The 114,299-nt window shown below is 39.3% G+C and overlaps 9 protein-coding genes, 1 long non-coding RNA gene and 1 other non-coding gene across 15 annotated transcripts in view; 5 read left to right on the top strand and 6 right to left on the bottom strand.

Moving 5' to 3' along the window:
• LOC103513762 (equilibrative nucleoside transporter 1) overlaps positions 1–47,012 on the bottom strand; it is a gene marked incomplete in the record, with an annotated part of 58,618 nt that extends 11,606 nt beyond the window's left edge. Inside the window, 5 exon segments of the mRNA XM_026826886.1 lie at positions 8,199–8,338; positions 10,049–10,179; positions 10,594–10,689; positions 42,147–42,294; positions 46,863–47,012. Of these exon segments, the coding sequence (XP_026682687.1) occupies positions 8,199–8,338; positions 10,049–10,179; positions 10,594–10,689; positions 42,147–42,285 (506 nt within the window).
• Positions 42,872–45,719, bottom strand: LOC103513771 (glutaredoxin-3-like). The gene is made up of 4 exons (XM_008478619.3): positions 45,539–45,719; positions 44,544–44,805; positions 44,159–44,217; positions 42,872–42,908 (listed from the first exon to the last, which is right to left on the bottom strand). Exons 1-4 carry the CDS (start codon positions 45,586–45,588, stop codon positions 42,872–42,874), a joined length of 408 nt encoding a protein of 135 aa, XP_008476841.1. The 5' UTR covers positions 45,589–45,719.
• On the top strand, positions 45,906–48,348 carry LOC103513770 (probable tRNA pseudouridine synthase 1). Its single transcript, XM_026826887.1, has 4 exons — positions 45,906–46,064; positions 47,169–47,202; positions 47,618–47,716; positions 48,084–48,348. Exons 1-4 carry the CDS (start codon positions 45,966–45,968, stop codon positions 48,335–48,337), a joined length of 486 nt encoding a protein of 161 aa, XP_026682688.1. The 5' UTR covers positions 45,906–45,965; the 3' UTR covers positions 48,338–48,348.
• A 2,084-nt stretch (positions 48,349–50,432) lies between these two features.
• LOC103513761 (histone H1-II-like) lies at positions 50,433–53,981 on the bottom strand. 3 transcript variants are annotated; one of them, XM_008478609.3, is made up of 2 exons: positions 53,872–53,981; positions 50,433–51,018 (listed from the first exon to the last, which is right to left on the bottom strand). In XM_008478609.3, the coding sequence occupies exon 2, from the start codon at positions 50,976–50,978 to the stop codon at positions 50,688–50,690; it is 291 nt and encodes a 96-aa protein (XP_008476831.1). In that variant the 5' UTR covers positions 50,979–51,018; positions 53,872–53,981; the 3' UTR covers positions 50,433–50,687. The 3 variants fall into 3 exon arrangements, with proteins under 3 accessions (XP_008476831.1, XP_026682686.1, XP_008476832.1); XM_026826885.1 differs by lacking the exon at positions 53,872–53,981 and adding an exon at positions 53,682–53,816; XM_008478610.3 differs by lacking the exon at positions 53,872–53,981 and adding an exon at positions 51,770–51,895.
• LOC103513769 (nucleolin) lies at positions 52,471–57,272 on the top strand. Its single transcript, XM_026826884.1, has 4 exons — positions 52,471–52,731; positions 55,312–55,437; positions 55,742–56,290; positions 56,332–57,272. Exons 2-3 carry the CDS (start codon positions 55,333–55,335, stop codon positions 56,108–56,110), a joined length of 474 nt encoding a protein of 157 aa, XP_026682685.1. The 5' UTR covers positions 52,471–52,731; positions 55,312–55,332; the 3' UTR covers positions 56,111–56,290; positions 56,332–57,272.
• Positions 57,273–59,853: 2,581 nt separating this feature from the next.
• On the top strand, positions 59,854–65,915 carry LOC103513768 (general transcription factor IIF subunit 2). Its single transcript, XM_008478616.3, has 7 exons — positions 59,854–60,131; positions 60,639–60,792; positions 61,194–61,342; positions 61,912–62,130; positions 62,786–62,976; positions 64,663–64,813; positions 65,173–65,915. The coding sequence occupies exons 2-6, from the start codon at positions 60,644–60,646 to the stop codon at positions 64,807–64,809; spliced, it is 855 nt and encodes a 284-aa protein (XP_008476838.1). The 5' UTR covers positions 59,854–60,131; positions 60,639–60,643; the 3' UTR covers positions 64,810–64,813; positions 65,173–65,915.
• A 184-nt stretch (positions 65,916–66,099) lies between these two features.
• On the top strand, positions 66,100–81,179 carry LOC103513767 (methylcrotonoyl-CoA carboxylase subunit alpha, mitochondrial). Of its 3 annotated transcripts, XM_026826882.1 has the most exons (14): positions 66,100–66,161; positions 66,658–66,832; positions 69,776–69,993; positions 70,867–71,014; positions 71,654–71,887; positions 72,386–72,467; positions 73,016–73,146; positions 73,546–73,717; positions 74,580–74,701; positions 76,015–76,164; positions 78,629–78,773; positions 79,421–79,620; positions 80,625–80,810; positions 81,072–81,179. In XM_026826882.1, the coding sequence occupies exons 2-14, from the start codon at positions 66,683–66,685 to the stop codon at positions 81,174–81,176; spliced, it is 2,043 nt and encodes a 680-aa protein (XP_026682683.1). In that variant the 5' UTR covers positions 66,100–66,161; positions 66,658–66,682; the 3' UTR covers positions 81,177–81,179. The 3 variants fall into 3 exon arrangements, with proteins under 3 accessions (XP_026682683.1, XP_026682682.1, XP_026682684.1); XM_026826881.1 differs by lacking the exons at positions 66,100–66,161; positions 78,629–78,773 and adding an exon at positions 76,698–76,842 and having other exon boundaries at positions 66,661–66,832; XM_026826883.1 differs by lacking the exons at positions 66,100–66,161; positions 66,658–66,832; positions 69,776–69,993 and adding an exon at positions 70,339–70,401.
• An 839-nt stretch (positions 81,180–82,018) lies between these two features.
• Positions 82,019–103,323, top strand: LOC103513766 (rho-related BTB domain-containing protein 1). Its single transcript, XM_026826876.1, has 17 exons — positions 82,019–82,129; positions 83,254–83,495; positions 84,241–84,426; positions 84,481–84,651; positions 84,922–85,001; positions 87,984–88,194; positions 90,385–90,579; positions 90,731–90,885; positions 91,699–91,702; positions 91,778–91,930; positions 92,554–92,796; positions 93,579–93,671; positions 94,449–94,619; positions 95,153–95,395; positions 100,812–100,966; positions 101,645–101,870; positions 103,212–103,323. Exons 2-16 carry the CDS (start codon positions 83,310–83,312, stop codon positions 101,862–101,864), a joined length of 2,466 nt encoding a protein of 821 aa, XP_026682677.1. The 5' UTR covers positions 82,019–82,129; positions 83,254–83,309; the 3' UTR covers positions 101,865–101,870; positions 103,212–103,323.
• Positions 103,324–104,270: 947 nt separating this feature from the next.
• On the bottom strand, positions 104,271–106,889 carry LOC113469305. The gene is made up of 2 exons (XR_003392764.1): positions 106,668–106,889; positions 104,271–105,245 (listed from the first exon to the last, which is right to left on the bottom strand). It is a non-coding gene; the product is annotated as an uncharacterized LOC113469305 (long non-coding RNA).
• Positions 106,890–107,151: 262 nt separating this feature from the next.
• LOC103513765 (adenosine deaminase-like) lies at positions 107,152–112,959 on the bottom strand. Its single transcript, XM_026826889.1, has 6 exons — positions 112,943–112,959; positions 111,650–111,789; positions 111,007–111,224; positions 110,750–110,919; positions 108,421–108,547; positions 107,152–107,772 (listed from the first exon to the last, which is right to left on the bottom strand). The coding sequence occupies exons 1-6, from the start codon at positions 112,957–112,959 to the stop codon at positions 107,674–107,676; spliced, it is 771 nt and encodes a 256-aa protein (XP_026682690.1). The 3' UTR covers positions 107,152–107,673.
• On the bottom strand, positions 108,879–108,950 carry Trnaa-cgc. Its single transcript has one exon. It is a non-coding gene; the product is annotated as a tRNA-Ala (tRNA).
• Positions 112,960–114,299: the final 1,340 nt, after the last annotated feature.

Below are 114,299 nucleotides of genomic sequence, written 5' to 3'. Positions count from 1 at the left end.
AGAGAGAGAGGAGAGAGAGGGTAGAAATTGCAACACAAAAAAAAAAGACCCCCTTTTAATTTTTTTAGATCCATAGGAGGTACCTTAAAAATTTTCCAGTAAATAAAACTTTAAATAAACTTCTTTTAGACTTTTATTAATGAAAAAAGAAAGAGAGAGAGGGAGAGAGAAAGAGAGTATAGGATTAAGAGAACAGAGCATAAATCATCAGTAGGAAAAGTTTACTCCTGAAAAGGGAGAGACAGACCTCTATTTGTTACAAAGGGTATAGCGTGTGTTGTTTTTCCAATCAAACTACATTATAACTCCATAAAAGTGTTTACATAACAAGGGGACACAACCTTTTCGAAGATCGAAGATTTCAAAGCAACTTTTCGTAAAAAAAAAAAAAAAAAAAAAAAAAAAAAAAAAAAATTATCACACCACAGTCGTGTTATAGCAAAACGTAACTAAGAGAAAATGTTTACAGCAAAGGGATTAAATCATCTCTGGATGTGAAACAATTTAAAAATTCATATTAAACTGAAACCTGAGCATGTGGTTTTCGAATGAGACTCCGACTTCGAATACATTTCCCTGTTTGTCGGGGTTTTCCACCCAACTCTACTTAGTGGTCGCGTTGAAGGTCTAAGGCTTCAGTTGGAACGATGGGGTATTATGAAAACTCTCAAGACTCCAAAGTTGGTGTTTCTAGGGTGACAAACCTTATCGGGAATTGGGAACCGGGTCACTTTTGGCCCGATCTTATGAAGACTACTGTCACTATTGGAATCAGAGGAGAGTATGTATCTCCTGTCAATGCCCTATGCATATGCATTGTGCAGTATATTGTAGTCTTATCTGTGTAAATTATAGTAGTAAAACGAAAATATCGCTTTAATGATTAACAGTCGGTGGAGAGAAAGAAAATTTTAACTTTATTCTCGAAGACTAGATGACGATATGACAAGGAAACGGAATGTAAACGAAGAAACCACGGAATACAACAGAGAGATAGGGAGAGAGGAATAGGAGAGAGAAGAGAGGAGAGAGAGAGAGAAGAGAGAGACGAGAGAGAGAGAGAGAGAGAGAGAGAGAGGAGTTCGGTTGAGGTAGGACCTTAATAAATAACAAAAACTTGCTCTGAGTTTAGTTTTCTACAAAGCATTGTTTCTAAAAATTACCATAGAGCTCTCTTTTTTACCAACTTGCTTTCTCTTTTTTTCGGGAGTCAAAATAAAAACAACATTCAGTAAAATGTTTTAATTTGTTTCAAATTTCTCATGATATAGTTAGGTCGAGTTTTACCACCGTGGATTGTGTCAGGATTGAGTTCAATCCTAGGGTGACCGGGGTAATCCTCGTTTCATCTCAATCTCAAGTTGGTAAACCCCCGCATTAGTGTCATATTGAGCTGTCATACCCAACTAGTGTATAATTACTTACCATCAAGAAGCTACCATCTTTTTGAATTTTACAAAAAGGTTCTGAAATTTTTAGAGTCATTAGGTGAATAGCTCGATTAAACAAGTGAATGGAAAAGAAGGATTAGCTTGAAGTATGCCCCGATTGAACGCGTTTACTTGTGATATTTATAGCCCCAAGATTTGGCCTCTACTTATTGGAGAACACCAAAAGAACATTCAATACGGGTCTGACTCCTAAGTTCCAATTGGGCTCTTTTGAGTTGTAGGCCATCTGAGGCCAGCCACTCACCACCTGAGGCCAGCCACTCACTATCAGTTATTATGCAGACCTGACAGGAGGACCTTTTCAGCCGTACGTGTAAGGTCTACCTGATAGTGAGTGGCTGGCCTGAGATAAGAAAACTGAAAAAACTTGTGGAAGCAATGTGCCGGACGGGTTTCCGGAGTAAACAAAAGGTTTCAAGCCAGAGAGTTTCATTTCAATGTGAACTCATTAAACACAGCAGAGCAGCTATTTCATTCAGTTCTTCCCAATCCGAATGCCATGTGCCCGCGTATATCGCGTAGTCTCTGTTTTGTTTCTCCTATGCCTATGATGTGTTACGGAAAGCAGTGCTGGATTGAGCCAGCTGTTGGTGTCATGGTATTTGCCCCTCTAGGCTAGAACCAGAGAAAAGTATTGGTAGAGGAACTTGTGAAAAAGAGGAAAAAAAAAAAAAATGTAGGCGAAAATTTTCTTCTATTCTTTGACCGATCAAAACGTTGAGTTGTTGTGTGTGTATTTATTTTTGGATACCACATAGGTGAGTAATAGGTTTTGATACCACACAGGTATACAAGTAATAGGTTTCGATACCACTACGTAGGTAAGTAAATATTTACCTACATATGTATTGCTCAAAGAACTTAAAGTATTAAGTACAAACTTACAAGAGTCCAAAGGCTTAAGACCCCCAACTCTGGTCTTATAATCCGGTACTGATGAAGAGCCCTCCTTACCCCTTAGCCCTCCCTCCCTAGTTTTGTATGCCGTGTTTTTTCCTCCCATGTTCACAAACATTGCATACAATATTGTACATGATATTACGAAATGGAAATAAATTGTTTTGTGTTCGGCTTTCCTAATCCCGAGTAGCGAATAGAAAGCTCGAGTGCAATATTAACGCGGTAAATTGAAAATTTTCCGGGAGGGAACGGTTTGCTCATTTCACGCTGTGAGCTTTTTAGCAGGCGTAGTGTGGGTGGGATGCTTTCAATTGTTTCGGAAGAACCAAGACATACCTACCTATATTATTATTATTATTATTATTAGGAGCGGGGTAGTGTTTCGTCCCGCCAAGTCAAGAAAGCGCAACTAGAAATATTATACGCCACAGAGAATTAATAATAATAGACTCTTGAGTGGAAGGCAACCACTAGGCGAGGTTAACGCCTTAGGCGTTCTCTACCACCTAACCCTTAGAGCTCCATTATTATGTGGTCAAATTCTCAAATAAATGAGGATAAAATTCCATACCTCGGCTGGGATCGAACCCACGCCCTCCTGATTACCAGGCGAGCGTCTTGACCACTACGCCACCGAGGCAGGCTTCCACTCATTAATAAAACACGATACACGAAATAGATTGGCAAATCCTCTTCAAACCAGGAGACAGGTGGGGGAGGGAAGAGTGGGTGGGTTAATAAATGACACCAATAGAACCAATAGATATGTGGCTGAAACCAATTCAAGTGGCTGAACACCTGGGCCTACCAGTAACAGATGGGGATGGAAGTACCTGATGGGACTTTGGCTACTACTACAACATACATGAAATACATTGGAATACCTATGTCTTATCTGTACAAAGCTATCCATGTTCTAGTCTACCACCGGTAAACCAAAAAAAAAGCCCACTTATCCGTCACGGATAGGTTTATTTGTTTCCTATCACACAGTCGACGATTGTCAATCGATGTCGACTGAAACGTCCACACTGCCTCGACCACATAGATTCACCTCGTCGATTGACGGCCGTCGACTGTGTGTGTGGACACAGCTTTAGATAGGAAACAAAACACCTATCCGTGACGGTGCATGTGATAAGTATGCATGGACCTCAACCCCAAACAAAGTTGTGATTGTCGAAAAATTAATATCTCATTTCTAAAGGGAATTTAGCTTAAAAATGGGATTTTCTAGGAAAAGTAAGCGGGCGTGAGCATAAGATTTATCGCTGGATCACAAGAGGCCAGTAGGGTACTAGGCAGTCCAGCTACTGGCGTTCAATAACATTCCACTCCAGTTGGTTGGTCAGAATTAAATTATCATTTTGGTAAGTTTTCAGTTGTAAATTTCCCTAATCAACACTTTATTGTCAAATTTTGAAGGGCCATTTGACCAGTAAAAAAGGCGGAATCTGGCATGCAGCAGGATTATATTCCTGGAGTCTGAGCTTTCCAAAAATATCCATATCGTCCCATCATTCCAATTTTTTTACGGAGCTACGAACCATTTTATTCTCAGAGACCGAAACATAAAGCTCGTGCATGGCGGATTCTTTTCTACTTACATTGAGAGGCAGGGCAAAGTACGTGTCAGTGACGAAGAAGATGAAGAATACGTTGAATAGTTGGGGTGAGGTCTGCTTGAAGATTTTCCAGTAGGGGATCTTGGGCGTACGGCCCGAGTTGGTCGCCTTCTTGGAGGCCATCTGCTTCTGGCTCACCATCTCGTGATAGCGGTAGAACCTCTGGAAAGGGGGGAAAATAATAAATAATGCTAAAAATAAAAATAATAATTATGAAAAATACGCATAAAATAAAATATCAGTTTTCATAGCAAATACGAGTAGCCTACTAGTGACCTAAATATACACAACCCCAAACAAAGTTGTGATTGTCGAAAAATTAATATCTCATTTCTAAAGGGAATTTAGCTTAAAAATGGCATTTTCTAGAAAAGTAAGCGGGCGTGAGTATAAGATTTTCTAAAGGGAATTTAGCTTAAAAATGGGATTTTCTAGAAAAGTAAGCGGGCGTGAGTATAAGAGTAATAAATCGCAGCGGTGCGGGCATTAGGCGAGAACCTCAGAGAGATAATGTTGATAGAGTAATAGATATCACCATACTCAGTGTAACTTAACACAGGTGTACTTACATTGAGAGGCAGGGCAAAGTACGTGTCAAAACAGGCGAGCAGAACAAACAAGGCGGTGATAAAGTAATAAATCGCAGCGGTGCGGGCATTAGGCGAGAACCTCAGAGAGATGATGTTGATGATGGCGGTAAAGGCGCCGCTTACGTTGGAGCCGAGAACGACGGCCCCGGTGTAGGTTGGCGGCAATTTGGCGGCCATCCCGTACACTGTGTTCTGATAGATACCGTTGGCCACTGGAATGAGAGAAACGAGACCCGGTTATTGATTAACTAGCGATATACTGAAGTGAACCCCACGGGTACGAAATCCGCCTAGTTAGTTAGTAATGGAGCAGTTGCAAATGGGTAAAAATTATAAATAAATGGTCGATTCCTATGTAAAAAGTTGGGAAAAATCCATATCCAACGACGGCCCCGGTGTAGGTTGGCGGCAATTTGGCGGCCATCCCGTACACTGTGTTCTGATAGATACCGTTGGCCACTGGAATGAGAAAGAAAACCGGTTATTTACTGACTAGCTATTACGTGGTCTGGCTAAGGGACTATAAACAGGGAGTAGACTAGTCCAAATTTTCTTATGCTATATCAATAGCGAAGTTTGAGTGCGAAGAGCATCCATCCACTCGGAAAATTTTGTTTAGCCAATACCAGTTGGCCTCAAAGCGATCACTCTAAAGCTGATTGAGAGGCCGACGACAAACGCCGACCCCATCTGAACATGGGAAAAAGCGAAGAAGAGGAAGACTGACAAGCTATTACTCCCAGCCCCAAGCTTTACTACGGAAAAGAATACTTTCGAGCCAGCCTAGTTAGCTTAGTTGGTAGCGCGTCTGCCTTGTAAGTTGTAAGCGCTAAGCCGCGGGTTTGATTTCCGCCCAGGTTGGATTTTATCCTGATGGGATAATATTCGTTCTCAGAACGGCTGGCTTTCTCCTACCCTGTCTTCCTTCTCTCTTTCGATTTCGGGACGATAAGACCTTAGCAGTTACAGTCCTCTCTATTAACTCTCTTAAAAGGGTAAAGGAACACATCTTCTACACTGGGGGGTGTTACGGGTTGAATAGTGTATACCACTATACCTATACATACATGTATTAGATATATTATAAGAAATATTAATGAATCGCTGGCCTTTATTTCTCGTGACGTAGGTACCGTCTATCTAAAAAATGAAGTTTATATTAACCTTTTTTACCCTATACTAGTACAAGGGGTTGGTAGCTCAGCTGGTAGAACACGGGAATTTGGATAGGTAGGATAGGGACCCCCAGTACCAACCCCGATTTTTTTTTGTTTTTTTTTTTTGGGTAGGGAGGAGAGGGACCCCCAGTCCCCACCCCGATTTTTTTTTTTTTTTTTTTTTTTTTTACCACCCCCTGATTTTGTTCTCAGTTTTTTGCACATTATGGTGAACATTGAAATCTGAAAAACCACCAAGAGTGTAGGTGGTAGAATGTGAATGTAAGTAGGTAGGTCGGATGTAGGTCTTAAACGAGTGCGAAATTTTTGTCGATGGTGAGATTCGAACCCGGGACCTTCTGCATGGCAAGCAAGCGCGTTACCTATTTTTAAAACTAAAATTTCATGTTTTCCCTCTATTAAATATCCAAATATCAATTCCCCAATAAATATCAATGTCCTGTTGCTTAGAGTGTAAGTAAATAAAATAAAATATCGATTGAAATTGAACTTTTATGTTTCAGATCCACCCGAGATAGAATGACATGATAGCATGGCTACCACTAAACGAAAAGGTAAGTTCTAATACCTACTAGTGGTGAACTGTAGCACTGATAGCACTCACATCAGGAAAAAGGCCCATAAAGGAAAATGAGTAGCTATGACATATAAATAAAGGAAGAAGAGAAAAGAGAAACATAGAGAAGAGAGAAGAAAATGGAGGAGAAGGGGGAAGAGAAGAAGAAAGAGAAATGAAGATAGTGGAGGGTGATAAAAGAGAAGGTAAGAATGTAGGTACATACTTAAAATTAAAATGAGACAATGAGTATTTATTCGTAGAGAGAAAAATATAGAGATAGAGATAGAAGAAAACAGGTATAGAGAGGGAGAGGATTATTGAGATATTGGGAAAATCCTACAATGCTGCAGTGAGTACCAAAGTTGTGACATATAATAACACAAAGAAACTGCATTTACATTTACATCATAATGATGAAAATTTAGACCTCTCTCCCTTTCGGTTAATCAGATTGCTTCCACTTGTGAAATGTGTACATAATTATGTATATTTGTATATATGTTAAGGTAGGTATCTGCTAGAAACGCATAGAAATATTGATCTTCTATTTTTAGCTGAATCCCCTTTAGGATGAGCAATTCATTAACTGCTGAGGTCTTATCGTCCCGAAAGCGAAGAGAGAAGGGAGACAGGATAGGAGAAAGCCAGCCGTTCCGAGAACGAACCTTATCAGTTTTGAAAATTATGTTCCAATCTTGATGTTTTACGCACATTATGAGTTCCTTCCATATTAAAGCAGGGATTTCTAACTTCCATGTGTATGCGGACCACATGCTACATACAGGAGCCACATACACTTGAGAGGATCCTCCATCCTCCATAGATACTCCATTTCCAGAGCTTACACCATAGTAAAAGAGCACAAATAAAGCTCGATGGGACTTACCCTAAAAACTTCGAGGGCCTTAAAAATGCTCTGGCGGTCTACATGTAGCCCGCGGGCTGGTAAATGAAAATCGCTGCTCTCGTTTTGTATTGGTCTGCACCCAAAATGGGCGGCTGTTTTTCCCATCAGCGCTTCAGAACCATGGTCGGGAAGCTCTGCACACGACCATCGCAACAACCACAATTCTCTCATCATTCACTCATTCACCCACCCATTCCTCCATCTAACATTATCAAATCACCAAAAATGGAAAATACACATATAGCCCCGGCCCCGAGTCCTGCGCGACCTCCTCAACTACTCCAAGACAGCGGTGTAGCCCCTGGGGAGGTCAGGGGTGCTAAGAATCTCGCAGAAGAGGATAGGCTGTCATTTCGTTTTGCCCTTGGAACTTTCAATAACCGGACACTCTCAAAGGACCACCAAATTGATTTTCTCATAACAGAACTCGACAAAGTAAAACTAGACGTACTGGCACTCCAAGAAACCAAAAGAAAAGATGAATTGAAAGCAAGATGGCTAGACGGTAGTCAAGTATTTCTCGGCGCAGCAACAAACGGACCACCAAATTGATTTTCTCATAACAGAACTCGACAAAGTAAAACTAGACGTACTGGCACTCCAAGAAACCAAAAGAAAAGATGAACTGAAAGCAAGATGGCTAGACGGTAGTCAAGTATTTCTCGGCGCAGCAACAAATCAAGCTAAAATAATAGCTTACCCGATATTGATGAATATATTGAGCCAGTTGAACATAATGTTAGGGGCCTGAGCAGCTAGACCTGTGTAAGCTAGGAGTAGCTTACTAATAGCTTACCCGATATTAATGAATATATTGAGCCAGTTGAACATAATGTTAGGGATCTGAGCAGCTAGACCTGTGTAAGCTAGGAGTAGCTTAGTAATAGCTTACCCGATATTGATGAATATATTGAGCCAGTTGAACATAATGTTGGGGGCCTGAGCAGCTAGACCTATGTAAGCTAGGAGTAGCTTACTAATAGCTTACCCGATATTGATGAATATATTGAGCCAGTTGAACATAATGTTGGGGGCCTGAGCAGCTAGACCTATGTAAGCTAGGAAGTTGGTGGCGTACTCTGAATTTTCCCCCGTGTACTCGTAACCCAGCTTGTAGTCAACGAAATACTGAAACAAAATGACATAGAAGATGATGGTTAAAAAAATAGGTTTGATGGTTCAATACCCAGCCGAAACATGAAATCATACTATTAGGGCTATCAGCCTTAACTAGGAAGTTGGTGGCGTACTCTGAATTTTCCCCCGTGTACTCGTAACCCAGCTTGTAGTCAACGAAATACTGAAACAAAATGACATACAAGATGATGGTTAAAAAAATAGGTTTGATGGTTCAATACCCAGCCGAAAAATGAAATCATACTATAAGGGCTATCAGCCTTAAGTATTTACTTGGGGTATTTACCCCGTCTGAACACGGGAAAACGCAATCAGCCCTAGCTAGGGTGATTGCTTTGGGCTGACATTTGGTTTTGGCAACAAAAATTTTACGAGTAGATGCCCTTCGCTCAGTTCGCACTCAACCTTTGCTATTAAGTTTCAGGCTTAGCAAAGATATTTACCCCGTCTGAACACGGGAAAACGCAATCAGCCCTAGCTAGGGTGATTGCTTTGGGCTGACATTTGGTTTTGGCAACAAAAATGTTACGAGTAGATGCCCTTCGCACAGTTCGCACTCAACCTTTGCTATTAAGTTTCAGGCTTAGCAAGGGAAATTTCAGGGTTCCTGTTTAGAATCCCCCAGACAGATTAAGCTGACATCCTCCTTGTTTAAAGTCCCCCAGCCAGACTAAGCTGGTATACTCCTAATACTTGGGGTATTTACCCCGTCTGAACACGGGAAAACGCAATCAGCCCTAACTAGGGTGATTGCTTTGGGCTGACATTTGGTTTTGGCAACAAAAATTTTACGAGTAGATGCCCTTCGCACTCAACCTTTGAAGTTTCAGGCTTAGCAAGGGAAATTTCAGGGTTCCTGTTTAGACTCCCCCAGACAGATTAACCTGACATCCTCCTTGTTTAAAGTCCCCCAGCCAGACTAAGCTGGTATACTCCCTGTTTAAAATCCCCCAGCCAGATTCAACACAGCATTTGCTTAGATTCCTCCCTAAATAATTCTGTTGTCCCTTTAGGGGTGAAAGGGATAAACAAGGTATATTCTATTCAATTCCTCCCTACTTACCGCCTTGGCAGTGATGAACATATTCCATGGCATCAGAGTGCCCACTCCGTGTAGCAGCAACGTAAGGTAAACCAGTTTCCATCTGTCTCGAGGCGGATTGGTTTCCAGATCGGCATTTTCCATGGTAACACCTTTGAATCAATCAACCAATCTTATTTGTACATAATATATAACTTAAAATGGGGTGACTAGAAACAGTGGGGTGAAAAGAACATAAGATTTTTTTTTTTATTTTCCCGCGAAAAATTTGAAGATCTATGAAAAATATCAGAAATTTGAAAATCCGTAATTTTGTTTTAATAGTAGTAGCCTACTGCTGGAGTAAAGGGACTTTTCAGTCCTAGGCGAGCAGTATAAATAAGCACTATTATTATTATTATTATGTTCGCACTCAACCTTTGCTAAACAGATTATTATTATATTATTATAATCTATTAAGTTTCAGGCTTAGCAAAGGAAATTTCAGGGTTCCTGTTTAGACTCCCCCAGACAGATTAAGCTGACATCCTCCTTGTTTAAAATCCTCCAGCCAGATTCAACACAGCATTTGCTTAGATTCCTCCCTAAATAATTCTGTTGTCCCTTTAGAGGGGAAAGGGATAAACAAGGTATATTCTATTCAATTCCTCCCTACTTACCGCCTTGGCAGTGATGAACATATTCCATGGCATCAGAGTGCCCACTCCGTGTAGCAGCAATGTAAGGTAAACCAGTTTCCATCTGTCTCGAGGCGGATTGGTTTCCAGATCGGCATTCTCCATGGTAACACCTTTGAATCAACCAACCAATCTTATTTGTACATAATATATAACTTAAAATGGGGTGACTAGAAACAGTGGGGTGAAAAGAAACATAAGATTTTTTTTAATTTTCCCGCCAAAAATTTGAAGATCTATGAAAAATATCAGAAATATGAAAATCCGTAATTTTGTTATACTGATTTTCAAATTTTAGCGGCAATAAGAAAGGAAAAACTACAAACTAAGTAAATCTATAATATATTAATAATAATTATATTGCTCTCATTTCAATACAACACTAAAAAATACAACACTAAAAAGAAGTTTGCGACCAATATAAAAAGTCGATCTTTTGGCGCTCTTTCCAACGATATAGATAACTCAGAAATTCGATTTTTGGACTTGCGTCCACTGTGAGATGTGCAGGTAGGTAGGTAGGTTACCTTTGAAGTTGAGTTCATCGTTGGGCAGATTGCTTTCTTCCCAGGCGGGGGTGAGACGAACCGGTTCTGATGGTGGCAGGAGGGGCTTGTCGAAATCTGGGAACAAGAAAAGAGAAGAAAGGAAATTAATTTGTTGTAAAATTTAAATATTGAGGTAGTGAGAGTTGGATGAAAGAGCCACCGTGTTAATCCAGCATCTAAATGGGAAGTATTGTGTCTCTTCTCGCCCATCTGATGAGAGGCATACTACGGGATGGGCATACGACACAGACCACACGAGTCTAATATAGGAGTTGTTTCATTGCCACGACATAAAAACGGCGGTGAAATACTCGGATTTTTAACCAAAAACGTATAACTTGAATACTCAGGTTGTGGTTATGTTGCGTGATAAGCCTGGAGAGCGGGTAAACCTATAAAATAAACAGTTAAACATATATGGGGCCACATATTTTTAAACCACATACTTTCCCCCATTTTAAAGGGGGACTTTTGCTAATAATTTTCAAGTTTTTATGTTTTATCAGCTTCATGTTGTTCCCACAGGTGGGTCAACTTTGAAATCTTGAAAGCCTAAAGTGGGAATTAATTTGTTGTAAAATTTAAATATTGAGGTAGTGAGAGTTGGATGAAAGAGCCACCGTGTTAATCCAGCATCTAAATGGGAAGTAGTGTCTCTTCTCGCCCATCTGATGAGAGGCATACTACGGGATGGGCATGCTACGACACAGACCTCACGAGTCTAATATAGGAGTTGTTTCATTGCCACGACATAAAAACGGCGGTGAAATACTCGGATTTTTAACCAAAAACTTATAACTTGAATTCTCAGGTTGTGGTTATGTTGCGTGATAAGCCTGGAGAGCGGGTAAACCTATGAAATAAACGGTTAATCATATATAGGGCCACATATTTTTAAACCACATACTTTCCCCCATCTTAAAGGGGGGAATAGTTTTCAAGTTTTTATGTTTTATCAGCTTCATGTTGTCCCACAGGTGGATCAACTTTGAAATCTTGAAAGCCCAAAGTGGGAAAAAGAAGCTTTTCAAAGTACAACAGGAACTTACATCGCAAACAATACAGTATGGACGTTGCAATCACCATAGTGAAGTAATTAAAATAATACAACTAATAAAAAATATTAAACTGTCTGAGATTCAAACAAATCCTTGTAACATTATGCGGGGAAGCTTTTCAAAGTACAACAGGAACTTACATCGCAAACAATACAGTATGGACGTTGCAATCACCATAGTGAAGTAATTAAAATATCACAACTAATAAAAAATAATAAACTGTCTGAGATTCAAACAAATCCTTGTAACATTATGCCTAATGCACTAATGCTCTGTAAATGACGAAAAAATTATTCGCGTTAGAATTACATATTTAAAATTATACATTTCAGTGGTAGATAACATTAATTGGCATTATTAAAAATTATTCATTTTAGTAGATAACATTAATAATTGACATTATTTTGATTTGAGATTTTATTTCGTGAAAATTCATATTCAAATAATTATTTGCATTGTATTCGCTTTTTACACACGCCTTTGTTTCATTTAAGTATTTACTTAGTGTGACAGAAAAGTACATAGCAGGTGATTTAAATTATTAGTCATATTTTTTATGGGTATTTGTTATATTTGTTAATCAATATTTTCATAATTAAAATTCTTTGTATAATTTGCTGTTAATTGTTGTTCCTTCCAGTAAATAATAATAATACTTTGCTGTTGTACATAGCAGGTGATTTAAATTATTAGTCATATTTTTTATGGGTATTTGTTATATTTGTTAATCAATATTTTCATAATTAAAATTCTCTGTATAATTTGCTGTTAATTGTTGTTCCTTCCAGTAAATAATAATAATACTTTGTTGTTCAATATTTTCATAATTAAAATTCTTTGTATAATTTGCTGTTAATTGTTGTTCCTTCCAGTAAATAATAATAATACTTTGCTGTTGTGCCTACCAAAATGGAAAAATAAAATTCCCTGACTTTTCTCGGTTTTCCAGTCCATTTTTTTTCCAAATTTCCAGTCTACTTTTTCAAGATTTTCCACCCTATTCCCACTGCCTCACAACAGATTTTTTTTTTTTTTCAAGTAATGTTCCTAAGCCTGTTCAACATTAATTCTCCAATCTTTTTTCATCCCACTAGGGTAAGGGCTTAAGTCCTCCATTTGCACATGAAATAACTGCGCCGCATTTTTTTGTAATTTTTCGGTCTACACATTCACACATCCTGGGGGGTAGGGTAAGGGCTCAAGTCCTCCATTTGCACATGAAATAACTGCGCCGCATTTTTTTTTTTTTTTTGTAATTTTTCGGTCTACACATTAACACATCCCTGGGGGATGAAAGTTAGCACGAAAAGAATGAGGAACAGCGCCGCAGGCAAAAATTGTGAGCTATATAATCTATAGAAACTAAAATTTTTAGGACCGGCCGCAGGCGAAAATTTTGGGTTCATCAATTATTTGCGGTAAAAAAAGATCGCCGCAGGCAAAAATTGTGAGCTATATAATCTATAGAAACTAAAATTTTTAGGACCGGCCGCAGGCGAAAATTTTGGGTTCATCAATCATTTGCGGTAAAAAAAGAGATGAAAAAAATGTATAGAAACTAAAATTTTTAGGACCGGCCGCAGGCGAAAATTTTGGTTTCATCAATTATTTGCGGTAAAAAAAGAGCTCAAAAAAATCTGCGTTTGCCTGAGATCGAACCCATAACTGCGAATATCGCGAACAAACCGCGGATACCGCGAACAAAACGCGAATACCGCGAACAAACCGCGAATACCGCGAACAAACCGCGGATACCGCGAACAAACCGCGAACAAACCGCGGATACCGCGAACAAACCGCGGATACCGCGAGCCAACCGCGAATACCACGAGCAAATAACAAAACGCACAAACCGCGGATACCGCGAACAAACCGCGAATACCGCGAACAAAACGCGAATACCGCGAACAAACCGCGGATACCGCAAACAAACCGCGGATACCGCAAACAAAACGCGAATACCGCGAACAAAACGCGAATACCGCGAACAAAACGCGAATACCGCGAACAAACCGCGGATGTCTCTGTGAAATTCCCTGACAATTCCCGGTTTTCCAGTCTGGTAGACACCCTGTGTTAAACGCTGATAACATTCATCTTACAAAAAAGTGCATACTACATACATTAGGTACCCAATAACAATTATAAATACAAACATGTAAAATGTTATAAATACAAACTTGTTTTGACTGCAAGGTTGGTTAAAGGGGCATTTCAGTCGTAATTTGAAGTTGCATTGAGCTATGTTGCCAGTTCTTTTATTATTATTATTATTATTTTTTTTTTTTTAATTAGGTACCTAGGTAGGTACCTATTTATTTTGTGAAGGGGCTAACTTTTTTTTGTTGCTATAATATAGGTACATCCTGAATTTTTTCCGCCACACTGTAGGTATACATACGTAATGACAGGGTAGGCTTGATGCAAAGTGAATGAATGACACATAAAATTTATCATCCGAGTTTTTTTTTTTTTTTTACTTTCTTTATTTGAATTTATCTATTTTGGGAACTGAGAATTGTCCAGCTCTAAAAACGCCATGTGACGACGATTTTTCTCTTAGTTCATTTGTCTGTCTATTCATTTCATCATGCCAGCCTAGTGAGCATGGAAGTGTGTCTGTCTTGTAAGCGCTAGGTCGCGGGTTCGATTTCCACCCGCGTATTTTGTCCTAAGCAAAGGTTCGTTCTCGGAACGGCTGGCTTTCCCTGTCTTCCTATCCTGCCGTCCTGTTCTCTCTTCGATTTTGGGACAGTAAGGGACGGAAATAATCTTATCGTCCCAAATCAGTAATCTTAGTTGGTAGACTTTTCAGTCCTGTGCGAGCAGTATAAATAAGCACTATTATTATAAGTGCTTGGTCAAATAGGTGAATTTCCGCTACCACATATTATGTATGGATATCTTTCTCTGGTAGCTCTAAGGGTGAAATGACACCAAGGAAAGGAAAGGTCGCTGATGTTCCTGAGAGACCGGGAAGGGAAAAGGATTAAAACGGTGCTGATAACATAACTCGATGGGAAACGAAAAAAATCATTCGTGGAAATAATGACAATTATTAATTAATAATATGTCATAATTAATGAACACGTGAGGAGCTGCCAATAAAACGTGATGTTTAATTTATGGGCACCAATTGGCATTTAAGATTAAGACCAATCAAATACTAAAAGACCTCAAAAAAAGAGGTATTTCTTCTATTTTCATTCATAGAATTTCAAATCACTCCATTCATTCATAAAAATGAGACTTGTCAAAACCCTAATTTGAGCTCAAAACCCTAATTTGAGCTTCACAAAGTTACAGAGAATTAAAATTCATTGCTGATTTTTTTACTTTCTATTATTTATATTAAAAAGAGTTATTTTGGCGAAATCAAAAGAACTATTTACTATTGTACCTTTATTTAATTAAAAAAGTAAAATAAATGAAAATATTAAATTTGTTTAAATTAAACAAATACAAACTTATGAGACTCGCAGTTCAACAGAATAAATATTTAATTTGTTTGACACAAAGCAAAAACTGTAGCCAGCCTTATATTGAGTACCCAAGTAGTTATCCATGTAAGGCATTAAGTGTTAAGTAGTATCACTTATTTGGCAATGAATCTTCCTTATCTAAAGATTTGTGTCTGAAGTATAAATTTTGACACTGAGTATACGTACGTACAAAGATATTGTATGTTTTTACCCAAGATAGGTAGGTATACAATTTACATAATTAATTTATGCTCACGCTATTGTCAGCAAGAACATTGGTTTTGACCCTTCGGACAAAATACAAGATCCAGTGTGTGTAATGCTCTACAGAGGACAAAATTTTTAGTAGGAAACTTTTCCCATTACCAATGTATTCTTGACCACTGAGCTCAGTGACGGCCTAGTTAGCTATAGGAGACTTAGGAGAGTAGCGCTCTTGCCTTGTAAGCGTTAAGTGGCGGATTCGATTCCCCGCTGAGGCGGACTTTATCCAAAAGAAATGAGGTCCGTTCTCGGAACGGCTGGCTTTTTCCTATCCTATCTTACTTCTCTCGTTTTCGGGTCGAAAAGACCCCAGTCGTTACAGTTCCTTCTTTCTATGGAAGCTCTTCGAAAGAAAGAAGAAAAAAGAAAACTGAGCTCAGTATTACGCGTAGCATGAACATGATAGGTTACATCCTGTATGCAACATACGCGTGAGTTTAGACGGACACCAAATCCGCCCCGGGCGGGAATCGAACCCGCGGCCTAGCGCTTACAAGGCAGACGCACTACCAACTAAGCTAACTAGGCTGGCACATGATAGGTTACATCCTGTATGCAACATACGCGTGAGTTTGGACACTCTGTAGATAAATAGTAAACATTGAAGTGGTAAGTGATCTAATTGAATCACAGGTCACATACACTGCACTCGTGATATTATTATGGTCAAGTGATAAATAGTTAAATAGATATATAAGGTCAAGTGAAGCATCAACTGGTAGTGAATCTCTAATCTATATTCAGTGATGGGATCTTGAATTCTTGACCCTCACATCTTCACTAGATAAATAGATATATAAGGTCAAGTGAAGCATCAACTGGTAGTGAATCTCTAATCTCTATTCAGTGATGGGATCTTGAATTCTTGACCCTAACATCTTCACTAGAAGTCCATGAGATTAGAGATCTGTTATCTATTTGTACCTTACAGCTTCTTCACTAGAAGTCCATGAGATTAGAGATCTGTTATCTGTTTGTACCTTAAGGCTTGTCTCAGATTGGAAGCGTTAGAAGCGCGTATTAGTCAAGACGCTTGATGGCACTTTTTCCAGAGGTTTGATACAGGGAACTGTAGCAACGAAGGTCTTACCATCCTGGAATCGAAGAGAGAAGGACAGGATAGGGGAAAGACAGGCGTTCCGGGAACGAACCTTTTCCGTTTAGGATGAAATCTGCCCCGGGCGGAAATCGAACCCGCGACCTAGCGCTTACAAGGCAGACGCGTTAACCTCCAAGCGAACTAGGCTGACACAAAGTTGTCTTTCGATATAAGAAACTACATGATATGCGGTTTAGACATTCTAATATTCGATTCCACGATCAAAGCAGGCGATTTATTTTCGTGACCGCGAATTTCCGAGAAATTAATACCTATTCCAATTCCAATAATCTCAATGCTAACAGGCGAAACAAGATTTTATGCAGGAACACCTCTGATGGTCTTCAAGTAATCTACCAAACTGTATGAACTGCATCTAATAGGTATCTAATATAGGTAAATTATAACTGAGAGAAACAGCACTAATAGGTGGGTAGGTAGGTACGTATAGGAGGTTTATACAGTAGAACCTCGATTATTTCAACTAATTAGGACCGAGGGGTAGTTGAAATGATCACAATGTTGTACAAATTTGGGACAGTAAGGGACGGAAATAATCTTATCGTCCCAAATCAGTAATCTTAGTTGGTAGACTTTTCAGTCCTATGCGAGCAGTATACTCGTAAATGAGCACTATTATTATAATTGCTCTAGTAGCTTGGTCAAATAGGTGAATTTCCGCTACCACATATTATGTATGGATATCTTTCTCTGGTAGCTCTAAGGATGAAATGGCACGAAGGAAAGGAAAGGTCGCTGATGTTCCTGAGAGACCTGCTCTAGTAGCTTGGTCAAATAGGTGAATTTCCGCTACCACATATTATGTATGGATATCTTTCTCTGGTAGCTCTAAGGTTTTTTTTACACCAAGGAAAGGAAAGGTCGCTGAGGTTCGTGAGAGACCGGGAAAAGGATTAAAACGGTGCTGATAACAATACTGATTTTCAAATTTTAGCGGCAATAAGAAAGGAAAAACTACAAACTAAGTAAATCTATAATATATTAATAATAATTATATTGCTCTCATTTCAATACAACACTAAAAAATACAACACTAATACCGCGAACAAAACGCGAATACCGCGAACAAAACGCGAATACCGCGAACAAACCGCGGATACCGCGAACAAACCGCCGATACCGCGAGCCAACCGCGAATACCACGAGCAAACCGCGGTTGCATACTTTTTTACTGACCAAAAATTCTTTTTCCATTTTTTAGGCTTTGAAAATTTCCCCTAATACATTTCTATAATTACAGCGTCACAGGCGAAATTTTTTCGAGAAAATATGAGTTGCCCCTTCAAGGTTGCATACTTTTTTATGGACCGAAAATTCATTTTTTTTAGGCTTTGAAAAATTCCCTGACTTTTTTTGGATTTTTGTCAATTTTTTGAGAAATTCCCTGACAATTCCCTGACTTTTCCAGTCTCCGTGAAATTCCCTGACAATCCCCGGTTTTCCAGTCTGGTAGACACCCTGTGTTAAACGCTGATAACATTCATCTTACAAAAAAAAAAGTGCATACTACATACATAAGGTACCCAATAACAATTCCGTGAAATTCCCTGACAATCCCCGGTTTTCCAGTCTGGTAGACACCCTGTGTTAAACGCTGATAACATTCATCTTACAAAAAAAAAGTGCATACTACATACATAAGGTACCCAATAACAATTATAAATTAATACAAACATGTAAAATGTGACCTTGTTTTGACTGCAAGGTTGGTTAAAGGGGCATTTCAGTCGTAATTTGAAGTTGCATTGAGCTATGTTGCCAGTTCTGTAGGATTCAATACGGAAAAAGGAATGCTTTATTTGTGTTAAGCATAAATGCTTGTTATTAAATGTGTTTATATTAGACATCCTAGGTTATAAAGTTATGAAATAGGTAACTACAAAACTTATTACCTTTATATGATACAATGGATACACGTTCTTTCACCTTATATGAGGGACGGACCCTGCTTGTTACATTCTATTTCTACAGTTATAGCCAAGCTATACTAGTATTGAGAAAGTATTTACTTTCCTTGTCCTATAGGAAGGAAAGCAATCTATTTAGGATTATAAAACGAGAAAGAATTGTGAAGCATATTCCTCCGTCTGAAGCAGTGACTGCTTCTGGTCCAGAATCTGGAGGGAGTAAGGTAACTTCATGTGTCTCTGAAGATGTTACATTCTATTTCTACAGTTATAGCCAAGCTATACTAGTATTGAGAAAGTATTTACTTTCCTTGTCCTATAGGAAGGAAAGCAATCCATTTAGGATTATAAAATGAGAAAGAATTGTGAAGCAAATATGTTCCTCCGTAGTATTGAGAAAGTATTTACTTTCCTTGTCCTATAGGAAGGAAAGCAATCTATTTAGGATTATAAAACGAGAAAGAATTGTGAAGCAAATATGTTCCTCCGTCTGAAGCAGTGACTGCCTCTGGTCCAGAATCTGGAGGGAGTAAGGTAACTTCATGTGTCTCTGAAGACATTACTAATGTCATGTTGTCACTTGTACCTATCTTAAATAAATACTAATGTCACTTGTACCTATCTAAAAAATAATGATAATAATAATAAAATGCACTATCCACTATCAAGATAAACACTAGCCAAGTTAACTTGAAAATTTATGGCCTTAGTGATTCTTACCTTCTAAACAAGGACAAGCAAGTTGCATTGAACTTGCATTTATCTCGGACTTGCATTTATTCGCAAGAACATTAGTTCAAAGTACACACATTGGAATACAGACGTAATAGGTACGTATTGGAATAGGTACGTGTCTGTATTCCAATTACTGGGTGTGTTTGAATTATTTTAGTAAAAAAAATCTGGTGTGAACATCACACGACATTCCTTAGCCTATTGAATGATGCTTATTTTTATGTTGTATAGTAACTTTTAAAATATCTCTAACCGTTTAGTCAGTATAGCTGAAAACCGCCAAAAAAACGGTCGAAAACCGCCAAAAAACGGTCAAAATACCGCCAACCGCAGCACCTATCTTAACCAAAAGTTTTGTATTATATTCTTGTCTCATTTGTGTACTACATACCAAATTTAAAGTCTCTAGAAACGGTCGAAAACCGCCAAAAAACGGTCGAAAACCGCCAAAAAACGGTCAAAATACCGCCAACCGCAGCACCTATCTTAACCAAAAGTTTTGAATTACATTCTTGTCTCATTTGTGGACTACATACCAGATTTCAAGTCTCTAGCTCATACCGTTCCCGAGATATTATTGAATTACACCGAAAACCGCCAAAAAGCGGTAAAATACCGCCAACCGTTGCACCGATCTTAACCTTGTCACATTTGACAGCTGCATGCCAAATTTCAAGTCTCTAGCTCTTACCGTTCTTGAGATATTTTGTTTACAGACAGACACACACACGGACCAATGACTGAAACTTTGGATTTAGGCTCTGGGGACCTCAAAACGTGTTTTGGCACTAAAAACTGACCATCGAAAATTTGACCCGATTACATTACTTTCCTTCCTATAGGATAAGGAAAGTAAAAAGGAGAAGCAAGATTTTTTTTTTTTTTGCTCCAGAAATGTCATCTTTGTAGTCTTTCACTTTCTAGTCCTAAAACACTCCCAGTCAGCAGAAAGAATAAGGCCTTTTCAATTTTAATTTATTTCAAAACATTTCTTCATTGTTTTGAACAGCTTGTTGATACCAACGTTCTAAGGCCAGCCACTCACTATCAGATAGGCCTGATCAGATGTGAGGTCTATCTGATAGAGTCAGTTCTACCTTATACTTATTATTAGTATTAGTGTAACATACCGACGTTGTATACATTCATGTTTGAATTTTATTTATGTAAAATAAAAAATCAATTATTACTGTATGTGCTCAACAGGTATCAGGTAGACCTGACATTCAGATCTTTTCAGCTGTACCTGTCAGGTCTACCTGATAGTTAGTGGCTGGCCTAAGGACCTCTGATAATCACTTATTGATAAGGTGAGAAAGATAACCTCTTGAACATTATAGTCTGGGGTTGATTCTAAATCAAGCCATCACGTGACAATTATGTTTACATTTGCATAAACATTTACACAAATAAATTAACATGAACACTGATTAATTAACGTGAACATTGTTTACATAAACAACACCGATTGGAATAACATAAACAATGTTTAAGTACATAGTTATATATTGTTTTCAAGCCACCCTTGTTAGTTTGGAGGGTACCGCCCGGGGCGAACTTTATCCCAAACAGATAAGGTTCGTTCTCGGAACGGCTGGCTTTCTATCCGGTCCTCCTTTTCTCTTCGATTTCGAGACGATAAGACCTCCGTTATTTTATTAGTTAAAGTTCCCTCTATCAACCCTCTTAAAGGGTAAAGGAACACATCTTCTACATTGGGATGTGTTAACTGATAGTGAGTGGGTTGTCCGATTTCGGGACAGCAACATCTTTCTATCTTTTGGCCTGACGAAGATTATACCCTGGGCATCGAAAGCTGTTGGTATTGTAGTAAATGTAGTGGTGAATTTAGGCACTACAGTCAGAAAAGGCATTTATTTTATTTAAATTGGGCGCTATATCAAACTGCTACTGGGATAACAATATCTAGTTATCAGGTACCTACTGGCTACGTAATGTTAGATAACCATTGGTTCAGCGAAATCTAAGGCCGGCTAGAGTTTCGGTAGAAGGATCTGTAACTGCTAAGGTCTTATCGTCCCGAAAGCGAAGAGAGAAGAAAGACAGGATAGGAGGAATTTAGCTGTTCCGAGAACGAATGATTCGCGAAACGAACGAACCTTATCTGTTTAGGATAAAAACCCCCCTGGAACTTGCGACCTAGCGCTTACAAGGCAGACGCGCTGGCACCCCAAAAGGAATCACTCAAAACATAGGATTTCCTTAGTGTGAAATAAAGTGCGAAGTCGCGGAGTTGAAAAACTTGGAATCTCACTTGCTTCGACCAATAACGAGTTAACAAGCAAGGATAGTGACAAATATACCTACAACCTACATACACCATACTTCATACAGAGGTAAACTTGGGTAAAACTTGGCTCACTATGTACGCTTCATTAATATGCAGGCTTCTTATTATCTACACATTTTAAACCACATTAATGTGCAGGATTCTTATTATGTACACCACATTAATATGCAGGCTTCTTACTCTGTACGTTACATTAATATGCAGGACCACTGGCCATTGGGTGTCATCTTCCTTCTGCCGGTGTCTGGCTCTCTAAGCCGGCTACAGAAGGTATGGTTTTTCTATATCGAACCGGTTGTCACTTCTGCATCTCTTAAGCCGGGAACAGACGCTATAATAAATTATGATGAGATGCAAGAAGAAGCGCTCAGTTTTGACCGGTTCTGACTCCAGTAAGTCGGCTACAAACGTTCCGTTGGATCTGTCAGGTACAAAATTTTGTCGGATGAATAGGTATGACGCCCCCCTAAACAGAGTACGATGTACCTGACAGGTACACCTGAACGTCTGTAGCCAGCCTTATATTGAGTACCCAAGTACCTACTTATCCATGTAAGGCATTAAGTGTTAAGTAGTATCACTTATTTGGCAATGAATCTTCCTTGTCTAAAGATTTTAAAGTGTCTGAAGTATAAATATTGACACTGAGTATACATACGTACAAAGATATTGTATGTTTTTACCCAAGATATGTATACAGTTTACATAATTAATTTGTAAATGTAAATGCAGTTTCTTTGTGTTATTATGTCACAACTTTGGTGCTCACTACAGCATTGTATAGGATTTTCCCAATATCTCAATAATCCTAAAATCCAATGTTTACCTACCATGCTGACACCGGTCGCTATGCGCATTGAATGTCGTTTTTTTTTTGTGTTATTATATCACAACTTTGGTGCTCACTGCAGCATTGTAGGATTTTCCATATATCTTATTAATTCAGAACCCAATGTTTACCTACCATGCTTACATAATTAATTCATGCTCACGCTATTGTCAGCAAGAACTTTGGTTTTGACCCTTCGGACAAAACACAAGATCCAGTGTGTGTAATTCTCTACAGAGGACAAAATTTTTAGTAGGAAACTTTTCCTATTACCAATGTATTCTTGACCACTGAGCTCAGTGCCGGCCTAGTTAGCAAGGAGAGTAGCGCTCTTGCCTTAAAACTTACATCAAGTACCTATTCAAGTGTCGGTTATGCAATGTGCAGTATGCAATAATTTTAAAGTCGTGAAAACTTACATCAAGTACTTATTCAAGTATCGGTTCCCATCACTTGAATAGAATAGGTACCTACACTTCGATTAATTTTATGACTTGACTTGGAGTCGAACCACCAACCTCCACATTTGAATTCCACCGCGTTCAACCACTAAACCATTCAGTTTGGGTTTAATTAATTACTATTGAAGTATTTTTATTATATTAATTATCATTTTAATTGTTATCACTAGTTTGATAATACCGATTACCGAACTATGTAACGTTGTCCCCGCCTTGGAATTACGCAAGTTAATTTCCACGTATTCACATAGTATAGCTGCTTGAAATTGACCTTTGTCTAATCATCAACTCGTATCATGTAAAATTAATTTAATCACATGATAAATAATAAAATTTGATTAAAGAATATGATAAATCATCAAATGATCTAAGTAGGTATTAATTAGGGTTGCCAACCGTACGTTATTTCCCGGAACAATCCGTATTTTTGTCAAAAATCAAATGTTCCGCCGGAACACACCTTTGTTCCGGTTTTTTTCCAAATCTATAGAAAATACGGGAACTGACTAATAAACAGAGAATTAAAATTCATTGCTGATTTTTTTACTTTCTATTATTTATATTAAAAAGAGTTATTTTGGCGAAATCAAAAGAACTATTTACCATTGTACCTTTATTTAATTAAAAAAAGTAAAATAAATGAAAATATTTGTTTAAATTAAACAAATACAAACTTATGAGACTCGCAGTTCAACAGAATAAATATTTAATTTGTTTGACACAAAGCAAAAAAAAAGTGTTTAAAACCACTATTAAGAAAGTAAAACTTTTTAGAAAGCAATGAAATGCAATTTTTGTCAACGGACAGCACTGAAAAAGGACTAAACAAAGAATGAGAACAAATCTGACCAATCCTGTATTGATACAATTTGTGCTCACCTAAAACCAAAGGCGTTGTCAAATATAAACGCCAAGAAAAAAATTATTCTCTAGGCCTATCCTAGTTAGATTGAAGGGTAGTAGGTAGTAGACTACTAGTAAACAAAGAATGAGAACAAATCTGACCAATCCTGTATTGATACAATTTGTGCTCACCTAAAACCAAAGGCGTTGTCAAATATAAACGTCAAGAAAAAAATTATTCTCTAGGCCTAGCCTAGTTAGATTGAAGGGTAGTAGGTAGTAGACTACTAGAGCATCTTTCTTATAAGCGCTAGGTCGTGGGTTCAATTCCCGCCCGGGGCGGATTTTTTACTGAACGAAGAAGGTTCGTTGTGGGAAAGGCTAGCTTTCTCCTATCCTGTCTTCCTTCCCCCTTCGATTTCGGGACGATAAGTTAAGACCTTAGTACAGTTCTCTCTATCAAACATCTTTAATAAATCTTGCTTGGTTGGATTGGAGGGCTGTAGCGCATCTGCCCTGTAAGCGCTAGGCCGCGGGTTTGACTCCCGCTCGGGGCGGATTTTTTTACTGAAGGGATAAGGTTCGTTCTCGGAAAGGCTGGCTTTCCTTTCTTCCTCCTTCTACCTTCGCTTTCAGGACGATAAGACCTCCGTTCTTACAGTTCCCTCTATCAAACCTCGTTGAGGGACAAGGATTCTGGTTGTTATAGGGTCCTGCTCTCTTCACTATGGCGTTCTCTACCACCTAACCCTTAGAGCTCCATTATTATGTGGTCAAATTCTCAAATAAATGAGGATAAAATTCCATGCCTCGACTGAGATCGAACCCACGCCCTCCTGTTTACCAGGCGAGCGTCTTGACCACTACACCACTACTAGAGCATCTTTCTTGTAAGCGCTAGGTCGTGGGTTCAATTCCCGCCTGGGGCTGATTTCATACTGAACGAATAAGGTTCGTTGTGGGAAAGGCTGGCTTTCTCCTATCCTGTCTTCCTTCTCCCTTCGATTTCGGGACGATAAGTTAAGACCTTAGTACAGTTCTCTCTATCAAACATCTTTAATAAATCTTTGGGCTTGATTGGATTGGAGGGCTGTAGCGCATCTGCCCTGTAAGCGCTAGGCCGCGGGTTTGACTCCCCCTCGGGGCGGATTTTATACTGAAGGGATAAGGCTCGTTCTCGGAAAGGCTGGCTTTCCTTTCTTCCTCCTTCTACCTTCGTCTTCGGGACGATAAGACCTCCGTTCTTACAGTTCCCTCTATCAAACCTCTTTGAGAGACAAGGACTCTGGTTGTTATAGGGTCCTGCTCTCTTCACCACCGAGGCTTGTACCTAGGAACTTGTCAGTACGCAGCACGACCGTGTCAATTGAAATTCTCTTCATGAGCAAATAATAATAATCTTCACAATACATAGAATAGAAAAAATAACCCCTTTTCTATTTGTGTACAAATCTCTCTTCCTCTCTCACTGTCTCTTTCTCTTCGAGGGGGAGCATGAGAAAATCATGTCCTCTCTCTTTCTCTTTTTTACTTTTTTTATTCTTTCTTTTTTTTATCATCTTCTGGCGCCAAAAATCTTTTCTTCATTTATTATGGCTGAATAAAGCAACAATAGACAAAGTAAAAACATTATTTTCACAAGGTCATTCAAAAACTTCCTTTAAAAAAGTGTTTTTGTCGTTTTTGGTTTTAACTGCTACATGAGACTCTTTTGGTCTGTGTCGCACCATACCCGTAGAGTAGAATGTCTTTCATCAGATGGGCGAGAATTGACAAAGGGAACTGTAACTGCTATGGTCTTATCGTCCCGAAAACGAAGAGAGAGGGAGGACAGGATAGGAGAAAGCCAGCCGTTCCGAAAACGAATTATCCGTTCAAGATAAAAGCCGCCCCGGGCGGGAATCGAACCTGCGACCTAGCGCTCACAAGGCAGACGCCGCCAACCGGAGCTAACTGAGCCTGGTCAGCATTTTTTGTCCTTCATAATTTGGCAGGTAAATTCTGGATCCTCACTTCCTTTTTCTTCAAGTTATTCATATTCATCCAGCAGAGTCAGCAAGTTATTTAATATAAATCAAGAACGTCTATCAGCAGCTATCAGACCAAATTAGCAATTCATCAGAACCGCATCAGCAAAAATTTCTGAACACCAAAAATTTCCGAATCACATCAGCAACTTCTGAATCTAATGAATTACCGGCGGACATGAGCAAGTGATTTCAATTCCTGTCATATTGATAAACTTCCTTTCACGTGAGAAATCAACCCAAATTAATAACAGATGATAATAATAAAAAGGACGCTTTATTGAATGATCAATATTTTTCTTTTTACTTTACTTTTTCATAACTAAAATTAAATAATAACATTCCTCAGTGGAAACAGGTGGTTAAAGAATTTGTTTATTTCAATATTTATTTGTTTATTTATGTCTCTTATCGCTGATGAGGTACATACTGCGGGGTGGGCATGCTACGGCACAGACCACAAGCGCCTAATGTACCTAGAAGGGAAGTATTGTGTCTCTTCTCGCCCATCTGATGAGGGACATACTGCAGGATGGTCATGCTACGGCACAGACCGCAAGCGCCTAATGTACCTAAAAGGGAAGTATTGTGTTTCTTCTCGCCCATCTGATGAGGTACATACTGCAGGATGGTCATGCTACGGCACAGACCACAAGCGCCTAATGTACCTGGAAGGGAAGTATTGTGTTTCTGCTCGCCCATCTGATGAGGGACATAGTGCAGGATGGTCATGCTACGGCGCAGAGTACCTAGGAACTTGTCAGTACGCAGCACGACCGTGTCAATTGAAATTCTCTTCATGAGCAAATAATAATAATCTTCACAATACATAGGTAGAATAGAAAAAATAACCCCTTTTCTATTTATGTAAAGATCTCTCTTCCTCTCTCTCTCTCTCTCTCTCCCTCTCTCTTTCTCTTCGAGAGGGAGCATGAGAAAATCATGTCCTCTCTCTTCCTCTTTTTATTCTTTCTTTTTTTATCATCTTCTGGCGCCAAAAATCTTTTCTTCATTTATTATGGCTGAATAAAGCAACAATAAACAAAGTAAAAACATTTCACAAGGTCATTCAAAAACTTCCTTTAAAAAAGTGTTTTTATCTTTTTTGGTTTTAACTGCTACATGACTCTTTTGGTCTGTGTCGCAGCATACCCGTAAAGTAGAATGTCTTTCATCAGATGGGCGAGAATTGACAAAGGGAACTGTAACTGCTATGGTCTTATCGTCCCGAAATCGAAGAGAGAAGGAAGACAGGATAGGAGAAAGCCAACCGTTCTGAGAACGAACATTATCCCATCAGGATAAAATCCGCCCCGGGCGGGAATCAAACCCGCGGCCTAGCGCTTACAAGGCAGACGCACTACCAACCAAGCTAACTAGGCTGGCAAGCAAAACATTTTACAAGGTCATTCGAAAACTTCCTTCAAAGAAGTGTTTTATAGCTTTTTTACTTTTTATTTCGCAGTAATGAAACAACTGATACATGAGACTCTTGTGGTCTGTGTCGCAGCATGCTCATTGCTCATCCCATAGCCTCTCATCAGATGGGCGAAAAGTAATAATAATAAATTGCTAATGTCTTATCGTCCCGAAAACGAAGAAAGAAGGAAAACAGGATAGGAGAAAGCAGGCCGTTCCGAGAACGAATTATCCGTTCAGGATAAAAGCCGCCCCGGGCGGGAATCGAACCTGCGACCTAGCGCTTACAAGGCAGACGCCAACCGAGCTAACTGAGCTGGTCAGCATTTTTTGTCTTCATAATTTGCAGTAAATCTGATCCTCACTTCCTTTCTCAAGTTATTCATATTCATCCAGCAGTCAGCAAGTTTATTAATATAAATCAAGAACGTCTATCAGCAGCTATCAGACCAAATTAGCAATTCATCAGAACCGCATCAGCAAAAATTTCTGTGCGACCTAGCGCTTACAAGGCAGACGCCAACCGAGCTAACTGAGCTGGTCAGCATTTTTTGTCTTCATAATTTGCAGCAAATTTGATCCTCACTTCCTTTCTCAATTTATCAAGTTATTTATATTCATCCAGCAGTCAGCAAGTTTATTATTATAAATCAAGAACGTCTATCAGCAGCTATCAGACCAAATTAGCAATTCATCAGAACCGCATCAGCGAAAATTTCTGAACACCAAAAATTTCCGAATCACATCAGCAACTTCTGAATCTAATGAATTACCGGCGGACATGAGCAAGTGATTTCAATTCCTGTCATATTGATAAACTTCCTTTCACGTGAGAAATCAACCCAAATTAATAACAGATGATAATAATAAAAAGGACGCTTTATTGAATGATCAATATTTTTCTTTTTACTTTACTTTTTCATAACTAAAATTAAATAATAACATTCCTCAGTGGAAACAGGTGGTTAAAGAATTTGCGAATCACATCAGCAACTTCTGAATCTAATGAATTACCGGCGGACATGAGCAAGTGATTTCAATTCCTGTCATATTGATAAACTTCCTAGAAATCAACTCAAATTAATAACAGATGATAATAATAAAAAGGACGCTTTATTGAATGCTCAATACTTTACTTTTTCATACCTAAAATTAAATAATAATATTCCTCAGTGGAAACAGGTGGTTAAAGAATTTTTTTATTTCAATATTTATTTGTTTATTTATGTCTCTTATCGCTGATGAGGTACATACTGCGGGGTGGGCATGCTACGGCACAGACCACAAGCGCCTAATGTACCTAGAAGGGAAGTATTGTGTCTCTTCTCGCCCATCTGATGAGGGACATACTGCAGAATGGTCAATGGTCATGCTACGGCGCAGACCACAAGCGCTTAATGTAGCAGCTCTTTGATTGCTACGAAAAAAAACCGGCGGTGATACACTCATCTTTTCAGGTTAAATAATAGTAATTAATATGTAGGTAATAATTTTATTTATTTGCATTTTAATTTATTTCAAAACATTTCTTCATTGTTTTGAACAGCTTGTTGATACCAACGTTCTAAGGCCAGCCACTCACTATCAGATAGACCAGATCAGGTGTCAGATTTACCTGATAGTGTGTATGTGTGCTCTTCAGGTATCAGGTACACCTGACATTCGGACCTTTTCAGCCGTACCTGTCAGATCTACCTGATAGTGAGTGTGCTCATTAGGTGTCAGGTATACCTGATAGTGTGTGTGCTCATCAGGTGTCAGGTGTACCTGTCAGGTCTACCTGATAGTGAGTGGCTGGCCTAAGGACCTCTGATAATAACTTATTGATAAGGTGAGAAAGATAACCTCTTGAACATTATAGTCTGGGGTTGATTCTAATTCAAGCCATCACGTGACAATTATGTTTACATTTGCATAAACATTTACACAAATTAATGTTTTAATGTTTTAATGTTTTAATGTTTTATTTTCTTTATTTGACAATAACAAGTAAATACAATTAACATGTTTCTTCTCGCCTAAGTAAATACAATTAACAACAAATAATTAACATGAACACTGATTAATTAACGTGAACATTGTTTACATAAACACCGATTACAATAACATAAACAATGTTTAAGTAAAAAAGGAATTTTAATTGTGTTGAGCATTAAATGCTTATCACAAATGTCCTTCCTCGCTTGATAAACTACGCTACATTTAGTGACTTGACTTGGACTCGAACCACCAACCTCCAGATCCAGAGTCCACCGTGCTAACCACTACACCACTGAGGTTGGTAACAATGTTTAAGTACATAGTTTTATATTGTTTTCAAGCCACCCTTGTTAGTTTGGAGGGTACCGCACGGGGCGAACTTTATCCCAAACAGATAAGGTTCGTTCTTGGAACGGCTGGCTTTCTATCCGGTCCTCCTTTTCTCTTCGATTTCGAGACGATAAGAATAAGACCTCCGTTAATAGTTTTAAAGTTCCCTCTATCAACCCTCCTAAAAGGGTAAAGGAACACATCTTCTACATTGGGATGTGTTAACTGATAGTGAGTGAGTTGTCCGATTTCGGGACAACAACATGTTTCTATCTTTTGCCTGACGAAGATTATACCCTGGGTATCGAAAGCTGATGGTGTTGGTATTGTAGTAATTGTAGTGGTGACTTTAGGCACTACAGTCAGAAAAGGCATTTATTTTATTTTATTTAAATTGGGTGCTATATCAAACTGCTACTGAGATAACAATATCTAGTTATCAGGTACCTACTGGCTACGTAATGTTAGATAACCATTGGTTCAGCGAAATCTAAGGCCGGCTAGAGTTTCGGTAGAAGGATCTGTAACTGCTAAGGTCTTATCGTCCCGAAAGCGAAGAGAGAAGAAAGACAGGATAGGAGGAAAGCCAGCCGTTCCGAGAACGAATGATTCGCGAAACGAACGAACCTTATCTGTTTAGGATAAAAATCCCCCTGGAACTTGCGACCTAGCGCTTACAAGGCAGACGCGCTCCCTCCAAGCGAACTAGGCTGGCACCCCAAAAGGAATCACTCAAAACATAGGATTCCCTAGTGTGAAATAAAGTGCGAAATCGCGGAGTTAAAAAACTTGGAAGCTCACTTGCTTCGACCAATAACGAGTTCACAAGCAAGGATAGTGACAAATATACCTACAACCCACATACACCATACTTCATACAGAGGTAAACTTGAGTAAAACTTGGCTCACTATGTACGCTTCATTAATATGCAGGCTTATTATCTACACATTTTAAACCACATTAATGTGCAGGATTCTTATTATGTACGTAACATTAATATGCCAGGGTTCTTACTACGTACGTTACATTAATATGCAGGACCACTGGCCATTGGGTGTCATCTTCCTTCTGCCGGTGTCTGGCTCATTAAGCCGGCTACAGAAGGTATGGTTTTTCTATATCGAACCGGTTGTCACTTCTGCCTCTCTTAAGCCGGGAACAGACGCTATAGTAAATTATGATGAGATGCAAGAAGAATCGCTCAGTTTTGTCCGGTTCTGACTCCAGTAAGTCGGCTACAAACGTTCCGTTGGATCTGTCAGGTACAAAATTTTGTCGGAGGAATAGGTATGACGCCCCCCTAAACAGAGTACGATGTACCTGACAGGTACACCTGAACGTCTGTAGCCAGCTGTTAAGTTCCATTTGATTTGTGTACGCTTACCAGGCCTGTCAAGCTAACAGCCTGTTATGTTCCATTTGATTTGTGTACGCTTACCGACTGTTAAGCTGACAGGCTGTTATAGGGGATGAAAAGAAGGTTGGTGAAATACACCATAAATCAGAGGAAATAACCCAATAATTGAGTATTGAGTACCCCCCCATAATGTATCAAATATATAAGACCTAGGTTAGACTGCGGGGGAAAAGGGACTTTCCAGTCCTATCCCAGCAGGATAAACAAGGTATATTCTATTCTATTCTATTTATATTTACTGGTCTCCTAAAACTTGTGGCGCCCTATCAGTATTTTTCCCCCAATGTAAGATACGCCTCTGCTCCTATGCTAAGTCGAGATATAAGTGTCCCCTATGTAATATGATACAAATCTGCGAGCCCTATCCTAACACACTATAACACAGTGGACATAATATGCCCTATCCTAACACACCAACACAGAGGACATAAATATCACTGCTGCAGCGCTGACAAAAGCATAACTCGCATTCCTTTCAAAGTGGAAATAGAAATATAGGGTGTTTCAGAAATATTAAGCATGTAGCTCATTTCAGAAATTTTAAGCATGTAGCTTATTTCAGAAATTTCAAGCATGTAGCTTATTTGCTTACGAAGAGGTTTGACAAAGGAAACGACTTTTCCCTGACTTTTCCAGTCTCCATGAAATTCCCTGACTTTTCCCGGTTTTCCCGGTTTTCCAGTCTGGTAGACACCCTGTGTAACAAAGGAGGTCTTATCGTCCCGAAAGCGAAGAAGGAAAGACGACATAATAAGAGAAAGCTAGCCATTCCGAAAGCAAACCTCATCTGTTTGGGTCAAAGTTTGCCCGGAGCAGGAATCGACCTCGCGACCTCTCCAAGCTAAGTAGGTAGGCTAGTTTGCCCACAATTTTATAAGTGCCTTCAATTTTTCTCACATATGCAATGTGCAATAATTTTAAAGTCGTGAAAACTTACATCAAGTACCTATTCAAGTGTCGGTTATGCAATGTGCAGTATGCAATAATTTTAAAGTCGTGAAAACTTACATCAAGTACCTATTCAAGTGTCGGTTATGCAATGTGCAGTATGCAATAATTTTAAAGTCGGCCTTGCACGCGGGAGACCCGGGTTCGATTCCCGGCGGGGTCAAGAAATTTGTATCATGCAAATGATTGATTCCGTGACTGGCTGTTGCGGGGCCCACTCAGCCTCGTGAGGAAAATGAGTAGCTATGACATATAAATTCGCATAGCGAATGGTAGGTAAACATTGGATTTTTAGGATTATTGAGATATTGGGAAAATCCTACAATGCTGCAGTCAGCACCAAAGTTGTGACATAATAACACAAAGAAACTGCATTTACATTTACATTTTTTTTTTTACATTTGTACCTTAAGGCTTCTCTCAGATTGGAAGCGTTAGAAGCGCGTTAGTCAAGACGCTTGATGGCACTTTTTCAAGAGGCTTGATAGAGGGAACTGTAGTAACGAAGGTCTTACCATCTTGGAATCGAAGAGAGGAGGACAGGATAGGAGAAAGACAGGCGTTCCGGGAACGAACCTTTTCCGTTTAGGATGAAATCTGCCCCAGACGGAAATCGAAACCGTGACCTAGCGCTTACAAGGCAGACGCGTTACCCTCCAAGCTAACTAGGCGGACACCAAGTTGTCTTTCGATATAAGAAACTACATGATATGCGGTTTAGACATTCTAATATTCGACTCCACGTTCAAAGCAGGCGATTTATTTTCGTGACCGCGAATTTCCGAGAAATTAATACCTATTTCAATTCCAATAATCTCAATGCTAACAGGCGAAACAAGATTTTATGCAGGAACACCTCTGATGGTCTTCAAGTAATCTACCAAACTGTATGAACGGCATCTAATAGGTACCTAATATAGGTAATTATAACTGAGAGAAACTGCACTCATAGGTGGGTAGGTAGGTACGTATAGGAGGTTTATACAGTAGAACCTCGATTATTTCAACTAATTGGGACCGGGGGTAGTTGAAACGATCGAGGTTGAAATGATCACTTTCTATGATCATTTCCTCTAATAAGTTAGGATATTCTTTGAAAGATAGAAAAAAACAATGGATTTTGAGTTGAAATAATAGAGTGGTGAAGTAATGGAAGTTGAAATAATCGAGGTTCTCCTGTAGGTAGGTACGGTACGGTACGGTACGTACGTTTATAATGATTTTATCAGTTGAAACTGATTTGAGCTACGGCAAATAATTTTCTTTTATGGATGTTACAAACGTAGGTTAAGTCCGGGATAAGACCGTTTTTAGGGGGGAGGGGCAGTGTCCCTAAATGTTCTGCTACATTAGACTCATGTGGTCTGTGTCGTAGCATGTCTGTGCGAGTAAAGGATTTATTTTATTATGTAAGTTATGTGTGTGCATACATAACACACACACTCCGTTTGCATCTCCAATTTCTAATCTACATTTTTCTTTTTTCGTGTCAGCAAAAAAAAAAAAAAAAAAAAAAAAACATCCCCAATTTCTAATTTTCTTTTTTTTTTTTTTGGGGCAAAAAAAAAAAAAAAAAAAAAAAAAAAAGCAGTGTCGGGGATGAGAGAAACTTTATCCCACTCCATTGCTTTTCATGTAGAAGGCTCCGGGTTCGATGCCCACATGCCTGAGCTCGATTGAAAAAAAAGCACTTGCTTTCCGAAAAGAGTGACTGAGTTCCGGAACCCTAATATAACTGGAATCTCAACATTATACAGACCTTGTGTCAGTTTTTAGGTCATAACTTTTTTTATCGACATAGCATTCCAACACTCTTGGGGTGGATTTCACCAATATTTTTTCAGTCTTTGGAAGGTTTGTCAAGCTAACAGCCTGTTAAGTTCCATTTGATTTGTGTACGGTGGGGGGGGGGGGGGGGGGGTGCATGCCTTTGTTCCGGGTAAAAATCGGGAAATCCGTATTTTTTCACCGTTTTGCTAGTTTGTACCGTATATGCCGAAAAAAAAGTTGGCAACCCTAGTATTAATTAATCCAATTTAATAAAACAAAAATATGATTCTATTCAAATGGAATAAAATATCTAGACTATAAGACCTCATTAGTAGTTCGAATCGTTCAATAGTCTATAAAATATTGAAGAACAAGAGAGAAATCATTAATTTAATTTCGTTTCATAATTGAAGACTTTTAACAAAGAAGACCAAGAGGAGCGAGCCTAACCCTTGTCTAGTTTTTCAGATTGTTTTCATATCAGCGCGTTTGATAGGGCATATTGGCCTTAAGAGAGGTATCCCAAAGTCCCAAGCTGCGTAGGCCCTTCTTGGGTAAAATGTCTTTTCTAAAGCAGAATATTGGTAAGAATAAAGTGGTAGAAGCAGTGGCGTAGCGTGTATGTATGGCGTGTATGGCGGCCATACAACTCAAAAGCCCACTCTAATAATGCCCATAAATATTAGGTAATGGCATGTACTGTGATGGGACTTGGTAGACCTGTGCATGAGCTCTACACGCCCTACACTTGAATTTAGACCACGCTACGCCACTGGGTAGAAGAATCATGTTGATATCTCTATTATTACCAAAGATAGACAAGTTTTTGTAAAATCATCCAGATAATTTTCCATGAAAATTAAAATAAAAAAAAACTCTATTTCCGTGTTTGTGTTCTTCTTCAATTGAACCGCTCAGTTATTTCCATTTATAAACCTACTCATAAAATCCCAAACCTGGATGAAAAGAGAAAAGGCTCTTGATTGCGGATCACTGTTTATACAACTACAAAAAGGACTCCCTGTCTAGACTTAGGGGCTCGTTGATACAAAATAGAGACTCCTTAGTCCTTACCTAATTGAATTATTGTATAGCATACCGTTGAACCTTTGACACGTTTGGCAACGTAGCCTACTTTTTAGATGAATCCTTGCTGCCATATTCAAATGGATAAGGTATAGGTATTTCATCTTATACAGCTTTTTTTAGAGGTTTAATTGATAGAGGGAACTGTGGGGGTGGGGGGTGCAATCTTGAAAGTTCAGGGTTCCGCAAAGATGTTCACCTTTTGAAAAGGGTTTCGCGGGCCAAACTAATTAAGAAACACTGCCTTAGAAAATAAATCCTTGTCTGACTTGTCTGTTTGTGTTTGGGTGCTGCCTTTTTTCATAAAAAAAAAGGAGCTACATTTTTTTATTATCTATCCAAATTCTTTCGTTATCATTATAGCACGCATCCTGTCCCTTTATCTATTGTTACCTAGAATTGGCAATTCATTAACAAATTTACGTTCAACCTAATGGACAATGTAGACTTGCAGAGTATTGGAGAGGCTAGGTTGGAATTCAAGACGACTAGATTCTATTCTATCGCATATCCTGTCCGTTTGATTCAAAATGTTTGTAAATGGGTTCTACTGCTCTTTTTACTTATTTAATCAGATTCATGAAAAAAAAAAAAATCAAGGATCTACAAAACAAAAATACTTTTAAATTTAAAAAATCCCTGAGAAATTAACGGCGCATTGGAAACTGGTACATTCACCATTCCAATAGTCTATTAGCCGCTAACCCAATTAAACTTTGAACCATCACTCGAACGACAATGATCTTTGTCCCTTCATAATCTAATTTTCTGGGTCCCCTTATATGACCTTTGACGGCTCTGACCCTGTTCAATTAACAAACAAATTAAGACAATATAACTCCCGTTCGTTATACTCAGAGTTAGCATTCTGAATGAGCACTTGAGAAAGAAATGATCTATAAGGGCACCCTTACATGCTATAACAGTGGTTCTTAATCCTTTTGAAGTGGCGGGCCACTAATATCAAACACATCTCTTTGCGATTTTATCCTGAACGGATAAGGTTTGTTCTCTGAACGGCTGACTTTCTCCCATCCTGTCTTTCTCCTCTCTCCGATTTCGGGACGAAAAGACCTTAGCAGTTACAGTTCTCTCAATCAAACCTATTAAAAAAAAGCCAGCCTAGTTAGCTTGGTTGGTGGCGCGTCTGCCTTGTGAGCGCTAGGCCGCGGGTTCGATTCCCGCCCGGGGCGGATTTTAACCTGATGGGATAATGTTCGTTCTCGGAACGGTTGGCTTTCTCCTATCTTGTCTTCCTTCTCTCTTCGATTTCGGGACGATAAGACCATAGCAGTTACAGTTCCCTCTGTCAAACCTCTTAAAAAAAGGATAAGAAAAAAAAAAAAAAAAAAAAAAAAAAAACAATTTTTTTTTAGAAGTACTAGCTAGGTAAAATGTTTTGAACCCCTGATCTACAGATAACTAAGTCCATAGGTATGAATATAAACTGTACGCTTAGAGCCAACATTGTACAAGTATTCAGTCAGATTGATAAGGGGATTAGGTAGACACTGTTGATAAGTACCTTCTGGCTATGGGCTATGTCTACACATCACACATTGAAAGAATGTAACATTTAATAATTATATTATATTTATGAAGAGTTCAGATTATATTTATTAACACACAAAACGTGCTCCTCTCAATATAGAGTATGTTTTTTTTTTTTTAATCATCATTTAATCATCTAACATTAACACCCATATTTATGAACAAAATGCTGGCTCTTAAGTTCGTGCTAAGCACAGTCTCAAGGCATTTGATTGGTCAATTTTGACTTGAGACTGATCTAAGAACGATCGTTCTTGTTCATAAATACGAGTGTGAATCATCTCAGTAAGCACTACTAATACTTCTTAAGCATTAAACGTGTTCCTCAGTCCAACACTTCTAATATGAACGTGATCATATCTAAATTTAAACTCAGAGAAAAGTGTGTCTTATAGGAGACACGTTTGATAGAGGGACTGTTGGTTTCATAGAGGGAGAGAATAGAGGTTTGATAGAGAGGACTGTAACAGAGGAAGGTCTTACAGTCCCGAAATTGAAGAGGAGGGTAGGATAGGTGAAATAAACGTGTGTCTTATAGGTTTGATAGAGAGGACTGTCACAACGGAGATCTTATCGTCCCGAAAGCGCAGAGAAGGAGGACAGGATAGGAGAAAGCCAGCCGTTCCGAGAACGAAAGTTGTCACAAAGTTCACCCAGGGGAGGGAATCCAACCCGCGACCTAGCGCTTACAAGGCAGGCTGGCACGTGTTCACCTTAAAACCCAAAGAAGCGTGCCTTATTGCCCACATGCCACATGAGCTTTATGGAGTACCTCTGCTGACACGGATTCTTACAATGAACTGAGGGACTAGAGATATGAACGAGAAAAGTTGCCAAATATGAAGAAGAGTTACCAATCAATTCAAGGATTGATGAGAGATTGATAGATCGCTTATCTGATGAGGGACATTCTAGGTACGACATCGACACAGATCAAAGGAAAATCCAAAGATGCAATTTTTTCATAGCTACGAAATGAAACGACGTTGAAGCACTCATAATAAAACGGATATTTCCACCCATCTAACGATTAACGACTTTGACCGATTACTATACTTTCTCATACCTATGTCCAATGACGAGGCAGGTAGCTTGTCACCAAATGAAGGGTAAAACCCCCGAAACTAAAACCCTCAGCAATTATACAGTGACATTAAAACCCATTTTCCATCAGTAACGTTAAAAATACTTTGGCCAGCCTAGTTAGCTTAGTGGGTAGTGCGTCTGCCTTGTAAGCGCTAGGCTGTGGGTTCGATTCCCGCAACTGATAACAGAGTTTGAAGTTTGAACTGCAATTTGGATTTTGAACTGCAACTAAGTACCTATTTGACTATTTCACACAAAAAAGTACTACTGCAAACTCTTTCAAGTTTCAAGGAATTAGCCTCACCAAAAAGTGTCAAATTGAAATTCAGAATTTTGGGGAGTCATGGCTGCCTAAAAGTTTGACCCATCACCAAAACTTTGCGTACCTACGACCGGTAGCTCCTCTTACCTTTCAGAAATCCGTAGGTGTTTCAATGAGTAAAATGCAACATGCACTCTTGCGCTGTTTACAGTTTAAAAATAAAATTAACGCGTAAAACACAGAGGGGATTGTGTTAACTGATAACTTATCAGTAAAAATTAAGACACATGAGGAAGAGAAAAGCAAAAAGAAGTTCCGAGCTTTTCAAGTCCATGCATTTTCCGCCATTGAATTTTTTTTGTTTACAAAATTTTTCTGGGGAAATTTTTGAGAGAGCGCTCTAGCGGATTTTTGATGAACTTCGATGATTTCAAAGAGGTGAACTTGCAGTGGATAACTAGAGTTGATGAATAGTGAAGCGCAATACCTAATAAGTCCGCCATTTTTTTTTTTTTTTTTTTTTTTTTCCTTTTTTTTTTTTTGTATAAAAGGTAGACGCAAAACCTAAAAAACCCCCCCTTTTTTTTTTTTTTTTTTTTTTTTTGCCGTTTCCTACTTTCCTCCTGGAGGAGCTCCTTAACCCAACCACTTTTTTTTATCATTATACAATATACATTGAACATTCTTTAATATCCTTGCCTATCCAAATTTTTAAGAGTAGGTATTTATTATTATTATTTTTTTTTTTTAAACGATTTGACAGAGGGAACTGTAACTGCTATGGTCTTATCGTCCCGAAATCGAAGAGAGAAGGAAGACAGGATGGAAGAAAGCAGAGGGAACTGTAACTGCTAGTTATCGTCCCGAAATCGAAGAGAGAAGGAAGACAGGATAGGAGAAAGCCTGCCGACAGAGGGAACTGTAACTGCTATGGTCTTATCGTCCCGAAATCGAAGAGAGAAGGAAGACAGGATAGGAACACAGAGGGAACTGTAACTGCTATGGTCTTATCGTCCCGAAATCGAAGAGAGAAGGAAGACAGGATAGGAGAAAGCCAGGGGGAACTGTAACTGCTATGGTCTTATCGTCCCGAAATCGAAGAGAGAAGGAAGACAGGATAGGAGAAAGCCAGCCGTAGGTTTGACAGAGGGAACTGTAACTACTATAGTCTTATCGTCCCGAAATCGAAGAGAGAAGGAAGACAGGATAGGAGAAAGCCAGCCGTTTCGAGAACGAACATTATCCCATCAGGATAAAATCCGTCCCGGGCGGGAATCGAACCCGCGGCCTAGCGCTTACAAGGCAGACGCGCCACCCGAACATTATCCCATCAGGATAAAATCCGCCCCGGGCGGGAATCGAACCCGCGGCCTAGCGCTTACAAGGCAGACGCAGATCAGGATAAAATCCGCCCCGGGCGGGAATCGAACCCGCGGCCTAGCGCTTACAAGGCAGACGCACTACCAACTAAGCAAACTAGGCTGGCAGTAGGTATTTAGAAAGGAAAATAAATCAACAAATTTCTACCACAGCAGGGATTTGATCCCATTGGCTGCTTCCAGCACTGAATGTGTACAACTTTGCTCCAGGGCCCAATCACCAATGAGGCTTTGTTTATTTATTTCCATTTTCCCCATTAATGTAAAACACCATGAACTGTAGAAATAAAAGGCATGTTATGGTGCAGTGTACAATGCATTAGTCATAACTTTGGCAAACACTCCATCTACCTTTCTTTTTATTTCCTTTGGAAAAATAATCATGTTTCACAATAATACACTGATTACTTGGAATAACAAAAATGATTCCTATTTTTAACCTTAGTCTGGGTGGGGAACTTGCACAGGGAGAAAATCAGCTTAGTCTGACTGGGGGACTTTAAACAGGGAGGATACCAGCCTGCATTTCCCTTCCCAAGAAATAGCAAAGGTTTGGCTACAAAATTTTGTTTTGTGGCTGTATCTACAAAATTTGAAGCCAAAACAAAATGTCAGCCCATCTTCTCGTTTTCCTAAATGTAGGTGCGACCTGCAACGAACAAGACCTGCTCCTAGCAAATGAGGAGGTGATACAAGTTTCAGAATATATACTAGAAGAGGAGTATCTGACACATTCATTGGTCAAAGCAGACACGGAAAGTAAGCCCAAAAGCAATCACTCTAGGGCTGATTGAAAGGTTGACAGAAAACTCCAAACCCCGTCTGAATACGGGAACTCAGGGCCAGTTTTTTACTTTCTATTACTACAGTTATAGCAAAGCTATACTAGTAATGAGAAAGTATTGCAATCAGTCCACATTTTTAAAATCGGGAAATGACTATTTTACTTTGGACATTGTAATGAACTCCACTCACACATAACCTCTTCACTCCATTCACAATCACCGCACAGGCGTCGTTCAATTCTCTAGATCACTGGAAGGCGGCTGGTCCAAGGTGGGTATTAGTTTGTTGGCCACCTGAAGTTCCTTGATAATGTCCAATCCTCCGATGAGTTCTGTGTTGACGTACACTTGAGGATAGGTGGGCCAGTTGGAGTAGATCTTGAGACCCTCACGAACCTCTTGGTCTTGAAGAATGTCGAAGGTGTCATAAGGAACACTGGAATAATAGGAAAACAGACAGAAGAGTTAAGCGTATGTGTCGTAAGGAATGCTGGAAAAACAATCAATAAAATTAATTGACGGACTGCCCAAAGATTGGATTGCCAAAACAACAGCATGACGTACACTTGAGGATAGGTGGGCCAGTTGGAGTAGATCTTGAGACCCTCACGAACCTCTTGGTCTTGAAGAATGTCGAAGGTGTCGTAAGGAACACTGGAATAATAGGAAAACAGACAGCAGAGTTAAGCAAAGGTGTCATAAGGACTACTGGAATAATAAGGAAACAGACAGCAGAGTTAAGCGTATGTGTCGTAAGGAATACTGGAAAAACAATCAATAAAATTAATTGACAGACTGCCCAAAGTTTGGGTTGCCAAAACGACAGCATACTTAAAGGAAATCAGAAAGCAGAGTTAGAGTTAAGAAGACTTGAGAAAAAAAGAGGATTCTAGGGAACTGTAACAATGAGGCCACAACTCTGAGCTGAAGCTTCAGTCTTAATAAATCTAAACTTTGATTGCCACGAAAACTAACTGCTCTTCTCAATTTTGACAATAGGTAACTGTAACAATGTAGGGAGGACAGGATAGGGGCCTTCTTTGGAAGAAAGCCTTCAATTCACAGAGATGTAGGGTGTTATAGTTATGTAAAAATCTACAATTTTCCTTGTTGTGCCCAAGGACTTTTCATGGTTTGTAATCCTATATGACCTACAGTTAGGACACTCATGTTTTACCCCTGAGTTCCCAGAAACTTTTATATTTGAAATAGGCTGACCATTTTGCCACAAGTTGTACACTCTAGGGGGCAAAAGAGACAAGTCAAAACATCCTAAATATGAGACTCTGTCAGACGAACATAAAACCCCTCTCAAACCCTGGACATATGGGACTAAAAAACAAATGTCTTCAATTTAGGACTTTGGGTATAACAAGGCTTTGACAAAAAAAAAAAAAAAAAAAAAAAAAAAAAAAAAAATTAGACGTATTTCCTGTATTTTGAGTGGGATTTCCTTTTTGATTAGGAATCTAATTTTTTGTTCATTACGTAAATAGGTTGGTTATTAGACTTCTTAGCTATGTAAATTGTCAGAGATACCCATCTCTGGTTAAAAATATGTAGGTAGATTTTAACTGGCTCGGAGACTTCTAGGTAATATACATAACATAGAGGCTCCATTTTAATATTTTTCATTGAGGTTTTTAGGAGAGATTTTTTTAAATCCCTATAAGTATAAGCGCTAGGCCGCGGGTTCGATTCCCGCCCGGGGCGGATTTTATCCTGATGGGATAATGTTCGTTCTCGGAACGGCTGGCTTTCTCCTATCCTGTCTTCCTTCTCTCTTCGATTTCGGGACGATAAGACCATAGCAGTTACAGTTCCCTCTGTCAAACCTCTTAAACCTGTCTTCCTTCTCTCTTCGATTTCGGGACGATAAGACCATAGCAGTTACAGTTCCCTCTGTCAAACCTCTTAAAAAAAAAAATCCTAGTCACAGGATCGATCAGACTTCAAAAATTCCTAAAAGATAAAGGGGGCACACAGGACTTCCTTGGGTTGAGTGCGAAGGGCATCCACTCATAAAATTTTTGTAGCCAAAACCAAATGTCAACCTAAAAGCAATCACTCTAGGGCTGATTGAGAGGCTGACGAAAAACACCGACCCCGTCTAAACACGAGAAAATGCGATGAAAAAGAATAAGAAAGAAAATTCTATTCTAGCGCTTATAATACAAAATTCTAAGTAAGACATCTATCTATCACTTGATTGCTTCCAGCCAAGTTAGCTTAGTTGGTAGTGCGTCTGCCTCGTAAGCGCTAGGCCGCGGGTTCGATTCCCGCCCGGGGCGGATATTAATTTATCCTGATGGGATAATGTTCGTTCTCGGAACGGCTGGCTTTCTCCTACCCTGTCTTCCTTCTCTCTTCGATTTCGGGACGATAAGACCATAGCAGTTACAGTTCCCTCTGTCAAACCTCTTTAAAAAAAAAATACTTTACTTCCCTTAGGCAAGGAAAGTAAAAGAGCATTCGACTTACCTCTGCGACTGAACGAGTTGGTCTTAGACGGTGTGATGGTGACTGGGGTGCCATTCTTGGACAGATCGTTCAGTAGGAACTGCTCCTCTGGTGCGCCACTACCTCCAGATCTGCGCTTGGAAGTGTCGGAGTGACTCATGGTGAGAATCTGGAACCAGAAGAGAGAGAATAGAATAGAATAGAATATACCTTGTTTATCCTGCTCGAATGAGACTAAAAAGTCCCTTTACTCCAGCAGTCTAAACAAGGTCTCGTGTATTATATGGGTTTAACATTGTACAATACATAATTAATAAAGTAGACCTTGCTTTATTATAAAAAAAAGCAAAAAAAAAATAATAAGACTTAGTATGCGGCCACAACAGTGACCATAAACCATGCACCCTTGCCGAGACCATCGACCATCACAGAATAAAAAATACTCAGCTCAATTTTTTGATATTCTCTGAGTGTTGGAGCTACATATTATCTTCAGTGTTCCATTGAGGACGCTTCTATTCATTAGCACAGTTAGTTTATTTTCTTTTAGGTCGGTACTGGGTTATGTTTGATGGTTGGTTCTTCATTGTGGACGCCTGATTAAGGATTTTTTTTTTTTTAAATTTATTTATTTATTTAAATAACATTTTACATAATAGAGATCTTTTCCTAAGCTGATAATATTATGATGATCTTAAAACTGCGAGTTAACTAAGTGTCCATAGGTGAGAGTGATTTACACAGGTTTAGTATTTCTTAAACTCTGGATTAGCTGAAACCTCTCTGTGGTAAGATTGGGAATTATGGGTCTTAAGGGCTAAAAAGTTATAAAAAGGTCATAAGGTTAAGAAGGAACAGAAATGTTTTGAGGCTGTTTACAGCAAAAATCCTTAGTTATAATGAGAAAGAAAGAGAGGGAGGTGGAGGGTGAGAGAGAAAGAGGGAGAGAGTTATTAAAACTTCATTCCTGCCCAAGTGTCTAAGTGTGTAAGTATACATAATGAGAATTAGGTACATAGCAACTCTTTATATCATTCAAGTACCTCTTATCAATCAATGTAGATAACAAAGTATCATAAACATTTTCAAGCGATGACATGTGTCACGTGACTTGGAAATATTTCAATTAGTTTTGAAATAGGGTGTTCTCGGATGATCTGGGTTATTCAAGGTGTGAACAGAGTGTCCAAAGCAGGAGGATGCTTTTCTCTATACATATTTATTTTTATATTACGCAACTACTAAGCACATCAAGGTCTAGTTGCCTCTGCAGTTCAATTCCCATAGTGCTCAAAGTTTTCCAGCTCTGCACTTGATGTATGCAGCTTCAAGAGGACTACTGATTAAATTAAGGGGTCCTTGATATAATTTTTTCATAAATATATTCATGGGTTATTACAGGTATTACCTAATTATTATGTAACAGACTTTACCACAACTCAGATTATCCAACCATTATATATGGGCCTTGGATTATCCCTAAAATTTATTGTCAAGTGGTGGGTATATTAGGTAATTTAGCTACCTACCTAGCTACCTGAAAAAATATTATCAATTCAAAAGGAGGATTGACGGATTTCAATTTTCTTGACATTCTTCCAAATTAATAAAATGTATTGTTAAATGATTAGAAGTAGAAAAAAAGGATGGATTGATAGATGAAATGTCCTAGTTTTTTTTCTACATAGATAGGTGCTCACTACTATTTATTTCAATTCCTAAATTGACTGCCTAAGGATTTACCTACCTAGCTATATTAAGAAAGCAACCTCTGGTGTATAGATTGTATAGTTCTCAGAACCCTACATGCCTCAAACACATGTGATTACCTAACCCCATTAGGCAATCTAAATATCACAACACCGAGAGGCCACACAAACTGGAACTAACCCTTCCCCCTTTTTTTTTTTTTTTTTTTTTTTTTTTGTCTTTTTTTTTATTTTTATATTGTATGTAAAAAAAGCTGCAAATATACTGTACTGAAACTTCTCTAGGGGTAGGTACATATATTTATTCACTATTTAAGTACTTACCTTTCATTTAGAGCTTCCTTGGGATCCACAGGCTGTGTGTTATTGGCAGTGCTGTTGAGCTGTGGACATTTCAAGAAGAAAAAAAAAAATTCCCCATGTCATAAATGCAATGCTTTTATCATTTCAAGATTTTCCTACTCTCAGAACTTTCTAAAACTAAATACCTAGTTTTTTTAACTCAATTGAACTTTTTTTCAAGTGCTGAGAGAAGGAGAATGTTGACCTCTTGTTTGGGACACACACTTCAATAAGAATTATACTCCCAAAATGCTTCCTGTACAGAACCAAGTAGATTCCTATACTCGTATATTATGACTGTACATAAATAGAACCCAGTATGTATCTATTTGGACTGATACCATGAAGACAAACAAAATTTCCTCACCTGGTTTTGTAATTTCTTATCTAAACTTTCTGGATCTGCTCCCTCGACTCGGTCAACCGGCTTCAAGTTTTTCAAAATGACAAATGTAGGTACGGCAGATACTTTGTAGTTCAAAGATAATTTGGGGAGGTCCTCCGCTATGCATCGGGCAAACACTACCTGACTGTATTTGGACTGTTTGCTCATCTCGTCAAACAATGTGTTCATGTGTTTGCACTCATCAGACCAATCAGCGTAGAAGTGAACGACAGCAGTTTTATCCCTGAAAGTAGTGAACATTAAAGATTATTTTTATAAATGATTTAAAGTTAAGTAGGATACTTTCATGAGTAACATTTTATTATTAATTTATTAGCTCCATGGCTCACTGAATGACTAGCTTGTTGCTCCTCTGTTACTCCACTTCAAAAAGACCATTGATTAAAATTTGTTTGGCTCGGATGATTCAATATTCAAATGAATCGAAGACCCCAATCCATACCCACATCTCCCCACCAATATTCCTATTATTCTCCTGATCCATGTTATGATTTAGCAGACTTGTAAGCTCTTGATCTGACTTAGTGTGACCAAGAGCTAATGTACTCCCTGCCATCTCTCATGTTAAAGTGTTTGCCAACTATGCTCAAAGCTGTTCAAGGAAATAATGGAATTTAACATGTTCCGGTTAACGCAAGATTGTAGACCTACGTGTAAATGTCCCCTGGAGATACAAAAACAAACACTGACCCTCGTATGTATGAAATCCAAAGATAAACTTAAGTTTAACTTAAGACGAACAATGTTGCCAATTTCATGTCATTTCTTGAGATAACTGGCTAGATTTCATGAAATTTGGCAAGATTTTCATTTCAAGTTAAACTTAAGTTTATCTTAAGATTTCATACATACGGGGGTAAGCATGTAGCATGTGGGTTGTTCAGTACTTGTGTATGTACCAACAGAGAAGTACTCTTTCAGTGAGTCAAACCTATTTCTATGGGGTAGGTACTTACTTTCCATACTTCTCAACATCCAGCTCCTCAGATATCTGTACCACAGACATTCTGGATTCCAAGGTTGGCAGGCTAAAATCAAAGGAAAATTGGAATGCTCAAGGAAAACGAAAAAAAACTAGCCCGATGAAAAATTTTTCACAGTTTTCTGTTTTGTTTTCTTCTGACAAATCTGACAGTCTCTTTTCCGTTTGTTTACTTTTATTATCGCACAGTGTTGCCAGATCTTGCCTTTTATTTTCGGCTTCAATTTTTTGTAGTTTTTTTCCACAGATCCAGTGTTTTTCACCTCCTCGTTAAGCGCTGTTGCCAAGTCAAATTTAAATTTGAACTTGTAAACAAACCATTTTTCAAATTTTTGTGATAAGTGAAAAGTGATAAGGAGACAAGGAATAGGAAACAGAGTATTAGGTGATATCTAGTGATAATGGAGTATTTTCGATACATTTTAGATAGGAGGACTTTCAAACTAATAAACAATGGTGTATTTTGTGTCAACAAAGTTAAGAATGCCTCCACATCAAATGTAATAAGCTCCAGCCGTTCCGAGAACGAACATTATCCCATCAGGATAAAATCCGCCCCGGGCGGAAATCGAACCCGCGGCCTAGCGCTTACAAGGCAGTGTATTTAATTTTGAATTAATCAAATGTTCTTCTTTTCTTTCCCTTGCTCTATGCATATTTCACTTTTGGTACATAAATGATTTGTAAACGAGGCAAAGAGTTTTGTAGGTACCTACCTACCTAGGACAAAAAAGAAAATTAAAAGAAGAAAGAACCGTTTTTGAGATCAAAAAAGATATTGACATCACTTTATTGGAGAAATCGACAACACAAAATTACACACCTGAAATACAATCTTTTTCCCTCCTTTTTTTTTTTTTTTTTTTTTTTTTTTTTTTTTTTTTTAACTGACAACTTGCATTCTTAGCTTCGTTCTCCCTCTAGTGGATTTTTCCATGGTAAAAAAAAAGCTGGCCCCTGGCATACTTTTAGAATTAACATGAAGCTGATTTACAACAATCTGTAGCTTGGATTTTCCAATTGTGACCAGCAGCAAAGCCAAATTTGGACAAATCAGGACCATGTCCTTTTCCTCGGAGGTGAAATGGTCAATCAATCAAGACCTTGGTAGGTAATAGGGATGGGTGTGGGTTCAATTCCTGTCCAGGTATAGAAATTTATCCTCCACATGGTTAGAGAATTTGACAATAAGCAGTAGTAGCCTACTACTGTTGTCGTGGAACTCTTTTAATATTCTATTTAAGAATTTGAGGTGTTTAAATAATTGCTATTACTTAATTTAAAACTTTAGTAAGTACCTGTATTCAAAAATTAGGAACAAGAGCAACACAGAATTTAGTTACCTAGTTAACAAAGAGTAGATAAAAATTAGAAATGCACAGTAAAACTCTACTGATAACAGAGTTTGAAGTTTGAACTGCAATTTGGATTTTGAACTGCAACTAAGTACCTATTTGACTATTTCACACAAAAAAGTACCTACTACTGCAAACTCTTTCAAGTTTCAAGGAATTACCCTCACCAAAAAGTGTCAAATTGAAATTCAGAATTTTGGGGAGTCATGGCTACCTAAAAGTTTGACCCATCACCAAAACTTTGCGTAGGTAATAAGCTCAATCAAATCAATCCTAGCTCGGGGTAAGATAAAACCAAAAATTGCACTTTCTACGTATTTGAGCCACAGTAGTGGTCATTAGCTCCGTGCTCATTAACATCAGGGTCAATAATCTCATATCAGAGTGTTTGTTAACTTCTATACGTGGAGACTGTGCCCAAATGGTCTCCGAGAATTATCAGTTGAAAAACAGTTCAACTTGAGATACCTAGTAGACCTTTACCGACCAGCCTAGTTAGCTAGGAAGGTAACATGCCTGCCTTGTAAGGACTAGGTCACTTGGTAAATTCCCAACGGGACAAAGTTTATCCTTTACAGATAATTCCAACTTGACCAATCACCTAATTACCTCCGCTTATTTCAATATAAAAACAAGAGAGTTATTGACTCAGGGCAAAGATTTTTTTTTAATTTTACATAATTATTCCCTCTTTGCAGACATTTTACAATTACACCCAGAAGTTGAAGATGATGTAAACATGTTTCTGAAAGTTGGTCATGGGGGTATACTTGAAGACTCTGCCTCAGGAGTACTAGGTAAGAACCAACCTCAGTGAGATAGGGGTTAAAATGGTAGACTAAACTTTGAATCTGGAGGTTGGTGAAAATCATCAAATTTATGAAGGTGTAAAATTAAATACCTAGGGAAATGATACATATTCATCACAATTAAATGATTTTAATATATTTGAATCTGGAGGTTGGTGAAAATCATCAAATTTATGAAGGTGTAAAATTAAATACCTAGGGAAATGATACATATTCATCACAATTATATTAAATGATTTTAATATAATTGACATTCCCTTCATATTTGGTAAGAGTTTTCCAAATTAAATTGACTATGATTTTTTTTTTATTTTTTTTACTTTCTATTAATGATTTTTTTCTTTTCCTTTTGCAGTTGTTGGCGTAAGTTCTGGCTGTAAAGTATTATCCAATGTGTCAAATAGAAACAAACACTATCGGGTGACCGGTTGTTTAGGGAATGCCACTGACACATTTACCAATGCAGGGAATATAACTTTAAGTGCATCTTATGGTAAGAAGAGATTTTTTTTACTATTTATTTGTCCATTTGAGTACAAACTGACAAAGCTTAATTTGCTTTACTGGTTTTCAATTAAAACAAAAAGAGTGCTTATTTATACTACTTGAATACAGCTGAAGGGTCCCTTTACACCAGAAGTAGTCTACTAAATTTTGTGGTCAAATTCTCCAACATTGTTGATAAATAGGTATCTCAGTTGGGATTGAACCCATGTACTCCTGCTCCTGATTACCAGGCAAGGCTCTTGTCTCCTGAATTTGGGTACACTCATCTCGAACCAAAAATTGGTTAAAATTTTTACCAAACCTTGTTGATCAAATGGTCCATAGTTTTAACCAATTTCTGGTTAAAGTTAATGAAGTACCTCTCTCCAAATAAAGTGACACAAGGTGGTTGGTACATATTTGTTGAGTTCTTTGTGGGAACTTAATATAAGTCACCTCTCAAAAAATGATTTTTCAATTTTATCTTACAAATAAACACATACACCTTGCTGAGGTCTTTTCTTTTTGATTGGATCCTTTGGGTTTTCTCGAGAGTTGGAAAAAAAAAATCAATCAATTGGTCGTTGTCAAATTCAGAATTTTCTAGCTCATAATAATTATTTAGCAATTACCTATGTAAGAAGTAGGTAAATACAATTTATTACAGTAAACCTGACAGTAAATAATACTAAAAAATAGTAATAATAAACAAAGGACCCAATCAAAAAAATTTGCCTTCTCAGTTCCTACATTGCCAAAACTGACAATCCTTTGAAAAATCATTGCCGGTGAATTGGTCATGAGTACAAACTCTTTGCACATGAAAGAAAATGTCATGTTTTCTCAAATGCCTTGTTTTTCACTCAAGAAATTACAATATCATGGGTTCAAAAAAAAATTTCGTATATAAATACTTGAGTGAATCAAGGTTTGCCCAACCAGAATATCAATCACTCCAGTAATGATTTCAGACCCTTGAGAAAGAAAACCTTAACTTCAGACATACAATTTCATTTGATAAATTTTCAAAATAAGATTTCTGTGTAAACAAAGAGAAAAAAAGTTGATAGTTACAAACTTAGAACCAAGGAGAAAATAAATATGTGTCCCAAGAATATTCAGTCAAAGTCTAAAATAATAAAGTTTCCCTTGAAATTTATAGATGTTATATGCCAAAATGAAATCTGAAAGAGGAAAAAACACCCTCCTAGAATATTCAGTCAAAGTCTAAAATAATAAAGTTTCCCTTGAAATTTATAGATGTTATATGCCAAAATGAAATCTGAAAGAGGAAAAAGCACCCTCCTTTTTTAACTAAATATTACTCCTTTTTTAACTAAATTCATGAAATCCCCACATGTGACTAAATTTAACTCATTGAAGAAGGTGAGGAGTTGTGATCAAAACTCTACAAAGTAGCTTTGGAATTGAGGGGTTGGTTTTATTTGAAAAGTCTGAGTAATTTTCAAAACAATTCTTATAGATTTCAAGTCTGAATAATGATAATTTAATAACAAAAAAAAAAATATACAGTTTATGAAGAGTGAGAAATAAGGTGTTGTAGCAATTGAATCTAGGTACTTAGATTAGAAATATGTCTATTCATGAAACCAAAGAACAAGTTGAGGGGTTGGTTTTATTTGAAAAGTCTGAGTAATTTTCAAAACAATTCTTATAGATTTCAAGTCTGAATAATGATAATTTAATAACCGAAAAAAATATAGTTTATGAAGAGTGAGAAATAAGGTGTTGTAGCAATTGAATCTAGGTACTTAGATTAGAAATATGTCTATTCATGTAACCAAAGAACAAAATTAGCTTGAACGGTAGCGCGTCTGCCTTGTAAGCGCTAGGTCGCGGGCTCGAACCCCGCCCGGAGCGAACTTTATCCCAAACAGATAAGGTTCGTTCTGGGAACGGCTGGCTTTTTCTTATCCTGTCCTTCTCTGTTCGATTTCGGGACGATAAGACCTCCGTTGTTACTGTCTATCAAACGTAGAAGATACACGTTTCTTTCTCTTCCTCTCTTCAATTTCTCAATCAATGTCTTTCATATAATTATGTGCCATGTATGAGAGACATGACTCATAATTCGTGTACATTAGGGTGGCCCTTATTTTTCGAAAGTAAAGACGACCCCCCTTGCCAGCCTAGTTAGCTTAGTTGGTAGCGAAAGAACAAGAGTCAATTGGTTCCTCAATTTAGAAAAAACACACAATTCACTAGGAAACATATACTTTATTTTTTTGACATCTTGATTTCTAAAACTTACAAACAAAAATCTAAACTAAAAAACAAATATATTTTTTACACACTTATAAATTAGTAGTTTCTGGGGGAGGGGGAGTGAAAATAAAAAAAAAAGCTATATTATGTAAATAAATATAAGAAAAATCTTTTCACGGTGTTAAATGACCAAGTACTTATATAAAAGGGAAATACAGGGGCCCTTGTGTCAAGTTAAACATTTATTCTACTCGTCATCATCACTTTGGGCTACGGGTACATCTGTTGCCTTTGGGCGACCTCTTCCCTTTCCTGGGTACTTCAACTTCTTGGGCTTAGCCTTGATTCCGTCCTTGGGAGGTCTGCCACGACCTCTCTTGGCTTTAGGTTCTCCATCATTTTGAACCTTCTTGGCTGGGGCTGGGGCAGCTGCTGCCTTTTCCGAGTCAGCCTTGGCTGGTCGGCCACGTCCTGCTCTCTTGGGTTCTTCCTTTGCAGCAGGAGCTGATGCCTTACGTTTGGTTGCAACCTCAGGCATTTTGTCTGGTCAGTTGAAGCTCACTGAAGTTGTGTCAAATCTGTAATGAACAAGGAACTTAATTAAACCAGTGAATCAGGTATCAAGGGCTAAAGGTTTCCTTCCCCATTATCAGCTCTGACTGTAAAATATTTAAAAAACTAGGAAGCAAGAAAGAAATACAAGATGTCATACATAGTACAAGATGTCAAGCAAATAATTATTTTTTAGAGCAGCAGAAGATTGACAAAGTATCAGGAACATGGTTGTCAACGTTTGACAATGGACATGACTAGGGATTGCAATGCGGGATCCCACAATCCCACAATCCCGCGGGATCCCGCACCTTTTTCCAATCCCACAATCCCGCAGTTTTTAGCTGCTGGATTTGCGGGATTTGTTTGCATAAGTGCGGGATCCCGCGGGATTGGCCAAATCCCGCGCGGGATCCCGCGGGATTGGAAACGTGCGGGATTTGCGACCCCTAGACATGACACACCAAGAAGAAGGAAGAAATTATGGCCTCACAAGGTTTGGTGCCTCAAAGCTATTTCTCCTTTATCCGTGCCTGAATACCCTAAACTTTTTGTAAACAATGCCCAGGGGATGATTTAGTACAGGGGATAAAGGGAATTAAATAAATAGAATAGAACCACATGAGACAATTGGTATCCGTGCCTGAATACCCTAAACTTTTTGTAAACAATGCCCAGGGGATGATTTAGTACAGGGGATAAAGGGAATTAAATAAATAGAACCGCTTGAAATTATTCCATCATCAAGCAAAAGCATTACAGGTCATAAATAATTACCTCCTCCAGAGTGGGAAAGTAGGTTTTATTAATAGAGTGTCCCTTTTACCTCCATAACTCTACATGTCTATTAATTTATTAAAAACACCTCTCTAATCAAGAAAATAAAGAAAAATAAATATTTTGTGAAAGGATGATATTGGTCTTGCAAATCTTGTATTTCTATTATCAATTTTTACCTACTTTCAATTTTCAATTCTGTTCTGTTTGTTCTATTTACTTGAATTCATGTTCTGTTTGTTTATTTTTTTTTTCTTTTTTTTTAAGAGGTTTGACAGAGGGAACTGTAACTGCAATAATAATAATAATAATAATAATAATAATAATAATAATAATAATAATAATAATAATAATAATAATAATAATCGTCTAGGTATAGGTACCTAGGTAGGTATATTAAAAGCTTAAATTATTTAGGTACCCTTTGGTTCAAAAAATTATTTTCTCAGAATTACCTACCCCTCGGTCCCAATTAGTTGATATAATCGAGGTTCTATTGTACTTCCTCTATTTCTACCTCTAACGTACATTCCCCTAGATCCTTAACACTCCCTTCATTATTCGAATCAGAGAACACTTGAAGCTCCTTTCCCACAAAACAAACCCCTCTTGCTCAGCACCTGCCTCGAAAAAAAGAGAGAAAAACTTCGAATTTTCCTCTTACGTGTGAAATTGAAAGCTCTCGACGTTCCAAGCTCCAGTCTGTTTTGTACAGAGTTCGCGATACCCGGTACGCGCCGTTACTCCGACGGCAATACCCCCTTCCGCGCCTTTTCTTTTTGGCGTTCTTGAAACCGACGCTCCGAAGTTTGGACCTTTTTGTTCTATCTTTCATAGTAAATTAAACAGGAAAAATTCTGACGTACGTTTTCACTCGTACCATCCTGTGTGTAGGATTTCTTTGAAGATTTTCCGTTGTTTCCACTTTGATATTGTTGAGATATTTTACGATTTCAAATTTGGTAAGTGCGGCATTTTTTTCTTTCTTTCATTCCCCCCCCCTCCCCCCGACGCATTTTGGGTTTTGTTTATTGTTTTTGAAACCCTAACTATATTTATTCTCAAGAAATTTTATTATAGCTCCTCATAAAATTAACAGTTAAAAATAAAGGCTGCTTTAAAGTCGATGAGGCTCTCCAACTCTCCAAAACAACGCATCATTATCCATTGAGACGATAATTTACCTGTGTTAGGCGTACCTTACCTAACTATTACCTATTTAGAAAGTAATAGGTACCTAATACCTAATACCTACATAATTATTACCTCGATGGATATAATTTATCACCTCTTGCTTTTTTACAAATACTTATTTTAAGAAATATAAAGCATTAAAATGGAGTTCAAACTTCAAACATGAAATCTATGAAAATGCCATGGGAAATCGTAGCTATAGGTAGTGCCTAAAAATAAAATGAAAATTAATAAACCCTCCAAAAGCTCATTCCCCCGGTGTATCTTTTCTACTCCTATCCTATATCTTCCTACCTACATGTTGACTACATTTTCATAATAATTCCACTTCAAGATTCCCTCGCACAACATTTCCCTACAAAGTTTACGAATATCATTTGATAGAGTCAAAAGAGGACGCGTTACTGTTTATGCTAACCGCGAGGTGTACAATCTAAAGGAGTGTCCACACATAGTCGACGCCGCTGATATTAGATCGAGTTGAATCTAATATGTTGTCAAGGCAGTGTACGGTTTCAGTCAACGTCGATCGACGGCGTCGACAATGTGTGGACACAGCTTAATAGTGACTTGTTGGTCAAATATTTTCCTCTAGAAAACAAGCAATTTACCGCAAACCCCACGATTTTATCAGCGTTCAACTAGCTGTAAATTGAGGAGGAAAAAGTACAAAATTGATAAAACGAAAAATTAAAAAAAAATATACAAATGGCCGTACTATGCTTGTGAAACTCCAAGTTTGAACAAAATAGAAGCCGTGAGTGTTGACGGAAAAAATTCAATTTCTCCTCGACTTCGAGGTGGAAAAAAATAGCAAAAATATTGGCCGAACGTGGAGAAAACGAATTAAAATAGAAAAATTAATGCTCCGCTCAAAGGTCTAGGAGAAAAAATAGAAAATTACTTACATTTCGACAAAATTTCGTGCGAATCTCTTGAACTCTTCGTATTCCCTGCCTAGAATTTTTATTTTTATTTTTTTATGAACGTAGATTTCTTGAAACGAAGCTGCTCGCTTGTGCTACTAAAAAATAAGCGAGAAATCTGGCAACGCTGTAAAGAACGCGTCTCACTTTGGGTTAATTTTTTCTACGCCACGATGAGTTTTTTTTTTTACCTGATCATCCTATCATTCTTGTTTGCTGCGCTCGCCTGGCACGCGAAAGACCCGTGTTCATTTCCGGGCGGGGTAAAAAAAAATTGTATCATGCAAATGATTGATTCCGTGGCTGGCTGTTGCGGGGCCCACTCAGCCTTACTTTCTTGACTTCTGTTGATGGATTAGCATATAGCATCAAGAAATGTTTGAAATTTGATTTTAGGTTCTTTTGAACAGTACCTACTCCATTGAAATGACGACCGCCATTCTCGATACACTGATGGAGGCGATTTCTGAAGTTTCTCTCGTAGGTAAACATTGGGAGCTAGATTATTGAGATACCTACCTATTGGGAAAATCCTACAATGCTGTAGTGAGCTAGTGAGCACCAAAATTGTGATATAATAACACATACCTATATAGCAAACTATGAAAACGGGATACCATGTCAAGTAGGTAGGTACTAATTAATACTAAAATAAGAAGAGAATAAGTCTTCACTTTCAGCCAGCCTAGTTAGTAGTTAGCTTAGTTGGTAGTGCGTCTGCCTTGTAAGCGCTAGGCCGCGGGTTCGATTCCCGCCCGGGGCGGATTTTATCTAGCTTAGTTGGTAGTGCGTCTGCCTTGTAAGCGCTAGGCCGCGGGTTCGATTCCCGCCCGGGGCGGATTTTATCCTTATGGGATAATGTTCGTTCTCGGAACGGCTGGCTTTCTCCTATCCTGTCTTCCTTCTCTCTATAGCAGTTAAAGTTCCCTCTGTCAAACCTCTTAAAAAAAAAAGTCTTCAGTACTTGACTAAATAAAACGAATTTATTGATGGAACATAGGTACCTCTATATAGGTTTGGATTTTCAGGCCGCAACCGCAACACCGCATTGCTCCACGCTACCTAATAGGGGTAGGGGGGGGGGGGGCGCGAGATGTCAAAAACCGGCTTCTCAAAGGCATAAAATTAAATTGTTACGAAATTGGCTATGATTCATTTTCCTACGCATCGATCATAGCTAGATAAGAATGGCATTAGATAAGATAGGTATAGGAATAAAACTATAAAAAATACATTTTTTTTCTTTTAATTATAGAGTTTCCTATTTGTACACTGATGATGCCAAGTGGGCGAAACATGTCTATTTCATCCAATAAAACCAACCCTACCAACCCAAATGAAGAGTATTAGTCATTATTATTTTCATCTCATCAATAAATAAATTCTTAAAATAATAATAATAATTTGTCCTCCTGACCACAGATCCTTGACGAAGCGCTCAGTATGTCCGATTCAGAGGCCGCAGTTCCCGAGAAGAAGAGAGGCCGAGGTGCGGCCAAAGCCAAAGCACTACCACCGGCCGCCGCTAAACCAGACAAAATTGGCGACGTAAGTTCCTTATTCGGGCTCTAGTAGATTAGAGCGATCCACTAGTTCTGTTGTAGATTTTAAAACACCATCATAATCGGGGACTAGGGAAATTTTTAGTAAAAAGTGCTTGTCTCAAGTTAGAAACAGAAAAATCCCAAATTTAAAATTCCTACTCCAGGACCCACATAATTATATCAGATGAGAAAAAAGAGATAAATAATTAAGTAGACCAGAAGAAATTGCGTTGAAGTTTGGAATGGGAACCATAATTTCTTACAAGACATCAGTGCGTAAAAAATTAATTTCCCTTTATCTTTCACAGGAGGTAAAAGAGCCCAAAAAGCGTGGCCGAGGAGCTGCAACAGCGGCCGCCAAACCCGACACACCTGCCCCCCCTCCGGCCGTCAAAGAAACACCGAAGAAGGACGTCGAGAGCACAGACGGCGAGGAGAATTCGGAGCCCGTCAGCAAAAAGAGTCGAGGCCGAGGTCGACCGCCATCCAAAGGCAAAGCAGCGGCCGCTAAGAAAAAGGCCGCCGCCAAACCTGCCGTCAAAAAGGGAGGCCGGGGACGGCCGCCGGCCGCGAAGAAAGAGGAAGTCAAAGAAGTGATCGAGAAAATCGAAGACAAAGAAGAAGAGGATGATGAAGGTGAAGAGGAAGATGATGAGGAAGAGGAGGAAGAAGAGTAAGAAGGAGACGAAGGAATTTCAAAGTTCAAAGAATTTTTGTTCGGGAAATCGCCGCGATTTCGTTGTGTTTTTTTCGTATTGAATTTTTTTGATGTTGTTGATTTCTCATGTGTTTGTGTTAGGTAAGCGTCCTCCGTGGAGGACAAATTTCTACCTTATCCTCTTCCTTTATCTCGTTAGGTAATGTACACTGTTAGGTACCTATTCCTTTATCTCGTTAGGTACCTATTTAAAATTAAATTTAATGTTACATATCCCCTAGGTTTACTGAATTTCCATTCCTACCACATTCCCAACTACCCTTTTTACTATGATCTTATCATCTATGCAATCTATCCTGTAGATGTAGGTTTCCTTCCTTTACCCAAATTCTCCCTTCCCTCTCATGTGAGGTATGTGTACAGTGTACATTATGTTTGTCTTGAAAAGTTGTGTATCTACCTGATTTGGCTCAGTAGGCAGATATAGGAACACCTTATTATTCCGAAAATTAAGGCCGATCATGGCTTTTGCCGTTATTGGTAAACCAAGTCTCCGCATGCATTTGCCGATCTGCAAATGCCAAGCCATTGGAGATAGCAAAGACCTTACGAAATAAGCTTCATCACTGCCATTTTTAAATCTGAATATCATTTGATAGAGTCAAAAGAGTACGCGTTACTGTTTATGCTAACCGCGAGGTGTACAATCTAAAGGAGTGTCCACACATAGTGGACGCCGCTGATATTAGATCGAGTTGAATCTATGTTGTCGAGGCAGTGTACGGTTTCAGTCAATGTCGATCGACGGCGTCGACTATGTTTGGACACAGCTTAATAGTGACTTATCTTTTTTGAGACGTTTTTCAACACGCAGATGCCGAAATACATTTAACATGCGAAGTAGAAATAGCAAAGGTTGAGTGCGAAGGGCATCCACTTGTAAAAGTTGTAGCCAAAGCCAAATGTCAGCCCAAAACAATAACCCTAGTAGGGCTGATTGAGAGGCTAACGAAAAGCGCCGACCCCGTCTGAACACGGGAAAAGGCGAAGAAAAAGAAGAAGAAGAAGATTGTAGACTTCAAGGCATGTTGTCCCCACGTGTGACTAGGAAGATTTCCCGCTATAACTGGGTTTAGCATTCTGAAAATCATTCGTCGCAGTCAATTTACGATTTTAGGCAATAAAAAAGTCTTTCATAGGTAGGATATACTATCACGTGAGCCCACGTGACGTGATAGTAGTGTGTTTCTACCCTTGGTATTACATCCTCGCGTACCTATTAGGGGCACCTATAACTTCACTTTGTTACTCTTCTTCAAATACAAAAAATCATGTTCATATCGAGAAATAACTGTTTTCTTTCTTTGTCTATCATCACGTCACGTCACGTGAAGTCATGGGGAGTCAGAAAGATGTACCTTAAGGTATTATACCTAGTTCAAAGTTTCCCCACAATATCTGTAGGTAGGTATAGGGTAATTTCGTTCAGGACAGCTACACTAACATCACGTTACGTCATGTCACATGATGATGTGGTCGTCTGGTCGTAGTGTGTTTCTACCCGGCCGGATCGCTAGAAGCCCTGAGCTCTTTTTTTAATTTCTTTAAATTTTGTTTGGTTGCATTTGGAGTTTGGAGGCACTCTCCGCCTCGTGAGGACTGAAAATTGGGTACCTACTGGTCGAAAAAGTCTTAAATAAGCGAGGTAGCTTTAAAAGTGTATAGAAAGTTGTACAGGATTGCAAAATATGCAACAGAGCAAGTTGCTGATACAAATAAAATAAATTACCTAACTGCTAACAGGTTGTAACCTGAGTACCTACTGTGGTCGGAGCTGCTATGATCAAGGGTGATTCGTTTAGGCCGCTTACATCCATTAGCATGGTTTGTTTATTTTCTCTTGGGTCGGTAGTAGTCGAGGGTCGGTTTTCCGTTGTGGACGCCTACGCGTACTCACTTACTCAAGTTGGGAGGTCTACAATAGTCTGTTGAAAGTAGGAAGGTAGGTTTACAGAGTATATTACCTTAGGTGGAATTTGTAGGTAGGTACGTCCTGGTAAGGTGGTAAGTGTAAGGCTGTGTGCTCGATTCCTACCGAAACCTCAAAAAATATGAATACATATTAATAGATATATACCTACCCATAGGTAGCTACAACACTTCCTCATTTTCCTCGTTTCAATTAAATATAACGAGAAGAAGAAAGCAGAAGGAAAGAAGGCGCGAGATGATAAGGATGCTGTGTTGGAAATGTTGTTCTTATGTTACCCTCGTTTCAACTTCCGTTCTTCCGGTTCCCCCATAGAGGTGTAATGGAAAGTAACGATCATTTGGCTTCCCGCTCCCATTAATTTCAAGCCGGGCACAATCTGACAACACTGCTTTTTTGAGTCTGACTACAGCCCGAAAGTTTCTGTTTCCGACCGACTTCGAGATGGGATAAAAAAATAATTTTGTGAGATCTCCTTTGGAAAAAACATAAAAACTGGTCTGGTTTATTTTCTGGGCCTGTATGAAGGAAAAAATTCAAGCGATTCTTGCTGAAAAGTATTAAAAACGAAAAACAAAATACGCATCGTGTGAAAAACAAATTCAAGAGATAGAGCGATCAGTGTGTGAACTATGAAATGTGAACTGTGAAATGTGAATGAGTGAATGGATCTCGTTCTTATAATATAAGATTACCATTTTGTTTTCCAGATTGAATATAACGAGAAGAAGAAGGCAGAAGGAAAGAAGGCGCGAGATGATAAGGATGCTGTGTTGGAGATGTTGTTTGCTGCGTTTGAGAAGCATCAGTACTACAATATCAAGGATCTGGTCAAAATTACCAAGCAACCTATTGTGAGTAACATGTCGTTTTTGTTTTAGCTTAAGCTCTTGCCGAAAGGTGGTAGCAGGATTTAGCTAGGCTGGTTAGGGTTAGTTGTTCTCCTTCCTGTTTTTAGTCCCACAGTTAGACACTAGTCTATTTAGTGAGCGTCAGGGCGTTGGTTCGAATGCCGCCCAGAACCATCCTAAACATAAACAGATAAGGTTTTTCTTTTCTTCAGTCGCCTTGAAAATGTCATCAGGAGATGGCGAAACATGTCGGCTCCTGTAGGTTTTTTTAATTTTATAATTGTTTTTTATCTCTTGTAGAAATAAAATTACCTACAGTTTCCAAAGTTACTAGTCAAGTGAAGACGTTGTTCTTTTACCTATATTAATAAGATAAGGTTAGTTCTTGGAACTGCCGGCTTTTTCCTCTCCTGTCCTCCTTCTCTCTTTGAATTTGGGACGTTAAGGATTAAGACCTCCGTTGTTACAGTTCCCTCTCCTAGTTAGCTTGGAGTGCGTCCACCTGGTAAGTGTTTGGTCGCAGGTTCGAATGAGATTCGTTAGATGAGATTCGTTCTCGGAACGGCTGGGTTTCTTCTAATCCTGTCCTCCTTCTCTCTTGGCTTTCGGGACAGTAAGGCCTCCGTCGCGTCGTCACAAGAACTTTTTTTTTCTTCATTTTCCAGACCTCCTTCTTTTACTGCACTTTATTCCAATCTTGTTTTAAGTCGACGTTACCCTTCTTTATCCTACTCCTGCATACCCTCCTATTCAACTCCTCGTCCCTTCTCCACTCCTCTTCTCTCATGTCTTCCTCAATCTTATCTCTCCATCTCAGTTTTGGTCTCCCCCTCTTTCTCCTCCCCTGTTTGGCTAGGTTATCTACTTTTTACCTATGTAACTCTCGTCTCTCCTCCTCCAAACCATCTAGTTCTCAAGAAGGAAAAAAAAAAAAAAAAAAACTGCGAGAAATTGGAGTGGAACAGGGAACTGTGGAAGTGTGAATTTCTGAATTTATCCGAAAACTTTTGATTTGAAACAGTGAAACACTCGTGAATATCAAATAACTATCGAATCTCAAGGGTCAATTTTATCCCCATAGGTATGGGTTGGTGTTGGTGAACATTCCGTCAAATCAAGGAAAACATCTTCAGTAGGAGTTGCGTTAAACTTTCAATCCAAGAATTGACCTCAGAACACTGTGATAGCACTGATAACAGGTGAGTTGGACATTCTCTTCTTTATCTGATAAGGATTTAATGTCACTGAATAACTTTGGTAATCATGCAGAAGTCACATCCGTGGAAAAGAAAAGCTTTTTGTATTTAACCTATAACCCTATAATAACACTAATCACTGCTCTAATTGTAAAAAATCCTTCCTGCGTTTAACCTAACCCTATAATAACACTGGTCACTGCTTGTTTGTGCCAGTTCCTTTGGTAGCAATATTCCACGGACATTTACGGAGTATCTTCATGTCTTGTATGTATCATGTCTTGTGGAGGAGGAGAAGCAGCATAACCTGCAAAATAAGGTTATGCTGGGGTAGCAGAAGGGCATCCGTGTCTTGTATGTATCATGTCTTGTGGAGGAGGAGAAGCAGCATAACCTGCGAAATAAGGTTATGCTGGGAATCAACAAAATGTAAAATAGACATGACTTCCGCACAAGTTTTTTCCCCAAGATGAAAATACCAAAATATCTTTATCCTCCCTTGTTCAACAGACAAAATGACAACTTCATCTCAACACGCGGACAAAGATTTGGACCTGACCCAAGCATCCCGCGGTGTTTGGTTGGTCAAAGTTCCCAAGTATGTGGCCAACAAGTGGGAAAAGGTGCCCGGAAATATTGAAGCTGGAAAACTGAAGATAGTCAGGTATTTTATTTATATATAATATATTTTTTAGGTTTGTTGGTGGGAACTGTAACTGCTAGGGTCTTATCATCTTGAAATCAAAGAGAGAAGGATGACAGGGTAGGAGAAAGCCAGCTGTTCCAAGAATGAACATTATCCCTTCAGGATAAAATCCACCCCGGGCAGGAATCAAACTCACAGCCTAGCACTTACAAGGCAGATGCAGTACCAACCAAGCTAACTAGGCTAGCCTAGTCATTTAAGATTGAGTTATTTTTGCCTTCCAAGACTTGCTTTGGTTGTGTAGTCAAATACTTTATTTTCTATACCCATTTCATTTTTGCTACTTAAGTACCTACCTATTTCTAAATCATTGTCAGTTTGTAACCCTTTGTTTTATTCTTTTTTTTTTTTTTTTTTAGAAATCCAGGTCAAAAACCCGTAGTGTCCTTATCACTGTCTGAAGCCACAATGTGTGTTGACCCAAATGAAGAGAAAATACCCAAGGATCATAGACTGGATGTACAAATTGTAAATAGACAAACACTTGGTGTCTTCTCACATTACATTCGTAAGTAATAGAATATACCTTGTTTATCCTGCTGGAATAGGACTGAAAAGTCCCTTAACCCCCACAGTCCAATCAAGGTCTTCTATATTTTTTGACATTTTATGGGGAACACATTAAATTGAATGAGAACCCCTTGACTACTTAAGCACCTTGATTAATTTTGTGTGTATGTCTGTCACGCCAAGAGACTAACCCCCACAGTCCAATCAAGGTCTTCTATATTTTTTGACATTTTATGGGGAACACATTAAATTGAATGAGAACCCCTTGACTACTTATACTTAAGCACCTTGATTAATTTTGTGTGTATGTCTGTCACGCCAAGAGACACGTTTTTGTCCTCTTTTTCACAAGAAAGCAGATGAAATTGATCTCATTTTTGTTGAATTTTTTTGTGTTTATTAAGAAGAGTACTGAGGGTGACATAGGCTACTTAAAATTGTCACCTTCCATCCTGATTCAAAATGGTGGTGCTTTGGTCATTGTGCCACGCTGATCCCACAAAAGACTGTTCAATCACTAGTTACTTTCTTTTACCTAGTTTGGTAATGATTTTTATTCTATTCTAGCGCCTGTCAATCCCGATGCTATTGTACCGGAAAGCGAGAAATTGATGTTGGAAGGCAAAATCGTACAGAAGCTAGAGTGCCGTCCTTACGCTGATAGCTGCTATATGAAACTCAAGCTGGACTCGATTATCAAAGCATCGCAACCGCTACGCCAAGTTAAACACCTGGACAAGATTGTGCAGAACTACAAACCGGTGTCCAATCATAAACACTTGGTAGGTTTTTTGTGTACTTACTACCTACCTAAGCTTTAATTCAAGATCTGGGGGAAAAGAACTTAACAGGTGCACTAAATAAAATGCAGTAAATGTGTACCTACCTATAATAATTTAACGGGGGATGAAGTGCACAGTAGGGCTGACTGGAAGAAGCTAACGAAAAACGCCGACCCCACTTGAGTGAGAAAAGGTGTAGAAGAAGAAGACTACTTAAAGGCCCGCTGCCACTTGTTCGGAAAAAAATCGTGTCGTGCTTAGTGGGAACACTCGCGTTTAAATTACATTGCCCTTCAACGACATTTTGTGTCATTTGAAAAAAAAAGAAAAAAAATCGTGCCGTAAGTAGTGGGAACACTCCCGTTTAAATTGCACTGCCTACAGGGCATTCGGGAAAAACAAGCAGGGTCCGTCCCCTACCGAAGTAGATAGGTTCCTAGATAAATTTAAGCTATTTAGGCATTTGATACAAATAAAAGGTATCAAATACAAAAATTAGAAAAATAAATGTGGGCAGGTGGGCCAATAAATGGTACGTTTTTTAGGTGGGCGAATAAATGGTACACTTACCCTATGAGAGACATGCCAGATATAATTAGTGTACAGCACAAATTCATTCAAATTTATCGTTCTAATTTCAACCGTTCTTTTTTTTTCAGCTCTAGCGTCAGCAGCGTGCGTGACAGACTGCGTGCGCACGCAGCAAGGCCCGTTCCTATTGGGCGACTGTCTTCATCAGGAACACTGGAATCTGGAGAACATCTTAGCCTCTATGATGGCCACCAAGTTTCAACACAAGCAACTGTTCAATGTGCTACCGGCCCGGGAAATCACCAATGTGTATACGAATGTGAGGGTGACGTATTGAGGATTTGAACTGTTTGGGCCCAGTTGGTCCTTCGGTGGCCGATGTAAACTACAGTTTAAATTGGTCACCAAAGGGGTAAGAGAGAATTTTAACTGTGTTTGACTCATGACTCAGTGAGACTATTTGGTGCAGTTAGAAGTGACCACTTTTTTTTTAACTGTTTGACCAATTAGAGGTGAGAATTTTGACCCATTAACTGGGCCAATGATAAGGAAAATTTATTTAACTCTTTGACGATTTTAAAGGTGAGTTTTTTTTTAAGTTGATAGAGGGAACTGTAACAAGAGAGGTCTTATCGTCCCGAATTCGGCGAGATGAGAAAGCCAGCCGTTCCGAGAACGAACCTTATCCTTTTAGGATAAAATCCGCACCGGGCGGGAATCGAACTCGCGGCCTAGCACTTACAAGGCGGGCGCGCTACTTTCCAAGCTAACTAGGCTGGCAAGTATTGTTATATTTACTTTCCTAACGCATAAGTACTGTTGTCTGGACTGTGGGCACTCTAATAGTATTCATGCACAATGAAAATAAAATAAATCTAAATCTAATAATAAATATTGTTTATTAAATATGAATAAGAAAGAATTATTGTTAAAAATCACGGCAAGTTAAATACCGATATTAATTAAACACGGTTCACCATTCTGGTATCCGTATAGCTACAGGGGCACTCCGCACCAGTCCTATCCCTAGTTTATATGTTGAGTCCGGGATCCCTTCACTTAAACTAAGAAGAGATAAGCTGACTATGAATTACGTCGCTAAAGTCGGTGGCTCACCATTCAATCCTGTCCATAACGTTCTATTCAACCATTTACGATTTTTTTTTTTTTTTTTTTTATTTCATTGCCAAATTTCTACTAGCGGAAAAAGCACGTTTGCCAATTTTTGGGAATAGTACATTTTATAGGTAGGTACATATGAGTTTTTTTTCCGCTATGGTAATTTGGTGATGAAGCCTAAATAATACACCTATCAAAGGGGGTGTGTGTGTGATATAGGTCTGTATAACTCTATAGGTACCTTTTTATTTAGTTAGACTATTTTTCTACTAATATTTCTAATCTTTTTTACTTTCCTTGTCCTATAGGTTTACCTAAATTAATTAGCATAAATTTCCATGATACGTACATTCAAGGTCTCGGTGTTGAGGTTGTTGGTTGTACTGAGTACTTGGTATTATTTATAGTTCATTTATTTACATCCCTACATAATTGTTCAAATATTCACATTCGAAAAACTTCATGGTAAATAAAGAAATTGGTCCTTTGGGCCATTATCTCTTGTAGAAATAAAATTACCTACAGTTTCCAAAGTTACTAGTCAAGTGAAGACGTTGTTCTTTTACCTATATTAATAAGATACCTAAGGTTAGTTCTTGGAACGAGTCAAGTGAAGACGTTGTTCTTTTACCTATATTAATAAGATAAGGTTAGTTCTTGGAACGGCCGGCTTTTTCCTCTCCTGTCCTCCTTCTCTCTTTGAATTTGGGACGTTAAGGATTAAGACCTCCGTTGTTACAGTTCCCTCTCTATTTTTACTTTCCTTATCCTATAAGAAGGAAAGTAATGTAATCGGGTCAAATTTTCGATGGTCAGTTTTTAGTGCCAAAACACGTTTTTTTTTTTTTTTTTAAATAATAATGATTTTTTTCTTTTCTTTTTCCAGACTTACCTGAAGGAGATTCTGAAAGAGGTGTGCAATTACAACCTGAAGAATCCGCATAAGAACATGTGGGAACTCAAGCCAGAATATCGATGCTACAAGGAAGAGGAAAAGAAAGAGGAAGCAACGGCCGATGATGACGATGATTGAAATGGTAAAAGTGTAGACATAAGAACATGTGGGAACTCAAGCCAGAATATCGATGCTACAAGGAAGAGGAAAAGAAAGAGGAAGCAACGGCCGATGATGACGATGACTGAAATGGTAAAAGTGTAGAAAACGAGGTGAACTGGGGGAAGAAGAGTGCAGACTAGGGAGGACTAAAAAATACACTTTTTCTTAAAGAGGTTTGTTTGACAGAGGGAACTGTAACAAGGTACGGAGCTCTTATCGTCCCGAAATCGAATAGAGAAGCGCATAAGAACATGTGGGAACTCAAGCCAGAATATCGATGCTACAAGGAAGAGGAAAAGAAAGAGGAAGCAACGGCCGATGATGACGACGACTGAAATGGTAAAAGTGTAGAAAACGAGGTGAACTGGAGGAAGAAGAGTGCAGACTAGGGAGCACTAAAAAATACACTTTTTCTTAAAGAGGTTTGTTTGGCAGAGGGAACTGTAACTAGGTACGGAGGTTTTATCATCCCGAAATCGAATAGGAAAAGAAGACAGGATAGAACCACCCGTTCCGAGAACACATCTCATCTGTTCAGGATAAAGTTCGCCCCGGGCGGAAATCGAACCCGCGGCTTATCGCTTACAAGGCCGGAGCGCTACTTTTCAAGCTACACTATACTGAAGGTTTATTTGATATAATTAAGTGAGAGATCCATTCAGTTTTAGTGCACATTATGTAAATGCGTACGCGCTTAGGTACCAATTCATAGTAGGCACAATGGCACATAGGTACTATTTTGTAAACAATATTGTTTTTCAAAAGTAGGTAAGGTAAATGTAGGTATAAGACCTCATGTATTGTAATCTAGTCTACAGGTAGATAGGTACTAACATCGTTATCAAATATTTCCTTATCTGTCTTATTTGAAATCAAGTGATATTGTATGATGTAGTATGTACTATGTCAGTGTACTATCAGTTTTCGGATTGAGTTTATTTTCGTAAATGTGACGTTATTTTGGAAACGTTAAGACCTCATGGAAATTTAACATGAAATGAAATTTTAATTTCTTTAGGTATAGCCTGATCAATTTTCACGTCTGCCCTTGAGCAGCCCATCGAATATAAATTTATACCAAATATATATATATTTTTTTCCATTTGACATGAAAACCTTTGGCTAAAAACGTTAATTTGTGATTTTTTTTTCATCTCCTTTGTTTTGTGCAGACGATAATTGTACGCAACTACCACTGTTGTATGACTTTGTACATACATAATTTTGTTTAGTCAAACTTAATGAAATCCTGCATTCTGTTGTCAGATTCAGTCAAAACTGCATTTTCATTGTAAATAAATTGTTGATGTAAATATCTCTTTTTGAAGGTGAGTGGTTTTTATTTATTTTTATTATTTTCATCACTTAAGTCGTTCCCAGGACAAAGGGCCGTTGTTAATTATAATTAGTAGCAAACATAACATAGGTCCTTCTTCTTTGGGAGAATTCACTTGTTTCCCAAGGTAGTTTCTTTTAAGGCTAAATTTTTAGGGAAATGGGTGGTCAAAGCGCTCCCCTGGTAAACAGGAAGACGTGGGTTCAATTCCAAGTGAGTCATGGAATTTTATATACCAGCCTGAATTTCCGGAGTATAAACCAGCCTGAATTTCCCTTGCTAAAGAAAAAAAGCAAAATTTGAGTGCGAAGGACATCCACTCGTAAAATTTGAAGCCAAAACCAAATGTCAGCCCATAGCAATCACCCTAGGGCTGATTGAGAGGCTGACGAACAACGCCGACCTCGTCTGTACACGGGAAAAGGCGAAGAAAAGAAGAAGATTGTTTTTTTCTTTTCTCATCAGATTTTCTCAAATTTGTTCCGTAGTGTTTCGTTCCAGTTTGCTCCCATCATGACGATAGCCAGCTGTGTGTTGGACTCCATCCTGATTGCCAACAGAGGGGAGATAGCATGTCGCATTATGAGAACCGCTAAGAAGATGGGCATCCGAGTGGTGTCCGTGTATTCTGACATCGATGCCGATGCATTGCATGTCAAAATGGTAAGTCAGTTCTACAATCACAAACTATTTTAAGCTAAATTCCTTTCTATACCTACCTATTTTAAACTGAGTAGCTCCTGAGGGGAGATAGCATGTCGCATTATGAGAACCGCTAAGAAGATGGGCATCCGAGTGGTGTCCGTGTATTCTGACATCGATGCCGATGCTTTGCATGTCAAATTGGTAAGTCAGTTCTACAATCACAAACTATTTTAAGCTAAATTCCTTTCTATACCTACCTATTTTAAACTGAGTAGGTCCAATAGGTATAATGAGAATAGGGACTTGTGGGTCTTTTTTACTTTCCTTGTCCTATAGGTTTACCTAAATTAATTAGCATAAATTTCCATGATACGTACATTCAAGGTCTCGGTGTTGAGTTTGTTGGTTGTACTGAGTACTTGGTATTATTTATAGTTTATTTATTTACATTCCTACATAGGTAATTGTTCCAATATTCACATTGGAAAAACTTCATGGTAAATAAAGAAATTGGTCCTTTGGGCCCGATATTTTGTCATGTCACGTGTCACTTATCTGGCCCGAAGGACCGAGTTTCAACTAGTCTTTTATACGTACTCTAATTCTCCCGAGACACGTAGGTAACTTTTAATAGCCTTTTGGTAGGTAGCTAATTAAAAATAATAAAAAAAAAATAAAAAAAAAACCTTCATAGGCAGAAGAAGTGTATCGACTAGAAGGCAAATCATCACTAGACACCTATCTGAACCAGGCGAAAATACTCGATATAGTTGGTCCTTCGGGCCGGATCTCTATTTAACGTATCCTTCCATTCCTTCCTGACTTATAATTTGGTCCTTTCGGACCGGATCCCATTTTCAATAAAGTTGTTAGATTTAAGTTAGAACCTTATTTCTTTCTCCTTTGACAGGCGGACGAAGCGTATCGACTAGAAGGCAAATCATCACTAGACACCTATCTGAACCAGGCGAAAATACTCGACATTAGCCGTCGGTTCCCAGTGTCCAAGCCGTAAATACTGGACTTATGAATTTTGGTCCTTCGGGCCGGATCTCTTAGTCTCTAATTTCAAACTTAGTCCTAATTATTTTTTAAAAAAATATCTTTTTCTCCTTTGGAATCTCCTTTCTCCTTTGACAGGCGGACGAAGCGTATCGACTAGATGGCAAAGTCATCACTAGACACCTATCTGAACCAGGCGAAAAATCCTCCGATGTACGCCCGTCCGGCCAGTGTCAGGCCATTCATTCAGGCTATGGTTTATTATCTGAGAACCGCACATTTATTGCCAACGCTGTCGAAGGCAATCTACCATCTTGTGGATTGGACCTGCAGCTGAAGCAAGTACGAAAATATTCGGGATTCAGAAGGTCATTTTTTTTAGGCGGGCGATCGCGGGCCGCAAAAATGAGGCCGCGGGTTGGACAAGCCTGGTGTAAATCTATCATCTTGAAGAGGGGAAATACACTTCGTTTCCGAAAAGAAAAGTACATACCTAACATTCTAAAGGCCTGGTCCCACTTGTGAGTTTCAAACTGTAGTCGTGTTTTCTTTTGGGAAACTGACGAGATTTTCCCTCTTTTGGCTTGGTGCTAAAAACCATAGGAAATTCACCATCTTGAAGAGGGCAAATCGTTTCCGAAAGGAAGATGAGTATGGAGTAACATCCTAAATCATTGTCTACACCATGTTTGATTGATAGCGCCGGAAACACTGTATCTAAAAAAATTTCTCACCAAAATTCTCTGGTTCCCATGGGGCTCCCCAACGCGTCGGCCTGATGGGCAATGGGACTCAAAAAATGCCTAATAGTTTTATCTTTTCTTTCAGCACTTCCAAGGAGATCATGATTAAAGCTGAGGTGCCCGTAATACCTGGATATCACGGAGAGGATCAGAATGAGGAAATACTCATGGAACAAGCAGAACGTATTGGTTATCCCCTTATGATCAAGGCAGTACGAGGTGGAGGTGGGAAGGTAATACTGGTTGATTGCTTGCCTTATTTTATATGACTAGGGTTCTTGGGGATTTTCCGAAACCGACTCATCTTGAAAAAGCCTACGAGAGGCGAAACTCGAGTTGGTTTCGGAAAATCCCTAAGAACCTTAGTCATAAAAAATAAGGTAAGCAATTAATTATCTATTTTGGTTGTCTAATATGAATTTAATACCAATGAGGTAATGCTGATTATTTTTCCTTTTCTTTTTTTTTCTAAGAGGTTTGATAGAGAGAACTGTGACTGTTGAGGTCTTACCGTCCCGAAATCGAAGAGAGAATCAAGGAGGACAGGATAGGAGAAAGCCAGCCGTTCCGAGAATGAACCTTATTTGTTCAGGATAATGTTTGCCCTGGGCTGGAATTGAACACGCGACCTTGGAAGGCAGGCGTAAAACCATTAATAATTAACTAATTTTTGTAGCATATTTATGTGGTTCACAAAAACATTACTACAAAATTCATTATAATAGGATTCAACCCACGCCCGTCGATCTTGGAATAAGCACAAGTTACCCCATTGTGGCAACAGTTAAATAAAGCAACTTTCCATTGATATTTTGATATAATTTTGTTTACAATATTTAGAATTCGAATTAATTTTGTTTCAGGGCATGCGCATTGTACGCGATTCAGCCAGCTTCTTAGCGCAACTCAGATCCGCGCAGCGCGAATCTCAAAGCGCGTTCAACGATTCAAAAGTCCTCCTGGAGAAGTACGAATCTCCTTTCTCCTTTGACAGGCGGACGAAGCGTATCGACTAGAAGGCAAATCATCACTAGACACCTATCTGAACCAGGCGAAAATACTCGACATAGCCGTTCGGTCCCAGTGTCAAGCTAAATACTGGACTTATAATTTGGTCCTTCGGGCCGGATCTCTTATGTCTCTAATTCAACTTAGTCTAATTATTTTTTAAAAAAATATCTTTTTCTCCTTTGGAATCTCCTTTCTCCTTTGACAGGCGGACGAAGCGTATCGACTAGAAGGCAAATCATCACTAGACACCTATCTGAACCAGGCGAAAATCCTCGACATAGCCGTCCGGTCCCAGTGTCAGGCCATTCACCCGGGCTATGGTTTTCTGTCTGAGAACGCAGAGTTTGCCAACGCTGTCGAAGGCAATCGACTCATCTTTGTTGGACCTTCGTCGGAAGCAATACGAAATATGGGGATCAAGAGGTAAACTGTAGTCGTATTTTTCTTTCTGAAACTGAGTCGATCTCAACTAATTTGGTGTAAATCTACCATCTTGAAGAGGGGAAATACACTTCGTTTCCGAAAAGAAAAGTACCTACCTAACATTCTAAAGGCCTGGTCCCACTTGTGAGTTTCAAACTGTAGTCGTGTTTTCTTTTCGGAAACTGACTAGATTTTCCCTCTTTTGGCTTGGTGCTAAACCATAGGAAGAGGGCAAATCGTTCCCGTTTCCGAAAGGAAGATGAGTATGGAGTAACATCCTAAATCATTGTCCACACCATGTTTGATTGATAGCGCCGGAAACACTGTATATCTAAAAATTGTCGAATCCAACCGACTCATCTTTGTCGGACCCTCGTCTGAAGCGATACGAAATATGGGGATCAAGAGGTAAACCTGTAGTCTCATTTTCCTTTCTCCGTATTTTCCTCTCTGAATCTGAGACGATTTTCCCTGTTTTAATTTGGTAGTGCCCTTACTAAAAACCATAAATCCGCCATCTTGAAGAGGGGAAATCGTTTCCGAAAGGAGAAGTAACATCGTAAATTTCTAAAGCATCGTCCACATCATGTTCGATCGACAGCGCCGGAAACACGTCCACACTGTTAACTTTTATTATTACACAATTTGATCAAACTTTATTTACAGATATACAGATGGTAACAATATAAATACAAAATATAAAACAAACTAAAAAATAAAAAACAAACAAACAAACAAACTTATAAAAAAAAACAAACTTTAAAACAAACTTTTCCCCACATTTCCCCCCGATCTTTATACGGGGCTCCCCGTTGGTCTAATAGACAATGGGACACAAAAAATGCCTGGTAACAATTCCATTTTCTCTTCCAGCACTTCAAAGGAGATCATGATTAAAGCTGAAGTGCCCGTAATACCTGGATATCACGGAGAGGATCAGAATGAGGAAATACTCATGGAACAAGCAGAACGTATTGGTTATCCTCTTATGATCAAGGCAGTACGAGGTGGAGGTGGGAAGGTAATACTGGTTGATTGCTTGCCTTACTTTGTATGACTAGGGTTCTTAGGGATTTTCCTTGTAGGTCATCTTGAAAAAGCTTACGAGAGAGGCGAAACTCGAGTTGGTTTCGGAAAATCCCTAAGAACCTTAGTCATAAAAAATAAGGTAAGCAATTAATTATCTATTTTGGTTGTCTAATATGAATTTAATAACAATAAGGTAATGCTGATGCTGATTATTATTATTTTTTTATTTTTTTTTTTTTCTAAGAGGTTTGATAGAGAGAACTGTAACTGTTAAGGTCTTATCATCCCGAAATCGAAGAGAGAATCCAGTAGGACAGGATAGAAAGCCAGCCGTTCCGAGAATGAACCTTATGTGTTCAGGATAATGTTTGCCCTGGGCCGGAATTGAACCCGCGACCTTGGAAGGCAGGCGTAAAACCATTAATAATTAATTATTTTTTGTAGCACAGTTATGTGGTTCACAAAAACATTACTACAAAATTCATTATGATAGGATTGAACCCACGCCCGTCGATCTTAGAATAAGCACAAGTTACCCCATTGTGGCAACAGTTAAATAAAGCAACTTTTCATTGATATTTTGATATAATTTTGTTTACAATATTTAGAATTCGAATTAATTTTGTTTCAGGGCATGCGCATCGTACGCGATTCAGCCAACTTCTTAGCGCAACTCAGATCCGCGCAGCGCGAATCTCAAAGCGCGTTCAACGATTCAAAAGTCCTCCTGGAGAAGTATATCCAGAGTCCGCGTCACATTGAGGTCCAAATCATAGGGGATCGGTATGGGAACTACGTGTATTTGTACGAGAGAGATTGCTCAGTGCAGAGAAGACATCAGAAAATCATTGAGGAAGCCCCGGCTGTGAGTTAATTTCTGGTCCTTCGGGCCGGATCTCTAGTCATTTGAGTTAATTTTTGGTCCTTCGGGCCGGATCTCTAATCATTTGAGTTGATTTTTGGTCCTTCGGGCCGGATCTCTAATCATTTGAGTTGATTTTTGGTCCTTCGGGCCGGATCTCTAGTCATTTGAGTTGATTTTTGGTCCTTCGGGCCGGATCTCTAATCATTTGAGTTGATTTTTGGTCCTTCGGGCCGGATCTCTAATCATTTGAGTTGATTTTTGGTCCTTCGGGCCGGATCTCTAATCATTTGAGTTGATTTTTGGTCCTTCGGGCCGGATCTCTAATCATTTGAGTTGATTTTTGGTCCTTCGGGCCGGATCTCTAATCATTTGAGTTGATTTTTGGTCCTTCGGGCCGGATCTCTAATCATTTGAGTTGATTTTTGGTCCTTCGGGCCGGATCTCTATCTTCTTGATCTGGATCAAAAATAATAAAAGAGCCTGTTTATTTTCTTTCAGCCAGGCATTAGCTCGGAGTTCCGGTCTCGTCTAGGCAGTACAGGAGTGCAAGTTGCGCGCGCAGTCCGATATCATAACGCAGGTAATATTATTTTTATGGCCTTTATTTTCACGTTCATACAAGAACGGCGCACACTGCTCATCTCTCATCTATCCGGGGGGGAATGTCTCAAAAGATCTAACCAGGTCGCAGTGACCAAGGGCGTTTATTAAAGCCGATGGCCCTACTCATATAATTATGTACTAATACCAAATCTATCCGGGAAAAAACAATGTTCCTAAGGATAGGTGGGTTGGAAATTTTGAACAGCCGTCATTGACATTTTCCTTGGAGTCAGTCGTCTTGAGGGCCATGTTGTCTTGGACTTTATGGAAGCCTCTTGACGGTGGAAACAGATCGTGTGGGTATATTCTATTCTAATCTATTCTACTGAGGCATTCTCTTCCATCCAACCCATTTTGTGTTACAGGTACCGTGGAGTTCATAATGGACCCGCAGTCAGTCGTCTTGAGGGCCATGTTGTCTTGGACTTTATGGAAGCCTCTTGACGGTGGAAACAGATCGTGTGGGTATATTCTATTCTATTCTACTGAGGCATTCTCTTCCATCCAACCCCTTTTGTGTTACAGGTACCGTGGAGTTCATAATGGACCCGAGCTCGGGGGAGTTCTACTTCATGGAAATGAACACCCGACTACAAGTGGAACACCCTGTTTCTGAAATGATCACCGGGGTGGATCTCGTACAGTGGCAACTCATGGTGAGTTTTTTTTTATACGAGGTTTTTTTTCTGTGAGGGATTTGTCCAGATGGGTGGGTGGCCACTTGGATGATGATACTGCCCAAGTTCTGCGGAAAAATATTATTATTTATTTGCTATACCAGGTGGCGTGTAAAGGTTTGACTAAAGGAACTATAACTGCTAGGGTCTTATCGTCCCGAAATTGAAGAAGGAAGACAGGATAGGAGAAAGCCAGCCGTTCTGCGAACGACCATTATCCGTTCGCCCAAATTTTGCAGAGAGCTTCGATAGATTATGACGATCAAAAGTGTCCGCGGACCGTTCGGCCGTTATTTGGGATGAAGTCTTTGAAAAAGCTTTACAACAAAGAATCACGATTTGATAGGTATGTCCTCCCCTTTTAAACTTTCCTTTTAGGTGGCCAGTGGTCAAGAGTTGCCGCTAAAGCAGGAGGATTTACAACTCAGGGGTCACTCATTCGAGACCCGCATCTACGCTGAAAACCCATACGAGGGCTTTTTACCGGGCGCTGGCAATTTAACCCATTTAAGGCCACCGGAACATTCTGATACCATTCGCATTGAAACAGGTAAGGCATTTTTCATATTTTTTTTGTCTCCCATCCAAGGTCTATCCACTGAACATAGAATTGAACCCGCAACCTAGCGCTTACAAGGCAGACGCACTATCTTCCAAGCTAACCAGGCTGACTAGCTATTCTATAGGGCTGGATGCTCCAAATTTTTGAAGTCCTTTTCCTTTTCCCGTGTACAGACGTGGTCAACGCCTCTCAATCAGCCGTACTGTTTAAAGTCCCCTAGCCAGACTAAGCTAATATACTCCCTGTTTAAAGTCCCCCAGTCAGACTAAGCTAATATACTCCCTGTTTAAAGTCCCCCAGCCAGACTAAGCTGGTCTACTCCCTGTTTAAAGTTCCCCAGCCAGACTAAGCTGGTATACTCCCTGTTTAACGTCCCCCAGCCAGACTAAGCTAGTCCACTCCCTGTTTAACGTCCCCCAGGCAGACAACTATTTCAATAAGGTTTGCTAGTGATGGCTAACTATTTTATATCTTTTTTTCCTTCACATAGGTATCCAAGGTCTATCCACTGAACATAGAATTGAACCCGCAACCTAGCGCTTACAAGGCAGACGCACTATCTTCCAAGCTAACCAGGCTGGCTAGCTATTCTATTTGGCTGGATGCTCCAAACTTTTGAAGTCCTTTTCCTTTTCCCGTGTACAGACGTGGTCGGCGTTTTTCGTCAGCCCCTCAATCAGCCCTACTGTTTAAAGTCCTCCAGCCAGACTAAACTGGTATACTCCCTGTTTAAAGTCCCCCAGCCAGACTAAGCTAGTCCACTCCCTGTTTAACGTCCCTCAGGCAGACAACTATTTCAATAAAGTTTGCTAGTGATGGCTAACTATTTTATATCTTTCCCCTCACATAGGCGTGATAGAGGGTGATGAGGTGTCTGTACATTACGATCCGATGATATCTAAACTGGTAGTGTGGGATGAAAACAGAACACTGGCTCTGAACAAAATGAAACAAGCTCTAAGTCAGTACCAGGTGAGTTTTAGAAGAATAACGTAGAATAGAATTGAATACGTAAAAAAATATAATATTTTAGAATAGAATACCTCTCTGAACAAAATGAGTGTAAAAGGAGTGTAATATACGAGCAGCGTGAGAAAAACAATGCTCGATCACGATCCGATAACGTGCTTAAACGCGTAAAGAACACTGCTTTTAGACGAGCTATATTCACCCCGGGCCGTCATTTTTATCGGGTTTTACACCCAAGTGTAAAAGGAGGGTAAAATAAGTGTTTTACTGTCGAGTGTAATGGCGGGTGCAAAACACTGCTGTGATAGGATTGAAAAGTCCCTTTACCCTAGGAGTCTAATCAAGCAGGCCCGTCCAGGGTTTCAGAGAGGGAGCCAGCCAACGCACGTCGCACTCTGACCCGTCAGTCTCAACGTTACTTAACCCAAGTGTTCCTCTCTTGTTCAGATAGCCGGTTTGGATACCAGTATCAACTTCCTGATAAACGTGTGTAACAATGATGTAATATACGAGCAGCGTGAGAAAAACAATGCTCGATCACGATCCGATAACGTGCTTAAACGCGTAAAGAACACTGCTTTTAGACGACCTATATTCGCCCCGGGCCGTCATTTTTATTGACATATACGGGTTTTACACCCAAGTGTAAAAGGAGGGTAAAATAAGTGTTTTACTGTCGAGTGTAATGGCGGGTGCAAAACACTGCTGGGATAGGACTGAAAAATCCCTTTACCCTAGCAGTCTTAATAAGGAGGCCCGTGTCCAGGATTGCACAGAGAGGGAGTCAGCCTACAACGCATGTCACACTCTGACCCGTCCGGCTCAACGTTACTTAACCCAAGTGTTCCTCTCTTCTTCAGATAGCCGGTTTGGATACTTCCTGATAAACCTGTGTATTCCACTTCAATATTCATACTGGATTTATTGATCAACACAGTGAACAACTATTGACTGAAATAACCTGCTGAACCGCGTATAGGACACTGCTTTTAGACGGCCCATACCGGTTTTACACCCAAGTGTAAAAGCAGTGTAAAGGAAGGGTAAAATCAGTGTTTTTTACTGTCTAGTGTAATGTAATGGTGCAAAACGGTGTATTCCACTTCAATATTCATACTGGATTTATTGATCAACACAGTGAACAACTATTGACTGAAATAACCTGCTGAACCGCGTATAGAACACTGCTTTTAGACGGCTTATACCGGTTTTACACTCAAGTGTAAAAGAAGGGTAAAATCAGTGTTTTTACTGTCTAGTGTAATGGCGGGTGCAAAACGTTACTTAACCGCTTAACCTATATGCTCCTCTTTCAGATCGCCGGCTTGGACACCAATATCAACTTCCTGATAAACTTGTGCAGCAATGACCACTTTATCCAGGGCGATATTCATACTGGATTTATTGATCAGCACAAAGACGAACTACTGACTAGAACTCTGCCTCAAACTGAGATTATATTACAGGTAAATATAAATTTGTCCAATGAAACTGCAAAATACTCGTATACCCAAGAACAAATAACTCCATCTTTTAACGAACTTAGTGAGCTTTTATTTCATCTTTATTAGAAATAAGGGTAATAGAAAGTAAAAAAAGAGGTTTATTAGAGAGAACTGTAACTGCTAAGATCTTATCATCCCAAAAGCGAAGAGAGAAGGAAGACAAGATAGGAGAAAGTCAACTGTTCCGAGAACGAACCTTACCTATTCATGATGAAAAGATCAAACCTCGCCCAGCCAAAGTGGGGCTGAGAAAAGCCAGAAGCACGCGATCGCCCAGATGGTCACCCATTTGGATACTAATCACGCACAACGTAGCCTAACCCTGTTCCGAGAACGAACCTTACCTATTCATGATGAAAAGATCAAACCTCGCCCAGCCAAAGTGGGGCTGAGAAAAGCCAGAAGCACGCTATCGCCCAGATGGTCACCCATTCGGGTACTAATCACGCGCAACGTAGCCTAACTTTAGTGATCAATTTTGCTTAATTTTCCAGGCCGCTCTCTCACTCGTACTGAAACAAATTCAAGATGCCAAATTGGAGAAAGCCAAGAGCAATGGAAATGTGTTCTCTCTTCTCACTGGATTCCGAATGAATCATAGTCATGTGAAAACCGTTCAGATTCAACATTTGAATAAAGGTAACTTTTTTTAATAGAATTGATAGAGGGAACTGTAACTGCTAAGGTCTTATCGTCCTGAAATCGAAGAGAGAAGGAAGACAGGATAGGAGAAAGCTAGGCATTCCGAGAACGAACATTACCCGGTCAGGATAAAATCCGACCTGCGCGGGAATCGAACTCTTGACCTAGCGCTTACAAGACAGGCGCGCTATCAACCAAGCAGAATGAAGTATGTAAGTATTACGTTGCCACCCTAGTTAGCTTGGAGAAGCTTACGAGAGAGGCGAAACTCGAGTTGGTTTCGGAAAATCCCTAAGAACCTTAGTCATAAAAAATAAGGTAAGCAATTAATTATCTATTTTGGTTGTCTAATATGAATTTAATAACAATAAGGTAATGCTGATGCTGATTATTATTATTTTTTTATTTTTTTTTTTTTCTAAGAGGTTTGATAGAGAGAACTGTAACTGTTAAGGTCTTATCATCCCGAAATCGAAGAGAGAATCCAGTAGGACAGGATAGAAAGCCAGCCGTTCCGAGAATGAACCTTATGTGTTCAGGATAATGTTTGCCCTGGGCCGGAATTGAACCCGCGACCTTGGAAGGCAGGCGTAAAACCATTAATAATTAATTATTTTTTGTAGCACAGTTATGTGGTTCACAAAAACATTACTACAAAATTCATTATGATAGGATTGAACCCACGCCCGTCGATCTTAGAATAAGCACAAGTTACCCCATTGTGGCAACAGTTAAATAAAGCAACTTTTCATTGATATTTTGATATAATTTTGTTTACAATATTTAGAATTCGAATTAATTTTGTTTCAGGGCATGCGCATCGTACGCGATTCAGCCAACTTCTTAGCGCAACTCAGATCCGCGCAGCGCGAATCTCAAAGCGCGTTCAACGATTCAAAAGTCCTCCTGGAGAAGTATATCCAGAGTCCGCGTCACATTGAGGTCCAAATCATAGGGGATCGGTATGGGAACTACGTGTATTTGTACGAGAGAGATTGCTCAGTGCAGAGAAGACATCAGAAAATCATTGAGGAAGCCCCGGCTGTGAGTTAATTTCTGGTCCTTCGGGCCGGATCTCTAGTCATTTGAGTTAATTTTTGGTCCTTCGGGCCGGATCTCTAGTCATTTGAGGTAATTTTTGGTCCTTCGGGCCGGATCTCTAGTCATTTGAGTTGATTTTTGGTTCTTCGGGCCGGATCTCTAGTCATTTGAGTTGATTTTTGGTCCTTCGGGCCGGATCTCTAGTCATTTGAGTTAATTTTTGGTCCTTCGGGCCGGATCTTTAGTCATTTGAGTTGATTTTTGGTCCTTCGGGCCGGATCTCTAATCATTTGAGTTGATTTTTGGTCCTTCGGGCCGGATCTTTAGTCATTTGAGTTGATTTTTGGTCCTTCGGGCCGGATCTCTAATCATTTGAGTTGATTTTTGGTCCTTCGGGCCGGATCTCTATCTTCTTGATCTGGATCAAAAATAATAAAAGAGCCTGTTTATTTTCTTTCAGCCAGGCATTAGCTCGGAGTTCCGGTCTCGTCTAGGCAGTACAGGAGTGCAAGTTGCGCGCGCAGTCCGATATCATAACGCAGGTAACATTATTTTTATGGCCTTTATTTTCACGTTCATACAAGAACGGCACACACTGCTCATCTCTCATCTATCCGGGGGGCATGCCACAGAAGATCTAAGCAGGTCGCAGTGACCAAGGGCGTTTATTAAAGCCGATGGCCCTACTTATATATGTACTAATACCAAATCTATCCATGATCAATTTTGCTTAATTTTCCAGGCCGCTCTCTCACTCGTACTGAAACAAATTCAAGATGCCAAATTGGAGAAAGCCAAGAGCAATAGAAACGTGTTCTCTCTTCTCACTGGGTTCCGAATGAATCATAGTCATGTGAAAACTGTTCAGATTCAACATTTGAATAAAGGTAACTTTTTTTAATAGAATTGATAGAGGGAACTGTAACTGCTAAGGTCTTATCGTCCTGAAATCGAAGAGAGAAGGAAGACAGGATAGGAGAAAGCTAGGCATTCCGAGAACGAACATTACCCGTTCAGGATAAAATCCGACCTGGGCGGGAATCGAACTCTTGACCTAGCGCTTACAAGACAGGCGCGCTAGGAAAGCTGAAGTCCCCGTTATACCTGGATATCATGGAGAGGATCAGAATGAGGAAATACTCATGGAACAAGCAGAACGTATTGGTTATCCTCTTATGATCAAGGCAGTACGAGGTGGAGGTGGGAAGGTAATACTGGTTGATTGCTTGCCTTACTTTGTATGACTAGGGTTCTTAGGGATTTTCCTTGTAGGTCATCTTGAAAAAGCTTACGATAGCTTGGTTGGTAGCGCGTCTGCCTTGTAAGCTCTAGGTCGTGGGTTCGATTCCCGCCCGGGGGCGAACGCTATGCTCTCCGTTCCACTCTGTTTCCAGCCTTTTGACGCGAAATCTACGCGAATTTCGCGTCGGTTTCGTTGGGATCGCGTCGCGAAGCGAATTAAGACGCGACGCTCCTGATTTTAAAAATCCTAGAATTCAAAATTCACTTCTCTCGCTCACTTTTCTCATTTCAGAGTACAATGTTCAAGTCACCTTGAGTGCTCATACATACAGGGTGTCCATCAGAGGTGACCCCTCTAGTGAACTATGTATAAAGAACGCCAGTCTCACCCAAGTGTCCAAGTATGGGTATGAATTGGTGGCGGAGGGAGAGAAGGGGAGGATAAGGAGCTCAGTGGTGTGTTTGGATGGAAGTGTTAGTGTGTTTACCAAGGTAAGATCTGTAAAAGTAGGTATGTACGTGAAAAAAGTATGTACGAGTATGTACGTATTGTTTTATTGGATGGAAGTGTTAGTGTGTTTACCAAGGTGAGATCCCCAGGGGGAGGTCGATATCGCGCAGTATAATATTTATAAGTACCTACCTAATATTCAATAAAACAATAATAAAATAGACTCTCGAGTAGAAAGTAACCTCTAGGTTAGGTTAACGCCGCCGGAGGCGTTCTCTACCACCTAACCTTCAGATGAGCTTCATTATTGTGTGGTCAATTTCTCAATAAAATGAGGATAAAATTTAATGTCTCGGGTGGGATTGAACCAAAAACGGAAAGAGAGAGAGAGAGAGAGAGAGAAAAATAATAATAATAAAAAAAATAAATAAATAAAAATAGAAAGAGTTACTGAGTTGCATTGACCCTATCTTGCGTTGTGTTGCAACTCAGGAATGTAATAACACTTTTTTTTTCTCCATAATTATCCCTTTTTATTTTATTATTTTTAGGTATCGTTGCGAAACTGCCGCACGATGTGGTTCGCGGAGATCCGGAAGTTCTGTCCGAATACACCCGTGATATTGGTCGGATGCAAGAACGACCTGAGGTTTATGTATCGTGACGATACCTACTTGGCGTTCTTCCGTGACCACAGCCCGTTTGTGAGGTGAGAATAATAATAGTCCCGACCATAGTCCGTTTGTGAGGTGAGAATAATAATAGTCGCGACCATAGTCCGTTTGTTAGGTGAGAATAATAATAGTCCCGACCATAGTCCGTTTGTTAGGTGAGAATAATAATAGTCGCGACCATAGTCCGCAAACATCTTGACCACTACACCCCCGAGACAGGTAAATTAAAAAAAAAAAAAAAAAAAGTTTGCCCAGGATTCTACCCTCTAAAGCTGAAGAATCCCATTTTCATAAAAATTATTTATCATCCTTCTTCTATTATTTCTGCTCTGCCTTATCAAGGGTTAACATACCATTCTTTCCTTTCACAGACCGGATCCTATCAGTTCAATCTGCCCGGCAAATCCTACAGTCTCGAACCCGAGGACTCTGCACTGTCAGACCCTAGCAAAGTCGTATCTCCTATGCCGGGAATGGTGGACAAAGTGTTAGTACAGCCAGGACAGGCGGTGAAAACTGGTGACCCCATTATGGTCATTATTGCTATGAAAATGGAGGTAAGTAACCCAAGTCATTTTTATAACCGTAAAATTGGCAGAGATTTTTTTCATCTTGGCAGAGATCAATTCTTCGTGTGAATCTGGAGTAATTTGTGTAAACATCACGAGGTTCAATTATATACAGAATTGTTCGTCAGAAAGTTTACTAGAGGTTCCTTTTTTTTACATCCAAAAATATAGTTAGGTTCGTCTACAGACGCTAATAAAGTGTGAAAAACGAGCTCAAGTTACCAAGTTCTTGTTTGTTTCTCGTTTCAGTATGTGATCACCTCGGGAACAAGCGGCATCATTGAGGAAATATTCTATGCAGCTGGACAAAGTATTCAGAAGAATCAAAACCTGGTGAAGATTGTACCAAGTTGAACCTAGAGATTACTCCCAAAGAGTCTTACATTGATAGAACACGGTCATCATAAACACGACCTTAATATTAATAATAATACTCTTGAGTAGAAGGTAACCACTAGGTGAGGTTAACGCCGGAGGCGTTCTCTACCACCTAACCCTTAGAGCTCCATTATAATGTGGTCACACACTCAAATAAATGAGGATAAAATTCCATGCCTCGGCTGGGATCGAACCCACGCCGACCTTCGAAAAAATGTGGAGAAAACCGAGTTTTTCACCATTCACCTTTTTAACTGTACATCCCGTAAGTGAAGAAGTAAGATAGGATAGGAGAAAGCCAGCCGTTCCGAGAACGAACCTTATCCGTTCAGGATAAATTCGCCCCATGCGGGAATCGAACTTGCGACCTTGTGCTTACAAGGCAGACGCGCTACCCTCCAATCTAACTAAGCCGGGGGCCTTGCATGTTCGAAAATAAGCTCTCTACTCTGATTTTGGTTGAAATTTTCTGACATGAAATGTAGGTAGGAAGGTAGGTACCTATATTGAAATGAACACTGTTTTAAGTAATGTAGTGTTAAGTGCTAGTGTAAAAATAAAGTGAAAATTGTTCCTCCTTACCTTAATTTTGTATTCTCTGGTTCTTTTTCCTTCCTCTTCACTTTTACTCAGTTCACTCGCGAGTTAAAACGAATTTTTTGATAGTTCAATTTTCATTATTTACACAGTCAACTGTAAGAAATTCTAGAACAAATCAAATTCGCGCCATAGAAAGGCGTATTTTTTTCGCGATAAAAAAAACTCGTCTCCAAAATGTCTGCGCAACTTTTTGTGCTCGTTGAATTTTTTATCATTTTTTTTTGTTTTGGTTTTTTATCAGTTGTGATTGTGAAGAAAAGTATTCAAATTTTTGATAAGAATTGATTAATTTTTTCAATCAAATAGCCCTTAATTCTTCCGGTTTAAAGGTAATTCACCATTTTGTTGGCATCTTCTTTTGGTTCTATATTACCAAACTCTGCGACAGTACACCAAGAGATCAGAGGAAAATCTTTTTCAACCAAAAGTTTTATCCGTGAAAAGTTTTCTAGTCTTATCCTGAGGGACTGGGAAGTATGAACTTTTGATAATTTCGAGTTATTTCACTCTTTTTCTATGATCTAAGATTGATAGGTCCTTGATTTTATGTTAAAATTTCTGCAATAAGGTTAGAAATAGCCTGAAAACTATTCATGTAAGTTTACAGCAGGCTCTTTCTTTTGCAGAAATTGCAAGGTTCTATTGTTACATAACCACAAGAGTTTACAATAATTCTAGTCAATCATCATAGATAAACAGTTCATCTTTTAAACTATTTACAGTAAATAAAATAGCAAGATACAGATAGTTACATTGATAATCAGATACAGGCATGTAAGTGTTTTGTTTTGATCAATAACACCATTTCATCCTCTACATATATATTACCCATTTTATGTGCTTACCATATTTAACTTGAGCATTTGAGAACTAAACTTCCATCTGTTAAGTAGCCTCCTTGGCTGAGTGGGTATCACACTAGGCCTGTATGGTGGAGGTTCCAGGTTTGATTCCTTGTAGGGTCAAAGTTTTTTGGATCTGTGCTTGGAGTTCAAGGTGCATGCACTCAGCTTTGCGAGAACAATTGTGTAGGTACTTTGATCAAGTACTGACCAGTGGTGGTGTTACCATCAAAAAAAGGTTATTGAAATATGAAAATTGACTGTAAAAGAGGATTCTAGAAAGCTTGCATGTAGAGATCCTTATTCTGGCTGTATAAGTACCTAGTCATTGTAATTCCTATTACTTAAGCATGTGATTTCAGAAAGCTTGTAACTAGAGATCCTTATTCTGGCTGTGATAGTAGTTATTGCTGTGTTCAACAACCTCTTGTAGTACCTACTTGTTCAGAAGTCACATCAATGGAAAACTGTTACAATAAGGAGCTATCACAAATGAGCAGTGACCAGTGTTATTACAGGGTTAGGTTAAACACAAAAAGAAGCTTTCCTTTTAATTGTCATTGCTTCTAAATAATTACCTACCACATCTTCTTGTTTCACATCTTTTTCAGAATGACTGAGATTCAGTAGCTTGTACTCTTGCAACAAACTCCCACCAATCCTCATCATGTTGAGTGATAATGAGCAGCCACACCAAGAACTCGTCAAGTGTGTCGTTGTCGGAGATACAGCTGTTGGTAAAACTCGACTCATCTGTGCCCGGGCATGTAACAAACAGGTGTCACTCTCACAATTGCTCACCACACATGTTCCAACTGTCTGGGCCATTGATCAGTACAGAATCTACAAGGATGTAAGTGGGTTTGTTCTAAAAAAAAAGAAAAAAAAAATACACACAAACACACAATCTTTTTCATTTTACATCTTCAGGGCACATGCAGTACTTACCTATCTTGGAATGGGAAAACTTTAACTGAAATCCAGACCATTAGTTTTATCCCAAATTTTTGAGTCCAGCCTAAAAAATATGGCCCTGCCCCCCTGGTGGGTGATTGAAAGGGGGCACCTGCCGACTTTCAACTGAATTCCAGGTGCCTTGGTGGTGTAGTGGTCAAGGTATTCTCCTGGTAACCAGGAGGGCGTGGGTTCAATCCCAGCCAAGGTATGGAATTTTATCCTCAATATATGAAGATATCACTCAGTATAATATATATAACTACCTACCTAATATTCAATAAAACAATAAAATAGACTCTCGAGTAGAAAGTAACCTCTAGGTTAGGTTAACGCCGCCGGAGGCGTTCTCTACCACCTAACCCTTAGATGAGCTTCATTATTGTGTGGTCAATTTCTCGATAAAATGATAAAATTTCATGTCTCGGGTGGGATTGAACCTGCGCGCTCATGTTTACCAGGCAAGCATCTTGACCACTACACCACCGAGACAGGTAAAAAAAAAGTTTCCCCAGGATTCTACCCTCTAAAGTTGAAGAATTTCATTTCGTTAAAAAAATATTTTATTTCTGCTCCTTCATCCTTCTTCTATTATTTCTGCTCTGCCTTATCAAGGGTTAACATACCATTCTTTCCTTTCACAGACCGGCTCCTATCAGTTCAATCTGCCAGGCAAATCCTACAGTCTCGAACCCGAGGACTCTGCACTGTCAGACCCTAGCAAAGTCGTGTCTCCCATGCCGGGAATGGTGGATAAAGTGTTAGTACAGCCAGGACAGGCGGTGAAAACTGGCGACCCCATTATGGTCATTATTGCTATGAAAATGGAGGTAAGTAATCCAAGTCATTTTTTCAAATAGGTTTGATAGAGGGAATCCTATCAGTTCAATCTGCCAGGCAAATCCTACAGTCTCGAACCCGAGGACTCTGCACTGTCAGACCCTAGCAAAGTCGTGTCTCCTATGCCGGGAATGGTGGACAAAGTGTTAGTACAGCCAGGACAAGCGGTGAAAACTGGCGAACCCATCATGGTCATTATTGCTATGAAAATGGAGGTAAGTAACTCAAGTCATTTTTTTAAATAGGTTTGACAGAGGGAACTGTAACTTCCAAGGTTTTATCGTCCCGAAATCGAAGAGAGAAGGAAAACAGGATAGGAGAAAGCAGGCCGTTCCGAGAACGAATTATCCCTTCAGGATAAAATCCGCCCCGGGCGGGAATCGAAAACGCGGCCTAGTGTCCCTATAAAGCCCACTATCGGTGGTGTAGTGGTCAAGGCGTTCGCCTGGTAAACAGGAGGGCGTGGGTTCAATGCCGTTTGTGAGGTGAGAATAATAATAGTCGCGACCATAGTCCGTTTGTTAGGTGAGAATAATAATAGTCCCGACCATAGTCCGTTTGTGAGGTGAGAATGGACTCAAAATTAGACGGAAATGTTATCTGATTGGCTTTCTTTTGAGGCTTGATAGAGGGAACTGTAACTGCTAAGATTTTAAAGATAACAGAGATAGGAGAAATCTAGCCTGCTAAGATCTTGACCACCACACCACCGAGGTAGGTAATGGACTTAAAATTAGAGTCAGGATAGAAGAAAGCCAGCCGTTTTAAGAACACACCTTACTTCTTTAGGACAAAGTTCGCTCCGGGCGGGAATCGAACCCGTGACTTTAGTTACAAGACTTTATTCTCTAAGCTAATTTGATTGGCTTTCTTTTGAGGCTTGATAGAGGGAACTGTAACTGCTAAGATTTTAAAGATAACAGAGATAGGAGAAATCTAGCCTGCTAAAATCTAGACCACTACACCACCGAGGTAGGTAATGAACTTAAAATTAGAGTCAGGATAGATGAAAGCCAGCCGTTTTAAGAACGCACCTTACTTCTTTAGAATAAAGTTCGCTCCTGGCGGGAATCGAACCCGTGACTTTAGTTACAAGACTTTATTCTCTAAGCTAATTTAGTCTGGCTCTAGCTGTTTTGTTAATATTCGTTTCATATTGCTTTTAACCCTTTGGTGACCGATTGAAACTATCCATAACGAACGTCTAAACCTCGATGTAAACTACAAATTAAATCGGTCACCAAAGGGTTAAGTAGATATGTACCTAGTTATGTACCTAAATTGTACTTAAAAATCCAAATCCAGTGTTTTCACGTCTCCTTTCCCCCCCATCGGGAACAAGCGGCATCATTGAGGAAATATTCTATGCAGCTGGACAAAGTATTCAGAAGAATCAAAACCTGGTGAAGATTGTACCAAATTGAACCTATAGGTTCAATTATAATCTATAGATTACTCTCAAAGAGTCTTACATTCATGGAACTCGGTCATCACCAACATGACGTTAATAATAATAATAGACTCTTGAGTGGAAGGTAACCACTAGGTGAGGTTAACGCCGGAGGCGTTCTCTACCACCTAATCCTTAGAGCTCCATTATTATGTTGTCACACTCTTAAATAAATGAGGATAAAATTCCATGCCTCGGCTGGGATCGAACCCACGCCGACCTTCGAAAAAATGTGGAGAAAACTGAGTTTTTCACCTTTTTAACTGTACATCCCGAAAGTGAAGAAGTAAGATTGGATAGGAGAAAGCCAGCCGTTCCGAGAACGAACCTTATCCGTTCAGGATAAAATCCGCCCCATGCGGGAATCGAACTTGCGAGCTTGTGCTTACAAGGCAGACGCGCTACCCTCAGAGCTAACTAAGCCGGGGGCCTTGCATGTTCGAAAATAAGCTCTCTACTCTGATTTTGGTTGAAATTTTTTGACATGAAATGTAGGTAGGTACCTACCTACAAATGAACATTGTTTTAATGTAGTGTTAAGTTCTAGTGTAAAAATAAAGTGAAAATTGTTCCTCCTTACCTACCTTAATTTTGTATTCTCTCTGGTTCTTTCTCTTTCCTCTTCAAGTCTTCACTTTTACTCAGTTCAGTCTCGAGTTAAAACGATTTTTTTGATAGTTCAATTTTCGTTATTTACACAGTCAACGGTCAGAAATTCTAGAACAAATCAAATTCGCGCCATAGAAAGGCGTATTTTTTTCGCGATAAAGAAACTCGTCTCCAAAATGTCTGCGCGACTTTTTGTGCTCGTTGTATTTTTTATCATTTTTTTTGTTTTGGTTTTTTATCAGTTGTGCTTAACAACAGATCTATTACCAAAAGTAGCGGCCGAAGGCCGCAATATATCTATTCTTTACAGGTGTGTATAACATAGCATAGCATAGCATTGCCAGCGGCCGAAGGCCGCGTTTGTTCTGATGAAGAAATTACCAAAAGACAGCAATATTTGCTTTGGCCATAACAGGCAACATTTGTGTTCAACTTTACATCATCTCTTACTCTACCCTGTGTAGTGGTCAAGGCGCTCGCCTGGTAAACAGATGGGCGTGGGTTCAATCCCAGCCGAGGTATGGAAATTTATCCTCTATATAAGTAATTTGAGAATTTGACCACAATAATAGTAGTAGCTTTGAAGTTCTGCAAAATATATCTGCCTTTTTGGTTCTCCTTATCAAATAGTAGTAGCCTCCTGCTGGAGTAAAGGGACTTTTCAGTCCTACTTATGCGAGCAGTATAAATAAGCACTATTATTGACCACAATAATAGTAGTAGCCTACTGCTGGAGTAAAGGGACTTTTCAGTCCTATGCGAGCAGTATAAATAAGCACTATCATTATTACCCTCCACAGGAACCCTACTGTCCACCCAAGCCTCATCCGTTGGACATCTCCGTAGCCGTCTCTTCCTATCAGGACAACATGTCCCTCCTCCTCACCCAGCAGGCGTTTACCGACGTCATTTTCATCGTCGGCGCTTCGCCGTCGGTCGGATTTAGCGCTCATCGCTTCATACTGAGCGCGGCTAGCGCGTCGCTACAGGCGCTACTCGGGGAGGATGGAGAGGGGGGAAGCGCGGGCGGAGAGATGTGTCGGAGCGCGAGTGAATCCAGTATGGTAAGGAGAAAGAAGTTCTTTACGCTACTCGGGGAGGATGGAGAGGGGGGAAGCGCGGGCGGAGAGATGTGTCGGAGCGCGAGTGAATCCAGTATGGTAAGGAGAAAGAAAGATCCGTTTTTTTATTGTTAATTTTTATTACTGCTTTTACGGATGGGTATACCATTTATAGGATTTTGTATGTTCTGATGTTGTTATGGTGTACAAATAAGAAATGGAAACTTGATAATAACAACTATTTTTTTGAAGAAGTTTGATAGATTTTGATCGATCGATAGATGATAGATAGATAGAAGAAGTTTTTGAAGAAGATAGAAGAAGAAGTTTGAAGAAGTCCTGCCTCGGTAGCGTAATGTACCTAGTTATGTACCTACATTGTACTAAAAAATCCTAATCCAGTGTTGTCACGTCTCCTCCCCCCCAGGGCCACTCGCAAATCCGACCTCATCATGCCAGACGAGGCGCGCAGTGTTGCCAAAGAGCTCGGCGTTCCCTACTACGAAACCTCGGTGCTGACGTACCACGGTGTGAATGAGGTATTTGAGAATGCCATCCGGATAGCGCTCATATCACGACGGCAACAGCGCTTCTGGATGACCAATTTGAAGAAAGTGCAACGACCTTTGTTACAGTTGTGAAGAAAAGTATTCAAATTTTTGATAAGAATTGATTAATTTTTTCAATCAAATAGCCCTTAATTCTTCCGGTTTAAAGGTAATTAACCATTTTGTTGGCATCTTCTTTTGGTTCTCTGTTACCAAACTCTGCGACAGTACACCAAGAGATCAGAGGAAAATCTTTTTCAACCAAAAGTTTTATCCGTGAAAAGTTTTCTAATCTCATCCTGAGGGACTGGGAAGTATGAACTTTTGATAATTTCAAGTTATTTCACTCTTTTTCTATGATCTAAGATTGATAGGTCCTTGATTTTATGTTAAAATTGCTACAATAAGGTTAGAAATAGCCTGAAAACTATTCATGTAAGTTTACAGCAGGGTCTTTCTTTTGCAGATTTTGCAGAAATTGCAAGGTTCTATTGTTACATAACCATAAGAGTTTACAATAATTCTAGTCACTATCATCATAGATAAACAGTTTATCTTTTAAACTATTTAGTACCTAAGTAAATAAAATAGCAAGATACAGATAGTTACATTGATAATCAGATACAGGCATGTAAGTGTTTTGTTTTGATCAATAACACCATTTCTGCCTCTATTTTACCCATTTTATGTGCTTACCATATTTAACTTGAGCATTTGAGAACTATACTTCCATCTGTTAAGTAGCCTCCTTGGCTGAGTGGGTATCACACTAGGCCTGCATGGTGGAGGTTCCAGGTTTGATTCCTTATAGGGTCAAAGTTTTTTGGATCTGTGCTTGGAGTTCAAGGTGCATGCACTCAGCTTTGTGAGAACAATTGTGTAGGTACTTTGATCAAGTACTGACCAGTGGTGGTGTTACCATCATAAAAAGGTTATTGAAATATGAAAATTGACTGTAAAAGAGGATTCCAGAAAGCTTGCATGCAGAGATCCTTATTCTGGCTGTATAAGTACCTAGTTATTGTGATTCCGGTACTTGTGCAGAAGTCACGTCTGTTGAATATTGCTACCAAACAAGCAGTGACCAGTGTTATTATAGGGTTAGGTTAAATGCAAGAAGGATTTTTCACAATTAGAGCAGTGATTAGTGTTATTATAGGGTTAGGTTGAATACAAAAAGGAGCTTTTCTCTTCCACGGACGTGACTTCTGCATAACTACTGTGATTCCTATTAAGCATGTGATTCCAGAAAGCTTGTAAGTAGGTATATAAGCAGTTATTGCTTTGTTCAACAACCTCTTGTAGTACTTGTTCAGAAGTCACATCAATGGAAAATTGTTACAATAAAAAGCTATCACAAATGAGCAGTGACCAGTGTTATTACAGGGTTAAGTTAAACACAAAAAGAAGCTTTCCTTTTCATTGTCATTGCTTCTAAATAATTACCTACCACATCTTCTCGTTTCACATCTTTTTCAGAATGACCCTTATTGGGAAAAATCCTACAATGCTGCAGTGAGCACCAAAGTTGTGACATAATAACACAAAGAAATTGCATTTACATTACATTTTTTTTATTTATTAAACAAATTAGGTAGGTACATAGGTACTGATCGAATAAACTACGGGCTAAATAATTCCCGGAGGGACGGGCCCAGCTTGTTATTACTGCTTTTACGGATGGGTATACCATTTATAGGATTTTGTATGTTCTGATGTTGTTATGGTATAAAAATAAGAAATGGAAACTTGATAATAACTATTTTGAAGAAGTTTGATAGAGGGAACTGTAACAACTGAGGTCTTATCCGAGAACAAACCTTATCTGTTCATTACAAAAGTACGTCTCGGACGGGAAACGACTCAGAAAGTAGGCGCGCTACGGCGCTACCCTTCAAGCTAACTACTAAGCTGTGAATATTAGTAAAAAGAAAAGCTGCCTTCCTGTGTTTATTTATTAACCCCCGGGAGCACAAAGTTTCATGTTTTGAACTCCATTTAAGTTTTAATTTCGGTTTAAAAAATTTGATTTTCTAAAAAATTTGCAAATATTGAAAATCAACTAGTCAGATTGCTCAATCCAAGAGAGGTAAGGTCTGAAACTACTTGAACCGGCTAAGGTAAGGTCTGAAACTACTTGAACCGGCTAAGGTAAGGTCTGAAACTACTTGAACCAACTAAGGTAAGGTCTGAAACTACTTGAACCGGCTGAGGTAAGGCCTGAAACTACTTGAACCGGCTAAGGTAAGGTCTGAAACTACTTGAACCGGCTAAGGTAAGTTTAGAAGCCCAACATTCTATAGAATACCTAGGAATTCTATAGAATGCCGGCATATCGACATTCTCGAGCTATCCAACCGGCTGTGTCTGCAACGACTGACCAACCTGATCGAGAAGCGACTGGTAGATCAGATGATATTCTATGAAGGGTCTGAATCGATTCCCCTGTGTCTGAAACTACTTGAACCAGCTAAGGTAAGGTCTGAAACTACTTGGACCGGCTAAGGTAAGGTCTGAAACTACTTGAACCGGCTAAGGTAAGGTTTGAAACTACTTATTTAAATTTATTTTTTTATGAGATTTTTTTTTCTTACATTATTGGTCCAAATTTTTGTTGTTATTTCAGTTTCACAACGCCCATCAAGTGTCTGCCTGGTGTATGAATTACCTATGCATCAACTACAATAAGCTGTGCAAGTGTAAGACGTCGGCCAAACTACTCAAATCATTGCATGTCGAGAACCAGGAGTATTTGGCGGAACATAGGTGGCCCCCAGTCTGGTAAGCTAAAAGGTGGTTCACTGCTACGCCGTTTATTTATTTCGTAGCAACTTCTGTACTTGCTATAGGTATTTGGCACATTTTGAGGGTACGGGTTAGCCCATTGGTAACGCGCTTGCTTGCCATGCAGAAGGTCCCGTGTTCGAATCCTACCATCGACAAAACATTTGCACTCATATTTCGATTGCAAATATTTCAACGGGTTACTTTCTAGTGTTGACACAGCACCTAAATAGGAAGTATTGTGTCTCTTTTCGTTCAAATGATGAGAGGATACTACGGGATGGACATACTACGACATAGACAACATACGTCTAATGTAGCAGTTGTTTCATTGCTACGAAATATAATCGGGTGAAGCACTTTTTATTTTATTATTAATCTTAAGAGCCGAATTCATTTCTTACATAAGGTCAAGGCGCTCGACTGGTTAACAGGAGGGCGTGGGTTCAATCCCAGCCGAGGTATGGAATTTTAAGCTAATTTAGTCTGGCTCTAGCTGTTTTGTTGATATTCGTTTCAAGTTGCTTTTAACCCTTTGGTGACCGATTGAAACTATCCATATCGTCTAAACCTCGATGTAAACTACAAATTAAATCGGTCACCAAAGGGTTAAGTAGACTATCCATAACGTCTAAACCTCGATGTAAACTACAAATTAAATCGGTCACCAAAGGGTTAAGTAGATATGTACCTAGTTATGTACCTAGAAGAGAGAGAGAGAGAGAGAGAGAGAGAGAGAGAGAGAGAGAGAGAGAATAGAAAGAGTTACTGCGTTGCATAGACCCTATCTTGCGTTGTCTTGCAACTCAGGAATGTAATAACACATATTTTTTTCTCCATAATTATCCCTTTTTATTTTATTATTTTCATTTTATTTTATTATTTTTAGGTATCGTTGCGAAACTGCCGCACGATGTGGTTTGCGGAGATCCGGAAGTTCTGTCCGAATACACCCGTGATATTGGTCGGATGCAAGAACGACCTAAGGTTTATGTATCGTGACGATACCTACTTGGCGTTCTTCCGTGACCACAGCCCGTTTGTGAGGTGAGAATAATAATAGTCCCGACCATAGTCCGTTTGTGAGGTGAGAATGGACTTAAAATGAGACGGAAATGTTATCTGATTGGCTTTCTTTTGAGGCTTGATAGAGGGAACTGTAACTGCTAAGATTTTAAACATAACAGAGATAGGAGAAATCTAGCCTGCTAAAATCTTGACCACTACACCACCGAGGTAGGTAATGGACATAAAATTAGAGTCAGGATAAAAGAAAGCGAGCCGTTTAGTTACAAGACTTTATTCTCTAAGCCAGTGGTTACGCCCGGATCAGGGGTTTAAAACTCCCTTGGACGCCCGGATCAGGGGTTTAAAACCCCCTTGGACGCCCGGATCAGGGGTTTAAAACTCCCTTGGAGCTTTGCAGATATAAAGGTCCTATTCTGGCCAGAGGCTATTTTCGATAATCAGGATTGTTTAAATATCAATAAAGAATCCATAGCTCCGGCTTTGTTTACTATATTCACCCCCATCTTTTACCAAAGTACTGTATTTTTCAAGGAAAATTTACATTTTTTTTTTCTCCTAAAGATGTGTCCATGTGTGAATCGACTGTCGATCGATTTGAACACACCTTAACGTTTCTACATTTTCTCGTCTCGTCAGATCGTTTTCCCCGGTATTCGGGCCGACACGTTCCACATCCTTCTCAGCTTCATTTACACCGACGAGCTCAGCCCAGGTATCTTCCTCAATCCGAACAAGTGTATCGACATCCTGGAGCTATCCAACCGGCTGTGTCTGCAACGCCTGACCAACCTGATCGAGAAGCGGCTGGAAGATCAGCTGTTATGCTATGAAGGGTCTGAATTGATTCCCCTGTGTCTGAAACTACTTGAACCGACTAAGGTAAGGTCTGAAACTACTTGAACCGGCTAAGGTAAGGTCTGAAACTACTTGAATCGGCTAAGGTAAGGTCTGAAACTATTTGAACCGGCTAAGTTAAGGTCTGAACTCATTCCCCTGTGTCTGAAACTACTTGGACCGGCTAAGGTAAGGTCTGAAACTACTTGAACTGCTCATGGCCAGATGTGAAATGTTCCAGGCCATGTTCAGTGGAGACTTCAGAGAGGGTTCCGCCAAAGTGGTAAGCATTGGTTTTAAACAGATAAAAAGATCATTTTTGAAAGGAGAACCAAATGGTATTTATAATAAACAGAACTTCTCATGACGAGGTGAATCTATGTTGTCGAGGCAATGTACCAGTTTCAAATAACATCGATCGACGGCGTCGACTGTGTGTGGACACAGCTTTACAGATCCCCCCTTTCCGTAGCCATCGTGACCAACATCATCTCCCATCAGGAGTACCTGAACGTCGAACTAGTACAGAGATACAAAATGGTAAGTGTTGGTCTTTCAGGCCGAATGAAATGGTAATTATTGGTGCTTCGGGCCGGATATAGAACGATGAAATGGTAATTATTGGTGCTTCGGGCCGGATATAGAACGGTAACTATTGGTCCTTCGGGCCGGATAAGAGATGGTAAGTTTTGGTCCTTTCAGGCCGGATATAAGATGGTAAGTTTTGGTCCTTTGGGCCGGACGAAAGGGTAAATATTGGTCCTTCGGTCCGGATTCAGAATTTTAATTATTGGTCCTTCGGGCCGAATATAAAATGGTAATTATTTTTCCTCAATCTGCCCGAACTACTAGCCATCGTGACCAACATCATCTCCCATCAGGAGTACCTGAACGTCGAACTCGTACAGAGATACAAAATGGTAAGTGTTGGTCCTTCGGTCCGGATTCAGAATTTTAATTATTGGTCATTTGGGCCGGATTTAGAGTGATAACTATTGGTCCCTCGGGCCGGATAATGGTAAATATTCGTTCTTTGTGCCGGATATAAAATGGTCTCATTTGGTCTTTTGGGCCGGATTTAAAAAGCTCTATTAAACTGTTGGTATAATGGAAGAATAATTTGTTCTAAGCTGACAGTCTAAATAAAGCACTACTTATACTTTCAGAACTTCCGTCACAGACTTCAGGAGCTCGGTCTGTCTTAAGCTTTGTTCTCGGAATGTTTCAACTAGCAGACGACATGTTGTGTTTTCTATGATTGTGTTTTCTATCATGTTGTGTTTTCTATCATGTTGTGTTTTCTATGATTGTGTTTTCTCTCATGTTGTGTTTTCTATGATTCTGTTTTCTATCATTTTGTGCTTTCTATTTGCTTTGCCTGTTTCAGAACTTCCGTCACAGACTTCAGGAGCTCGGTCTGTCTCAAGGTTTGTTCTCGGACGTAATGTTTCACTCATTTGGTCTTTTGGGCCGGATTTAAAAAGCTCTATTAAACTGTTGGTATAATGGAAGAATAATTTGTTCTAAGCTGACAGTCTAAATAAAGCACTACTTATACTTTCAGAACTTCCGTCACAGACTTCAGGAGCTCGGTCTGTCTTAAGCTTTGTTCTCGGACGTAATGTTTCAACAGACTAGAAGAAGGCATGTTCTGTTTTCTATAATTTTGTGCTTTCTATTTGCTTTGCCTGTTTCAGAACTTCCGTCACAGACTTCAGGAGCTCGGTCTGTCTCAAGGTCTGTTCTCGGACGTAATGTTCCAACTAGAAGACGGCATGTTTCCGTCACACCGTGCTCTGCTCATGGCCAGATGTGAAATGTTCCAGGCCATGTTCAGTGGAGACTTCAGAGAGGGTTCCGCCAAAGTGGTAAGCATTGGTTTTTTTTACAGATAAAAAGATCTTTTTTGAAAGGAGAACCAAATGGTATTTATAATAAACAGAACTTCTCATGACGAGGTGAATCTATGTTGTCGAGGCAATGTACCAGTTTCAAATAACATCGATCGACGGCGTCGACTGTGTGTGGACACAGCTTTACAGATCCCCCCTTTCCGTGGAATGATTTGCGGGTTTAAAATCCCCTTGGACGCCCGGATCAGGGGTTTAAAACCCCCTTGGACGCCCGGATCAGGGGTTTAAAACCCCCTTGGAGCTTTGCAGATATAAAGGTCCCATACTGGCCAGAGGCTATTTTCGATAATCAGGATTGTTTAAATATCAATAAAGAATCCATAGCTCCGGCTTTGTTTACTATATTCACCCCCATCTTTTACCAAAGTACTGTATTTTTCAAGGAAAATTTACATTTTTTTTTTCTCCTAAAGATGTGTCCATGTGTGAATCGACTGTCGATCGATTTGAACACACCTTAACGTTTCTACATTTTCTCGTCTCGTCAGATCGTTTTCCCCGGTATTCGGGCCGACACGTTCCACATCCTTCTCAGCTTCATTTACACCGACGAGCTCAGCCCAGGTATCTTCCTCAATCCGAACAAGTGTATCGACATCCTGGAGCTATCCAACCGGCTGTGTCTGCAACGCCTGACCAACCTGATCGAGAAGCGGCTGGAAGATCAGCTGTTATGCTATGAAGGGTCTGAATTGATTCCCCTGTGTCTGAAACTACTTGAACCGACTAAGGTAAGGTCTGAAACTACTTGAACCGGCTATGGTAAGGTCTGAACCGGCTAAGGTAAGGTTAGAAGCCTAACTAAGCTAACTAGCTTGGATGGAAGCGTGCCTGCTTTAGAGAGAAGCGTGCCTCTCTTCGATTTCGGGACGGTAAGAGCCCCGTCGTTACAGTTGCCTTTATCGAAAATACTTTATCTGGCCCGAAGGACCAAAAAAATTATTTCAGAAGTCACAAAAGATCTAATCAGGTCGCAGTGAAATAGGGCTTAAATATCCCACTCATTCCATGTTACGCCTAGAGAGACAGAGTATACTTCTCTATTCCATCCCAGCGAAGAAACCTTGGTTAGACTGTGGGAGTAAGGAGACTTTTAAGTTTTATCCCGGCAGGATAGATAAGATACTCTCGTTGTAAACGCTAGGTCTTCGGGCCGAATGAAATGGTAATTATTGGTGCTTCGGGCCGGATATAGAACGGTAACTATTGGTCCTTCGGGCCGGATATAAGATGGTAAGTTTTGGTCCTTTCGGGCCGGATATATAATGGCAAGTTTTGGTCTTTTAGGCCGGACGAAAGGGTAAATATTGGTCCTTCGGTCCGGATTCAGAATTTTAATTATTGGTCCTTCGGGCCGAATATAAAATGGTAATTATTTTTCCTCAATCTGCCCGAACTACTAGCCATCGTGACCAACATCATCTCCCATCAGGAGTACCTGAACGTCGAACTAGTACAGAGATACAAAATGGTAAGTGTTGGTCTTTCGGGCCGAATGAAATGGTAATTATTGGTGCTTCGGGCCGGATATAGAACGGTAACTATTGGTCCTTCGGGCCGGATATAAGATGGTAAGTTTTGGTCCTTTCGGGCCGGATATATAATGGCAAGTTTTGGTCTTTTAGGCCGGACGAAAGGGTAAATATTGGTCCTTTTCAAGCTAACTACTAAGCTGTGAATATTAGTAAAAAGAAAAGCTGCCTTCCTGTGTTTATGTATTAACCCCCGGGAGCACAAAGTTTCATGTTTTGAACTCCATTTAAGTTTTAATTTCGGTTTAAAAAATTTGATTTTATAAAAAAATTTGCAAATATTGAAAATCAACCAATCAGATTGCTCAATCCAAGAGTTAAACTTAAACCGAGTTTAAACTCACTTTGTGGCCCCCAGCCCAAGTACCTAAGTGATTTAAAATTAAGTATCTATTAAAAGATCCATTAATGGGTGCATTGAACAAATTGACTTCATCACTGGACTTTCCCATTCGTATCCATTTCAGGTGTCAACATTTGGCGAAGCCACATCCGGCGAATTCAACGAGGACACCGAACACTTGATTCGGTCCGGCACCCCGAGCAGCACAGACCGCACGTCCTCTCACCACGGCAGTCACAGGCCGACTGATCTCAAACGACGCTCGAGTTGCGTCATTCTGTCCTGGACGAACGGTTACCATAGCGACCGCGCGTCCGGTTACCATAGCAACGGCGTGGAAGGAAAGTGCGTCCCTAGTTACCATGGAGAGAGGAAGAGGAATCTTCACGCTCGGGAGTGGGTGGTGAATCATCCGGCTGTGACGTCCATACGAATGCAACAGGTAGGTTACCATAGCAACGGGGTGCAAGGAAAAGGCGTCCTTAGGTACCATAACAACGGCGTGCAAGGAAAATGCGTCCCTAGTTACTTACCATAATAACTGTTTTCAAGTGAGAATGCGTTCTTAGTTACCATAGCAACGGCTTGCAAAGAAAAATGCGTCCCTAGTTACTATAGGGGTTCACAAAATTTAGAACAAAATTCTGCTATCCAAAAATGCAGACTCCGGAAAAAGGTCACAAGTGACGCAATTTTTCCCAAATCATGCCTCTTGTTCCAGTGTGAAGGGTTGGATAATAGAGGACACAAGTCTACTTCACTGCAAACTGTCATCACGCTGAACAAACTCATCACACCCAGAGCTTGGCAGCATGTCTTGCATTTCCTCTACACGGGAAGCCTGGATGGTAAGATTACCAATACACTTTTGCCCGATCTTACCACTTAGAGCTTTCAGTTCCAGAGCTTGGCAGCATGTCTTGCATTTCCTCTACACGGGAAGCCTGGATGGTAAGATAACCAATACACTTTTGCCCGATCTTACCACTTAGAGCTTTCAGTTGATCCAGAGTTTAAGAAATACTGGTCTGAGAGCTTGGCAGCATGTCTTGCATTTCCTCTACACGGGAAGCCTGGATGGTAAGATAACCAATACACTTTTGCCCGATCTTACCACTGAGAGCTTTCAGTCAGTGGCGTAGCGTGTATATATGGCGTGTATGGCGGCCATACAACTCAAAAGTTCACTCTAATACCCATAAATATTGATGGCATGTACTGTGATGGGACTTGGTAGACCTGTGCATGAGCCCTACAAGGCCCTACACTTGAATTTAGACCACGCTACGCCACTGCTTTCAGTTGATCCAGAGTTTAAGAAATACTGGTCTATGTAAATCAAATGGGTGACATCCAAGAAAACCCTTGACACTGTGTTAACTCTCAGTGGTAAGATGATCTAAGATCGGCAATTAGAAGAAAGACATTCTTTTACGAATAAGGACCATATTCATGGGGCTAAGCAAACCAAATCGCAACAAATATGGACCTCTTTTAGATAGGAATTATAATTACCTCCTTTACTAAGTATATATTTTTAGCTAAATCCTCTTTAGGGGTGAGCTATTCATTTCTAACGAAAGTCACAACTTTGGTTCGGGGTTGTGTGTGTGTGTGTGTTTTTTTATGATAATAACAATTTTAAGATATTTATTATCTCCTAATAAAAAGAATTTTAATTGTGTTAAGCATAAATGCTTGTCAAAAATGTCGTTCCCTGCTTATTGCACTACGCTAAATTTTATGACTTGACTTGGACTCGAACCACCAACCCCCAGATCCGAAGTCCACCGCGCTAACCACTACACCATTATCTCCTAATAAGAAGAACACAAGTAGCTTAATACTCTTCACAGTTGTTCCTTTTTTGAAGCTTTTTTCTTTTTCTTATGTGCAATTTTTTACACTGATGTTGCCAGCAATGGTGAAACATGTCTGTATAAATCTTATATTATAAGAACAAGATCCATTCACTCATTCACAGTTCACATTTCATAGTTCACACACTGATCGCTCTATCTCGAGAACCACAACACCTAGTAAACAATAAAAACAAAAACCCCTCCCCCAACTGTGAAGAGTAAAAGCTACTTGTGTTCTTCTTTTCAAGATGAATCTTCACAAAGTCACGTCAGAATCTATCAGTACATTCGTATCAAGGTAGGATTTGACCAGTCTTATCAAGGTAGGATTTGACCATTAAAAAAATTAAAATTTAAAAGTGAGTCACTATAATGGGAAGATTACCTGAAAACAAAATATTCTCAGACATGTCAAACCTGAAAAGAGCTTGGCAGCATGTCTTGCATTTCCTCTACACGGGAAGCCTGGATGGTAAGATAACCAATACACTTTTGCCCGATCTTACCACTGGGAGCTTTCAGTTAATCCAGAGTTTAAGAAATACTGGTCTATGTAAATCAAATGGGTGACATACAAGAAAACCCTTGACACTGTGTTAACTCTCAGTGGTAAGATGATCTAAGATCGGCAATTAGAAGAAAGACATTCTTTTACGAATAAGGACCATATTTATGGGGCTAAGCAAACCATGTAGGAACAAAAATGGACCTCTTTTAGGTAGGAATTATAATTACCTCCTTTACTAAGTATATATTTTTTTTTAACTAAATCCCCTTTAGGCCCTTTAGAGGTGAGCTATTCATTTCTAACGAAAGTCACAACTTTGGGGCGGGGGTTGTGTGTGTGTTTTAATGATAATAACAATTTTAAGATATTTATTATCTCCTAATAAGAAGAACACAAGTAGCTTATACTCTTCACAGTTGTTCTTTTTTTGAAGCTTTTTTCTTTTTCTTATGTGCAATTTTTTACACTGATGATGCCAGCATTGGTGAAACATGTCTGTATAAATATAAATAAACAATAAAAAACCCCTCCCCCAACTGTGAAGAGTTTAAACTACTTGTGTTCTTCTTTTCAAGATGAATCTTCACAAAGTCACGTCAGAATCTCCTAATAAATAAAAATCAGTATCTCCTAATAAATAAAAAGTTTACTTTGAACAAGTGGCGTGAATTTCTAAATTTTCCTTTCGAAAAATTTATGCTATGAAGGGTCTGAATTGATTCCCCTGTGTCTGAAACTACTTGAACCGACTAAGGTAAGGTCTGAAACTACTTGAACCGGCTATGGTAAGGTCTGAACCGGCTAAGGTAAGGTTAGAAGCCTAACTAAGCTAACTAGCTTGGATGGAAGCGTGCCTGCTTTAGAGAGAAGCGTGCCTCTCTTCGATTTCGGGACGGTAAGAGCCCCGTCGTTACAGTTGCCTTTATCGAAAATACTTTATCTGGCCCGAAGGACCAAAAAAATTATTTCAGAAGTCACAAAAGATCTAATCAGGTCGCAGTGAAATAGGGCTTAAATATCCCACTCATTCCATGTTACGCCTAGAGAGACAGAGTATACTTCTCTATTCCATCCCAGCGAAGAAACCTTGGTTAGACTGTGGGAGTAAGGAGACTTTTAAGTTTTATCCCGGCAGGATAGATAAGATACTCTCGTTGTAAACGCTAGGTCGCTTTATTCTCGCCCGGGACAAACTTCTTCCTGAACAGATAAGGTTCGTTCTCGGAACGACTGACTTTATCCCGTTACGTCCTATGAAGAAGGACACTCCTTCTCTCTTCGATTTAAGGATGATAAGAGACCCTTCTTTGTTAGAGTATCGTAAAATACTTTATCCGGCCCGAAGGACCAAAATATTTCATCCGGCCTTGAAGGACCAGATTTTGATTTTTCCTAATACCTATTATTGGTTCAAATGTTACTGATTTCAGTTTCATAACGCCCACCAAGTGTCTGCCTGGTGTATGAATTACCTATGGACCAACTACAACAAGCTGTGCAAGTGTATAGCCTTTATCGAAAATACTTCATCCGGCCCGAAGGACCAGATTTTGATTTTTCCTAACATTATTAATTCATTTTTTTACTATGTGATTTCAGTTCCATAACGCCCATCAAGTGTCTGCAAACTGTGCAAGTGTAAAGCTTTTATCGAAAATACTTCATCCGGCCCGAAAGACCAAAATTTATTTATATTTATTTTTTCTCAGATTTTTTTCTTACATTATTGGTCCAAATTTATGTCGTTATTTCAGTTTCACAACGCCCATCAAGTGTCTGTCTGATGCATGAATTACCTATGTATCAACTATAACAAGCTGTGCAAGTGTAAGACGTCCGGCCCGAAGGACCAAAAAACCATGTTTTCTCTAACATTATTGTTTCAAATTTTGCTGATTTCAGTTTCACAATGCACATCAAGTGTCTGCCTGGTGTATGAATTACCTATGTATCAACTATAACAAGCTGTGCAAGTGTAAGACGTCGGCCAAACTACTCAAATCATTGCATGTCGAGAACCAGGAGTATTTGGCGGAACATAGGTGGCCCCCAGTCTGGTAAGCTAAAAGGTGGTCCACTGCTGCGCCGTTTATTTATTTCGTACCAACTTCTGTACTTGCTATAGGTATTTGGCACATTTTGAGGGTACGGTTAGCCCATTGGTAACGCGCTTGCTTGCCATGCAGAAGGTCCCGTGTTCGAATTCTACCATCGACAAAACATTTGCACTCATATTTCGATTTCAAATATTTCAAGGGGTTACTTTCTGATGTTGACATAGAACCTAAATAGGAAGTATTGTGTCTCTTTTCGTTCAAATGATGAGAGGATACTACGGGATGGACATGCTACGACACAGACCACATGCGTCTAATGTAGCAGTTATTTCATTGCTACGAAATATAATCGGGTGAAGCACTTTTTATTTTATTATTAATCTTAAGAGCCGAATTCATCTCTTACATAATAATCCTCTTCGATTATTCTTTTATCTATCTTCTTCCTTTTCATTTTCTTCGCCTTTTCCCGTGTACAGACGGGGTCGGCGTTTTTTTTTTTTTTTTTCCTTTTTTTTGTCAGCCTCTCAATCAGTCCTAACTAGGGTGATTGCTTTTTGCTGACATTTGATTTTGGCTTTTTCTTTAGCAACGGAAATTTAGGCTGGTCTACTCCCTGTTTAACGTCCCTCAGCCAAACCCTTTCTATCTTCTTCCTCTTCCTCCATAATCTTTCAGGTATCTCAAGGAACACGACTATTTCGACAAGTGTCTGGCAGAGCGGGAGAGGGAGGACAAGCTCCTATTCAAATCGACCGCCCCCAGTGGCGGCTCAGGTGGGTGCCTCTGCTTCCAAAAGCCGCCGCCCCCCTCCAATCACCTCCCTGATGCGATGACGTCACACCCCGAGCTACGCGTGGTGACGTCACAGCCGCGCTGCTACGTCGTGACGTCATGACTACAGGTATGTTTAATGTTTTCAGCTCCCATGGCGTAGTGGTCACTCCACTCGCCTTGCACGCGGGAGACTCGGGTTCGATTCCCGCCGGGGTCAAGAAATTTGTATCATGCAAATGATTGATTCCGTGCCTGGCTGTTGCGGGGCCCACTCAGCCTAGTGAGGAAAATGAGTAGCTACATATGTAATACTAGCTGAATTCCGTCGCTTCATCCGGAACGTAAGCGCAACTGTTCTATTCGACAGTCTAAATAAAGCACTAATATCTAATACTAAATTTATTATTATTACAGGCGCGACCCTTGTGTGTGCGCGCGCTCCTGATGGGCGTAGGAGTACCTGAACGTCGAACTAGTACAGAGATACAAAATGGTAAGTGTTGGTCTTTCGGGCCGAATAATTTCAACTTTTGGTCCTTTCGGACCGGATTTTTTTTTTAACTTTTGGTCCTTCGGGCCGGATTTTTTTTAACTTTTGGTCCTTCGGGCCGGATGAAATGGTAACATCATCTCTCATCAGGAGTACCTGAACGTCGAACTCGTACAGAGATACAAAATGGTGTGTTGGTTCTCCGGTCCGGATTCAGAATTTTAATTATTGGTCCTTCGGTCCGGATTCAGAATTTTAATTATTGGTCCTTCGGTCCGGATTTAGAGTAATAACTATTCGTCCCTCGGGCCGGATAATGGTAAATATTGGTTCTTTGGGCCGGATTTAATTTTAACTTTTGGTCATTCGGGCCAGATTCAAAATTATAACTATTGGTCCTTTGGCCGGATATAAAATGGTCTCTTTTGGTCCTTTAGGCCGGATATAAAATGGTCTCTTTTGGTCCTTTGGGCCGGATATAAAATGGTCTATTAAACTGTTGGTATAATGGAAGAATAATTTGTTCTAAGCTGACAGTCTAATTAAAGCACTACTTATACTTTCAGAACTTCCGTCACAGACTTCAGGAGCTCGGTCTGTCTCAAGGTCTGTTCTCGGACGTAATGTTTCAACTAGAAGATGGCATGTTCTGTTTTCTATGATTGTGTTTTCTATCATTTTGTGTTTTCTATTTGTTTACACATTAATGTGTTGCCTGCGAGGGAGCTTTGCTCGGGACATTTGATGTGACGTCATCGTGTACGGGAGCGTATGACGTGACGTCAGTGTTCAAGATTTACCGGTATTTTTTAAATTGATTTATCTTGGGATCTAGAAGTCGTAGAAGAAAAAGGAAAATTTCATTGTTCCTCGTTTTTTCTGCTCTTTGACTTAGAAACTTCACCCACGTAAGCGCAACTGTTCTATTCGACAGTCTAAATAAAGCACTAATATCTAATACTAAATTTATCATTACAGGCGCGACCCTTGTGTGTGCGCGCGCTCCTGATGGCCGCCATCTTGTTTTCCGTGCTCCTCTGCTTCTACGTGTTCCAACTGTACGACTGGACGCCGACCTATTGAACACGCCGCGCGCGTCGGTATGTAACGCGTCACGCCGAGGATGTAACGCGGCGCGCCCCGAGTAGCTTGATTTCTGAAGGTCAAGTATATTGATTTCCAGGTCGAGTATCTTGATTTCAAGGTCGAGTATATTGATATCACTTCGAGGTGGGATGTAGATTTTTGAAGTCAAGTTGAATCGAATCGGCTTGGCGCCCCGAGTAGCTTGATTTCTGAAGGTCAAGTATGTTGATTTCCAGGTCGAGTATCTTGATTTCAAGGTCGAGTATATTGATATCAGTGTATGTATCTTGATCTCACTTCGAGGTGGGATGTAGATTTTTGAAGTCAAGTTGAATCGGCTTAATTTCTAGGTAAGGAATAAGTATCTTGATTCCATGTTCAAGGTTTTGAATTCAAGCTGTGGAGAATCTTGATTTCAAGTCGAGGTAAGAAATGTGTATCTTGATTTCAAGGTATATTTCAAGGTGAATGAATTTGAATTTTTGAATTCAAGCTGTGGAGAATCTTGATTTCAAGTCGAGGTAAGAAATGTGTATCTTGATTTCAAGGTATATTTCAAGGTGAATGAGAATACCTTGATTTTAAGTTAACAAACAAGTAGCTATCTTGATTCCAAGGTATGTATTTTGATTTCAAGTTGAATGAGTATCTTGATTTCAAGTTCAAAATATTTTAAGAGGACAGCTAAGGAGCTGTTTCAAACCTCATCTTTTTTCAGACTGTTACTTTATTGTGTTAAAACCATGAGAGTTTGTAAGAGAGAGGAAAGCATGGACAGAGAGGAGGAGAAAGAGAGGGAGCCGAAATTAGTTAGATATTTAATAAATAGGTAGGCAATAATTATTTTTTAGTGTATCAGTCTCGGAGGAGAAAGAGAGGGAGCCGAAATTAGTTAGATATTTAATAAATAGGTAGGCAATAATTATTTTTTAGTGTATCAGTCTCTTTTTTTTATTATTTTTATGTACATTTCTAGTATTTTAGTAGTCTGTTGTCAATCATTATTCATAAATATTTTAATTATTACCAATTACTCTCGATGAAAGGCTTTCATGTAAGGAGGGCTTAATCCAGCTGGGGTTCTTTTTGTGTAAAACGGCTTTTCTAATGCGGAATGTTGATGAGAATCAGTTCCAAAAAGAATCATGTTAATGTCTCCAATATTGATTAAGATAGATGAGTTTTAGTAAAAACTACCCAATACTTTTCAATGGAAATCAAAAACTTCAAAACTTGATTTTCGTAGGCCCTTCCTAAATGAATCCCTTTAATTTTTACCTTTTTTCTACGACTAAAGAAATACGTTAGAAAATGTGGAAATTTTCTAGAAAACCTGAAAATTTTGCTAGGTTTTTAGACGAGAATTTTCAAGGAGAGGTTTTCATGTGTACATATTTCAAGGGAAGTTAACATGGTGCAAAACTGAACCAGGAATTTTCATACAGTCGAACCTGGATATAAGAGAACTGGATACGAGAAAATTTTTTCTGGGCCCTTCATTTTTGAGCCAAAAACCTGGATATAAGAGAAGAAATATAAGGGAAACCTGGATATAAGAGAAAACCTCGATATAAGAGAATTTTTTTCTGGCCCAAGGTAATCGATTTATCTCTATACTATGTAAGAGAATACGCTTACCTCGGACCTCTATGTAAGAGAATTTGTCCAAAAGTCACATTATAAGAGAAACTGGATTTAGTGGAAACCTGGATATGAGAGAAAAAAGGTCGGTCCCCTGGATTCTCCTATATCCAGAGTCGACTGTACCTAATTGGTTGATTTCATAAAGTTTCAATAATTTTAGCCAATCAGATTGCTTAAGCCGAGAGTTTAAGCTAAAACAAGTTTAAACTCACTTTGTGGCCCCGGGGCCATTAAATGATCAAAACAATATGCTTTCACAGCTGATTTTCATTGAAATTTGACCTTCGTAGATTCGCATAAGCTCAACGCATCTTTGGGAGCAGTTGCCCCTACACCTAAACCTCAGAGTGGGTTTTTTGTGCATGGAGTTAAGCTGGTTCCTAACTAAGCTCGAAGATCTGGGCGATCTTCATAATTTGACCTTGAATGCACCAATAGTATTTTGTCCCCAGTTAGGAGCCCGTCCCAATGCCAAGTACAGTCATGCTGTATTAAAACTTTGACATGAAGCTGAATTTCTGAGCCAGTTTTGCACCAAACTGTGTTTCGTCAAATAAAAAACTCCTTAATTTAGAACTGCCATAAGTTTATTCCCGGGGCAGTGTACTGCTTGGCATTTTACTTTGTAACTTTTAACAACAAAAATCAACATTTATTTTTTATATTTATTGCACACACTTTCACATATCTTTATTTAAAAAAAAAAGTTTACGTATAGTTAGATTAATTATTCAAAACGGATTTTCCTTCTTATGAATAGATGTTTTACTTTTCGCTCACCATAATTATATATTATGATCGATTTCCAAACGAAAAGTTCAATTCCTGCAGTGTTAAAGGTCTTACGAGCCAACGGCGATAGCTCCTTGAATACACCAGTTCCCAACGGATCACTAAAGTTAAGAAAGTTGCGCGTGGTTAGTGTCCGGATGGGTGACCATCTGGACAATTGTGTGCTACTGGTTTTTCCTGGTCCCACTCAGGCTGGCTGAGGTTAATGTGAGGAGGCGTGAATGAAGGGCAAAACCCACGTTACTTAAGACCTTAGTAGTTATGCAGTGATGTTAACCCCCTAAGAAAGGTCTTTCTTAATTGATGGTTTAGATTTCATTTTTTTTTTTTTTTTTTTTTCGGAAAAATAAAAACTTGTTTAAATTTCATTTTTTTTTTTTTTTTTTTTTTCGGAAAATTAAAAGCTTTTAACCGTGTATTTTTCTATTCAACCCAACAAAATGTCAACAAAAGAATCCGGAAAATTTAATCGTTAGAGAAAACACCACCAACACTAACAACAATCACTAGAACCAACATGTATACTCTCATACAAGTATTAATGTACATAATAATCATTTGTTTATATTTTTTGTTTACTTTTTAATTTTAATTTCGTTTATATCATTTCTAACTTTTTCTATGTTCGTTTCTCTATGTAAGAGAATTTGTCCAAAAGTCACATTATAAGAGAAACTGGATTTAGTGGAAACCTGGATATAAGAGAAAAAAGGTCGGTCTCCTGGATTCTCTTATATCCCGATTCGACTGTACCTAATTGGTTGATTTCATAAAGTTTCAATAATTTTAGCCAATCAGATTGCTTAAGCCGAGAGTTTAAGCTAAAACAAGTTTAAACTCACTTTGTGGCCCCGGGGCCATTAAATGATCAAAACAATATGCTTTCACAGCTGATTTTCATTGAAATTTGACCTTCGTAGATTCGCACTTTGTGTACCCGGCCATTAAATGATCAAAACAAAACAATATGCTTTCACAGCTGATTTTCATTGAAATTTGACCTTCGTAGATTCGCATAAGCTCAACGCATCTTTGGGAGCAGTTGCCCCTACACCTAAACCTCAGAGTGGGTTTTTTGTGCATGGAGTTAAGCTGGTTCCTAACTAAGCTCGAAGATCTGGGCGATCTTCATAATTTGACCGATAACTGGCTAGATTTCATGAAATTTGGCAAGATTTTCAACTTAAGTTAAACTTAAGTTTATCTTTAGATTTCATACATACGGGGGTGAAACTTCTGACTTTCAAGTAAATTTTCTTCGTAGAAAAACTGTGTTTGAAGATTGAGACATTAGGAAGAAATCAAAACTACACATTCTTTTTTAGTTAAAAGGTAAAAATAATCAGGTAGGTATATTTTATTTTAAATTTATACATAGAAATATTTGGTTCGACGAGTATTTATATAATTAAGGTTTTATCGTATAGAAAAACGTACAGTTTTTGGTGCACGTACCTAAAACGTACGTTTTGCAGTCCATTCGCTTCTTTTTATGTAACTATATGATTAACTGATGCGATAAATTCGCGTTTAGTATAAAGATAGTTAGGTAATCTAATTATTTACGATCTATATTCATCTTCATAACATAAAACCAGACCTCTCTAACTATATTATGTAGGTACACCCCGTGTGTCCGTGTCCAAACATAGTTGACGCCGTCGATCGACGTCGACTGAAACCATACACTGCCTCGACAACATAGATTCACCTCTTCGATCGACGGCGTCGACTATGTGTGGACACAACTTTACTCCAAATTCGATCCTTTGAACACATTCCACTACACTTTTTTTAGACCCACATTTGGCCCTCAAGCATTCTTTGAACACATTGGTCTGTATATTAAACTGATCCTTATGGACCTACATTTGGTCCCCTGCGGTCCAATTTGACAATCATTGGGTGAATTTGTTGTTCAACTTTCGTTATTATCGCTGTACTCGGATTCCAGCAGTTTTATCAACTCCTTCTTCTCGTGCTCTGGCTGGAAACTAGCTTCTGCAGCATTGAGATTCTGAAAAAAAAAGTAATTGAATAGAAAAGAATAATTATTTATCGCTGTACTCGGATTCCAGCAGTTTTATCAACTCCTTCTTCTCGTGCTCTGGCTGGAAACTAGCTTCTGCAGCATTGAGATTCTAAAAAAAAAAGTAATTGAATAGAAAATAATACGAGACTGCGGCCTAGGCGCTACCAACCAAGCTAGAGAATTTTTCGTCACTTCATATACAAGACTTTTCAAACCAGCAGCCAACAAAATGGTTGTATTTTTCTTTCGGAAACAGAGGATTTCGCCTCTTCTGAAGCTTATGTCTCCTCTTTAGATGGCGTGGTAGCGCCTGTACTGAACCATTGGAAATACAAGAAGGCTCAATCCCAACCATTGAAGAATAAGGTTTCCAAGAGGGAACTTGTTCAGATTCCGACAGTTTCCCGAAAGGAAAATACACCTCATATTTTTTTTACGGCTTTCTTTTAAGTGGCAGGGTTCTCCTGGAGGAGCTCTTCCACCCAACCACTAAATTTTTCTTTTCACTGTGAGCCTTTAAGATATTTCACCAGAGAGGAATTAATTGCCAACATTTGTTAGGATAGGTACTAGAAGAACAAGTGGCTAATTTGCTCCAAGTCCCACCCATATATAACCAGCATAGCTACTTACGATGATTTTGAACTGCTCCCTAGTGAACCCCCAGGACTGGGCCAGTTGGTAGTCCTCATTCAGATATCTACCGGTAAGCGTAGGATCATCGGAGTTCAGAGAGAAGTTGGCATTGTCCTTGGCAAATCTGAAGAAAAAATGGCCACAAATTTATTCTTGAAATGGTCAAACATTTTATCCAGAGAGGAAGAAAAAGATGGCAAAAAGTTTCAAAGAAAATTTTGCCTCTAATGTAAATGCAGTTTCTTTGTGTTATCATTTCACAACTTTGGTGCTCACTGCAGCATTGTAGGATTTTCCCAATATCTCAATAATCCTAAAATCCAATGTTTACCTACCATGCTAGCACCGGTCGCTATGCGCATTTATATGTCATAGCTACCTACTCATTTTCCTCACGAGGCTGAGCCCCGCAACAGCCAGTCACGGAATCAATCATTTGCATGATACGAATTTCTTGACCCCGCCGGGAATCGAACCCGGGTCTCCCGCGTGCGAGGCGAGCGTAGTGACCACTATGCCATGGGAGCTGACATTTTACCTCTAATGCTCCTTAGTTATGTTAATAAAAATAATAATAATAAAAAATTTGGGTTCTAAGGAAGAAAGCGTTACCAATTGTGCACACTTTTTAAGATTATAAGCTCTGTTCAGATTTCGGCAACATCGCATTTCCAATAAATTACGTACTTTTGGTTGTATGAGTAGACACTTCCTAAAACATATGCTTGCATTGTGATAGGTAAAAATATTTTTTAGAAGGAACATTTTATACCTCAATTGAGGATCAGAATGGCCGAGGCCACAATGAGAGTTTAAAGTCAGTTTAAGATTAAACTCTTGGATTAAAGAATCTGATCAACCAGATAAAATTTCCATCTAATCAGATTACTTAATTCAAGAGTTAAACTTAAACTATAATGATCAGTTGCACTTACTTGGGTGATGTTTCAAAGTCAAAGAGCAGAAAAAATGAGGAACAACGGAATTTTTCTTTCTCTTCTGCGACTTCTAGATCCCGAGATAAATCGACTTGAAAAAATACCGGTAAATTGTGAACTCTGACGTCACGGCATACGCTCGCGTACACGATGACGTCACATCAAATGTTCCGAGCAAAGCTCCCTCACAGGCAGCACATGAATGTGTTTGTGCGCATACGTTTCTGCGCATTTCTTTCTGCTCCTCCGCCAGGGTGCTTGCATTCTAGCGCTACCTAGCGAGGCAACTGCCTGAAGTCTGACGTCACACATCTTTGAACTCTTTCATTTGAACGGAAAATAAAAATTGAATTTTCGACTTTTTACAGTTATTTTTTCGAAATTTTGACCTCAGATTTGGATTTTTCACAACTTTTTACATAGGAATTGACCATTTATTAATAATTTTTACCCATTTGCAACTGCTCCATTATGGCCTCGGCCATAAATAAGTCAAATTAAATTTCAAATGAAATAAAAGTAGATAGGCAATTAAATAAGTGAATTTAATTCAATTAAATCTTTATTTTAATTTTAGAAATCTGTTATTAAATTTTGTCTGTTACATTCTGTGATTGTTTTTGATTTGAAAATGACAGATTGATCTATATTTTTCTGAGAGATTTTTTGTTTGATAGATTGTTTTGTTGTTGGAGGACAGGGGAGTGTTGTCAAAAAGTTTGAGAACCCCTAATTTATTGTGATATGATTTAATACAAATTTCTTGACCCCGCCGGGAATCGAACCCGGGTCTCCCGCGTGCAAGGCGAGCGCAGTGACCACTATGCCATGGGAGCTGACATTTTGCCTCATGCTCCTTAGTTAAGTCCTTACTTTTTCGGTTCCATTTGGACCTTCAAGATCACCTTTTTTTTCATGAGGTTTGATAAAAGGAACTGTATCAAAGAGAGGATTGGATAAGATAAAGCCAGCCGTTCCGAGAACGAATGCAAGGTTCGTTTAGGATAAAATTCAAACCGGGCATGAATTGAGCCCGTGAACTAGCGCTTACAAAGTAGGCTTACTGATTTTCTATTAAAGTCTTCTGTTCAGGCCCTTTTAGAAATTCTTCAACTCTTTATTGAGTATAAACTCTCGAACGGTTTATGTGATTTTAATGAAGCTCATTGATTTTGGGCTCTAGACTCTAGAGACCTTTTTCCTGAGCGAGATCCCCAATTTCCTCTACCACACTATATATTACTTACTGAGCTATAGGGTGGGTCCGAGTATGGAACGGTACGGCCCCAGTCAGATAAGAGGACCACGGACAACACTCGAAATGTATTCTCTTCTGGAGACAGGAATTGTAAATGTTGCTGTCCTCTACCAGACTGTATATTACTTACTGAGCTATAGGGTGGGTCCGAGTATGGAACGGTACGGCCCCAGTCAGATAAGAGGACCACGGACAACACTCGAAATGTATTCTCTTCTGGAGACAGGAATTGTAAATGTTGCTGTCCTCTACCACACTGTAACCATGACCTACGCGGTCTGTATGGTAGATTTCTACCGCCTGAAACCAAATATTTGTTTGTGTGTGTTTGTTTGAACTTTATGCCTGGCCAAACCGCTCATCCGATTGCTATGAAACTTTGTGAACAAAAAACCTACCATGAGGGCCGGTTTCAGGTTGTATCGACAGCAGGTCGATCCCCACCACTCCATAATGAGTACAGTTCTGGGCCAGTCTAAGCGTATCAGGGACGGTATCCACAGGCCATTTCGTGGCGCAGGACAAGATGGATTTGCTCTTCACTTGGAATTCGTCCTCCCCCCTTTTCAGCCCCTGGTAGACTCGACGCACGGTTTCCTTGAGGCCTGGGAGGAAAAGAAAGAAATTAATATTACTTATTTGAGTGCCCAAGAAAGTCAGGGCTATATTCAGGATTTTACCGAGGGAGACAGACTGTACAATCTCATGCCCAGACAGAAGGTACCGCTTGACTTGGTAAGCGCTAGTCCGCTAGATCGCGGGTTGGATTCCCGCCCGCGCGAAATTTGTCTTAAACAGAAGAGGTTCGTTCTAGGAACGGCTGGCTTTTTCCTATCCTGTCCTTCTCTCTTCGATTTCGGGACGATAAGACCTCTATTGTCACAGTTCCCTCTATCAAATCTCTTTAAGGTCCTCCATTGAAACCTTTTTTTTTTTTCTTTCTTTCTCCAATGGGATAAAGCATCAGGACAAGTAAACTTAAGTAAGTACATATGTAATTCCAACCGTTTCATTTTCAGTAGGTACTTACCTTCGTAACCTAACATCTGATATAGCTCAGTGCCCAGCAGTTTGTGTGGCATATATCTGACCTCTACATAGGCCACATTGTTCTTGGAGCAATCTTCGATGAATTCATACGCGAACCTCTCTACAGCATCCAGATCTCCTCTGAAACAAAACATCAAACGAAGTAGGTAATACAATAAATGACAAAATTTCACATTGAAATGGCGCGAGGTATGATAGAAATAGAATGTTATGGGAACTGTAGGAGAGGAGAGAAGGAAGACAGGATAGGAGAAAGCCAGCCGTTTCGAGAATGAACCTTATATGTTTGGGATAAAATCCGCCCCGGGCGGGAATCGAACCCGCGACCTAGCGCTTACAAGGTAAAGGTGAAATCCGCCCCGGGCGGGAATCGAACCCGCGGCCTAGCGCTTACAAGGCAGACGCACTACCAACCAAGCTAACTAGGCTGGCTCTTATGCCGTCTTTTATCTTTTCTTTTCCATTAAACATTATTTGTTACCAAAGAATTAAAATACTGTTACCAAAGAATTAAAGTTATATAATTTAGATATTTCTGCACTGACTATTTTGGACATGATAAAAATTACCCACCTATTTTTTTCTCGTAGAATTGATTTATTTCGTTTAAAGAAATATTAGTTACCTACTTCTTATAATACATTATATTCCTAGTTGATCATTTTTTTACTCAATCATAAAATGATCTTGTTTGCTTTCCATTTCTTTTTTAACTGTTTCGCAGAAATTGAAACTTCTGACTTTCAAGGAAATTTTCTTCGTAGAAAAACTGTGTTTGAAGATTGAGACATTAGGAAGGAATCAAAACTACACATTATTTTTTAGTCAAAAGGTAAAAATAATCAGGTATATTTAATTTTAAATCTATACATAGAAATATTTGGTTTGTTGAGTATTTATATAATTGAGGTTTTATCGTATATGGACCCAAGCGTACGTTTTGCAGTCCATTCGCTTCCTTTTGTGTGATTAACTCATACGATAAAATAAAATTAGTAAAAAATTTGATAGTTATACTAAAATATTTACAATCTAAATTCGGCATAACATAAAACCAGACCTCTTTAACTTTCATATTTATGTAGGTACATCGCGTCTTAAGCTGTGTCCACACAAAATTGACGCCGTCGAGCAACGTCGACTGAAACCGTACACTGCCTCGACAACATAGACTCACCTCGTCGATCGACGGCGTCGACTATATTATGTGGACACAACTTTACTCCAAATTCGGTCCTTTGAACACATTCCACTACACTTTTTTTAGACCTACATTTGGTCCTCAAGCATTCTTTGAACACATTGATCTGTATATTAAACTGAACCTTATGGACCTACATTTGGTCCCCTGCGGTCCAATTTGACAATCATTGTGTCGAGATTTGGACGAGACAAAACTCCAGTCATGTCTGCACCGGACATTTTGCCGCCCGTTCAAACGGAATCCCAGACCGCCACCAAGGAAGAGTCAGTGGTAAGTTATTTTCCTGTCTCCTTTTTTTTGTCCTTAAAAAGGTACCCAGGTACCTACCTTAAAAAGGCACCTACCTACAAAAAAAGAGTTTTTTTTTTTAATTGAGAATTATAATAAATTCTTATTAAGGACGGATTTATCGTCTCAAAATCAAAGGGGGAAGAAGGGCAGGATAGGAGAAAGCCGGTCGATCAGAGAACGAACCTTATCTGTTAAGTCATAGAGCAGGAAAAATGAGGACCAACGGAATTTTTCTTTCTCTTCTACGACTTTTAGATCCCGAGATAAATCGATTTAAAAAATACCAGTAAATCGTGAGCTTTGACGGCATACGCTCCCGTAGGCGATGACGTCACATCAAATGTCCCGAGCAAAGCTCCCTCGCAGGCAACGCATTAATTGTTTGTGCGCATACGTTCTGCGCAGTTCTTTCTGCTCCTTGCATAGTGGCGCTACCTAACGGACGAAAAAAACAACTGCGTAAAGTCTGACGTCACACATATTTGAACTCTTTCATTAGAACAAAATAAAAATTGAATTTTCGACCTTTTACAGTTATTTTTTCGGAGTTTTGACCTGAGATTTGGATTTTTCCCAACTTTTTACATAGGAATCGACCATTTATTTATAATTTTTACCCATTTGCAACTGCTCCATTGATAATATTGACAATTATTAAATTTAATATATAGGTATACATAGGTAAATGTTCGACTTTTTTTCGGACTCATATGTTTATCTCTAAGTATAGCATAAGATTGTATACCTACTCCAGTCTTGGCTTGGGGAGATAAGGTCCTTAAAAAAAGAGTAGAAGATAAAAAACAAAAATGATGACCAATGGAAAAATTAGCGAAAGTCAATGAAACATGTTATAGCTTCTGATAAGGAAGCAGTGGTGTAGGTATTGGAATTTTACATAAGTAGAGGGAATAATAGGTTTCATAGGTCGGTAGGTCTGTAAGTTAGGACAAGTTAGTGGGAGCTTACGTAATCCTATACGGTTCCCACTTGTCGTAAGCCCACACTCCTACCTACATACTGATAATCTGATGAAATAATTGAAATTAGGAGAATATTGAAAATGGTTAAATCGTAAAATCCAGACTAACTTTCAGAAACTAAATTAAAGAGAAAAAAAAATTGAGGGAACTTT

The sequence above is a fragment of the Diaphorina citri genome, unplaced genomic scaffold (assembly GCF_000475195.1).
Source record: "Diaphorina citri unplaced genomic scaffold, Diaci psyllid genome assembly version 1.1 scaffold1023, whole genome shotgun sequence".
In the NCBI taxonomy this organism is placed as follows: domain Eukaryota; kingdom Metazoa; phylum Arthropoda; class Insecta; order Hemiptera; family Psyllidae; genus Diaphorina; species Diaphorina citri.
This window is presented reverse-complemented; position numbering and strand designations above follow the sequence as displayed.

Excerpts from the sequence above, each read along its gene's own strand:
- LOC103513761 (XM_008478609.3), bottom strand. The coding sequence starts at position 50,978 with ATGCCTGAGGTTGCAACCAAACGTAAGGCATCAGCTCCTGCTGCAAAG.
- LOC103513766 (XM_026826876.1), top strand. The coding sequence starts at position 83,310 with ATGTTGAGTGATAATGAGCAGCCACACCAAGAACTCGTCAAGTGTGTC. Across the intron at positions 85,002-87,983 it reads GACCATAGTCCGTTTGTGAG|GGCCACTCGCAAATCCGACC; the intron begins GTGAGAATGGAC and ends CCTCCCCCCCAG. Across the intron at positions 93,672-94,448 it reads TCGTACAGAGATACAAAATG|AACTTCCGTCACAGACTTCA; the intron begins GTAAGTGTTGGT and ends TGCCTGTTTCAG.
- LOC103513767 (XM_026826882.1), top strand. The coding sequence starts at position 66,683 with ATGACGATAGCCAGCTGTGTGTTGGACTCCATCCTGATTGCCAACAGA. Across the intron at positions 69,994-70,866 it reads CGAAATATGGGGATCAAGAG|CACTTCAAAGGAGATCATGA; the intron begins GTAAACTGTAGT and ends TTTCTCTTCCAG. Across the intron at positions 80,811-81,071 it reads TTATTGCTATGAAAATGGAG|TATGTGATCACCTCGGGAAC; the intron begins GTAAGTAACCCA and ends TTCTCGTTTCAG.
- LOC103513765 (XM_026826889.1), bottom strand. Across the intron at positions 111,225-111,649 it reads TCAGATGTTAGGTTACGAAG|GCCTCAAGGAAACCGTGCGT; the intron begins GTAAGTACCTAC and ends TTTTCCTCCCAG. Across the intron at positions 110,920-111,006 it reads GCCCTCATGGTAGGTTTTTT|GCGGTAGAAATCTACCATAC; the intron begins GTTCACAAAGTT and ends ATTTGGTTTCAG.
- LOC103513771 (XM_008478619.3), bottom strand. The coding sequence starts at position 45,588 with ATGTCTGTGGTACAGATATCTGAGGAGCTGGATGTTGAGAAGTATGGA. Across the intron at positions 44,218-44,543 it reads ATAAGAAATTACAAAACCAG|CTCAACAGCACTGCCAATAA; the intron begins GTGAGGAAATTT and ends AAATGTCCACAG. Across the intron at positions 42,909-44,158 it reads AAGGAAGCTCTAAATGAAAG|AGAGGTTTCAGCTAATCCAG; the intron begins GTAAGTACTTAA and ends ATCTTACCACAG.
- LOC103513768 (XM_008478616.3), top strand. The coding sequence starts at position 60,644 with ATGACAACTTCATCTCAACACGCGGACAAAGATTTGGACCTGACCCAA. Across the intron at positions 60,793-61,193 it reads GGAAAACTGAAGATAGTCAG|AAATCCAGGTCAAAAACCCG; the intron begins GTATTTTATTTA and ends TTTTTTTTTTAG. Across the intron at positions 62,131-62,785 it reads CAATCATAAACACTTGGTAG|CTCTAGCGTCAGCAGCGTGC; the intron begins GTTTTTTGTGTA and ends TTTTTTTTTCAG.
- LOC103513769 (XM_026826884.1), top strand. The coding sequence starts at position 55,333 with ATGTCCGATTCAGAGGCCGCAGTTCCCGAGAAGAAGAGAGGCCGAGGT. Across the intron at positions 55,438-55,741 it reads AACCAGACAAAATTGGCGAC|GAGGTAAAAGAGCCCAAAAA; the intron begins GTAAGTTCCTTA and ends TATCTTTCACAG.
- LOC103513770 (XM_026826887.1), top strand. The coding sequence starts at position 45,966 with ATGGAGTATTTTCGATACATTTTAGATAGGAGGACTTTCAAACTAATA. Across the intron at positions 46,065-47,168 it reads AGAATGCCTCCACATCAAAT|GTAATAAGCTCAATCAAATC; the intron begins GTAATAAGCTCC and ends AACTTTGCGTAG. Across the intron at positions 47,717-48,083 it reads CTCTGCCTCAGGAGTACTAG|TTGTTGGCGTAAGTTCTGGC; the intron begins GTAAGAACCAAC and ends TTCCTTTTGCAG.